Below are 103,658 nucleotides of genomic sequence, written 5' to 3' on the forward strand. Positions count from 1 at the left end.
TAAAATCATATATTTGCATTCCTAATAACTCATGATAATGCATGCACACCCCTACTGATCATACATAATCTTATTTACAACTGTATCTGAACTCAAAACTGACCATAAACATAAATATGAGTTACAGTGATCAAAAGTCCCTCTACATGATACATATATTCTTTTTCTTTCACTTTCAAATGTAAATTATATAGTTATCTTTTCAAGCAAAAAAATATTTATGTATAGAATCAAATATCCCTTATACCTCAATATGTTTTTGTAAAATGTCAGTAATTTTCACACAGCCCCTTGGCATGCAGAATCTCTCTCTCTCTCTCTCTCTCTCTCTCTCTCTCTCTCTCTCTCTCTCTCTCTCTCTCTCTCTCTCTCTCTCTCTCTCTCTCTCTCTCTCTCTCTCTCTCTCTCTCTCTCTCTCTCTCTCTCTCTCTCTCTCTCTCTCTCTCTCTCTCTCTCTCTCTCTCTTCCCACCCTGCCTAATTTCAGCTGAATTTAGGATGCCACTGACCCAGCACTGGATATACATATGTGAGAGAGGGTGAGGCAGAGAGGTTGAGAGAGAAAGAGTGACAGTGTGTGTGTACATTGGAGAAAGAGAAGGAGAGAGAGAGAGAGTGCGCAAAGCTGAGGACACTGATCAATGCATCTTTGTACTTGCTGCCTCAGCAATCGAAGGTGAGAGCAAATCAAAACAAATCAAAAGCAGACGCCTCCAGAGAGGAGCGAGACGCGGCGGAACGGCATCCAATCAGCATGTGAGGGACCATAATTACTGTCTGCGGAGAGCTGGAGAAGTGACGGTAAAGGCAGGTGCTGTGTTTGAATACAATCTCAACTGCAGATTTGAGTAATCTTATAGAGACTCCTTGCTGTCCCCACAATACTGGACAAATGGATTTCTGGATACTGAAACCTTCAGATAAACACCTGCAACATGTCGAGAAGATCTGGAGTTTGGGTCTTCAGATGTAAGTGAGGGTAGGTTGCTGATTGTTTATGTTTTCATCTCATTTCATCATGTATCTATTAATAACAAATCTCTGAGCTCTGGCCTAGCAGTTAATGCGTGTGTTTTGATCCATCAAGCTGTGTTGCTCATTCGGGGGATGCATGTTCAACTGTATTGTTTCTTTATCAAACCCTCCTCATCATTAACGTTTCTCTCTAATTTGTGTATTTAGCCATAAAAATGTTAGTAAAATCTAATGGAAATAGTTTTTCGTATACTCCATAAACTAGGAGCATTCTTCGTGAGTGAGTTTGGGCTGTTGTCATGTTGTCACATGTGGTGCCACCCAGAGAGGTCAGTTCATCCACAACTGATCATCAAGAGAGAGACTGAACAAAAAGATGATGTGAAATCACGTTGAAGGCTGAGGGAGCTTGTGTTGTTCATTGAAATGAGATGAAAGGTTTATTTAATTTTACTGATCACAGTACAGTAACAATGTTCATTGTGGGACTTCAAAGACTTCATGTCAAATTGATTCTTCACATCATATTTCTTTATGTGTGACACCCACACATTGACTTTTGTTTAATGATAGGGACCTTGTAATAAGTTCTGTATTTCATATTTCTGTACTTGGCATTCACAGAAAGCTTTTACATTGTATGTAAGCAAAAATTTTTACTTGATTGTTTTTCTAATGGGAACCACTGGCTGATCCTCAGGGATTACTATCCTTGTGGGACACTTACAACAATGTAGGCAAAAAATCACCCACCCACAAACAGGTTTTTGAAACAGTGATTCATTAGAAAATCTATTGTCATTCGTTGATTAACACTGTCTTTGTCACAAGATTGCAGAAATGATCAAGATGCCCAAGGTGGGTTGAATGAGAGAGAGAGCGAGAGAGAGAGAGAGGCGGAGAGAGAGATAGCCGGGCTGGCAGGGGTCCAGGTGTATCAGCGGAAAGGAGAGAGAGAGTCATGTCAGACTAGAACAAAACGTTTAGCAGTGTGTGAAATATTTAATTAGTCACCCGCACACATACACACACCTGTGTTGACAAGGTTAAACTCGAAGCAAAGAGACCACATATTCTCTTTGTATGTCAAAACTTATATGTATAATAGATCATATGTGATTGAATCGGCACAATCGTACTGATGTCTCTCTCTCTCACACACACACACACACTCAGACAAACACTATATTTACCTCTATTTGATTTCACCCTGTTCTTTGAATTTCACTTTGTTCTCTCTCTCCCTCTCTCTATCTATCTTTTCAGCAAAATTGGACTCATCTAGTTGAGGTAGGAAGGTCTTTTGGGTTTTTTATTATCAGGCAATGCGTTCTGAAACAGCACTGCCATTATTGAAGCACTGCAAGAGTTTTTGTACCCCAGCTTTTGCAAGTCTGCTCTTTCAACATGTCTTGATATACTGTACTTCTCTCTGCATGCGGTAGCAGATGGTAGCAATTTTTGTATATGGGTCATTCTCTTAAAAGTGAGCCATTCGTGTGCGGTGTATGTCATCATGAATTACTGGTATACTGATATAATTAAATAGATTTTATTCTTTATACAATGAAAGTAATATCTGTTTCAAAAGTTTATTTTTATTGAAATATACTAAATTTGCATGTCTCCCTTCATTTCGATGGGTATGTATGAAGAGCTAATTTGCAAAGATAGACAACTCCATTTTTAAACATTTCTCTCAGGCCAAACACGACAGTGGCCACCAGAGTACAAAAATATGTTGGCGTATCTTCTCATGTTGATGCAGGGAAGAGATCATGCAGGCATTAGAAAGACTGTAGAAAGAGCGATATCTTATTTTTTACATAAAATATGTCTGTTGGTCTGTGAAATTTAAGTATAAAAAGAGGGATAGAAGTCAGGCATATATATTATATTGCATGTCCGTCAATAGATCCTCCTAGAAACCCTGTGTTGTTCCTTTAAGCGGTCATTGTTATTTAAGAAAGATCTACCCAACCATAAATTATATGGATTACAAACGTAAATAACAAGGGATTTTAATGCCTTTCGTCTTCGTTTTTCATGACATTTTATCAATCAATGGACTTTTAACAGTTATCTTCTTCTTGCCCCTTAGGTGCATTATAGTTGTCAAATGCATTGATTTCTACTCAGTTGTGCCTGAGCCAGATATACTTGAAATGGGTAGAAGGGCAGCTGACTACACTACCCCTGTGCCAGTTCTTGGAGAGCCTGCGCTGGTGGGGACACGTGGTTGGAGGAAAGTAACCAATGGGACCAGCAGTATGGCGGCTCTGACACTGTCTCATCATTGTAATATTGGGGTGCAGACGTCACCTGCGATACAAAACAATCAGTCGCATCTGGATGCCAAACAAACGGACACAATCATGCCACCTAATGGCCACATGCCAAATGAGGCTGTGATGAACGAGGATGTTGTAAAAGACAAAACAAAAAGCATCATTAATAAAAGAAAGAGTTTGGAGAACAAGATAAAAAAGGGCGTCACTTTTGAAGGACTGGAAAGTGATATTTCTTTGCATACAAACGGACAAATTAAATCCAGTCCTGTGGTGAGGGGCGTAGCTACCAGCAAAGTAAAATCCAAGTGGAATTGTCACTTTACCAATGGGAGCGTGGTTGACTCTGAAGTAATGGGAGGGATCAGTAGGGATGTCACCGAAGGGGAGGAGCCAGCTACGGGACAGAAACCTCCTCGCTGTCAAAAGGAAATGTTAACCTTATGCTCCATGACCATCTGCAGCACTTGTGGAGGAAGGCAGAATCCAGTACCTCCTGCTGTTTACAGCCAAACAAAGACAATTACCCCACCAACTTCAGTTGGTTCTTTGGGATCGCAGTTCCATTCTTACATGCAAAGTGAAAGCCAAATTGATCGGAGTACTGCACGGTTGGACCATCGTCCCATAACCCCTAACCTTCATTCCTACCTCAACGTGAACATAAACGAGAACAGGCCCTTATCTCTGCTGCCTGCTCAGCAGAGTGAAGCATCAAACCTTACTAATCATCATACGGTCAAATGGGAATCTTGTGCTGACACACACAGTAATCACACCGGTCAGACATCAGTTCCACAGATACACACACTCGCTGTTAGTATGAGAGAGGACAAAACTCCATCAAGGGTGGTAAACCCACCCTTGAACCTGAACAATCAGAAACCTTCTGCACATCCCCAAACATGCCCACCCCGACCCCCAGTGACTCCGCACCCTACCCACATGCCCAAAGATGGCCACACTGAGAAATACGGGACAAGTACAGAAGTGACAAGAACCAGCATACCCCATGTGAACGCACATGTCAGATCAACTAAACAGTCAAACCTTAATGAGAAACAGTTAAGCCAAGAAAACCAGCCGGCACCCTCACAGTCTGAATCTCAGAGCACACACAAACCACAGAATAAGACTCACATCAAACCTTTTCAAACCTCAGTAAACTATCAAATGTTCCCTCAAACCAACCCGAAAGCCACAACGACCACGTGCGCATTGCAAAACCAGAAACAACAAAGTTTAGAAAATACTAGCACACTTCTTAAATGCTCCGATACATCACAGTCAAATCAGATAAGCACAGATTCCAAATCGCATACTAAATCCTCCGCATCTTTTCATTTACATTCAAACCTTAACCATCAAACTACATTGCAGAGTTGTGCAAATAAAGGTATCATATCCTCCACTGCTTCAAATGTACCGAAACAGAATCAATTCCCAAACGGGTTACACTTCAAATCCGACTCACACTCTAAACCATTGATGTCCTCGCACACGAGCATTAAGCCTCAAAATGTAACGCAAATCTGTACTGACACAGACGAAGAATCCTCGGCCGCCTCTCCTCCTGAATTACATTCACAAGTTCCATTGGTAAATCACACACATACACATTCAGGGCCTCACAGCAAAGTACACTCGTGTTGTCCCGCGTCAATGCGGGCCGACACAAATCCATCTCAAAACGCGTCTTCGCACACGAACACACACAAGCACCCTTCCCACACATCTTCTCATGCCAGCACTTACAGAAAAAACACCAGCGGCGCATCCCTGCGGGGTATAACCTTGAATAAAGGCACGCTGTCATATCCTCACCCTGAGTCAAAAAGCCAGAATGACACTCAATTGTTTTTACATGACCCAAATACGTCAGCCCATCACCAGGCTCCACTTAAAACGCAAACAATCGACCATCAAAACCTCTCAAATGCATTAACAGCCACTCAGACTGAGGTGGAGATGCAGTCGCACACCAAAGAACGTTCCCGAACGAGCCCTGGGGTTAAAACAGCCTCGTGCTCTTTACTTGTTCATTCAAATACACCGTGCATGCAGACAGAGCCCGAATTTCTCAGACGTTCTGTCCTGAATCCGCTGATTAATGGCACTCTTGGGTCCTCATTACTGGCCATTACATCCGCTAGGGATTTTCCTCCAGATGACACAAACGCTGAGACTGGATTTAAGTTTTTAAGGGACGTAGAGTCAAGGACTCAAGGGGATTCAAAAACAATAGAACCAGACCATCAAACAATCAATGCCTCGCAACACAAACAACCGCTTAGGCCTCCAAACAAACCACCCCCTTCTATGACCCAGAGAGCACAAAACGCACCTCCAAAGCCTTCATCCGCACCTCCACCAGCTCCAGTTTTTAAACTTGTAATGGAGGACAGTGACAACGGCCCAAATGCAGCCATTAATCGACACCCACTTCCATCACCCTCAGACACTTTGCCACGAAATTTGTCCCTCGGACATGCGCCTATGCAGCACATACACAATGTAGAATGTCTTAAGAATGCCGAACCACAGATGGAGTTTCATTTCAGTTCCATCTCACAGGCTATTGAGTCTGTCCCAAATGAACGGTGTTCCCTAACGCACGACCACCCTCCTTCTGCTGTCTGGTTGCTGCCCGCATCGCCTCACTGCAGCAGACCACGGGACCATAAGCAAAGATTAGAGACAGTGGAGGCGAATCTGCAGGCCAACAAGGAGAGAATCACAACTCTGCTCAACGTCATTCAGGACTTGGAGATGAGCCACGCGCTTAGCAAAGGGTGAGAGACATTCTAAGATTAGCCAATAATAGACAAGTGCGAATGGAGGACAAGATGTGTTAGAGGTAATTGTAAGAAATATCCAGAGTGGGGTTGCTGTGAAAAAAGGCATTCATGATTTAATTTTCTGTAGATGTTGTTTTTTCTGAAAGGGCAGGTCAATAACTCCTGTAAATGAGCAGTTTTTAGCAGGACACTGACTGCATGCATAGGGACTGTATGAGTTAGTAGAGGGCAAGATTAGGTCCAAGTCAAATAAATTACAAAAATAAAATTAGTATGCCTAAATTAAAGTCAGTAGACTATAATTCAGTAGACTTATATGTTAAGAGAATAAAGTAAACACAAATTTAATTGAAAACACATAAATCCATTCTGTTTCTAGATTAAAGGTGTGGTATCATAAGATGTGATGTGACTTCTTCAAACTGTCAAACGTACTGGCTTCTCATGCATGGTCATCTTGTTAAAAAACAAGTTAGATTAATGTTTAACAAATTAAATTAATGTAAACAGCACAAAAATTTGGGCTATCCCCAGTTTGCAATTTCTGAGTTTTAAAGTAGAAAATAAGAAGTGTTACTATCTATGATATGTTAATTGATTTGAAATGATGGCTTTTTTATGTGAGAAATGTATACTGGTACGACATGGGATTTCATTGTGTTGTAATCTTTTACGTGAGCTTTCACAAGCAAAACATGACCAATGTCAACGTTACAGTAAATGCTCTTAATGTTTTTAGGTATAAATAATACATATTGCGAATGTAAAGTCTCTTTGGGATAATGTAAAACGGGGGCCGGTAACGGATGCTTTTGGTGAATTGTAAATGCTAGTGTACGCAACACGAAAGCCAAAGAGTAAATTAAATTAAATTAAATTAAATTAAATTAAATTAAATTAAATTAAATTAAATTAAATTAAATTAAATTAAATTAAATTAAATTAAATTAAATTAAATTAAATTAAATTAAATTAAATTAAATTAAATTAAAAATAATGTTTACATTTATGTCCTTTCCCTGTTGCTCCCCTTGTAGTCGGAGATGTTTCCGTACTGGCCAAGACCTAAGTGACTGTCCCACTTGTCAGAAAACTGCATGTGCCGTCTACAGGTGACAACCACCAATGACACAATATACTACTTAAAAAAAGATACCTTTGCTCTTTCTACCTCACACCCACTATTCTGATGCTGTGTTTTTTCTAGTGTGGAGTACGATTTCCGTCAACAGGAAAGACGATTCAAGGATTTATTGCAGAGCCTGTGCCCTCAATCCCCAGAGAGGAGAAGAGAAGAGGGATACGAAGAATCTCTGTCTTTACTCACCACACTCATTCAAAGCCACAGATTACATCAACTCAGTATCAACATTTTGAGCCAAACGCAATCTGAGAGTCAGAGTCAGCCTCAGATTATCTCTCAGATTCAAACTCAGTCTCAGATTCAGAGTCAGCCTCACACTTTTTCTCACAGTCAGTCTCAATCTCACGTTATTTCTCATAGTAAATCTGAGATTCCATCCCATAGCCAGTGTCATATTATGCCAGAGATTAAATCTCAGGCTCAGATTATTTCTCAGATTCAAACTCAGTCTCAGATTCAGAGTCAGCCTCACACTTTTTCTCACAGTCAGTCTCAATCTCACATAATTTCTCATAGCAAATCTGAGATTCCATCCCATAGCCAGTGTCATATTATGCCAGAGATTAAATCTCAGGCTCAGTCTCAGATTATCTATCAAATTCAGTCTCAGAATTTGTCTCAGACACAAGCTCGATATCAGATTATGCCGCCGTTTCAGTGTCAGCCTCAGATCGAATCTAACCCCCAGAATCATCCACTGTTTAAAGCGAAAAGTAAAAGAAAGAAGTTATACAGAAAGCTGTTCGGCTGGCTACCCCGCAAAATCCAAATGAAGTGACTATGTCAGGCAAAGTGTCTGATTTCCATGCATGACTTTCTACCCTCTGGTATGTGAAGTCACAACCCCTTTTGGTTTAAAGGCAGTTTGAAGTCTGATTTATCTATTTTGGAATGGAGTAATATTCCCTGACATTCTGTGATTTAGAACTACCTTGCCAAAAACCGTACAACATTACTATTTAACTATAAATGCACCAGAGTTTGAAATAACATGACAATTGCCATGACTAAACATAAAGGGCTCCCCCCCTGAAAAAAAGGGCATGATGTGAGTATGTGGTAGGCTACACATTACTTCATTTGTGATCTTCCAAGAGGACAGCTATCATCTGTTAGGGCTTAAAATGGTGATGTTTTATAGGACTGACATGTGAAACTTCAGCCACTGAGATTTAGCTAAATAAAACGCATATTCAAGGTTAAGCAACAAAAAAGGTCTTTGGCATCTTTTCTTGCAGATAAAATGTTCATGGTCAAACAGAAGTTACTGTCACATCTTGCAGCACGGAAGTGGACGCATGTTTGAGGTCTCCAAAGCCCAAAACAATCTATGGCCCTACAGTTTTCTTAAAGGCTTTGGGAGTCAATCGATGCTTGGTAGGGGGAGATTTGCGAACCATAAAGAACTTTAACTTTTGCTTCCTCGTGGCTTTATATGTAACCGCACTTTTAAATCGACTCTAGAGCCGTTCATGCCCTGCTAGCTTTATTTGATTAATAAGCTGCTGCCAGGGGCTATATACTATTTTGGACTAGATTCTGTCTCAACCTAGAATCTGCAAAAAAGTAAATCTCTGCAGTACGTGTAATGTGACAGTAGACCCAAATGTCAGCATTTCTTCACAGCGGTGCTCAAGGGGTGGGTTCTTTCTCTGTATCAAAGAGCAAGTGGACCTCACAGCTACCCTTCAGAGAAGAGTTGTACCTTAAGCTATTGTAATATACTCCCATTACGATCCAGTGACATACAACAAACCGAAAAGGGCAGAATTACTAAGCAAGTCAAGACCTATGTATGAGTGTGTGTATGTCAGAAAGATGAGGTCACTTTCCTGATGCCTCCTAAAAAATTTACTTTGGTAACATGATGGTTTTAGTTCATAATACCATGGCACTTTGGTATTTTGTACTTCATGGTAATTCAATTCCTTGGTTCTAACATGGCACCACTTCAATATCACCATATTAATACTATGGTACATTTTAGATTTTTTTGTAAGAGGTTGTGTGCTGTTAGTGAAGTTGCAACTTTAATTATCTTATATAATGTATGATTTAGTTTAGAAGATGAATAATTTCAGGCTCTTTGAGATTAAAGGGGATGTAGCTGAGAATATCCCAAAGTTCATAACAAAAACTGGTGATGAAATTTGCAACTGCAAAGAGCAATTGTATTAGACTTGCGTGTTAACCAGAGCATAATAATAGAGTGCAGGAAATCATACATTGTAAAACAAATCAGACCTCAGGTTACATCTAAATGGTTAAAAAATATGTAACAACATTTTTGATGCCTGATTTTCATTTTTCTATTTTTCTGGATGTCCACATGTTATCTGACAACAGACGTCTGAGAGACGGATAGACAATACGCCTTGCAGACGTAGATGCAGACATCAGAAAGACGTCTCCCAGATGTATGTGTTATCAGTGGGGAAAAAGCAAAGTTCAATGCAATTACTGACAAATACAACTAAATATTAGCCTACTCCCTTTTTCCAGTTTAAAGAAAAACACTCTAAAAAGGTTGTGTTAAAAATAACTTCTACCGTTAACTGAACATACTGTATCTGTGTGTCTAAGGACAAAACATTTTGTGTTACTTTGAACTCCTTATATTGTACCTTTCATTTATTTAACACACGATCTACACAAAATTACACAGAATTTGTTAAAATGACACATAATGTGTTAAAATTAAATAACACAAAAAATGCTATCAATTAACACATCCTTTTCGAGGGTCAACATTTTAAATGTTTGGGCATGACGGGTAAAAGTTCTAAAGAGTGTGTATCCTGGTTAACTGTGATGTGCAGAGCATGAAAGGTTTCTTCACTTCTATCCCAGGTTTATACTTTTAAAAATAAAAATACTATTGCCAAATGTGAATCAATCCAAGTGCCTCAGTTGTATCAAGTTGTACTTATCATTTGCAGTGGACAAAGGCCTCAGAAAACAGGTGGATTTGTTCTCTGCTCAAGCTCACAGGTGAGGCTGCTATATGCTTTGTCATGGTATTGCGATAACAATCTTATTGGCCGTATATGTCAACTAAAAAAGGGACAATTTTCTGTGAGAATTATTTCAGTCAGGTGTGTGATGCTTTGTTTCACACAATTATATATATTGCAATGCTGCATTAAACAGCAAATTCATCCATCCATTCTCTACACTGCAGATAAAATTACACTGCCTTAAAATTGCTTTTGTTGTCTAACAGTAGTATTTTATCAATTTATTTACTGTAAAATCTATTAAGACCTACAGTTTGGATTCTTAAATATATACTGTAGGTTTATGCTATACCGGAATTTAAAAAGCAGAAATATTAGGATCCTTTAGGGTTGGCGCCAAATTCTGAAATTTCGTTAGTGTTCTGCACACATTTCATTATTTTGTCTGGGTTCTTGAATATGTGAGTCAACGTAAGTATCAAACTCATTAAACCCTACATGTCAAGACAAATTAGTTAGACAAATGTAATATTTTGTTGCTAGCTAAAAGATGCAATGAAATGTAGATCACACTGGTAAAAATGACTCCCTCCCTCTCTTTTTCTCTTCTAAGTGCCCCTTATGTATATCACTTCCCTAAAAAGCAGATGTGCCTCTGTACTCTGTACTGCAAAGTGTTGTGTTTTCTCTGACCCTTCCCAGGGGAGATTGTGTTTGTGGGGGGGACAGGAGATTGTTCTAAACCCCCCTGTTTTTCCCCATTGCAGTTGAGATCGGAGCAGCATGTGTCTCTGGAGATATGAGATCGGCCTTTGCTAGGATGACAATATGATATGACAGATCCCAGTGGAGGGCCACCGCTCACACACTCACACATACAGTACATGCTCACAGAAACACTAAAGATGCACACACACAGAGACACAAAGATGCAACAGAGAACAACAGCTCCACAACAGTGGCTAAAATTAGATGACGAAGTCCATCACTGTGTTTGGGTCCAATGTAAATCCATGCTCTTCTTAATGTTTGCACATTTTCTGGGATTATTAAGGCAAATTTATTTACTTTTTTCTTTTAATCAACATAAAACTCATAATGAGTTCATCAAAAGCAGAGCCAATGCAAGGTCTCATCATGATTATGTATTTTTATTTGTAAACACAATAATACCATAACAATTGTATTTATGTATTTTCCTTAGTAATGTCTTATATTCGTAATGTTTTCAGTCTAACAGTAGCGCCATTGAAGAGACTGACCTGAAATCAGTTTGTAGCTCACTAATTCTGCTGCTCTAAATATCTCCAAATATTCCCGAAAGATTTGACAGGCCTGGGGGTTGATGATAGCTTAGGGTTACGGCTCCAAGCTGTTTCTGGAGAGGTTGTACTTTTGGTGCCAAGGTCGCTAAGATGTGAGGATAGCAAACAGTTGAAGAGTCATTGAAATCACAGTGCTCCTGTGTCACCGTTTTGCAACATTTAACCTCATGCTGCTCATGCTGCTTCAGTGGAATGCGTCAGTTGAGCATACATCACTTTAGTTAAAACCATCTGTTTAAATATATTGCTCTCCTGTTATATAAGTGAGTAGTTTATTTAAAGGCAACTTGTTACTTGTTACAAGCAACCTGCAGTTACAGTGATGATTCACCCAGAATGGAAATTGTTGGTAATTGCTGTATTCTTGTGTGGTGTGACTTGTGACATCATATGACTTAATTTGTCTGCTTCTGCAACACACATCAATGAGCTAGTTGCACAAGATGGCGCCGGTGAGCTTTTGTGATGCCAGAGTCCGCGGCCTAATTCCAGTCGTATAACACTATCAAGTTGTTTTGGTTTTTTGTCATGTCGCTTATATATTACCCTATTATTTTTTATCTTAAAAACAGTCATATTTACTGGCCAAAAATCCTCCTTTTCCCAACAGTTTTATACAATTGGAAATTACTCTGACGACTCTAGCATCCCAAAAGCTCAACAGTGCCATCTTGCCACTATTGAATTGACTGAGCTCATGTGATTGAGTGGAGGCGGGAACTTATTTTCATAATACTAAATGAATATTAAATACTTAACAACAAGGGTGTAAAGTTACATTTTTTAATCCATAAAAAATATTGTCACAAGAACATTTTACGCATGCTATTTTAATCCTTAAAGATACATTTTAAGTAATACAATTATAAAATGCGCATAGCTTTAATAGCTCTCTCCCTGTATAGCCTAGTTAAAGGGTCAGTTTACCCCAAAATGTAATTTCAAACATGACTGACTTTGTGTCTTCTGCAGAACACCAAGGAAGATATTTTGAAGAATGTTTGTAACCAAGATTGACCCCTTGACTACTGCATGGACCCAAAACCACTGATGCATTTCTCAAAATATCTTATCTTATGTGCCTAAAAAAAAGAGTCATATTCTGATTTCGAATGACATGAGGGTGCACAGAATCTTTTTTTAATTTTATTTTAAAGCTTTTTAATTTTACTTTTAAAATTAGTGGAACATGGCTTTTTGTTGTCTGGGAGACTTGCTATTGAGTCAGTTAGCTATGCCATTGTTTGCTCTTGGTCTTAATTTCATCTCAAATCAGCAGTTTATCTCTGCCGTTCACACTCTGAGAGCAGAAGGAGGAGGTTGTGGAGGTCTTGGGTTGCTAGGTGACTCTAGACAAGGTCAGAGAACAGACGTGGCTGGAGATCCTTGACATCAAGCTTAGCGCTTGGGCTGGCTAATGACAGGCAAAGAGTAGAGGCTCCTCCTGGACTTATTCGCACACACACACGCACAACGATGAGAATGATATACATAGACAGGATCTAAGCACCAGAAGATATTTTGAATCCCTGTTAATTGGCCCAGAAGAGGCACTGAGCGAAAATAATCCTGCTGACAGGAAACGTCCTTCAAACAAACACGCTCATGCGACACAGATGCTAAAATCCAAGTTATTAGAAACAAACAGGCTCATTTTGTAGAGGGTCACAGCCTTTCAGATGTCTCATGTAGCACACTGAAAACCGTGTTTAATGGTTTGATAGTGTTTTTGTGCAGTTGTTGTTTTGAATAGGTTCTTTACTGCTTGTTTGAACTGGTGATGTTACAAATTTCTGGCTTTTGTCATCAGTGTCTCTATTGTTTTGTGACAAGTAACAAAACAAAATGTAGGTCACTAGTTCATTATAGTCTGTAAAAAAAGCAAAATCTACATAGTGTTTGGAAAGATAAAAGCAACTGTAAACATGCAAATGAAAATGTGCTGTGGTATAAAACTGTATTTTAGCATAACTATAAATTGATTGTTTTTTCATTGTTTTCTTATTTTTTTATTTGTTTTTTTGTTTATTTATTTATAGATACAAGGAAAAACTGGTTTTACTTTGTAATTTGTTTGTGTTACTGACACCTTTATTCTGTTGTGTTGTGCATATATGGGCCACCATACAGAGTTAATAGCTGTGGCATGCTGATAATCTCATGTTCAGCATCATCAACACAAGCAACATATGTTGTTTAGCTTTTAACACAGTCACCTTAGGAATATATATCAGCACTTTTGTGTCTCTAATAAAAACTGATATCATATGACTCATTTCTTACCAGTTCACACTGTGTGCTCCTTAATTACACAGATAAAAAAACATATCACAATAATTCATCACCAGGCTGTCAATCATTAAGGCTGATGTCAAACACCTTATCAACTAATAATTAGCAAACTTGATAAATTGTTGTGTATGTGTGTGTGTGTGTGTAATCCTTATCATTTTGATTAAAAACACACCATGTGCGCAAACAGAACATAACTAGCGCATAGGCTGTATGCTGTATGAGCAGTGCGTAAGCAATACGTAAATCTCTAACTGACAGTGTTTCTAATGCATAAACACATGCTGTGATAAGAGTCATCAGAACTAGAAAAATGTACGTGGGTTGCATAATTCTGGGGGGCTTAATGAAGACCCTTACAGAAATTCACAATGTGCGATCACATAATATGTGTTTTGAAAAAACTTTTGTGAGAAGCCTATATAAATTTCCATTTTAAAATTCTATGGGTTCACTAATGAAACTAATCAAATCATTTTTTTATAAAATGGTCAACGTAACTTTATATGGACAAAGGTTTTGGGAAGCTTCATTCCAATAAGTATGTTTATCTATTCCAGATATGCAAATCCAAACCAATTTGAATGCTATACTATACCATACCATATTAACTTTGTTGTGACAGTTTTTAAAGGGATTCTGAAATTACTGAACCCATGTGTACAAGTTATTGATGGGTTTGGATGATGAGAGTTCGGCTCAAATGTGTTCAGGTCTGGGCTTTATACAGACCAGTCAAGATCTTCAACACAAGAGTGAATCAAATCATTATTTTTTAATCTTGCTTTGTGCACAGGGACATTGCCGTGTTGGAATAGAAAAGGACCCTGAACAAACTGTTGCTTTAAAATTATAAACACACAACTATTTTTCTAATTTTACTGTATGCTCTACCATTAAGTTTTGTGCTCACGGAAATGACTGACGTAGTTAAACCTGTTCATTAGACCCCCGCGATCCCTTAAATAAAGTATAAGTATTTAAACTCAGTCAACAGAGTCTGATAGATTTTACACTTGTTGGCTTTTATTAGATTATGTCACAGAATATAGTTTCTCTGTTATACACAGTATACATTGGCGCCATCCCCAGCAATAATTGCTCCATTACCCCGATGGGAAATGTTGCTTTCATCGCAGATTTGACATCAAAGCTGTATACAGTACAGTCCGAAACAGTAGCATGTTGTACCATGAGAAAAGAAGAACTAAGGGAGAGTGTTTAGTGATAAGATAAAGACAAATAACAGATCGTAAATTAAGAGGCAAAGAGGGAGTGGAAACGAGATGTGAAGGAGCAGAAACACAGGAGTATGGGACCTCATTCTGTACTTACTGTACAAGCAGTGTGCATACCAGCTTATACAGGAATCTGGAGTTTCAACACCTGCAGAATGTGAGTTTTTTACTTTCACTAATATTACAGTAAGACAAGCTTTATTTTAACATATTCAAGTTAAAAAATGTAATGAAAATGTCACCTTCTAAGAACCATATTAAACATTCAAATGTTTTAGAAGTTAGAAGAGTTATTCTTAGAAATAACGGTTCCTAAATGTTCTTTGTCAGGCTGTTATTACATTTTTAAGCATAGAGTCAAAAAGGGACAAACCCAACAGTTGGGTTAACCCAGAATTTGACACACCAGAAGGTTAAAAAACACGCCATTTAGGATTGAAACAACCCAACATTGATTTACAACCCAGTGGTTGGGTTCGTCTCTTTTTGACCCAAGGCAGGGTTGAAAATAATACATCTTTCGGGAACCTTCAACCTCCACAGAATATTTCTGTTGTATGAAAGTTTCTTTAAGGTGCTTAAAGGTTCTTCAGGCTATAAAATGTAAGAAATTGTTGCTTTAAGAACCAAAAATTGTTCTTGTATGGCATTGCTGTCAAGAACCTTTTTAGCATCTTTATTGTTTAAAGAGTTTATATGAGTGGTCATATACGGCAGAGCGTGTTTCATCCTTTGGAAAATCTGCAGACTGCTATCTGGTAACCTATTTGGAATTCCAAGCCAAGATGCTAAACAGTGGATGGATGGAATGCAGAATGAATTGTTTGACGTGAGACCGCACACCAAGAATCTGTCATCTGCTTTTATGACTGTAAATTGGGAATGGATATTCGGTTAATTTACATTTTTTTATATTTAGGCTATTCATTTTGCAAGTGGTTTGTTATTACATTAGATGGATAGTCCTGAGAGTGTAAAATAAACATTTAGTTTTTTCTTCTCCTGGTAGACTTTTCCCACCAGATTTGATTTATTGTAAATCAAGTAAATAATAAAGGATCTGATTCATCAGCTTCACGCTTGCATCATCAGATCACTCGTTTGAGCATGATTCAATGTGTGCACTGCACAAACATGCATTTCTCTTCATGTGAAAAAGAAAATGTCATGTAAAATGATGTTTGTTTCACCTATGTATGACAAAAAAACTGATCTTTTGACATCTTAGTGCATGGACACCAAGCAAATAACTATATAACGTGCTGTGTAACATTATGTGGTGTTCTTGGAGTTTTGTCATGGAAACGTATTTCAACCCATGTTTCTACACTGCAAAGAATGCTTAGTGAAAGTGTCTAATTGTATCGTTACTATTGGCTTACCTTTGTCTTGCATTAATCTTTGTGTGCAAACCTTGCAACCTGCCATTTTTACCTCTGTAAAATGGAAATGCTTGTTCTTGTGTAAACGCGTTCCTGTGGTAATAAGAGATCTAGGGAGTCTTAAAGTGATAGTTCACCCAAAAATGTATAACACAAAATAATACATTTTGAAGAATCTTGGTGCACCCATTCACCTCAATAAAAAAACAATGCAAATCAATGTGTTTAGTTAACAACATTCTTCAAAACATATTGTGTGTTCTGCGGAAGAAAATTAGTCACACAGGTTTTAAATGACGAGAGGGTGATATTATGCAGCATTTGTATTTAACTGTAATAGATATGCATTGATAAACCACTTTGACTTAAAACATTTAACTTAATAGCATAATACACACAGTTAATACATTTGTTTTTGTTGGTTTGGTTTTGCATTGATTTAAATGTATTTCTATTAAAATTCGTCACCTGGCTTTTTACAAAACCATTGTCGTGGTTAAAGATTATTCACTTATCAGTGCTACAAGTGGGTTATTGTAAATTATGTAATTTGTGCCCCATTTCCTCGATAATTTACCACTGATACAATTACTCCGGCTCTCAATTGGGCCTGATGTAAAGAAAATTGGATTTTATGAATGCTCAGCATCAACCTTATAAATTAAATGATACGAAATAAAAAATGTCTTGAACTTCTCGGCCCCAAATTGCGTGGGGTATGTAATGGGATATTCCATATTATCCATTTGCATGATTGATGGTATCACTTATTTAATAAGGATGTATCAAATAACCCAAATGGATCTGAACTTGTTGCACTTTTTTGACTTCATGTTAATATTACAGAAAAATACAAACAATTGGTCTTATGAGACAGGTTTTTTTCATATTAAATTAAATGTAGTAAGATAACTTAATGATAGCTTCAAATGTTTCCAAAATAAACTATGCATCAAGCACCACAATAAATTATTCTCCAAATGAATATTAAAGGCATGGCAAAAATAGATCTTTAGGAACCAAAGGAAGTATGCAAATACTTCTATTTTTATCTTATTCTCTAAGGTCTTAAAACTCTGAACTTTTTGTCCTTGCGGTAAACAGGGGCCAAAGTTTTGCATTCAATTTGCATTCAATTTAGATTCAAATTTGCATTCAATTTATTTTGGTGACCTTCCAGAAGAAATAATACCACAGTAAATCAGACAAGTGCATTCATTAACAATTTTCTGGGCTAACACGTCAGTTTCAAAAAATGAATGGCGGTAAATAACCTCTTATGTACATGCCTCTGCCGTCTGATGCCATTTTCTCATTTGAATTTGTTCAGTTTAAAAGATTTGTGGCATATGTTAATAAGGGCTCCACCTAACTGGCAGCTTGTGTGTTTGATTTTAAAATAACTCTGTTGTCTTTCTTTTAGGAATGACCCTTGACTGATATATGGGATACAATCAATGGTGTTCACCTTAATAAACAATAGGTTTTATCCATCAAAATTCCACTTCCAAAGAAATGGACATCAAATGGCTCCATTCAATGTTGAATAAAAACCTATGAAGTGCAAATTGTGTCTGAACTACGCTGTTGAAGTAGAAAGACAAATAACTTTTTAGCTATTCAGTCGAGAACAATGATGTCTACTGTCCTGCGCTGGATGGTCCTGTTGGCCTTCATCGCTCTGACCATTTGTGGAAACGTTCTGGTCTGCTTGGCTGTGGCCACCAGCCGGCGTCTGCACCAAATCAATAGCTGTTTTATTGTATCTCTGGCTGTGGCTGACTTGTTGTTGGCTTTGCTGGTTCTGCCATTTTCTGCCATGCTGGAATTACACAATGGGAGATGGCCTCTGGGGGGAGTGTTTTGTAATGTTTACATCTCTCTGGATGTGATGCTGTGCACTGCCTCCATTCTTACTCTGCTTGCCATCAGTGTTGATCGATATCTTGCAATCTCAAGCCCGCTCAACTATCCCAGGAAAGTCACGCCATCACGTGTGGTGATCACTTTGACAGGGATCTGGATGTGCTCTATGGCTGTGTCTTTTCTGCCTGTTAACCTAGGCTGGAACACACCTGACTTCGGAGTTCAGAACCTGAACTGGCAGATGTGGGATGAGGGAGAGGAAAGCAGGACCTGCCGCTATGAATGGAATAACAAATATGTGCTGCTGTTTTCCTTTGGCATCTTCTACCTCCCTCTGCTGGCCATGTGTGGAGTTTATCATCGCATATTCTGTGTGGCACGAGAGCAGGTACGGTATGTGGGTAAAAAGCACAATTTATACATTTATATGTGCTGTCTGTGAAATCCAGGCTAAAGTCTCATAATCTAACTTTGAGATTTGGAGCATTAAAGTTTGGCACTTTGAATTAAATATTTCCTAATGCAGTCAATACAACATTCACAGAATGTTCTTTACATTATGTCAAATCATAGTATGTAAATCACATAAAATGATTTTCACAGGCAGTATCCCATATAATATAGAAATATATTTTTATTGATTTATATAATTCTATTAGTAGAAAATAAAATGTTTTATATTTTGCCTTTACTACTACGTTTTGATTGAGTTAATTAGAAATATTAAATACAAATAGTTCATATAATTGAACATTAAAATATAATTTAGCTTAAAAACTACAAATGGATTTCTGTGGTATTTTGACATGTATTTTTGCTGTCCAACAAAATGAAAAACCTAAATATCAAATATGAAATTAAATTTAAATTATACAGAAAAACATATTACCCCATGAACAAATATTGTAGTATACTTTAGCATTTACAAGAGTAAACCGTCAATTGTAAACAATAAAAAATATTATTTGTTTTTACTTGACTAATGCATAGAGTATTTTGAAGTATTGGTGAATGGATTAACTGCAAAAACCCCTGAAATATACTGCAATAAATACTATGGCATTGTAAGGTTAAAAACACTTCTTTTTCTATAGTACATATATACTGTATTTTGAATGTGGATTGGACAGTAGCCTACTCTTTATGTAATGTCAAATATCCTGAAAACGTAGGCTACTGCTAAATGTATTCCTCTATATCATTAACGTTATAACACAAAATTTTATATGAGAGCTTGTCCACACAGTCGCACGCGTTTATCGTCGACGTTTAATGCCTCGTGACTAAACCAAGGGCGCCAATGTGAGTGTTAACACCGACGCGCAAACGTCATGCGTACTAGCGAACTTTTTGCTATGGGATATTCCATTACATACCCCAAAAATCCACAAATGAGATTGTCGCTTTAGTTCACGTGCCTGGGGCTGCTCAAAACTGTCTTGCCGAGCATCCTCTAAAGAATGCGGTATATGGAGGACTCTCAACTTAGAATGAAACGAGAGGTGTTTGGTAGGACTGGCAGAAAAAGAAACGGGCAGTACCACGTTGCTATGACAACACGTTGCACTCACACTCACACCTTATTCCTCGCTGTTTTAAAATGTTTAAATACCGCTAAACACTTGTAAACCTATTTAATACATATGCTTCATAAGATAAAAAAAACGTGAGACAAATTGTGAAATGTTAACATTTGATCGTCACTTGAATCGTGGGTTTTGGGTTGAATCGTGGGTTATCTCGCAACAAAGGATACACCTCGTGTCCTCCGAATTCTCGTCAACAACCAATAAATAATAATTTGCTGCAGATTACATTCAAGCATTTTTCTGTTACAAAAAGAACATTCCATTGGTATAATCATTCTTCACAATGGAAATTGTGGATGGGCCTGTTATTTAAAAAAATACTGTCATAATACTTGTTCTCTTCACATTTCTAGGTGTGTCGTATCCGGGCAGCCATTCCATCATGTGCTCAATCTGCATCTGCAGCAGCCACTGTGCGAGAACACAAAGCCACAGTGACCCTGGCCTCAGTGCTTGGTGCATTTGTCCTCTGCTGGTTCCCCTATTTTACCTACTTCACATATGTAGGCATGTGGAGGGAGACACACCCATCCGATCTCAGCCACTCCGTGGTTCTTTGGCTGGGATACCTTAACTCTGCATTGAACCCCATTCTGTACCCAGCACTGAATCGAGATTTCCGTCAGGCATACAGCCAGCTGCTTCACTGCAGAAGGGCTAAAATATTGAGAATATTAAGTTCAAGGCAAAACAGCATAATGTAAACAAAAGCCATATTTAGGATAGAGAGAAAGGTTATTATATTTAATTTATGACACTGAAGAAATTGATAAAGCTACTTAGAAAACAAAAATCCAGTTTACTATTTAAATTTTTTTTTTAATTGTAAGTCTGGTGAATTTATTATGTTTAGATAATGATATATTCAGTGTCAGATTCAATCAGTTTGATTCCTGAAAAGTGATTAAGTATTCTGGGTAAACCTGCACATCATGGAAGATCACAAACATGGACGGCTTTTTCGTGTTATCCGTCACACTGTCATAGAGAATAATGGCATTTTATCGTTTTTTTTGGAGGAGCTGGAAGGTCTTTCTTTCCCTGAGTAAAGTCGCCAACAAGCACTCGGGCCAGATAAATGCGCTTCTGTCCTTTTTGATGAGGTGGGGAGTAACCTTGAGCTGAATACTTTGGGCAAATGGCAATTTCCATGCAATGCTCCTTAAAATGAAAAATAATTGTGAAAGGATTGTTAAATCTAATCCACTTAATTGAAACCACTTTAAAATTACAAACCAAGATTACACTGGTTTTGGATTCATCCCAGCGGAACTGCGATTGAAGCCGTGATGGTTGATTTGGTCAGTGTTTTTGGGCTAGTGCCCTGGAAGGGAAGCTTCTCGTTGTATTTGTGGTAATTCCAGCTCTTCCTTTTTGATCATGTAAACAAAGTATAAATAATATTAAAACTTACCACTGGTGTTATTAAAGGTCACAACTGCCGTTTTTAATTCAGGTATTAGTTCCATGCTAAAGTCCTTCTCAGGAACAATACTGACATTCTCCACCAAAAGAGCATTTTATTTCAAAGAATTTCAGCTTTATCTGAATCATTCGCCAGAGCCATAACTTTTCTCTTGAATTTTGATTACATCCAATTCACTTCCAGTGGGGGCATTTTGATCTTCAGGCAAACAAATTCTAAACAGCAATGTTGACATGGCAAAGACTCATTAAAAGTAAAACCATTAAACATTACTTTTAGTAGTGATAATAGAATATAATGAAACATGTGATATCTTTACTGTACAAAATAAGTAAACAAACCTAAATCCACATGATGACTTACTGGGTTGTAAATAAGCGGCCTATTGATGCTTCGTCTGAATCAATACAAAGTTATACTCCAATCCAAAACACGAAATACAATAAACAGGAAGTATATAACAGCATATTCAAGACAATGCACCAACAAAGGACATATGGAAACTGGAGCGATATAAAAGGGAGACACAAATGAGGACTGATTACACAGGGAGAGTGGCAGCAGGTGACTGGGATGAAACACTAAGGGAAAGCAAATAGTTGGATTGCACGGACCAGGTGAGGGAAATGAAACACTAAGGGGAAGATAGACAAGGGGCGGTGACCAGACTAAACACTAATAGCATTTATACAGGACACATGGGGCTGAGAGACATGACAGGAGGACACGTGGTACCAAGTAACAACAAAAGCCACATGTCTCCACACATAACACAACAAAAACTTGAGAGACGTGGCAATGTCATTACTCTACCCAGGGAGCTAGAAAACTCGAGACAGGAAAGACATAGTCCTGACAGCATATACGTTGTGATGCATTACTTGGAAATGACACACTTCACCTCTAATTTTTTTAACATCATTACATATGGTCATGAATGTTACTGATGGTATTGAATTTTGAAACTCAAAAAGTGCTCATAAATATCTTAAAATACCATTAATATATGACCATTTCTATTTGAACAAATCCAAAGAATTAAACATGTCTACATCGAGGCGGGAATGATAATGAGTTAATGCTTTCCTTTATACCCTTACATCATTTTCAACATTTGTGTGTTTTGCTGGTTAGAAATACAAAAGTCCAGATATGGAATGGATAAACACAGAAGAAAGATACAGAGATAACTGGTAACACTTTCCTTATGTTAAGAAAACAACCTTATTGTAAACTAAAACGAACAAATGCCTATTCTATAGCATTTATATAAATGTTCATGTTAATTTCAGCATTTATTAATATATTTATACAAGTTGTAACTTTTAAAAGAAGCTAATATATTGCATTGGCATTAACTACCATTTACGAACAGGCCTATTATTAAGTGACAAAACAAAGGTATTATTGAACATTTACAAATACAATTTTGTCATCTTATCAAAATTTACCCCTTAATAAAAGTAACTTTTTCGTCCCAATTTAGAGTGAGGATTTATTAATCTAATTTTATGTTATAAACTTTTACAAAAATCTAAAGATCAACTGAATCTCTGCATCTGAAAAAAACTTTTTTCAGTTTTCCCCTATATTTTACTTGACAAATGCTTTACTTAAACCGAGAAAACTTGTACATCACAGTTGACAAAATGGGTCCAACATTTACTGAAAAATTGCATGGGTAAACCAGACACAACTTGCCAGAACTTTTAACCAGATATAAACCTTTATTTTGCACAGTTCTGTTATAATTAGAGTACAGAAAAAACAGCAGACAACCATTACAGTGGATCTTTTTAACATTTTTAGACATAAAATTATTAGAATTAGTTATATCAGCTATAAAAAAATTTCGCTTGAAAATAGATAATTCTTCAGCAATGTTTTACAATATGTTAAGAATGTGATTTATAATCTCAGTTCCACATTGATGTGTTATCTATCCTCGATTACATTCTATTCCAGTCAGCGAACCTTTTTTTATACTCAATTTTTTAAAATGTTTAAAGAACAGTTACCAAAAAATTATTTTTTGTTATCATTTGCTCTTATTAATCATTATGATCCATAATGTTATATTATTGGAGAAGAAAGTATATTTAACACAACTATGAGCAATCTTTAGCGAAACAGCTATGCAAGTCATTCTCAGGATCATATTTCAGCAAAGGAATAAAGATTATTTTGTGGCCTCTGACTTTTTTGCCATATAGGCAAGTTGCCACAACCTTTATTATTATGTGTGGCCACTTTTCTTGTCAGAACAATAAAATAAACATTTACAAACAGAATTCTGAATCCTTACTGAAATGTGATAAGGTATTCTGGGTAGGCCTGTACATCATTGAAAATGACAAACATGGTTGGGCCGTTTATGTTATCGGTCACACTGTTGTAGAGATCAGCACTGTTTAAGCTCTTTGCAGGTGGAACAAGAATACCTTGTTTTCCTTGAGTGAAGTCTCCAACAAGCACCCGGGCCAGATACATGCGTTTATGTCCAGTGGCATCAGGTTTAGAGTAGCCCTTGGCTGAATAGCGTGGGTCCACAGCAAAATATGTACCATTCCCATACATTGCTCCTTAAAACAGAACAGAATAGAGTTAATTATAAAAAACAATTGCTAACAAAAATTACACTTGAATTTTGGCAGGTACCATGGATTCCAGCATAGCTGCGATTGAAGCCATGATGGTTGATATGGTCAGTCTTATCAGGGCCAGTGCCATGGAAGAGCAGCATCTCGTTGTTTTTATGTTTGTTCTTGGCTTCCAGTTCTTCCTTTTTGATCATGTAGTTTTTCCAAAGTGTGCGGTTCTGCACTCTTTCAATCTGTTTAGAAAATAAATCAGTTAGATTTTAACGATTCATTTCTTTAAATGGATGACTTTGACGAAATAATGAAAGAACAGCCATTTAAAGCTCAGGATAGATGGGAAATCCTTTAATATTGGTTATAGTTTTGAGTTTACTTCTATTCTAATGTGGAAAAATGAATAATTAAGTGAGAAAGTGTTTGAGAAATACTTTTGACCATCGCTTTTGAAATGACAAATTTGTATGTACTAACCAGACGCAAGAGCGATGGTATTTTGTTTATTTATACATTTTCTTGCATATCATTTTGTTGATACTTTCACCCATACCAAATATTCCTTGAACTATATTACTGCTCATCATGCATCAAACATACAGAGGGAGTGTGCAGACATTGAGAAACATCAGGTATTATTTGTCAAATCCCTAGAGTTCCACACGGGATGATAATGAATTGAAAGAATGTAATCTGAAGAAGATACATTTCAGAGAAACTTCATTTGCGGTGTGGACATCAAAAATGTTTTCAGCTGTAATAGCATGTACTACCTAGGTGTGGTGTAATAATGTGTGTCTAGTCTTACTTGAATTATCTTAAAGGTGGCTCCGGTTCTCGTAAACTCTTTCTCCACATCTCCATATTCCTTTGAGCCTTCTGTGAGTTTTACCATATCAACTGACTGTCCCTTCATGTCCTCCCAGTGTGAAGGCAAAGAATATTGAGCATCTAAAAATGTATACAAGAAATTTCAACTTGAAATACATTTTAGACATCTTTGTACATAAGGACTACATAATCAATGTCTAAAAGACTAACATGAGTTTATGATAAACTCACCAGTCAAATCTACTCTTTGCAGTTCAATCGACCTATTGCCTCTATTGGCCTGTAGACGAGCAATATCAACAGTGTACTCATTATTATCAATATTGATTTTCATTGAGGTTTGTTTGTTCCGAAAGGCCTTTTCCAGGTCATAATTGGTCATCATATCAAAGTTTTTTAGGTTTTGTCCATGTTCCAGATATTTCCATTCAACCACGCTGCTGATTATGAATGCCTCACGTCGTTTGCTTTCATGCCTTTCCACCCTACGGATCATGTCCCGAATACGACTTTCAGCAGTGTGTACATCTCTCGTCAGTCCCTCTAATGTGATGACAGGGTCTTGATCTTTCCTCTCAAGTTTAATGCTCACCGAGAACTCTCTCTGCATGGTGCTCAGCATTTCTGCATCCTCCTTTGTGAAATGACCAATGGCCGAATCACTAATTGGAATTTTCACATACTCCTTTAATATCAAGCTGTCGATCATGTCTCTGGCCTTATTCAATTCCTGTGGAGAATCTCCGCACAACTGAAACACGGCTGGTTCAATTTTCTCAACCACCATAACAAAGTCTTCATTTTTAGGCGATTCTGAAGTGTCCCAAAACATTAATTCTTTTGTCCAGCCTGTGTGACAGAAAGAAACAAATAAGGATACAATTACATTAAACCTAACACAACAAAACCGAATCAAATTAGTTGATTTACTGACCTTTTAGCTTGTCTATAAAGCCTTTTTCCTCCTCCACTTTTTCACCCGATTTTCTGAGCATGCTTTGGTGAAAATCTTTCACCATGTTCGCCTGGAATATAAGGAACTTTACCAGCTTTACATTCGACAGTTTCTTTTTCTTCACAAAGTCAACAACAGCATCAACCATTGCATCTGCAACATCAGCTGGGTTTGCTCCGCCCTGACCTAAAGGGTTAAAGACATGCCTCAGTAATGTGTTTTATGATGAACACGCTTTCAATTTCTACTCTTAAAAAATGAAGTGTAAATAAGTAATTTGTTGCTCATATTATGAGCTAAGCAAAAAGTATATAGTAAAAAAGAACTAATTAAAAACCCTAAAATGCTAAAATTTGTGAAAACAATAATGTTAGAATAACTGACTAATAGGTTAGGTTATTTGAATATGCAGTAACCAGTTTTAATGCTGCAAATTAATGTTTTTCACTGTTAGTACAATTCATTTCACAAATCATAATTTCTAAGATGTGTACATTTGTGTATTAAATATGTATTGATTTATTTTATGTTTTACCCTACGGTAACCATACAAATATTACCTGTGCCAAGAGCAGGGAAGGCAACAGAGGACAGTTGGTTTGCCTCACAGATCTTCAGAACAGACAAAACAACATCTTTGATTTCAGATGGTTTATTACGGCCCACAATATGGATTATTTTTCCACATGGGAGCTGGCCAGCTGAGGTCACAATCTCTGTTTGCTGGAAATTTGGTGCACTTACTATGTAAAAAAACAATACACTTTTTACCTAAAAGCTGTACGGCTACATTTCTGGTTTAACTAAATGTTTAGCAGCAGAGATTAAATTATACAATTGAAGGCATACAAACCAATTTGTAAACACTCTTGTGCCACCTGTAACCCTGCAGCCTCTAAAATTGCCTTTGATACTCCTGGAATAGAGAAATTGTTAAATGAAACACTTTAACTAGCAACCTAGTTACATTTCATTATGTTTGATAATAAATACAAATTTTATAAACCTGTTTTCAAAGAAAGTGTATGATTTGAGGAGTTGACAATGGCATCAGTTTTTTCTTTAGTTATGTCTCCTGATGAAACCTCCAGGGTCAGTTGACCCACCTGCATAGTGATCACCCCGAGAGAGGGAGTAGAGACATTGCCCAGGAGGCCTGATGTAAATGTAAAATTATAACATATATTTATTTATTTAATGACAACACTGAAACCTTAAGGCACTGATGAACAGAGATACAAAAAGTTACCAAATGTCTGTGCTGGCTTGCTAGAAGGCTTTGTTTTAGGTATAAAATGTTGGTGCGATTGCGACCCTTTTGTGACTGGACTTGTAATCCCATGACTGAAGATTCTGGTAAAGCACTAAGAAGGAAAAAGTACAGAAATAAAGTTATAGTTATTCTCTCAAAGGAAAAAAAATCCTAAATTAGTGACAGTTTAGAAGTAGTGTAAACACTTACTCCTAAACTCTCTCTGTCAGAGGGATGCACAATCACAGTTATTTCTTTGAGGTTTCGAGGAGTAAATTCCTGGACTTCACTCAGCATGATCTTTGCCACCAGATCTTTAGGGAAGCCAAGGTTCCCAGTTCCAATAGCTGGGAAGGAGACCGATTCCATCCGCAGAGCTTCTGCTTCTTTCAGACAATCCTTTATGATTCGACCAAGTACCTTGTAATACAAAAGAATGTTGTATTATAACCTTTTATCATCTCTAAAGTAAACACTTTTAACAAAAAAAGTGTCACATTTGCAATTGAGGTTTGTTAAATGAAAACTGCACAAAGCAGACCGTTACTTTAAGTTTATCTTCTGAGTCGTGTCCACTGCTCCAAAATGGGCAGACTACGTGGAAGACTTTTGCACAGTTCAGCTTATAACCATCTGTGATGACCATCTGTCCATAATTCAGTCGGTGTCCACGAGCAGCTGTGACCTCTTCTTGGAGTCGATGACCAGCAGCCTCAAGGAGTGCTTTGGAAATGGCACCTTTATTAAGGTCCATGTCTTCTGATATAGTGTTAACAATGACATCAGCCTGCAGAAAACAGAATAATACTTCAAAGTTTCATCAAAGCTTACTATCGAAAATGTTCCATACAAATTGAACCAAAGCTGACTTGTGTGCTGGTACAGAAGTAAACCAGGATTTACTTACCTTTGCATCCTGAATGTTCCCCTTGCTCAGAAAGATTTGTAGTCTCTCCTTTGTAGTTTTGGTCTCAAGAACAGTCAATCCCTCATACCTCGCTAATCTGCCACCGGAATAGTCAGCATCTTCTCTCCGTTGTGCTTGCCTTTCAACATTTCTATGATCATAACTGTGATCTCCGAATTCTTGGTTTCTATTTCCTTGATTTCTATGACCATGATAACCCTGTTCTGTTTGTCCATAGCTTCCATGCCCAATAGGTTTCTCACGAAGGGGGACATTCATTTTGGGGCTAAACGCAGCAAACTCCTTTCTGACGGCTTGAGCCATTGCATTCACAGTCTTGCCGTTATTGTCAACCAAGTGAATCTCAGTAAGTGTACTCCTCGAGTCATGATCCAAGATAAACTTCCGCACCTCACTGGCAATTGTTTCGGTGCATAGTTCGAGAGGACAGCCGAAAATTCCAGAGCTGATAACTGGAATTGCAATGGACGAACAGTGTTTGCCTGAAGCCTGCTTTAAACTTTCCCTCACAGCACTTTGTAGGTATCTCACTACAGTAGGTTTGTCTGAACTACTGTATCGGGGACCAACGGTATGCACTACATATTTACAGGGAAGACGACCAGCCTCAGTGATGATGGCTTCTCCAACCCTTAGACGACCATTCTTTTTAACGTACATGTTACAGCAGTCCTGCAGATATGGTCCAGCTGCTAGAAGAAGAGCTAAAGCTACTCCACCAGTGTGCATCAGATCTTCATTAGCTGCGTTGACCACAGCATCAACTTTAATTTTGCAAATGTCTGCCTGTCTGACTCTGACAGTAACTCCACCTGACATCTGAACCTCACAACACTGCCCAAATTCTTCGATATCTTTACTTTTATTGTCCTCCTCTTCTTCTTCCAGCATGTGATCTTCCAGGAGAACAATCACAAATCCTTTTTCCTTCAGCAAGAATGACAACATATATCTACCTTCCTCCTTGAAGTATTTCTTTGCTCCTGCCTTTTTAATGATCAGCGTGTCTGTGTGCAGAGCATCCGCCATCTTTTTGAAGAAGCTCAAAGCTGGCTGGACAAACCTGCGCTCTCCAGACAGTTTGATCCTGGGTCTTATGGAATCAAAACACACTGTCACCTCATCAGACTTCATAAAATTCTGCCAGTCATGTGATTTTCTGTCTTTTATAAATTCGACCACTGCATGTGACTTAACACGAACCGCATCTTCAACTTTAGTGTGTTTCTCTATGAAGTCGGCTAAGTTGCGGCTGACCTCTTCTACTGGTTCTCTGAATCCAGACACTATTACTTTATCTCTTTGCAGTGAAAGATTAATCAACACTATCCTCTTCTTGGATGTATTGTATAAACTTTGCAGTTGTTTATCGAGATCTTGCCACTCTGGAAAAGCAAGCACAGCCTGATCTTCTACAATGATGTCTTTAGACTGAAGAACCTTATTCAACATCTTCTCTGCATCAGAAAGTGCTTGTCCTGTGCTTCCAATCAAAACAAGATCTTCATTATCTACAGTGTAGACAGCAGTTATTCCTTTATTTATGAACAGGTCTTTAGACATCTCATCACAATCCACAGATCTCAAGAAATCTAGCAATGAACGCTCAATCTTTAAAGGCTTCTCTTTCATACTTAATTTCTTTTCAAGGACCCAATTCTTGAAGGTGAGAATTTCAGTTTGAAGGCCTGACAAATGTAATTTATTCGTTTTCTTGTCGTAGTTAAGATGCAGTTGTGGAGAAGCAATTAGGGCATTTTGCAGACCATCTTGTTGAAACAGAGAGTATATGGCAGGTGTCAACTCCATAACCTCTGTGACACTGCTCCTTTCTCTCTCCATTTGAGTCGATGCGCGATCTAACATTTTCCCCACAACAGATTTCAGCCCATTTATGTCATGGGTCGCACCAGCCATTGTGAGGGCCCCTTTAGACGCATCAATTTCTATAAAAACTTGATCTTTTAAAAGTTCCTTGATGTCACTTTCCGCTTTGGTCCACACGGAGTACAACACTGGCAACTCACAGGCTGAATAGTTGGATATAATGGTCTTAAAGGCATCTGTGGCATTCTTTGCCCAGCAATCAATGTGTCTTCTGGTTACACCTTTCTGTTTCAGCAATGCTGGATCCGGACCGAGCAGAACCTCAGGTTTCTCCATGTCTATTTGGCAGAATTGATTGCTCATCTTATCACTGATAGAAGAAATTAGCCTTTTCTTGAGAAGGAACTTCCTGATGGCAGGATGCACATTGACTGTGATGGCATCAGGCAGCTTCAATGTTGGTCTGTTGCTGCCATACAAGGCTGTATCCAGGGATTTATAGTAGGGGTATATCTTAACTGGAACATTGCTGATCTTATGCTCCATCTTCAATACCTTATCCCTGTCTGACAAAAAAATTAAATGCAAGGGTAATTATGTAAATAATCTTAAGGCAAAAACTGAAACAAAACAGCAGCGTGACAGAAAGCAGAATGATCGTTTAGTAGGTTCACTAAAGGTCACTGGCTACGCAAAAAAAAGGATGCCCCTTTGAGATTTGATTTACCTTCTTCCTTTTTAAAGGTTATGATGGCTGCTTGCTCCAATGAAACTATGATGATTTCTTCTACTGGACCGCCCCATTTTTCAAAATACAGGTCAAGTAACATTGTATTATTGCCCTCAGCTGAAAGATTCTCCACCCGCACACATGTGCTTCTCTCCAGGGCACGGGCCTTCAGCCCATAGTCCTTGAACTTTTTGTGTGTCTTGCTCTCTTCAAGAAACTTTCCTGCGGCTGTCAGAAATGTTATTTTACACAGTGTAGCTGACAGATTCAATGTAGATAGAAACGTTATACATAAAATAAAAGCAAATCTAATTGATAATTTCATTATAAATTCTTTGCATTATGTAAACAGATTTTCCTCCCAATCCATATAGACCATATTTTCAAACTGCTGCTTTGATTTAAAATGTTGGACTTAACATGAAAATGAAGGAACAAACTTTAAGTACTTTTAAGTAATTCTGTATATATAAAATAATATAAAAGAAAGAAACTTACCAATGGGGCTATTAAAGGTGACAACTGCTGTTTTTAATTCAGGTATTAGTTCCATGCTGAAGTCCTTTTCAGGAACACTAGAGACATTCTCCACCAAAAGAGCCAGAATATTTTTGTCCGCTTCATCTGAAACATTCTCCAGAACCACAGCTAATGATTCTTGAACCTTATTCACATCTGCTTCACTTCCAGTAGCAGGGACATTTTGATCTTCAGGCAAAATAAAAGTGACAGCAAATAAATGCAAAGCCATCGCAGAGTTAAAACTCAACTAATAAAAGCTTATAATGAACATTGGAATAAATAAATAAAACATCTGATATGTTTACCACGGCACATGTGCGCAAGTTCATCAGCAATCACAAATAAACCTAACCAATAAAACATCACGTGTAAATAAATGCCTGAAGCCCAATGACTCACTGGGTTCCTGATATCCAGAAGCTTGCTCCGTCTAAAAAGAAATAAAAAGCAGGGAGTGAGTCAAAATGTGTTTATTTGAGAAGTTACGTGGTGACACAATACAGTATACTTTGAGGTTATTCTTACCAGCTGTATAGTGTTGTCTGTCTCTTTCGCTACATTGCCGGGCTTGCTAACTTTTAACTTAATCAAGTCTTTGTCAATGGTAATCACGTGGTCCGTTTTGGAGAGAACACGATCTCGGACTGGAACAACAGTCAGACTTAGTTAGATACATCACAACAGTTTTAAAACAATTAACATGACACGTTAATTTGTATTAAGATACAACGAGTCACTTTTTAAACAAGTGACACAAGTAAGCTATTTTATTGACAGTCGGCGCAACAGCGACGTCGTACTGTAAATATGTAAATGTAAGTTTTAAAATACGTGTTTCAGCTGCGTAAAACCTAACTATTAAATAACTTAACCTACTAAGCACTAAGCACTTACTGTCCGATGATTTAAACAGAACTGTAACTTGCGCGCTGCTCTTTTCGTTGAATTGTACGACGCAGTCTCCTCCCTGAGACTTCTTCTTGCTCTGAAAGTAAATCTGGAGTTTATTCTTCAAACTTTTTGCCTGTTCAGGGCTCCAGTCTCCCTCCACAACGATGGGAGAAGGATATTCCTCCATCCTGACACTTTTGAACAATGAAGAAATGGCTGTCGAGTCACGGTGTACTGTAAAACACACGCAGTTTATTTTCGCTTTCGTTTCAGCGTTTTACCATGAAACTGGGACATCCGGTTTTTACAAGAATAAAGGATAGCGCTGTAAATTATATACATATGTTTTATACAGAATTTGTGGAAAGACAATTTGATGAGAAATAATGCGAATTGTGCTAAATATGGCTATATATTATAATAAGTTACACAAAGTATAAAAATAAAACTTACTTAACATCTATTTTATTTTAATTGCGAATTAACCACAGTGCGCGTGGACTTTACATTTCTTCTACCGCATGTGGTTGCAATTTCTGAAAAGTTGGTGTAAGTTTCGGTGCTACATTTAATAACAATATCTCACAAAACCAACAGGTGGCGGTATAACTTTGCCTGTAGCCCACTGTAATATTTAAGTAAAGCTTAAAATTATTTTGGGGAAAAGTATGATTTATATATATATGAAAGAAACAAAAACTAACGATCTCACACAAAAAATACTAACAAATATTTGACAAAGTTCTTGCTTATTGAAATATCTAATTTATAACAGAACAGAACTTGTTCGAACAGGAACCTCATTCCTTTGACTACAGGGCTTTTGGGTTCCTCTCATATGTTTAAAAGTCTTATCTTTACTCTGTAATAATCATGAACGCATACATTTAATAATTACCAGTCAGCCAATCACATTAAAGCGAACTAAAGCTTTTATTACTGTGTGTACCTCATGAGGTTTGGGATGTTATTAATGGTTTGATCCCATTTGTTGCCCTTTACAGTTCGAGTTCATTTACAGCTCCACATCATTACCCTCTGTTCACCTACAGTTACAGTAGATCTGAGGGGATCTGAGGGCAAGAGAACCTGCCATAGTACTGCTTCACTGGAGACAAGGGCCCGTAAATAAATGATTATTACTGACAGCACTGAGCCCCAGCACAAGGCTCCAGCAAATTTCCTTTCACTCCACACAAAATTACACACACACACACAACACAAAGCATGGAAGCTTAAGACATACATTTGTAGTATATTCATCATAGATCACAAATCTGCCTATGCATCATTATCCTTTAGTCCGCAAATACTAATTTGTGGCACCAATATGGAACCCAACCATGCATCATTTATGAAATATTGAATTAAGTCACCTCTACGCTCTTTCTCATACAACACAACTCATCTGGAAATGAAAGCCGAAAGAGAGAGAACATCACATCATTGATTTTGTTGGCAGGGTCGTTACAAAGATCGAAAGAGGAGACAGCATGAAGTTTTCTTGAGTACAGTACACAGTTTATGGTCTTGGTTTTAGTAACTAATGACAGGAGTGGGGCTGTAAGGGGCTTAAGAAGCACACCTTGACCTCCATGCATTCATGTCATTATATTGGACCTCCAAAGAATGTCTTTAGATCAGAAAATAATATATGATTTAAGATTTTGAAAATGTAGAAACAAAGCATTAGGAAGTGGATTAATATGTAGTTAGTAATTATGCTAATATAGGTTGGTTTTCAACATAGACACTAACTGTGGATCGCATTTATCATTCAGGGTTATTCCAGTCATAACCAACTACTACAACATGATGTACTATGTGACACAAAGGCAGAGAGAGAAAATGTGTTTTGCCCAGTGAGGTATGAAACACTGCGGTCTAAAAGCTGTCTCCCTTCTTATGTTACATAACCATGTTGTGCATTTGAGTGTTAGCGTGAGTGTTGATGTTTGTTCTCTACGTGAAACTCTAACCTTAAACACAACATTTTCTTCTGGATCTATACAGCCCTTGAACCTCACAGAATTGATTTTTATAAAGACGTCCTTTATGCCAGGATATTCAATGCTTACTCTCAATGTTTCATAATTAATGACCATAAAAATCTGCTCTGTTTTGCTCAATAAGGGGAAATTATAATGAAGTCAATGTTTCTCCTCAGGGCAGCTGAAATGTAATGGGTCAAAGGACACAATGCGGCAATCGTTGTAGAGTCTTATGGAGCACTTCTGCAATGTTCAGGTAACACTAACTGTCAGGTTCAATCCCGGCCATATATTTTACAAGACAAAAATGGAATTACCAGCATTACAAGATGCATTTTACAGCTAATGAAAATTTGTATTAGTCTCAGAAGACTGTAGTCCCACATGCAGAGTTTCAGAAACAAGGATGGAGCAACTTGTCTATTGATTCAGTAAGGCAAAGATTTGCATATTTACACATAAAAACTAAGCTTGCTTTCTAAAACCAACCAGCGGTCAAAGAAATAGTCTTATTGAGCATGAAGAAAGCACTTATTCTGTTCTCTCTTTACATTGTCTGTCCCCAAGTTAATAGAAAACAACTGCCTGTGTGTGTGTGTGTGTGTGTGTGTGTGTGTGTGTGTGTGTGTGTGTGTGTGTGTGTGTGTGTGTGTGTGTGTGTGTGTGTGTGTGTGTGTGTAAATATAAGTGATAAAAATTTAATGTCTGTCACTTGTAGTGCAAGACTAGGATTCATGGCCAATGGAGTCAGAATAGAACTGTGTATTTTAAATGGACCTTTCACATAACAGACAAATAACTGGTATATTGCTGAGCTGGAGTGAAAAACTCATTGCATTTTCTCTAGAATTGTTCCCATTGTAGAGAATAAACAGAAGGAGATGAGGGGGAGACCGGGGAGTGTGGAGGAAGATAGCATCATTACATGGTTTCAATCGGGGCATACATGCACTCAAAGTAAGAGAAAAGGTTTGATGTTCCCCAGTATCATTACCCTACATGTCTGTTATGGAGTATACGGGAGTCAGATGCAGAATGGGACAGATTTATTAAACACAGAAATATGACCGCTGTAGCGGAGAACTCTGGATAGACAACGGGCACGAGTGCTCGGCCAGTACACAAACAAAAAACAACCTGTACAGCGAGTCAAAAACAGACAGAGCTACCGTCAAAATAAGTCCCGGGACTGTAGGTCAAACGTTCTTAATGAAAGTCCCAATAGTCGCAATAAATGCTTCCAAAACAAAAGGCGGAAGCACAATGGAGGAGGTAATCACACACAGAGTCGGGCAAGTAATCCTGGAGTCTTACTCTGTGATAAATCCCGCCAGAACAGTGTCTGTAGTCCGTATAATTCCTCCGGTGGGTAAATAGAGCGCAGCGAGAGTGATGCGAGGTTCAGTGTCCCATGACTTGTAGGATTCCCTGGAATTGACGCACCCGCGAACACCAGGGCCCAGTTTTTCAAAAGTAATCCACTAGGATTTTGGATAACGGATTGGATCAAATCTTGAAAATGTGTTTTTCAAAAAGAAAAAACGGATCACATAATCGGATTAGATCATGTAATCCAATCTTGGTTTTGATCCTGATCAAACCTTTAGTTTGGGTTTTTCAGAACTTTTTTGTAGGATTTGGATCACTTTGATCCAAAAAATCTGGATTCAATTGATCCCATCAGAAGGGTGGATTCAGCGTGGATTTCATGCCCAAAATGTAATGAAAACTTTAAAAAAGTATCAAATAATACTATATTTGGATCATGCAGTATTTTACAAGATATCCTATTTATTCATAAGGTTTTATTTTTATTTGTTCATCCGTCAGGCTACAGTGATTAGGTAGGCTTTAACGTATTCAGCCTTTCAGTATAGGCCTACAGCAAAGTAGAAAGAGTTTGTCCAAACAGCTGTCAAAATTGACCAAAAACAATAAATTTTATTCTGTCACTAATTGATATATATATTCATCACAATCAAAATTATTTTTGTTTTTAGAATATTTATTAGTGATGCATGCAATGATTACAGAATAACCAAAAAAATGCAAAGAATGGCAATCACAATGATTTTTGAAATACAAAACAAATCCAAATCAGAAATAGTGTCTAACTATTGCGTCCCTTGTTGCACGTCCTCTTTGCTCGTTCTGGCAGAATGCAGGCGGTTGGTTAGTGTCTCCAAGGGGCTCAGGTGCATCATTGTCAGCACAGAGAGGGACATTGCGCTTAGTAGCGATGTTGTGCAGGACAATACAGGCAAGGGTTATGTTGCATGCTTTCTGTGGTTCCGCTCTCAGGTAGATAAGGCATGCAAAGCGCCTCTTAAGAACTTCATTTAAAACGCTCAATTGCACATCTTGCTCTGCAATGAGCAGTGTTGAAGCGTGCCTGCGCCAGTGTATTTGCTGTTAGAAAAGGATTCATCAGCCATGGTAGGAGTGGGTAGGCACTGTCTCCTAATATTATGCCATCCGGTCGGTTGGTTTGGAGGTCTCTATATAGAGCGCTCTCCCTCAGGATGCGTGCATCATGGACAGACCCAGGCCACTTGACAACGCAGTTGGTGATGATGAGGTCAGCATCACACACAAGTTGGACATTGATGCTGTGCTTGCCCTTTCTGTTTATAAACTCCCATTCATTCTCACAAGGTGCTTGTACATGCACATGTGTGCAGTCGAATGCTCCAATAGTATTGGGCATATTCCCCAAAAGAAAAAAGCTGCGCTTGGCCTGGGCAATCTGGTTGTCCTTTGGAAAAGAAACAAATTCATTGACCAGGCTGGCCAGTGCGATTGACACATCTCTCACCACATCACACACAGCTGATTTCACCACTCCCATATAGTCACCAACAACTTGATAGAAAGTCCCACATGCATAAAATCGGAGCGCAATGAGGATCTGGTCTTCCACAGACAGACCGTGACTCCTTTGGGTTCTGTGTTGAAGTTTTGGCCTGAGAAGGTTTACAAGGTACTCTATATCAGCCTTCCCAAAGCGAAACCGGACATACAGCTCCTCAGTGGTGTATTGCTCCAGTGGCTTGGTACGTTCAACATACACCCTTTGACGGTATCCTCTCCTGGCAAAGTGGTGGTGGCGGTGGACAACACCGGCCATTTCACTGTCTCTCTGTGAATCCTCTGAGAAAGGCTGATTTATATGGCTGTGTAGTTGGTCTTTTCAGGTGCCATTATGGAGCAATAGTGGGAAGTTTTAATTCTGCTAAGGATACCAACAAAAAGAAAAATTATGTTTGGATTTTAATCACAGAAAATGTGAATGCCATAGGGTCTGGCCAGAAGAGGACCACAGAACAAATCAAATGGCGGTGGAAGAATCTTAAGGCCAGGGCAACAAAGGACCATGCTGAAGCCAAAAACCCACAAACAGGCAACAAGCCATTTAAGAGGGGAGATTACACAGATGTGGTCCTCGACATCATTGGAGGTGAGAAGTCGCAAGCTCTCCATGGTATTCAAGGTGTTGTAGGGGATGGCAAGCCTTGGATTGAGGAGGAGAATCTGCCAGTTCCTCCTGAGGCTGATCCAGAGAGCGTATTTATATTGAATCTCAGCTCTGTTCCTGAGGAAGAAGCTGGATCCTCATTGGTTGAGCCAGTGGTAGTTGCCACAGGATCTCAGAGGAAAGGCTTGAAGTGCCCTTCATCAAACAAAGATGATGATTACAAGGCACTTCTGCAAAAAGAGACTGAAAGGGCAGAAGCACAGCTTCGTCTGGCAGAGGAACAACTGACTCTGACCAAACTGCAGCAAACCAAGGCTAGACTTGAGATCCGCATCCTAAAGGCTACGCTCAGACAAGCTGGTCTCTCCACATCAGATGAGGAAGTCTGAAATTATTGTGGAGTATTTGACAGTAAGTCTTTTTTTTATTCAATATATCTGTACTTGATACTTGTTATAAATATCCTCAATGTACAGTGTTTGTGTTGTAGGTGTCAGATGAGCGGACTGCAGGAAGAGGATGGGGTGGGGTTTTTCTTGTTTTTATTTTCTTTAAATGTGTGTGTTTTCATTTCAAATCAAAATAAACTTATATTGACCCCTACATTGGCTATTCTACTTGTTGCTCTTTACATATCTATAGTTCTACATTGCGAGTTCCTATCCTGTTTGAGCACTGGTTATTCAGATTTGGTGATCCTGAAAAGTTCCTATCTGGATCAGATTGATCCAATCTGATGTTGCTTTAAAAAACTGGCTCCAAAAGTAAACTGGATTACGTGATCACGGATCGCAAAAAAAGGATTACTAAATCCGGATCAATTTTATCCGGATTAAACCTTTTGAAAAACTGGGCCCAGGGTATACACATCTCCGAGAGGACCCAGCAGATGGCAGTTAATCCGGCCGGAATAGCAGGCAGCGGTCGCTGAGAACAGTGGAGAGAGAGGTGCCCAACAACCCGGAAGTGCGCTAAAACCTGGAGTCAAGACAGGACAAGGTGAGTCAAAGGAAAGCACAGTAGAACTGGAGACTCCAGAGGGCTCGAAAACTAGATATTAATAAATTCACAAACTAGGTAATATTCGCAAGACTAGGTCTGGTCTAAACACTAAAGGTCTGACAACAGGCAAGGGGCAAACACCGTTTATAAAGGAAACGGGACTAACGAGAAAAGAAGAAACCATCCGTGTGCAATAATGAGGGAGAGGAGAGACCAGGTGAGAGAAATAATCGAATTAACTACAATGAAACTAGCAGGAAAAGAAAACACGTGGAAACCAGACCTGTGAGAGCTTCAGAACCGCGTCACGTGCCAAACATAACAAAAGACAGGAAAACACAGACAACATAGGGAGTGCTAGACCCGAGACCTGCCAATGTCTGGCTGCATTAGTTCTTCAATCATTATGTAATGGATAATGTACAGTCAGGCCAACAGGCCTTACACCACAATGAAGGGATTTTTTTACAGGAAATACCACAATTATTCAGTATTTTTTTTGGTTTAAATTACTTTTTCAATCCTAATTGTTTATTATATAAACAGTCCATTAAAGCCTTAGGTAGATACAGTCCCCTTGAAACAATGTTAATTTAAATAAATTGGTAATTTGCAGCCATGTTACACTGAAAAGGTTTGTTGGAATTACTCAATTTAAAAATGTACATCGGTTCCACATGATTTCATTACGTTTGTGAACATAACTCCATGACTGGCGCTTCTAGCCATACAATCGAAAACAAGAGATGCAAGATGTCACCAATTTCCTCATTCATTTTTGCTTTGTTGTTATGCTGCATCAAGATGCAAAGTCAAACTGGGGTAAAGTTGTTTTCATAGTCACACATTTCACGTTCAGTATGTTAAATGGATAGTCCACCCAAATATAATTTACTCACCCTCAAGTTGTCACCCTCAAGTTGTCAGTGCCTGACCAAAGCAAATATGACTTAAGGCTTTGGCTGTGAATGTTAACAGACTGAAAGTCAATCAGGTTTAATGATCTCGTTTTGCGGTCAGACACTGCAGTATGATTTTGATATGAGATTACCATTGTTTGTCCTAACAGTTGAACTAAAGCACAAAGGCCAACCCAAACCACAAGGACACATAACCAGTACCAGTCACCCACAATGAGTTTACCACGTCTACCTGGGAAATTCATGCTACAGTCAGAAGAACTGTAATCACATTGGGTATGACATCTCTCAACATTAAAAATTAAAAGACGAGATGGATTCACAGAGCTAGAATACTTTATAGGCAATTCAGTAGCACATTTCTCAAAGCAATCATAATTCTTCTGAGGGCAATGTCTTGAAATAATTCTACAGTCGTCTTCTGGGAGCGAGCCTAGTTATACAGCATTCTTCTCACTGGACTTTCATTCAACGCTATTTAAATCATTAGGAATGTTGGAAACTACAGATACTCGTGCAAACAATTGTAGATGTCTCACAATCGGTTGGCCATAGGACATTGCACCACTGTCTAAGGAGTCAAAACAATCTTCCCTAGACACCATTCGAATGATACAGTTGATTTTATCAGTGGAATTCAGATGAAGCGCTATAGCAGGAACATGATTCACACTACTGCTAAACAAAGTACAAACATAACATGGATCTTCAGGACTGTTTTGGCCGGGTAATTATCAAATATCCACCACATGTTGGCAGCAAATGCATGAGGAGGATTTGGATGCTCTAGCCATTCTTCGTCTTCATAGATATCAGGGGGGCAGGATGGTGAGCATAGGGAGAGAACAAGAACCAAAAAGTGCATTCTGCACTGTAAAAAAAGTTGAGTCAACTTAAGCGGCAATTTAAGATTGGTTTCTTTGTCGTCTTCTCAGTTTGTAATTGCTACTGCAAATGATGTGCGGAGGAATTTCTTGACGCGAGTTGTGATTCGGAACTGCTCAACTGCGCGGATGAGTCTGATGTTTTGAGTCGTGTTTGTCCTGTGACAGTGATCCGGTGAGAATCGTCACTGTACATCAGTAGTGCGTAATAAACATAACCGATAATAATGCAGATTATATTACACGAAACAAATAAGAACATAAACAGACCCAAACAGCTAAAATCATTTAAGTTCATTTTTTTCTCATTAATGTACACACAGCACCCCATATTGACAGAAAGACACAGAAGTTGACATTTTTGCAGATTTATTAAAAAAGAAAAACTAAAATATTATATCTACAAATGTAGTTCTATATACAGACTCAATGCTGCATAATAACACCAAATCGCACAAGGACCCACAAATCATTCAAAGACAGTTGTCAAACACACCAAAACCTTTTAAATTACAAACAAAACTCAAAAGTATACGGCCTCAGTCTACAACTGAGATGGCAATACAATGGGTACTATCTTTTAAATGCCCTTGTACAATAAATATAGCAGAAAAACTAATGGAATCCAAATCAATTTCACTTACACATGTAATAGTCGTTCTTCTGATTTATTTCCTCCTTAAGATTGGCCCTCCACTTTAAAAATCAGAATTGTAAGATTTCTACTACTGTATGTCACATTTGAGCTGTAGTCCTAAAGGATATGGTGGGGGACTAAGCAAGTAAACACAACTTATACTGTTTGAGTCATGGAGCATACACGCCTATTTCCATTTTGTGTCCATTGTTCTCAATGGGCTTGGACATTGCCTGGGAACCTCGGTCCTAATCTTGCAGAGGGCACCGTATCACAAACAAAAAAAGACGGAGACAAGATAAGGGTAGCAACGCCTGTTGTGATCTCCATTTTACTCTAACAGAACCCCACCAATATCTGCGCTATGACTAGTGTTTAGTGTGGTAGGCATACTTTATCACTCTCCATGGTGCTGAAATCCATGTGTTCCTAGAGATGCACGGACAACTTCAGTGCAAAAAGGAGGTTGTGTTGCTCTACCTTTTAGCTTCTGAACAGCAAGTGTGTATGGGCACTTACTAACTAACCTCAGGCAATCTGCACTTTATCCTAGAGCACGCACTACAGATCCTCACTGAGGCCTCCAACGTTACATTCCTGCTGGCAATGTGCCTCAGTGGCACACCACCCTGTTCAATACCCTCGGAAAGAAAGGCCTAGTGGTACGGGACAAGTGGGAAATATGTAGTTTGCCCTAGAGCACACACTGCACCTAATTGCTGTGCAAACTTGTGCCCTTTGGCGCCCATGTGCGCTACAAAGACATTGGGGTACCAAGGGCATCTAAACTCGCTCCAATGAACAGGTTAGTCACCAGAAAGTCTCTCTTTGTTGCATAACAACACAAATGTTCGAATACCAACGTAGTTGTTTCAACTAATTTGTTATCCAAACATAGGAGGTTCTCCTGTGTCCTCAGTGGCCGATCTGGATGGCCTTGAAGTCCTAATCAGGCCGATCTGGATGGCCTTGATGTCCTAATCAGGCCGATCTGGATGGCCTTGATGTCCCAATCATACCGATATCGCGAAAACCACCTGCAGATACGTTAGGGGATTGTTTCTCGCCCATTTGAAAGCTGGTACAGTACAACAGGAATCATTTTACATATATTTAGGATATTTAAAATATATTATTGGGAAAAATCCATATTTTAACCACATTTTGAATGTGTCTTCACGTTGCTGTTAGATGATTTTATATCACTCCTGAGTTTCTTTTTGGAATTCAGCTGTCACTGAGGTTAAATAGCTGTTCACTATTTTTTTTACATTTCCTGTAGCTCAGTAGTAAGAGCATGGCATTAACAATGTCAAGGTTGTGGGTTGATCCCAGGGGATTGCACATACTTAGAAACAAATGTATAGGATAATGCAATGAAAATCACTTTGGATAAAAGTGTCTGCCAAATGAGTAAATGTGAATGCTGCGTTTTATATTTTACCAATCCATTACTAATAAAAAAATTGTCAGTCAAGAAAATAAAAGAAATAGACCTACAGGTGTCCATGTTTATGATAATGGGCGGCTTATTACTACGTTTTGATAACAGTTTCTTGGCCTGAGAGACAAAGCTGCACACCTCGACCTGGAGGTGTGTCAACCAATAAAAAAATAACACCAGAAAATGTCAGTATTCTCTAGAGGGGTATCTCTGCAGCCCGGAGTGCTCCAAATAGGGGTGGGAGTTGGAAACTCCAAATCAGGGTATTGCTTTCTCCTATTGCATGCAAAAGACGCAAAATGTTAATTGGGCACTTTTCTGGAAACACTTCAGCACGTTCAAAGTCGTCATCTGATTGGTTGAATTTCACAGGATTACAACGGTAAAGTAGAACGGTGAGAAGTCGTCTTCATTTCTAAATATATATCAATTAACCATGCAAATTAATTAAACAATTTAACTAGACACTATGCTATAAAACCACTATTAAAATGGTCAGAAGAAAATTACAACTTTTAATGTAAGCACGTACATATCCATTAAATGAGAACAGCCTTTGAGATAAATGTATCAAATCAACTTCAAACATTCAGAATTCAATTGTTTAATTAATTTGCATGATAATTGATTTATTTGTTTCTATAAAAGTTAAGCATTGTGCAACGTAAAGGGCATATATTTATTATGTCTACAGTATCTGAGTTAGTTTGGGCTCAAAACATAACAGGTGCAAAGAGTTGAATTGGTATGAAACCTGTCAAACATCTTTACCGCCATCTTTTATTCCGAGGAGCCGCTACTGGTGTCCAACCATAACAAGGCTTGAGGTTATTTTGGAACAAGAGTCGGTGATGAGGTTGATAAGACAATGACGTTTCCAAATGTCACATCCCAATTGTGCAAAAGTGACCCATATGCGCACATCCAAACCATTACAACATCAATTTGTTATGCTTTCACTATATGTGTTCCGTACTGTCAGTTTAATAATGTTGTCTGGAATCATATCTTGTCACTAAATACTACCTGCCTCCAGTTGAATTTCAAGATCTGGTGCCACAGCTGTCTGACACTTGCAATCTGTCAACCCACTTAAATCCCACAGGCTTTGTCCATTATCACATACAGTATAACCCTGTGCTAAATTGAGGATGTGGAGACTTGCTTTCCCTGACTGCATTTCAGGAGTAGCAGGATAGTGGGGAGACAGTGGTGTTTAATCCATTAGGAACTTTGTAGCTCTATTATTTTGACTTGTGGAAGCAAATTATTCCTTTATATCATAATGTCTAATGTATTATCTCCCCTCTATATATTACTCTACATTTATCATTACCTCCCGTTTCAGGAGGTAATGCACCTCATTCTATCACATTAACTCTCTCTAGATCATTAACTTTTTTCTCTTGCTCTCCCATACGCACAACAGCAAAAACTGAATTCACTGATATTGATGGGGGGAACATTATATTAACATTTGCAAAGCAACAGACAAGGAAATGCATATATTGAGTAGTTGGCAATAACCAGAGGAGGGTTCTTTTGTTTAGAAACCAGCTTGACCAGAAATACCACCGCGGTTAACCATTTTGTTAACAAATTTGGTTCCCAGTAAGTTCATCTTCTCAGCAGGTCTAATTTATAGTCTAAGGTTAAATCTCAATTGTCAAGCAAGGAAAGATTCAAAGTTTCAAAACTGCTGCAGTTGCAAATGTAGAGCAGATACTGTTGCAGGAACCAGACAAAAGTCAGATAAACTTACAATTAACAGACAAATTGTGGAACCAAGTTCTGAAGAAAGGTGCTTTTAAATATAACAGTATGAGCTGAGTGAAGAAGGTGTTGGTAGAAAACAGCTTAGGCAAGAGGTATAGGTGAATCTTAGAGAACCTTGTGTTAAGGCTGCTGTTGTGAATGAGTCAGCTTTTTGACATATCTTTATCCATTTATGTATTTGTATGGACAAAAAACCTTGTGTGAAGAGATTCGGTAAGGTGACTACGATATCTCAATGTCAGAGAATATTGTCTTGAACTTGTTTCTGGCAGTCAGTGCATAGATGTTTTGAGCAGGGTAGAGTTGTTTCAACTAAAATGCATGCAGAGAAACCATTTGTTTCAATTTATGAACCTATGGAGTAGTGTAACAAATGCAAGAGGTGCAGTAAAATGTTCTTGAAAGGACAAAGGCCTTAAATAATTTGATAGGGAGAAGGAGATTACTTTTATCTTGTGGCCAATGTCAGTAGTTTATCTGATCCAATCTTAAAAAAAAATGACATATTTATTTTCTAAAATACTACTTGATGTCCTAGGAACATTTAAAATGCTAAACTTACATAAGTAAAAATAGAGTAGAATAGAGTAGAATAGAGTAGAATAGAATAGAATAGAGAGCTTTATTGTCATCATGCAAGCACAACAAATGTACACGTGTCAACTTTTGTCAGTGCATTAGAGAAAATTTAACCGAATTCTCATTTACATTTAACAGTAAAATGGACAATTTCAGATAATAAATAAAAGTACAGAATAAACAATATATAATGTATATGAATACCAATGTATAATGTAAATTACTGTTAATTATAATGATTTTAGTATTATTATTTATTTAAAAAAATAGCTTAATGCTGCAGATGACAACTATCTGTAGTCATAAGCTACATTCGGTATTGACTTCTATTGTATGCACACAACACCGATGTCAATCTGTACCGCAATTGTTCGGTTACCAATATTCTTTAAAATATCTCTTTTGTGTAATGCAGAAGAAATAAAGTGGTTTGAAACGTTTTGAAATGAGGGTGAGTAAAGAATGAAAGATTCTTATGAAAGAATTTTCATTTTGGGGTGAACTGTCCCTTTAATTTGCCAAAAAGAAGAGGCTTTTTGTAGCTGGAACAGTGTGTCATCACACTTACAAGCTCATAATCACAATTTTGTTAATATTAACATTAACAAGTACTGCTTAGATCCTCCTATAAATATTATATTTTTGTATAGAATGAAAAGAGCGCATTGTTCAGCGAGAGGAGAGCTAAAGATGTATCTAAAGGTTAATTCAACAATGCTAAGTGCAGTTGCTTGCCCTAAGCGTGTGTATCTTACTGTCTGTTAATGTAAGCCGTGGCACTAGCTTCATTAAATTATTAGCAGTAAAAACAGCCTCCGATGGGTATGCTCAGACAGTGTGAAGTAATGGCAAAAGCATATGATGAGTCTAGTGCGAGTCTGTGAGAGTGAACAGCAAGGAGAAATGTTCAAGGTTGCAGAGCCTTGAACAGAACAGGATGCCATCTTTAATGGGCACACTGGATGATCAGGAGCAGTGTGAGGTCATTGTGATCAGAACAGATTATGAAATTAGTTTTGACATATGGGAGCAGATGTTTTGTTGCTCAATGCTCTAGAGACCAGTTAATCAAGACTAGAGGTCGACTCATATCATTTTTTAGTGGTTGTTGTTGGCCAGTATTTCATGTGCTATCATTAAATTGTTTTTTAATTTTAAAAAGTCTTTCATTATTTAGTCAAATCTGTATAAATGTCTTTGTCCTGTTGAACACAAAAGAAGATTGTAGGAAGCCAAACAGTTCTGGGGCACTTTTGACTACCATTGTCATTTTGCCTACCACGTCAGTGGTGGTTACAAGGATTCTTCTAAATATATAGATTCATACAGATTTAGAATAACTTGAGGGTGAATAAATAATGACAGAAGTGTTATTTTGGGGAGAAATGTCGCTTTAATGTTTTGATAATAAAAGTCAATCTGTTAAAGGTCCAGTGTGTAATTGTTGGGATGATCTATTGATAGAAATGCAATATAATATACATAGCTATGCCTTCAAATGTGTATAAAGAGCTAAAACAATGAAGCGTCATGGTTTTTAAAATGAGCTATCTCTATCTACATACACCCCGGGTCCCCTTGCATATTTTGCCATGTTCAGTCAGCCGTCGTAGTTTTTCGAACGGGAGGGGTGGATTGGTTGCAATACTCAACTTAGCCTCTAGATATTACTAACTGGATCTTTAAGTGAACATGGTTGTTACTGATCATTTAAAATGCTCTCATAAATGTTGTCTGAGAATCTACCTGTCTGATATAGTAATATTCTACATAAATAATGAAATAGAGAGCTGATGTTTGTATCTCTTGTTGTGTTTAACAAAAATCATATTAAGAAGGCTATTCTACCTCTCTCTAGCAGCCACTATATGGATTTATTGAAACATTCACATTATTTACGCATGGACAAATGCTCAGTCATCCAGGAACACATAAACATAAATAATACAGTTTTGTGGGACATGTAAATTGTTCCACTTCAGAATGCGGTTAGATTGGATGCATCGCAGACACAGATGCATCCAGCAGAAAACAGATACGGGGTGGGGGGAGGTATGTCACCGTAGCATCTCCGTAGGACTGAACCTCACTGCAGCTGTTCTAAACTGATTACAGTAGGTGAGCTCCTTTCAGTCCAACTTTAGCCTTGCAGTGGTTCCTTCAGACACTCAACACTCCCAAACGCATTTAGCTCATTCATAAAATTGATATCATTAATAGTAATTCTTCTTTTACTATTTGTGCACAGCATGTTCAAACATATTGTCATACTGTCATCATTTAAGGTTCACTTTTATATTAAAGCACAGATACAGGATTAAAAAGGAAATTGAGAGCACTGAAACCCAGAGTGATTGCTTCTCATACTTCATATTTCATTACTTAAGCTGCATAAATCTCCCAATCAATAAACACAAACCTCTCTTGCTTGCTCTCTATCCACTTTGCACTTCCACCCACACAGAACAAAAATATTTCAATATGCAACACAGGACACAAAGGGCTTTTTTTAGCCTTTCTAACAAGAAGCCACAGCTCTACAGCTTAAACATAATATGTAATTGATGTTTAGTGCACCAAGAAATGTAACCTTTGCAAATCTCCCACAACTGTGGATGCAGTGTAATAAAGCAAAGAAAATAGTTTTTATGATAATTCTACGGTGCAATTTACAACACCATTCGAAAATAAATGAGCTTTTATGTTCTGAGAATATTGTATTGCTTGTAGGTTGTTTTCCAGACCAAGGGACAATTAATCAAGTCCTTTAATTTATTAACATTTGTTTCTTCTAAAATTGTTTTCGGAGAGAGATTAGAGTGTTTTGTACAGTTTGGAAAATATTGAGATCTGTCAAATTCCAAATGAGACACATGAGATATTACCAATTTCTCACGAGGTTAATCGGAGAAGCCGTGCATTATCCACATTTTCCCATGGTTAGCATCACTCAATATATTGATCTCTTTCCGCCACATCTCTCCATCATATTTCCTTTAATCTTAATCCTCATTCCTCCAGTACCATCCTCCTATCTTTCAGATCTGTCACTTCACATTACCGCCTCTCTCTTTCTTTCTCACTTTCATATTTAATGGTCAGACTATTTTGGGTTGCCAAGATGGATGTGAGAGACACACAGGGGCTTGGCAGAGGCCAGGCTAGACTTGTATAGGGTCAAAAGCATTACAATTGTTCTACTTCCCTTGGAAAAATGTTACTGATAAATGCAAGTCTAACAACATAAGTTAGGTATTCATAATTAATTTAAATAATTATGCTGCTAACTATCCAACACTTGCTAATGAGTAGTTTTTTCTATTTGGAGGAATGAGATGTATATTGGAATGAGATTTTTCTATTCAATTGGGCCTTGTGATACTTTAGCTATCTGTGGTTATATAAACGCGCTTGTGTAGATACTTTAGCTAGCTGTGGTTATATAAACGCGCTGTTTGAATGCAATGTTTGCATTAAAATGGATGTGCTGTTACCTATTGTAGTGGTATAAACCACTATGAAAGATTTTTAATTCTGATCCAGAAGCACGTCCGGTTTTCAGTTGTTATTTATAGTATTTTTTTTATCTTACATATTATTACATTTTAAAGTTATTTGTTTAACATTTAAAATCAGTAATAAATATTCTGTTAGTTGTATTTTGTTTAACCTTTTGTGTAGTGTTATAGAACTGAAACAGGAAGTTCTTCTGGACCAGCGTTAAACAAGCGTTTTCATATCATCTGAAGAGGTCTATAGATGTATATTCACTGCACGATTGCAGTAAATGATCTGTTTCCATTTATTTTACGTTGCAGTTATGAAGAAACTAGGAAATCTGATAAGGTTAGATTCATAGCCAGATCTGGAACCAGAATTTTGTAAAGCGTAAAAACTGTTTCCAAATCAAACGATCTAATGCAAGACTATAAACAGCCCTGTGTGTGGGTTGTAAAAGGGGACCTTCTATATTTAAGCTTGGCCATGGCAAACCATGAAAGAGAGGTGTACAAGAAAGGCTCTCTGAGTGGATACAACAGAGGGAGGAGAGAAAGAGCGAGAGAGAGAGAGAGAGAGAGAGAGAGAGAGAGAGAGAGAGAGAGTGCAGTAGTATCTCCTGTTTTATGCTGCAGGGATCTGTCCGGCAGCACAGTGCAGTCAGATACACCGCAGCGGACCACAGACTTCTTGCTACAACATCCAAAATACATTTGGCATGCTCACACTCCAAAACCAGAGACACCGAGGCGTAACCAGTAGAAGAATCGTGAAGAAAAAGGAAAGACACTCTTTTGTCTCCATGGACAATCAACTTCCTACAAGCACTTCTTAGTCTGTGTAGCGCAGAAGCGGGTCCCTGCCATCCTTTTAATAATTCATCCAGTCGGTCTCTGAGCCTTGAGCCTGCAGCGCTCACCAACTTTTCCTCCTTCAACTTTAACGTGGCAGTGGTCGGTTATTTCTACAAGTCTTGTTTTATTCTTCAAACACTTGCCCCCAAGACCAAGGAGACAATACAGGTTGGAGCACTTTGTGAGTGTCTTGATTGTGCGAGTGTGTGGAGGAGAGTAGAAAGGTGCATTTGTCTGTAAATATGTGCATGTGTGTTTGGATGAAGGACATCGTGCTTTGAAAGGAGACTAATTTTCAACTCTTTTTGGATTTGGGACTTGAAACTGACTGAATGTGCCAAAAAGTGGCTTAAGAAGAGATCTGGAGATCACAAGGAGGCTCGTATGGAACATAGGTCTCATTTGTGAGATTCACTGTCTGTGCTGTGTTAAGGCACCCTCTCCTTAGATTCTCTTTGACCATGGCTGGCTGTACCTGCCGCTGCAGACAGGGGGTGCTAAAGCTTATGCAGTCCGTTCAGAGACTCGTCTCGGGAACCCTCAGTAAAGGTAAGACACCTGCATAAAAAACATAGAAATAGAAACATTTTTGTATTAAAATTTATTTATAATTTTTTTGTCAAATATTTTAAAAGCAGTACCAAAGAGAGTTTTTTCATAATTTCTTACTCTTTTATTGTGAAAGAAAAATATATTGTAAATTCCATCTTTTTACACATTTCCTCTTTCAATTTTCTTCACATGACAGTCTGTTGTTTTTTCATTGTGTACTCTTTGTTATCTCCCTTATCTGGTTTGTTTCTTGTGTATGATAGCACTGTGTCAGCAGAAAATGAACTGCATGGTTCTTCTCTGTGTCGACCATGGCGTGGACATAATTAAATCAAGCAATGTCTGTTTATCTGCTGTTATCGTGCTCGAAGAGCTGGAACCTCACTGTGCACTGTTATGAACCCCACTATCTCCCGACACCTTCATTATATCCTCCTCACTCATAGGCACTCTTTCTATACACAGGGGAGCAGATGTTTAACTTAAAGTGGATATTGAGGATTTGGAGCCTTTGTATAAAATCCACCACTCTTCCCAGATCACTAGAGCAGAGTATTAAAGCTCCGAAACAAAGCTGCGACTCAAATACAATATACAGTATGTTATATCTGCATAGTTATACTACATATGTATACAGAGCTTTGCGGATAGTTTAGACTGCAAATGAATGTAAGTGTATGAGCAGGAAGATACAAAATATTTTCCCGAATAGAGTGACTATAGGGCTTTATCCATGAAACATGAAGAGCAGAAATATTTGTGTGTATTTATTTGAAAGAGCTGATGCTCAAAGTCCTCTGGGTAAATGGACTCCACTTAGAGTTAAGAATTAGTGTAAATTTCTAATCATTCCTCAGCCAACCCAGTGAGAATGGAGGAAGAGAAAAGAGAGAGTCTCCAGATGTCCATCATAGTTCTTCTGTATGACTGCACTTTACTTCTAATGGGTTATGGTGACCCTTTGCTGGACCCCTTTGCTGCACTTCCCTGTCACTCTGCTCTAAATATTAACTATTTATACACACATACACCACACAACAGAATTCATCAATTTATGTTTTTTTACTCTGATCACAAGGACAACTGAGTACTGTTAACCCCGTGTACCTCCGTAAGCTTTGTAATTTTTTGCATCCGTCTAACCTTTATTTTTGTACCTTAAAATGCTAGAATATTTAAGGAGTAAGGAGTAGTTCACCTTCAAAATGCCATAATTTACTCACCCTTTTGTCATTTCAAACCTGAATGACTTTCTTTCTTCTGCAGAACACAAAACACATTTGAAAAATGTTGGTAACAGAATCTATTGTAACCAATGCAAGTGAATCGGGGACTATTAACAACAATTTTCAAAATATCTTCTTTTGTGTTCTGCGGAAGAAGGTCATATAGGTTTGAAATGATAAGAGTCAATTATGGCAGAATTTTCATTTTGAAGTTGAATTACTTTAGGGATAAAATATGTTGCTGGCAAATGCCAGATTAGAAGCTGTTACCACTACAAAACGTGAGGTCACACCAAGGTCAGCTCAAGGTCAAAAACTTGACTATGCTGCTATTTTTTTCTAAGTTTCCAATATGATGAGCATTTAGGGAAAAGACAAAGAGCATTTTGCATTTAAAAATAGTATCAGGTCGATCTATCATTCCAACTTAAATTGGCATGCCACAAATTTTCCCTCTTCTCTGAGGAAGAACTGCATGAACAATTCCTCTGCGTAATGGGAGTGGACATGGTGCTTAAAAGAGTTTCTGTGAGCCCTTTTATTGGCAGAATCAAAACTGATGCAGACTCACTTGGAATTTTGTACCAGGTTAAATTGTTCACCCAAAGATTCTGTCATCATTTGATAATCCTCATGTCATTTTATACCTGTATAAATTATATACATTTTCTGATGAACACAGAGACAGTTATTTGGAAGAATGTTCAATTCTGTGACATCATTGACTGCCATAGTAGTAAAAATAAAATTATAGTCAAGGGTGCCCCACTGTTTGTGTTCTTAAATTCTTCAAAATATATCACTTTGAGTTCAACAGAACAAAAAAAGATTTACAACATCTTGTTCCTACTATGTTGGTGGATGATGTCACAGAACTGAAAATTGCAAACATCCTTACAAATATTTTTCTTTGTGTTTAAAAGAACAAATAAATGTATATAGGTTTGAAACAACCTGAGGGTGAGTAAATTATGACAGAATTTACATTTTTGAGTGAACTATCCCTTTCAGTATTAGTATTGGAAAAGTTCAGCAAAGAGAACATGAGTTTCTTTGATCACAAATGAGATATTTTGCAGAATAAACATTATCCGTACAAAAAATGGAAAGTGGCTAATGACCTCAGTAATATATGATAGAAGTATCATATGACTTGTATTTAATGTATGACTTGCATTTGCAACTCCCCTCTGGCTGGTTTTCAGTCTGCTTTAGGCATTTTATTATTTGTCTTCAAAAGGCACACAGTGTGGTTTTCTTATTTTTTATTTTGACAGTGACTTGTCACACTTTTTAGGCTCTTTTGTGTATGTGTTCCACAGAAGAACAAAAGTCAAATGAGTTTGGAATGGCATGAGAATGAGTGAATAATGGCCAAATCCTATATTCCTACAAGGACTGTAATTGTATTCACATCTCTGCATCTAAAGCACAATATCTCTCTTTTTATTTGCCTTCAGTAGAATTATGTAACGTCTGAAGGGCTGATGCAATGTTCAAAGATTGCCCTAGGCTTGTAAAATATTTAATTACACATTTTTACTGTAGCAGGTTCAGAGTGAGAAACAGAAAAAGACAAAAGAAATTCAGTGATTCTGAACGTGTGTGTGCACTTTCATTGAGTGAGAAAAGGTGCAATAAAAGTGCATTGTAACTAAAGGTGTCTGCCCCTATATGTTTCACTGAAGAGTGAAACATATTTTGAATATATTTTTGTGTCTAAATTAAGGAATTCCTGTCTAGTATGCAAGTTAAAATCAACCATAATCACTTAAAATACCTTGCATTCGATAATAATTACAGATTCACCTAAGCTGCTATGTAACTTAAAAAGTTTAGATTCTCTGTATGGTTTCAACTTTTTTATCGTCCACCATCTGTCTGTCAGTATAAAATGCCAATGCAATTTAACCCTCTCCCACACTCTCCCCCTCCTTTGCACTTGTGCCTCTTTTTAATTTTCTCTTCTGCCACTTGCTGATATTAGCCATCTCTCTCCCCCAATCTTCTTTGTTTCTTGCACGTTCTCTGTGGTTATCTTCTGGTTTGGCTGCAGCAGCCACGGAAGTGCAAAGCGTTTCTCTGTACCATCTTATGTAAATGTAACATTATGTGACACATTCACAGCATCCCAAATTTATTCGGGCCTGTTCGCATCTTCTTCCTCCTGTTTGTGTGGTGTGTGTGGTTTGTGTGTGCCTGAGGCTCATAACACCTTGCGGCAATAACACAAGCAATGTCGGTTGAAACCCTCCAAGATATTTATTTGCATCTAATAGAAAAGAAATATAAAAGAAAGGGAGAAAAACAAATAAAACATAGTCTGACATCTTCATATAATGGTCTTATTATGACCTTTTAAAAATAAGCCTAAATTTGAATGTTTGCATAAATGTCTGAGACTGAATCTTTCATGTGCTTGCTATACCGTAGGTGCTTTAATATAACATTTGCAGCGCAGTCCAATTATACAATAACGCTAAAAATAAAAAATTATACTTAGAAATGTGATGCATAACGACAATTAATCATAGATTATTGTCTATTTTTGCACAAATTCTGTGTGTCATATTAAGTTCATGCATTGCACGCATTTAGTTGCTCAAGCAACATTCATATTAAACACCTCAGTAAATCATTCTGGTCATAATCATACTGCCAGACTACCACAGAACAGTTTTCTCTATCTTTCCTAGTACATGCGGTGTGTATACGTTACCATAGTTACCCTGGACGTTTTTAACAGCGGCACTTTAATTGACTTGAATGGAGAGATAAGCTAAAACCGAGAGAGGTCATAGAAGAACAGTACAGCATGTGCATCGTCCACAGAGCCTACCAGACTGTGGCGTCCCTAAAATGTGTTACTGTTTCAGTGAGTTTTAGAAAGCAGCCGCACATTGCGTACATTCACAGTTTCTGGAGGGTCATTCGCACACACTTGGACGCGCTTGTTTAGGAACACCTGGACTGAGCTCTCTCTAGAGATGTCTTTCTCTCTGTTCAATGCCCCCTGTACCCTTTGTATTCGCACAACAGAACACACACATTTATCTTTGCCCAATGGTGCCTGGCCATGCATGGCTTGGTGCCACGATGCTGGTGTTCTCTGGATGGGTACGTGGGGCACAGAGTGTATGTCCACAAATTTGATACCTATATATTTTCATTACCCTTCAATGTATTTTCCCCCACTGCGCATCATGCAATCATATGAATGGTTTACGAAGCAATATTTAAAAACAATAGTGAACCCTTCCGAACTGAACTGTTTGATGTATTAAAGATGTCTTTGGTACAAACAGTGTGCAACAAATTATGTGCCAAGGTTCTGTCAGAGACATACTGTGTTATTGGTGTCTATCCTATGCTATCCTAGGGATAGTTCACCCCAAAAACTAAATTCTCTCATCATTTACTCACCCTCAAGCTGTTTTGAACCTGTACAAATGTTTTTATGTTCAATACAAAAGAAGATATTTTGAAGACTGTCTGAAACAAAAACGTTCCGGGCCACCATTGACTAAAATAGTAGTCGTTTTTTTCCTACTATGGTAGTCAATAGTGCCCCAGAATTGTTTGATTACAAACATTCATCCAAATATATTTTTTTGTGTTTAGCAGAAAAACTAAATTGGTGGATAAAAGAAAGTGGATAAATGATGACATCATTTTAATTTTGGGTGAACTATCCCTTCAAACGTATACTAGGTTACTTTAATCTAGGGTATCTTACATTATCTCTTTCCTTTGCTGTTCTTTTTATCTCCCTCACTCTCTCTCCTTTAACAGCAGATTGAAGCTAACAGTGCACGTCTCCACTTTTAATTTTTAAACCGCTCGTCCCATTTATGTAATCTACTTCCTCCTGCAGTTTATTTTTAGCCGCAGCATCCCCATCCATCATTTTGCCTTTTCTTGTGACATTTTTATATTCTCTCGCTCTGTTTTCCTTTCGTTGCTTTCTCGTCCATTGTTTTTTTCACCTCTGTTTCTCGTCTGTCAAATGCTCGTTGACCCAAGGCATGGCACTTTGCAACGGGTCGATCTTGCACTGCTTACCAGCCAGCCTTACTGAGATGGTCAGCTCAGATATGCTCACCGAAGTGTTTATCAGTACTGCATTACTGAAACAAAGGCAAATGTTTTAGTTTTGTGTTTCCTTTTTCACCTGCCAGAGCACGGCTTTCCTTATGCAGGGAATATACATGTTCTCACATATTAGCCGTCAATATATATACACATTATTTAATATAGATTTTAAAATATTGAATAATATGTTTTAATATATTACAATATATTGAATAATATAATTGCTGCTTTTCGTGTATTGAAAAATATATAACTTTGGTTCAATATACAGAAATGTATTACTTAATAAATTACATAATATTTCTTTTTTAAGGGTTATATCTTTTTGCCCTGTTGGTTATTTCATGTTGATAAAAACACAATATCTGAAAATATAAGTATATATTGGTTGTAAAAGCAAAACAAAACAAACGTTATTTAAAGTCTTTGTCATAACATCAAAACACTGCTTTGATTTTATTTTAGACACAGTGTTATATTTTAGGATTGTAAGAAAAGATAAGTCAATGGTTGCATGTCTGTTCTAAGGTTGTGCAAGAGGAATCTGGTTTCCATGGAGATCAATGGGGCATGTGGTATTTAATAGACATCTCTAATATATTGTACAGTATATATTGATTGTTCTTCCCACAAATGAATCCGATTTAAATGTTTTTTTAACATTTGTGTGTTTTTCAAACTAATCTGTTGAGATGCTACAGCTATCCATTTGTATTCAGATTTTGTGTGTAATGTTGTTGTGAAAATTCATGCTTTACTGCTGAAATTTCTGACATAGTCTCTGTTCATGCAGTCAATGTTAAGCAATAATTGACTATACAGAAAACTCATGACATGTGACTTAGAGAACAGAGATGATGGCATTGCAGCTTCAATTTGGACAGCTGTTGATAAAAGTTTCTCTATGGAAAACATTTATTTGCTGCACAGGATGATGGTCTCAGTTAGTACCCAGATGGAGTTCTATGTGAAATGCTGCCCCCTTCTGGTGTTTCTGCTGTCTCACAAATGCCATCTGCACACTTATTACAGCTACCATTAGGCCATATGTAAAACCGAGAGAGGGAGAGATCTATTATTTTTGCAATTCGTTTCAGCAGGAGCTGATTAACTGTCACACGCCCCCTTTACAAAAACCTGCCTTACTGTTTGGTGATTGACAGCCTGCATGGCTAATTGTTACAGCACATACCATCTACCAAACCAAATGACATGTAAACCGGAGGTGCAGAATGATTGACAGACAGGCCAACGAAACTCGCTGGATGTGGAACGATTATATTATTATTTTAAGGAGATGCGTTTCAGGGTATCTTTATGTGGTTGACATATACCATTCACTTATATTAGCTATCATTGCGGTGAGAAATAAAGAAGGAAAGAAAGAAAGAAAGAAAGAAAGAAAGAAAGAAAGAAAGAAAGAAAGAAAGAAAGAAAGAAAGAAAGGAAGGAAGGAAGGAAGGAAGGAAGGAAGGAAGGAAGGAAGGAAGGAAGGAAGGAAGGAAGGAAGGAAGGAAGGAAGGAAGGAAGGAAGGAAGGAAGGAAGGAAGGAAGGAAGGAAGGAAGGAAGGAAGGAAGGAAGGAAGGAAGGAAGGAAGGAAGGAAGGAAGGAAGGAAGGAAGGAAGGAAGGAAGGAAGGAAGGAAGGAAGGAAGGAAGGAAGGAAGGAAGGAAGGAGGAATGTCATACAGGTCTGAAATGACATGAGACTAAATAAATGATTAATTAATTTTCATTTTGGGGAAACTATCCATCATATTTTGACTAAGGGTTATTGGTAACCACAAGAGGGCAGTATATGCCCCAATGCAATACCAAAGATACACACAGGACACACGTGGCAAAGAACCATTCAATCAATGGTTCTTTAAAGCAGGGTTTCTCAAAGGAGGGGTCGCAAGGCAGCGAGGGTGTAGTCGCAAGATGATTTCCAAAAAGCTTTTTTATAAGGAATAGCTTATCTAATCAATAAATGTAACAACATATACAAACATTAGTTAAGTTAAAAATAAAACCATGCAAAGAAAAAGCCATCAGCCTTTGGAATTTCCTCCCTCTTGATCGTGACCCTTGAGATGACTACGTCACATTAGCAACCGCATTAGGTTAGGTACTGCAAGTCAATTTACAGCACCACGTTAAACATTACCATTACCATTTTTAAGTGTCGTTTTGCGCGTGTTTGGATGGACCTAATAAGTGATTTTGCGCAGTTACCGGTCTCCAAGCATAATGGGGGTCTCGAGTCCCTGGCACTGTCATTATGGGGGTCGCGGGCTGAAAAGTTTAGGAACCCCTGCTTTAAATAACCATCTCTTTCTTACATTTACATAATCTGAAGAACCTTTTTTCGCCACAAAGAACCTTTTGAGAAACATAAAGGTTCTTGGGATGTAAAAGGTTCTTTATGGAACCATTTAGACAAAAAATGCTCTTCCAATACATCAAAGAACCTTTATTTTAAAGAGTGTACATTAAAGGATTTAATGCTCATGTGTGCATTAACAGCCATGAGAACATGATTGAATATTAAGGAAACATACAGATATCCCCAGAAAACTCAACATATTGCATAGAAGGCAAAAATGTGCTTTATTTCTAGAAGAACAGTTTAAAGTGTGAAAACCTGAGAGATCTATTTTAGATGTGAATATATATTCAGGTTTTGACTTGAATAAACATGACCAAGTGAACATGCTATGGTTTTTTGTTGCATAAAAAATAACTCATAAAACTCATGCGCACAGATACAGTTCTACTAAAGTCCACCAAAATATTTGGATAAAATCGTCTGCCAAATGAATAAATGTAAAATGTAAATAGTGCTTTAGTTGACAGCGGGTCTGAAGCAGTACCTTGCTGTGAACTGCGGCTCTACTGTATGTGGAGGCTGAAGATTTTTTTCGGGCTGTAACTCACGCACTGTGATATACAGCTGTTGCTGTCGACTGCGTGACACATTAGCTTCGAAAACACTGTGTAATGAGCTGCCGAGCCTCGGGATAAAACATTTCAAGCTGCCATGCAGTTATTTCCTTTTTCTTTTTTCTTTCCTACTTGTTACCAATAGTCAGGAGTGCAGCATAAAGATATAGCTGAAATTCAGTTCCCCAGAGGAGAATTTGATTGCTCTGAGGTTATTCCTTTATAGCTGAGGAGACTCAATGAAATTGTCAATTGTTTCATTTAAGTATCAACTTAACTGTCTAAGATGTTACTTAGATACTGAGATTCCTCAGGAGCCATAAAATGGATGGAAATTAGATCTTTATTGACGTGTAGTAAGACTATGAAGCTATGTAATGAATGCAAATAGCATTAGCAAGGTTTGTTCAGTGTTGGAAGAATTTAATGAGAAATGTTTGAGTTCACGTAGACATTGTTGACATTTAAGTGCAGACTTGATAAAATATTGATCTGAGGAGATATGTGAGTTATTTATTAAAGGAAAAACAATTGAAAAACATGTCTTAAAGCTCTTAAATATATATTATATATATATATATATATATATATATATATATATATATATATATATATATATATATATATATACAGTATATATATATATATAAAGAGAGAGAGAGAGAGAGAGACACAGTACTGTACAGTTACTATTACCATTGCAAAATTAATCATACAGATCAATTTGAAGGGGAGAGTGTCCCATAACATAGAGCAAATAATATTCGGCTGTTCAAGTGATCCCAACACAAATGTCCCCATGAGATGACCCGGCCTACCAAATTGAAAAGCTTTTATTAGGATACTGATTTGATTGAAGTCTTTATCTCTTACATAACGTACTATTAATTTCTTGAGTGGATAAGCCTTACCTTTCATTAAAAATGCCTGCTTGGTTTTCATTTAATCTCGTTGCTGTCTATGAGAAACCATTAAGATCTTAAAGGGATCTCATTTGTGAAGACTTCTTGTACGCCGAACCAACCAAAACAAGCCCCTGGATACTCTGCACCAGTTATTTTCTCTGACATCAGTAACAGAGATGAGAAGAGATGCTGGTAATGGGGGTGCTGGGGGAAATGATTAAGGAGAAGACAGATATGAGCAGATCAAAGGATAGGAAATGTTGTGCGCGCACATTTTTAGGAGACTGGGCTGTGTCTCAGCAATCAGCACTTGCCCGAACAAAAGAATAGATAAAGGTGGAACTCTCTCTCGCTGTCCACAAACTCAGCTAGTGTGTCTCTTTTTCCTTTCCATGTTCTTAGTGCAATCTGAAAGTCAGAGACTATTGAAGATGAAAAATAATGAACATAACCTTTGAGTGAATAGCAGGGCCGCACTGAGAGGTGGGGGGACCCAAACTGAGTGTTGGTAATAGTCCATTTTAATTTCAAAATAGGTTTGAATTTTAATATGCAATACACTTTGAAAATAAAATTATAACAAGATAAAACATAACTCTTTATTAAATGTGTTTAATCAAGTTCATATGGGGTGTGAAAGCACAATAAACACATGCATCTGCAGCTCTGTAAATTCTGATCTTGCATCAGCAGCAGGACTTTGAACTTGAGCTTGTGCAAACAGAAAGTGTCGCAGGTTGTCGTATGTGATGCGGCACTTGCCTGCGAATGTGTTATCTGCTGCAAACTAACAGACTAAGCCCTACACCTACCCCTAAAATTTTATAATTTAACACTTGTTAGGCAAATTTGCAGATAAATGTTCTTCTTTTATTTGAAAATAAATGCCTTTACTATCTAATATGTGATGGAATAAAATGAAAGAGCTCGGGTATACCGAATCAAAGCTATTAAGAAAGCACTTTACACCCTATGCCACTGAAGCCGGTGTTCAACTTGTTGTTGTTCTTACACTTTCTCTGTTCCACTCAGAAAGTGGTGAGTGGGCTATTTGCACTCAGTGTAAATAGACACTCTGTAAGAATTGAGCCGGTGGTGAAAGGTCAAATAAAAAATTATTACACATTTCCAAGTGTGTGGAATGTCTCCATTGCTTTAACAGCATTGTGTGGCATAGAACGTGGCAAAAACATAAGACTTTAGAAAGGTTAAAGGATAATATAAAAAATACTACAAAACCTGGTTGTTTTCACAGCCGTTTTGGCAATACTGGTATTTGTTATACTGACATGGGCAATTCCAGTGTTATGGATGTGACATTTTAGTCAAAACTTGAATTAGAAATTATACAATATTTTGAACCATTTATATGTTACTACACCCTAATGATCAAAAAATATCAGCCTATGAACGAGTTTTCTGTTTAATGATGGAAAAATTATTGTGAGGGGACAAAAAGGATGAATGTTTTTGAGAGACAGCGTACTTTGTAGGATTCCTGTGAATTAGAATGCGTACAACAAATGGAGAAGAGATTTATAGAACACAAAATAGTTACTTTATTTTCATGTGCTTAATTATAATAAATATGGACTGTTATGGGAAATAGGACTGTTATGTAGAAAACTATGCTTTAAAACAGAGAACTGAAAAAATAAAGTGAAAGAAATTTAAACAACCAAATATTGACATCTGACTTCTAGTGAAAACCTTTTGCAAAAACTTTACATGTGAATGAAATTGCTGGATATAAATTTGATGTTTCATAAGAAGTTTGCATCAATGTCACAATTTTGCTTATTTGGATTTGTGACTTTAGATTTGAATCATATTCTTTCTCCATTAGATTGCTTTGTATGCATTTGTTCAAATCCCTAAATCAGTGTGTTTCTTTTTCCAAATTAGATTTAGAATCTCAGATTTTCAGTGTGCTCTTAGACTATTGGACCTCACTGTACAGCTTCCTCCAAATAGAATACTGAATCACAGAGCAGAAGAGAGATTTGTAAAGAGATCAAATGCGCAGAGCTTCATCCACACAAATATTTGTCGTCCTCAGATCATTCTTGATCATTCCATCCTCCTCTAAGCCACCCCCCCACCACCACCAACGCATGCTTTCGCTCTGTTTTGTGCTGATGACTTTGTGTGATTTTCACGACTCAATCACTTGATGCTCTTAAAGCTCTGTTTTCAATAGCCTGAACACTTGTGTTTTAATTGTTGAATGAAATTGAATCTCTGTTCCCTCTGCAAACAAGTCAATATGGAGAGTTGCAGTGAGAGAAGTCGATGTTTAAGTGGCCCAGATAGATAAGACTCACTCCACCATGTTGAAGAGGATGAAAGTCAGCGCTTTGCTTAAAGTGATTATTTTAATCCTCAAACTGTGATACTCTGACCACTGAGAACATAACCCCATGTATCTGGGTTACAAATCCAATGGACTTGTCAACATGTTAGCTTTTCTACTGGACATCAGCATTCTGAATCAAATTCATGTTTGAACTCAGTTTAAATTGCATATGGTTATTAAGGAAAGACTAAAAGTGTACAGTTATAGTTAACTAAAACTAAAACTTTTAAAGTTTTGTTGATTTGAAGATTTGAAGAAAATAGTCATAAAGTTGTTTGAAAACGTAACAAAATTGAAATAAAAAATGTCCCCTTAGCAATAAACCGAAATATGTTTAAATTGAGGCAGGTATATTTAGTCACTTTAAATAAATAAATAACTAAACAAAAGCAAAAACTGACATAAAATATAAAAAACAAAAAAATTATTTAATATAAAATGCATGTAACAAAATTGCTATAAATGTAACTAAAAGTAACTTGAAAATGTATAAATCTTCAATGTTAAAAACTTTACAAGATGGTGTAAACATTTTACTGGTGCAGTAAAAAATAAAAAGCCTTAATAACTAGTTGATAAAAAGTGTATAGTTTTTTTAATGTTGTACGTTGTGGCACTATTTTCGTTTTGATTTGTTTGAGTATTACGTGAGAATATATGTTTCTCTGGCCAATAGTAGATGGCGTTCAAAGAAACCTGTTGAAAAAACTATATTTATTATTTGTTGGGATAGTTCACCTAAAAACTAATATTTGTATCATTTATTCACCCTCATGTCATTCCAAACTTGAATGACATTCTTCTGCAGAACACACAAGCCCAAACAACCACTACTTGAAAACTATTGTCACATTTCTCAAAATATCTTCTTTGTGTTCTGGAGAGCAGAGTCATATACAGGTTTTGAACGACATGAGGGTAACTTTTCATTTAAGGTGAACTATATGCCTTTAATGTATGGGATGCCTCAAATCGTCTTACCTGCTGGACTAAATTTGATATTTTCTTTTCATGCACTATTCTGCAATTCTAAAATTGCCCCTTTCTTCCACCAATATTTGAACTTCTCGCTATGCTATCGCTCTCTCTCTAGCTCTGTTTCTCTTACTCACTCTCTTTCTCTCTCAGCCCAATTTAAAGCTCAGAATATGATGAGCAGCCTTCAGAGTCCACATGATAGACAGTCAGAGTGAGGTTGAAACTCAGAGACAGCTTGAGTTAGATAACCAGCAGCACAAGGAGTGAAAGGGTGTCGGGAGATCAGAAGATAAAGAGGAAAACAGGGACTAGGCACTCAGATTTGATCCGACGTGAGAAAGCAAGAAAGGTGAAAAGTGAAGAACTGTACTAAGGATGGGTGTGGTGTTTGGGACCTTCTCTATGCAGACCAAACAGGTCTACAGGACAGGTAGGTTCATATAATATTATATAGATATGTTATTTTTCTGTCACACTCTTCATTCTTCTTGTGTAATTCAGATTTAAATGTGTGTGTGGGGGTTTCTAACCTAGATTTGCAGCAAGAAATGTCCTTAGATGTTATATAAAACTTTTGAAAAAGAGAACCCCCTTTTTGCGATGTCTTTAAAAGCAAAAAAAGGTTAACAATGCTACCTTTACTTGCTAAATTTTGTACTTCGAAGTCAGAAGAAACTACAATTCATCTTAAATACCCAGATAAACGTGAGCGTCTGGCTCGTGCTCCACAGAAGGCATTATGAACGTATCACAAGGCAATTTTTTCCAATATGATTACCTTATAATGCTCATAGCGTGCCCCTAGCCAGGAAGATGAAGGGGATGTTTTTGTAGTTTTGGAAAAAACGGAACGATCAGGCTGCAAACGTGACAAGGATATGCATAAAAGATGAGGAAAAGAAGGCGGTTTGTTAGTGATAATTCAAGCCCGAAGGTTAATTGACCTACACAGCATGCAAATGTACCGTTTGTGATTTACCGCAGATGCGTTGTGCCTTTGTACAGAACTACTGAAACCATTTCGAAAAATGCAGTTTCAATATCAACACCTCTGCGCTCACATGGAAGAGCATGTGTTTTTTCACTCACTCATAAGAGCAATAGAGAGAGACGCACAGTTGTATACTGTATACTGAAGACCTGAAGAGTGATTATGGAACCTTGGGGATTAGGCAGTTCTGGGCAGAAAGACAGAAAGCGTGTTTGAAGACTTTACTAAAGATACTTGTGAGTATATATCTGAGGACACAAACTGTCTGTCGGCTTCGGCACCAGACTTGAATCTGAACTGTGCTGCTTCAGTTGTATGAGGTTGATATCCATTGATTTCAGTTGAAATGTGCCATTACTAATGTTCTACATCAAGCAATGCACTATACAGTGCAATGCAACTATACAGTGAACTACGGAATCATTGACCATTCCTTAGTTGGGTTTTCTATATTACCATTAGTAAGGAAGACCAAAATATTTATTTTGAAAGTACATAACAATTTAAAAAAACTCAATTAATCGCAATATGGGAACAATATGTACACACCTAAGAATGAGAAGACAAGTGAATTGATGTGGATTGGGGTTGTAGTTTGGCGGTTTTACTACCACTTCTGTTAAACCCTATTAAGCGTGTAAGGATGATCATATGTTCTCGGTAGCATCTCAGTGATAGCAAGTTTTTGACTGTAATTCACACCATTGAATGTTTTCAAGGGTAAGCCAATCATTGGCAGTCATCTTCACAATGCATTAGCAGTTTCGATGAGGTGTCTGCAAGGGAAAGTCCTACACACACACCTCTGAGTGAGAAAAGATGCTTACACCTGCCTGCATAGAATTAACACATGCCAGACGTTTTGTGTATCAGTGTTTCTCTTCCATGGACGAGTGCCAAAGCAAAAAATACCAGAAAACAATTACCAAGAACAAACAATGATAGTATCTATATGTCAGGCCGTCTTTCTATCCATCAGTCCATCCCTTTATTCCTTCATCCATCCATCTTCTATCTTTCTGTCCATCCCTATTTTCATCTATTCATCCCTCCATCTATCATATATCTTTCTGTCCATCTCTCTATCCCTCCATCTATCTATCTGCGCATCCCTGTATGTATCTAACATCCCTCTATCAATCATCTATCTATTCATTCTTCTTTCTATCATCTATCCCTCATCTATCTTTCTGTCCATCACTCTATCTGTCCACCCCTCTTTCCGTCTGTTCATCCCTCCGTCCATCCATTTGTCTATCTATCTATCCATCCATCTTTCTGTCCATCCCTCTATATATCTGTGATCCATTCATCTAGCTGTTCATCTGTTTTTCTATCATTCATTCATTCATCCATCCATCATCTATCTTTCTGTCCATCCAGCCATCCCTCTTTCCGTCTATCCTTCCATTTGTCTATTCATCCCTGTATGTATCTATTATCCCTCTATCATTCTTCTATCTGTTCATTCTTTTTATCATCTATCCCTCATCTATCTTTCCATCACTCTATCCATCCATCCATCCATCAATCCAAGCCTTTTACATCCACCCACCCATCCATCTTTCTGTCTATCCCTCTATGTATCTGTTATCCCTCTGTCCATTCATCTATCCGTTCATCTATTTTTCTATCATCCATCCGATCCCTCATCTATCTTTCTGTCTGTCCCTCTATCCATCCATATGCCTATCCGTCTATCTATCCGTCCATCTATCTGTCTATATCGACTACAAAAAAGATTGGCAGATTCTGCAATGACCTCATGAGGCTTGGACATCATAACTTCTGGATACAGTTAGTGAGATAACACCCAGGGTCCTAATGATGCAGTGCACACGTCTATCCCAAGATCAAGGATTCGTCTGAATATATTGCCATGTTTTTCAGGTCAGAACTGTAGGGTTTGCGTAATACAGAGTACTTGCATAATTTGATATTATGTAATTACTCATTACCTTCAAATTCGTTCCAAACTCCCATCCCAAAGCTTGTCTGATGTGTCATCTTTTTTTGTAATATTACGTAATGAGGTTACAGACCTGGTGTTTGGAAACTAGAGATGAAAAGACATCGCTGTTGGGGAATGTCTGAGTTTTTCTCTATATTATCTTTCTGTTATTCCTTGTTTCTGCTTGCGTATCTTTAAATTGAATTTTTAGTGGGGTTGGACCCCCAGTAATGAAGGAAAATATGAACAAACAAAAGGAGGATATACAGTACAGAGACTAACAAACATAGACAGGCATTTCTGCATAGTATATTACTCAGAATTAGAATGCTTCAAAGATTACCCGATCCATGAAATATTCATTTTATTAAGTCACGAAATACACGCACAAAAAAAGAACAGTGGATGATGAAACTACTCATTTGATGCATCTGTGTTAAATTTTGTGTGTGGCTTTTTTTGAGGAAGCAGTTTTCATCTGAAAAATCTATCTGTTTTTCTCTTTGGGGTCATTTGAGGATACCCAGTATTGGAAAAAAATCCTAAAACATCTTATACAATGTACCTATGTGTTAACATAAAAATGTCAAAAGGGTCAAGTTTACAGGCAGAAAGTGAAAAATATTATTAGTACAATAAAAAAGACAATTGTCCATAGAAAGTTTCAACTGTGTGTGGCTGCGTGAGAGAGAGAGAGCGAATGGAAGACTGAGTAGTAGGGTGTAAAAGAAAAGTCATTACCCATATTGACACATTCTGGCAGTGTGAAACATTTAAATTCCATAAGGAAGAAATCTGCTTGCTGTGTGTGTGTTTGTACTTGAGAGGCAGGCTGAGGAAGAGAGGAGCGTTTCTTTTTCACACACTTCCTACTGCTTTCCATCACAGTGAGCAATTTCTGACACTGAATAACAAACGGGACCCAGCAGAAACACCAACAGCGAGGGAGCAAGGCAAAAGAAAAGGAGAGAGACAGTGAAACTGAAGAGAGAGAGAAATGTGTGGGAGGGGCATCAAGGAAGAAACCATATGCTTTTAGCAAGAATAATCCAGCTCCTCTTCATCTATTCACAAATGAAAGAAGAGTGCCGAAAGAAACAACAGTGGGTTTCTCAGCAAGGCTCTTGAAGAAAGGAGAACAGCAAAAGACAGACTGGTGGATTTAACACGTATTAGTTTAAACACGCTTGTCTCCGCGGTGACAACATGGGAGCAGTAGTGGGCACACTGACTTTGCAGACAAGACAAAGACAACCTACCAGAGGTACGTTAACAGATGAGACCTTGAGAGAGATTGTGTAATCTGGATTAGAAAGGAAAATTAGAATTTACTTTTTTTTTTATTATGCATTATTATAACGTGCAATAGAGAGAGAGGGAAACAAAGAGTTTTGAACTCAGCTCTAAATCAATGGCTAACTAAACCAAAGAGAACTGCAACATTACAAATGCTCAAAGAAAAGAAAGTATGCCTTGTTTGATATGACAGCAATTTACAAACAAACACTGTTAAATGAATAAACCCAGAAAACCAAACACAAGCGAGATTGAGATGCAGGTTACAAAAGATATCCAGCACACGAGCAGCACATCACTCTCCGATGTTTACAAATGATGCTTTAACCTCACCCCTCTCAGATAAACATCGAAATGTGTGTGTGTGTGGCATCTTGGTACGTGAGCGGGTGTTTTAACACTCTGATCACATATCAGCCCTCTTCACATGCGCCGTGGTGTAGTTGTCATGGAGACAGCTTTGTAAAGGTTGATGGAACAGATGATGGGATGTTATCATAGACGTGGCGGCACAGGCACAAATAATATTCAGTCAGTACATATATGCTTCGCTTCAGCATAGCTTGATCGCACAAGGTTAAACCCAAAATTATTGGGTAAACTAGGGTAACGCAATGCACATTATCCACTGAGGCGTCAATAATTTATCCATCTGTTCATTTATCCCTGCAACCATCCTAAAAGGTCATTGTAAGCATGGACATTTTGCACACAACAAAATAATGAGATACACACTATACAATAATTACATTTAATAGCAAATCTGAAGAATTGTTTTTTACACAGGTGCCTTGATCATTTTTTTGTGAAGATATTTTTCCAGACCCAATGTATAATGACCTTGAACAATTTGTTTTATATTACAATGACATAAGCATTTATTTGTATTATTATCTTTATTCTGGACAATTCATGTGTTCTAGTTAAAGGTACAATACATTTTCCAAAATTGCACCAAACATATTTACAGCAACCTTTAAACAACATGATCCGTTTATGCTGTTTATCATTTATACATTTATTATGTTTTTTCATTTTGGCAGACGCTTTGGCAGAATCTAAAGCGACCTGAACACTGACTGTCAAGTAAAAATGTAACAAAAGATGGGAATATCTTTTAAAATGTAATGCAATATATTTAAATATATATTTCATATATACTGTATTCAATTATATAGGCCTACATATACAGTATATTGGAACCATGTGCTTATATTTGTCTACTGTATATACAAAAAGTGGCAATAACTATATATAGTAGAAAACATATTTTCTTTGCATAAGGGAAGCTTTACATTCGATTAGGTATTGTAACACTACGTCAGAGAAGGGGGGGGGGGCGTGGTTGACGTAGACTGATCAGATGTTACAGGTATGTGTGTTCCATGGGATTCAAACCCATAACCTTTTGTACTGCTAATGCAATGCTATTTCAGTTGAGATACCTGAACATGTGATGAAAGATTTTACGATATATTTTTGCATGAACAGTTCCTGCAAATTCTAACCCAAAATAGTTTGAATGAATTTAATTTAGAGACATAATAATGAGCTCCCATCTGTCAGATGCTATTCTATTCCACCATTTCCAGCCAAGCAGTTTACCACGAGACAAATGCTTTAGGACATCAGGCTCCAAGCAAAAGCCTCTGACTGCTCTGGTTTGCCCTTCGGTTCTCAGGGGGCAGTAACTGTGCCCCAGTCTTAATGTCAGAGGAACTTCGAGCTGCAGTAACAAGTGATTAGCACTGCCTTTGGGGCAGCTGCTCACAAATATTAATTTCATGCTATTTAACTGTTTGTGCATTCTCTCTTCTGACGTATTAACCTACAGATCTGTCACATCACTGTGATCTATCTAGACCGGCTCCCTGTGGGAGAATGTGGGCGGAAAATTACCTGTTTAGTGTGACACCATGGGTTGGCATCTAATGTCATTGACTTCTTACTGAAGTGCAGTGGTTTCCCAAACCACACAGTCTCCACATAGACTTCCATTGTATCGACAAAAAATTAAGAAAGGCATTTCTTCAAAACATCTTCATTTGTGTCATATACAGATTTTGAACGACATGAGGGTGACTAATTGATAAAATATTTGTTTCTTTTTTGGTTTACAGTGTAAAAACAATCCAGTAAAAAACGGATAAAGTACTGGCAAAATTCCTAGTACATTTTCCTTTATTTTACGGACATTTCGGTTAATGCTAAGATGCAATGCAAAACATAAAATAAAGGTAAAACGATTGTATAAATGAATACGGAAAATTCCTTCATGTTAATACAGTATATTGTGCCTTATTTTTTCGAATTGTTTAGAGTGCCAATATATCAGGGCTTCTCAACCTTTTTCACTACAACACCCCCTATTGCAATGAAGAATATACCCCCCCCCCTCACAAAACCAAAATATCTACCAAATAAAATATTTAGAAGATTAATATTAAGTAGAAAAACCTGTATGAGCGATAAATATGGCCAAAAAATAAGAAATATTTGTATGTATTTCACTGCTAATTTTGTCTCATTTTAAATTTTTGGCCACCTTGAGGCCAACTTGGATATCAGCTGGTTTCCCTCTGAGGTTTTTATACAGAATTTTTAGTCTGTCGGATATTTGACCTGTGTTTTCACTTGCATAACCTTGTATGTTTTGCTTACAGTCAATGTGTTTTCTTGTACAGCTGCTTCGTAACAATGAAAATAGTAAAAAGCGCTATATAAATAAACTTGACTTGACTTGAATCAAGGAAGATGGGTGTTGTTCTAACTTATCTTTTCTCTGTGTTGGGAGAATCACTCTCATGGCACTAATAACTACTTCTGTGTTTGATGTGGGTTTATTTTAGTGTGTTCCTGCTACTGTTGTTTCTATGCTCTTGGTCACTGTTTATCCCTTTAATGGAAAGAAACAGTTTGCAGTTTCATGCTGTGCTCTGTTGCTCCTCTAAAATAGCTAATTTCTTAGTGTGCTGATGTACATCTCGTTCTTTTACCTTCTAAACATTTATCGGTCTCTCTGCTTCTTCCTAAACTAAACACACCCATCTTCAGACCCTATTCTTGTGTGTTGCTCCTGACACTGTCTTTTGACCTTTATATTCTTCGACCTGTAATTTACTGACAACAACCACAACTTGTGTGTTCCTCAAAATGTATACCTTGAACCACAACTGTGAACTTGAACCACAACTTGAACCACAAATATTGGATTTTTACACAGACTATCCAACTCCTTTTAACATACCACATAGAATGGATGTATGAAAAATCAAACAGGGCATGTCCCATCCACTTTCTTTTAATGGGTATGTTCCCCTTATCTCTCACCTCCATCCCCCATTTCCATTCTTACTAACACATCTTTCACAGGTGAAGAGAGGTGATAACAAAGAATGATGAAGCAAGTAAGGAGCTTCCCTCTCGTTTTACTGCACACGTAGGAGCTTCACATCCGGTCATCCCCATCTCTACTGCATGCTGTTTCTCATCATGCATTCGAATGTTGTTGTAATTCGCTTTCGATTCATGTTTATGTTTATATTATCAGTTTAGCTGTAAGTAGATTCAAGTTTGCAGCAATATGGCGACAGAGTTTGTTTGAAAATGGTTCTGTCAGGGATCTGCTAAAGAGATTATAACAAGCAAGCATGATTGGAAAATAAATGAGGATGATGTTGTAGAGGACTTCTGAATTGCTCGAGGTAAAATGGAGATTTCAAGCGTTTGATGTGTTTTAAGATGGCACAGAAATGACATTTTATGCAAGCAAAGAATTTTCACAAACAATACATAAAGTGATGTGGATTAGCTGACTTAATGCAGATAATTGCACAGCCAAAGGGGAAGAGCATGATATTAATATCATTGACTTAATATTCTGAGGACCAACACAGAAAGAGAGCACATACAAACCTGGAACATATGTTGTGTTTTGGAGACTAGCGTTCCCACCAGGCTTAACAGACGTTCTTGGTCAACCAGTTTCCGAGGTTGTGCTGGTTGAATAGTTTCAGCCTCTATCTTTAGTTATGCTCTAACGACCTAGACTATCCACAACAGAGTCCTAACCAGACTAACCAGGGGCCTGTACCATGAAGCTGGTTTAGGTGGCTAGCCAGCTATGTTTCAGTTTAGTTTGTGCCAACCCTGAGTTTTAGGTACCATGAAAGTAGCTCGGCTTTAATCGGTGTTCGTCGCCATGGTATCTTACGCTGCACGGCTAACCTGCTCCGGGGCAGGCTATGTTCTAGATTCAAGATCTCAGACTGAAGTTTGACCAATCAGCTGTGAGCAAAGAAACATATAGGTGACGTAACTGACTCACAGTGCGTGTTAGAATGGTTATTTTTTATACGGTTTAATAAAATAAAAATATAAAATAAAATATTGGTTACTATTGTAATGTTAGGATGGCACTCGTAGGAATAAGGACCATACACACGCACGTCTGTGTTAACTCGTAGTCGTCTTTATTAACATTTCACAGGCCATGGCATTACGGATGAACCCCGTACTACTACCGTAGTCCCCGTCTTAAGCGGGCAGTACATAACGTGCAATGATTACCGTAATGACTATCACTACAACTATAAAGGTAAAATCTGATTTTACAGATTTGCTGGCTTTCCCTTACACTCATATGAAATTCAATATACTTACTTATATTCCACTTTTATTGTATCACATGTATTTGCATTGGATTTTTTACATTCTTGTCTGTGGTGCAGAACATCTAGGAACACTTTCAGTTTCACTGTATAAGAAAAATTTTCTTTGTCCTCAACCGTAGTTTTTATTAAGGCTTCAATGAAGAGACTGACCCTGGTTAATGGCGCAAAGTTTATTAAATGTAAAGGCTTATGTATTCTGTTGTAAAAGCAGCCCGTTTTATTAAGTGTAATTCTAATATTTTCTTCCGCTTCTCTGTGTTTGCAGAACACACCGCTATTTTATAATTCTGAGCTCCGTTGTCTTTCTGCAAAAAAATAAACTCGTTTTTTTTCTGCAGAGCATCATATCAGACTAAAAGGAGACCAACATGCAACCAGTCCGCGTTATTTTTTGGGCAACTTGTTTGATATGAACCATCAGTAGGCCTACACGGTGCATGTTTAATTGATTTTAAACATGTAAGATGTCAGAGTTTACAATGCAGAAGCGGTACGTGTCATTTGCCTGTCAAAATAGCCGTTTATAACAAATTTGTACAGAAGTTCAGAATATATGAGAATGAACTTTATTTGCACGCAACTCCTCTCATGTGTACTCGGAAGGGAATGATGAAGCAGGTGTAAGGTTCTCTTTCTTGCTTCTGCTGCCTGAATGGATGTTTTTTGTCCGCACGCAGGTTAAATTGCAATATGCGGGAGCTTCAATTAACATTTGTTGTAATATTTCTGTACCCATGCCTTACATAAAAAAGTTGCCCGCAAGGACACATACCTCTTAGTTCCACCGAGGACCCCGCGGATCCAGTTTGCCCTACAGCACTACAGTAAATATGTGTACTATATAGTCGTTTAATTTAACATTAACGCAATCAGCAGTGTTTCTGAAACACTTCTCTCTTGCGTAGACAGCAGAACCATATCACTCCATGGCTGAAATTCAACTTTGTGTTCATATTGTGGAAATCGCTTTATTCATTTATAATGCGATTGGTTTAGTCATGCTGACGTCACTCGTTCACGTGCACGCGTGCGCAAACTAATCTTAGCTTCAGGATCGAAGCTTGAGTTGACAAAGAAACTCCATGAGCTGCTTCATGGTACCAACAAAGCTTGATCACGTTGGTTTGGTTTTGTCAACCCAAAACTAATCCTGTAACCCTGAGTTTGTTCAGCTACATTCATGGTACAGGCCCCCGGTCTTTTAAAAATATAAACATTATGTAATCAGTTCATTTATTTTCCAGAAGTATGTATTCATTTATTTATAGGAGAGGAGGTGTACACAGAAAATAAAGAATGAATAAAACTCATTAGTGACTGAGGTGTGCTATTGATTGTGCTATAAATCACTGAGCTGATGTGATCGTATGCTGAGTACAAGGTAAAAATTGAGGTAATAGATCCTCCTTGATAGTTTAATTTATAATAGGTAGGAAGCATATGTGCTTGGAACATCTTGAGGTTTTCACATAATAGTGCAAAATTATGCTTTATTAGTCAAAAGTTTGGAAACACTTGCACCATGTGGGATGTGACCGGCACTGCGCCACATCAGTGTGGACAAAATTTTAATTTATAATGGGTTCTAATGCGTTCTTTTGTACAGTGTACATCTTTATTAATATATTTTCTTCCTTATAGAATATAAGTGCACTCATGAAAACTAAATAGTTGCACAACTGTAACTAGGAATTATTTTGGAAATAATACATCTAAAATAAATCTTAACTATGTTCAATTTCATTTTTTGTAAACTTGTTGTTTTGGCATTTTATCATCCAGCTTCTTGAGATCTTCTTGAGAAGTATTGAAGGGGCTCTCATCGAGCTTTTATTGGCTGTGTTCTCATCATTATTTGGTCCATTTGATGTGTTGGCACACAGTTATATTTTTGTTTTATGTACCCGAGTAACTTCGCAGTTGTTATAAGTATGTGAAAAGTGGACAAATACGGATCACACAACAGTGAAAACATAGAATGTAATATGTCTGTAATATATGCATACTGCACCCACACATACTGCTGTATAACATACTCTTTTTCTGTTCATTTAAAGTATGTGCTGTCACAGTATTCTATTTTGGTTGCTGACTTGCCCAACTAACTATCTTCTGTTCAGTCAAACTTTCAGTTCTCTGCTTAACGTCTTCTTAAGCGATACGCCTCCAACCTCATCACAAATGGCTGAGCCAGAGGTTGACATGTTGTTTGTACTGTAAATGACTTATTCGTAGCTCATCACAGACCAATCGGATCACAATTAGTGCTAAATACAGATCTAAACTGAGATAGGAGAAAGTATATATACCTGTTTAGTATCAATACTAGATACTATACTTAAGTATTAATCTAACTGTTATGCCATCACCACCACTGTGTGTTTAAGTATAGGACAGGTGTGTGTGTGTGTGCGTGCGTGTGCGTGTGCAAATGAAAGCCAGACAGAGGGGTTGGGGCAATTTATAAGGCTGTACAGAGTTCTGTGAAAGATGAAGGGCTCTTAAGCTACCCATGGCCACATTCATCTGTTCTGCAGATTTCCCCCTTCACTTCATCTGCTTCTCCACCCACAACCCAATCACTTCTCCAGAGCTGAGACAGCAGCAGCAGGCCCTGCAGGGGGCTGTGTGTATGCACGAGTGTGTCTTGAGACACATGAGTCATTTTAGTTTCTTTCCTACCATGCCAGAATGTTTTTGAAATTTTTGTAAAGAAAAGCAGACTTGACATCACTGATCATTCCAAAGTTACAATATTACCATGCTCTGCCTTCTTTTAAGGTGCTGTGTGTAATATTTAAAAGGAAGCTTAATGTTTTTATAACATTAGAACGAGCTATTTCTTTCTGCAAAAACAGCGGATCCCCTTGCATGGAATTCACCATGTTGTCTCTACAGTAGCCCTAAACAGACAAACTGCTCTACAGAGCCCTTTATGTAAATACGTTATCTCCTTCGACACTAAAACGTCCTGTGAGAGCGGCCGCAGTGCTTCGAAAGGGAGGGAGGTATAGTGAGCCGTCAAATGCCGCTAAAAATGCTTCTTTGAAACCATTTTTTTAAGTGTGTAGAAGTACCATGGTGTTTTTTAGTACCTTGGGATGTCCCAGATATTCTTTCGTTTTAAATACTTTAAAAGTATGTTGTTTTCACAGTTATTGCATATATATGAAATTGACATAATTGTATTTTGAAAGTAAATTTGTCTTTAGTTTCTTCTGTTTTGCTGTAATCCTATTTTGCATCGATTTGTTATTATTTAATTTAATTTCAAATGACATTCTTCCGATACAATGAGCTATGGTATCTACATTATTTTATAACCCTATACTTTAAGCTGTCCCATTTGTTTCCATGTTTATTACCCTTAAGGGGAATCATCTACAGTTTATCAACACAAAATGTACATGCCTCTCTCTCTCTCTCTCTCTCTCTCTCTCTCCCTCTATGTGTGTGTGTAGATAAGATAGATGATGAATTGGAGATGACAATGGTATGCCACCGGCCGGAGGGTCTGGAGCAACTCGAAGCACAGACGAACTTCACCAAGCAAGAGCTGCAAGTCCTTTACAGGGGTTTCAAAAATGTACGCTTCTCTCATAACCCGTCTTGATTTTCTCATTCATGCTTTATGGCTGACTTTTACTTTCCTCAAATTTCTTCTGACACGCTCCCAAACCGTTTCTGAAGCTGATAGTGTTTATGTAATAAACCTTTTTGCTTCAATATCTTCTTTTATGAATCATCGTATCTCATCTGCATATAGATTCCCTGTGGTTCTGTTAGCTGTGTGTCATCTATCTTTAAAACTCTGTAAACTCGTATTGTTTCTTGATGCATTATCCAACATGTCACTAATCACAACATGCTGGCCTGCAGCAACAGTCAACCAGTCATATTTCACATTACAAGCATCACACGCTGTATTAAACACACACATACACGCTCGGCAGCACACCCCCACATCAGCTCAGAAAGCCGTTTCTTTTTTTTAGTACAGCCCCTACATCATTATTTCATCCATCCTTAAAGACACAATGGCTTGTAGAAGCAGAATATTGTCATTGATGTCATTACACCGTAAACCTTACTTCAACTCTTGAAGTACTTCAACTCCTTTACAATTTACAGCAAATCGCCACTGGACAAAATGTCAAATATTAAGCAGTATTTTCTCTTGACATTTTCAGTCAAAACGTGAATGTAAATCTCAGAGAATGTATTTATTACCAATGTATTTGATCCATCTATTTATATTTTACTAAACCCCTGATGACCAGATATCACAAAAATATCAGTCTATGCATACGTTTTCAATTTAAAAAGAGGTAATAAATTATGGATGTGACAAAAAAAGGTTGCATGTTTTTGAGAGACTTTTTTTTGAGAGGATATTTAAACCACCAAATATTAACATGTGCCATCAGTTGTGAAAACCTGTGGAAAAAAACGTAATTTTTCATCTTAAGGTTGACTTTGCATGGAATTGCCCAAATATTAAAATACAAGAATTTGGGTAAACATTGTATGTATCTTTATCTAATGTATAATGTGTATACATTATGTAGGTTTTAATCTATAATGTAATTTAATGCATATGTGATACTTTTTTTAAATTAAACAATAATATATGCAATTGTTTTTTTATAAAAATGACCAAAACAAAACCTGCAGATATGTTACTGACCACTAGGTGGCACGCCTTCTGTGTGAATTCTGTGCATTTGCAAATATAAGACCAATAATATATGCTGCTTTCCTCTCCAGGAATGCCCAAGTGGAGTGGTGAATGAGGAGACCTTTAAACACATTTACGCACAATTTTTTCCTCATGGAGGTACGCGCATTTTCAGCAAACTCCTTTAAATCCTCACATAGGACACACCTAGTTCATATCAAAGATATAATGGTTTTTAACTTGTTTTGTCTTATTTTTGTACAGATGCCGGCACATACGCACATTATCTCTTCAATTCATTTGACACCAAAAATAATGGATCTATAAAGTTCGAGGTATGAAAGCACAGCTTGTGCGAGTCTAAAAATATTTGCTCACAGAATTGAGTTCATATTTCTCTCTCTTTCTCAGGACTTTGTGATGGGACTGTCCACACTACTACGTGGGACGGTCAGAGAGAAACTTGAGTGGACATTTCATCTCTATGACATTAACCAAGATGGATTTATCAGCAAGGAAGTATGTGTGTGATACTTTCTGGATTGTAAAGAGCAGCAAAAGCTAACATAACTTATTTAAATTACATTCATGACAGGAAATGACGGAGATAGTGAGGGCTATATATGACATGATGGGCAAATACACGTACCCTGCTTTAAAAGGGGACGTACCAAAGCAGCATGTGGATGTCTTCTTTGAGGTTAGCACTAAGTAAATGTTGGGCCTGAATGAATTAAATGTCAACACAAACTAAAGGACATTTTACTCTTCTACAGAAAATGGACAGGAATAAAGATGGGGTTGTAACATTAGAGGAGTTTGTCCTTGCCTGCCAGGAGGTAAAACCAGATTATAAGTGGTATAAACTTCAACATTGTAAAAAAAACACATATTTATATTTATTATAAATATTATATAATTAAATATTAACATATTTCTAACTAATTTGTATATGCACACACGAACACACACACACACACACACATATATATAACATCTAACATATATGTTAAGCTCTACAATGTAATAAGTTCAGTATTATTAAAAATATAATACTGACTCTTTGTGGTCAAACTAAAGAACTACATGACCATGCTCACTCAAGTTTCTCTTCTTGCTATCTCTCCACAGGATGAAAATATGATGAGATCCATGCAGCTCTTTGAAAATGTGATATAGAGAAGGACCTATAAAGAAAGCAAGAGGATTGTATATACAGTATATTCAGTGAACAAAGTTGAACTTGGGACATTATGAGATGGACAAATGCATGAGAATCTGCATTCATTTATTTCTCTCTCTTCGGTTTAAGCCTTGTCACATATTTATTGTTGTTTCTTGTGAGCGCTGATGTTATGGGAAGTTACCAGCCAAAACTCCACCATGATCCTTTACTCCCAACAGATCATCAGAAGACTGCATATGTTTGTAAAGGCATTGAGTGATGTCTGGCCATTAGATCATCAACCTTCTCCCCAAAAGAACATCACATTAAACATCTCAGGCTTTTTTCGTTTGCTTGACCCTAGAGCTCAGGACTCTGCATTTGGTCTACTGGAACTGCATTCAGGAGGCAGACGACCTCCTTTGCTTGCTTTCTTGTTAAAAGAGCTTGCATGAAAAAAAACAGCTGATATGTTCCCTATGAGTTGCTTGAAAATAATGTAATGCGTATATAGGCCTACATTTCATGTTGTCTTAATGGCATGGGGTTTGTGGGATTCCTAATGAGAAGTCTTGTGTTGTCAGTGTTAACAATGTTCTTTGTAGGTTATTACTGTCTATAGTTCACCCGCTTATGTTTGTCTGTCCGAGTACCTGCCAAGCCTTTTTTGTGCTTCAGATAGTCACATAGTAAATAAGATGAGACTAAGCCCAAAGTATGTGTGCGCGGAGGCTTTGCTATGTTTGTGTGAGAAAGGTTTTGCAAATGTTCTCGCAAATATAGTTAAACATGATGAAAAGTGACTTTTGAAGTGTTTTTATTATTTGCAAGGCTCAAAAATCAGACAGTATGGCCAACATGAGGTGTATGGGTGAGCATGTGCGCATGGCTTTTGGGTTTTCCATATAGTGTTACTTTACAAACATGTTGTGTAGCATACAGAACTGCATACTAAACCATTCTGGTGGATTGCTTAGATATTTGTATCTGCACTAGAGTTGGGAATCGAAAATCGTGTGTGTGTGTGTGTGCGTACGTGTGTGGATATAAAAATGACAAGTGACAATCCAGTCCTCCAGCTATCCCCTGTAACCCAAAATAGAGTTTTGAACAAGACAATTTAAGATAAATGACAAGAGATGAATGTGATGATATGGCAGACGGTCAATTTCAATCCTTAGAAATGTAAGCCGTACATATTTGGTGCCACATAAAGAAATGACAGAGGATGCAAATACAAACTGTGAGAGACTATCATAAATCTCAGTCAGATATGAATAAAAAAACATTCGTGGAATAACCACATGTCTGTGTGTTTGGCCTTTTATTTATTTCTTATCACTCAAACGTGTCTTTTATAAGAATGTATTACACCTTTAATTCATTGTATGTCAATTATTTATAAATGTTAGTCTACATTTTAAAATTCGAAAATGTGTCAAAGCTTCAGTGATGCATTTGTTGCAATATTAGAATAGAGGCACAACAGATATATATATATAGGACTACACACATGTAGGCTACATTTCAATCGCGCCTCCAGCTTCCGGTGTCTCTTTCAAAAAAGCTCATTCATTGGCTAGACCGGAAGCCCGTCCCAGAAATGGGCGTGTGGTATACGCAATGTGGGTTAGTGTTCCTGTTCCTCCAGCGGAGTGCACCATACAGTTTATCATACTTCCAGACGCTGATACAACATAGCAAAGATGGATCTAGAACAGATGGGTCCCCAGACCTTCCTTTATGGTATGTATAATACATGAATCCATTTATCAGAACACATGTATGGTACATGAACGTCTTTACGTGCACTTTTATTTCATTTCATAGTCAGGTAGCCTAACGGTTTAAGTTATCCGTCTTATATCTCCAAACCCGAGTCGTTTCGGCAGAGCCTTTTCAGTTTTGAAGTAATGTCGTTTACTTTATTTATATTTAGCGCTTTGATGTCACACTCGGGATGTAAGCCGAAATAAATGTGATGTTAGGTGTAGTATGAGCTAGTTGGTCACTAAGTGTGTGATAATGGTAGTACGTAGCTTATCGACTGTCGATTTATGTTTATAGTAGTTTAATTGTCAGATAAAGAGTGGCATTTGTTGATGTCGACGTTTAATATTAACAGCAAAATTTACGCGTGTCTACCTGCACGCGCTCTCGTAACACGTGCACAGGCTCCAAAATGGCGTCCTTGTGCTACACGTGTTCGATCGGGAAAGCGTTTGCTATTGTATGAATTTAGCTCGGAATGACTTAAATGTATATTTCTCGAATGCATATTGAACGCAACGTTTTAACTGTGTTTCTTTTGTTTTGTCTTTATGTTTCGTTGTGGCTGACAAACGTATTTAGTTTGAGTGGCCTAAACAACGCGTTGTTCTGTTTAAAGCCGTCCATCTAAACCAACATTAAATAACTTTAGATGCATTTTATTTATCGTAAATCCCTAACATGTGCTCTTCACACATATAGCAGTAATGCATTCTTTCAATAATAATGCACAACGTTCTACACACACTTTTTTACCAACCAGGTGTAAAGTCATGTTTTAATAAACACACTAGGAGCTTTTTAATTTCGTTGTAGTTACGTGCGCCATGTGAAATTTAATTTACACCTACCGTGCACGTGCGATGCAGTGTTATGCCGGCTACCAAAACCACGTGGTGAATCCTGTACAACACCCTCAGCTCACCCAACATGCAGAGATGCCCATGGTGATTTATTCGCGATATGAAATGTTTCACCTGTTTATTTTACAGGTTGTGAGCTGAAGGCAGGGAAGGAGATCACCTTTAACCCAGAGGATGATGATTATGATCATCAGTTGTCTGTCAGAATGGTATGTGGGATTTGCAGTCAGTTATTAGTAACTCACACCATGAGTTCTTTTTAAAAGATCTGATGCGTTTACTTTCTTTTCAGGCCTGTGTCGATCCCACAACAAAAGATGAACTGAATGTTGTGGAAATTGAAGGGCATGATGTAGAAGGTCAGAAGGTAAAAGCAGTGCTGGCCACGCTAAAACCTTCCACCCTACCCAGTGTAAGTTCAGGCACTTTTATTCTTCTGATCAGTTATGTTTGCAGAATCTGAGTTTGCATAATCTGAATCTTGATTTTTTTTTATTTCAGGTGAGTTTGGGTGGTTTTGAGATCACACCACCTGTTGTGTTCCGGCTACGCTCCGGTTCCGGTCCAGTGCACATTAGTGGACAGCATCTAGTCAGTGAGTACATTTTAATACTTTTAATTAATAAGAGTTCCAAAACATTTGTTGACATTCCCATTTATCTCAGGGGCGTACATGAAAGTATAGTTAACCTTAAAATTATAATAATTTATGCGTGCGTCCTAGTCAAATTAGTTATATTTAATAATATCTTTACTCTTTCTGGCTTTGTAATTGGATTGCATGGGTACCAAGGAATTGTAAAGCTCAAAAATAGCATCCATCCATGTTAAATTCAAATATAACAATGAGTCTGTGAGATGATTAATATTTACTTCTTATTTATGGATTTTTGTGTATGTAATGTAAACAAACCCCACCTATGCAAGTTCAAATATGGTGTAATATTGAATCTCAGAACAGACCTGGAGTAACAAGCCAAACCTTGAACCCTTCAAAATGTAGGCAGTAATGAGAAGCCTGGCTTTACTGCATTTTTCCATTCAAATTTCTTAGTGGGATTATTTTTTTTACTTTCAGTCATGGGAGGAGACCAGTCTTTTGATGAAGAAGAGGAGGAGGAGGAAGAGGAAGAAGAAGAGGTGAAGACATCCAAGAAGAGGCCAGCATCATTAGCTCAAAATCCTTCTGTAAGTTCTTGACTGATTTTAAGCCACAATTGTGATTCGTGTAATTCATAGGCTTGTTTTATAAACAAACTTTCTCTTGTAGAAAAAAATGAAGATCGAAGAGGAGGAGGAGGAGGATGATGATGATGATGATGATGAGTGAGTGTTGCTTTTGCCATATTTAAGTCACGAGTCTATACACCTTTTTCAGAGCCCTTTCATACTTAGATTCTAATATTAGAGTAACTTCAGGTATAAAAAAAGGTTTATCCTGTTGTGTGTCTAAACAAATAACTGATTGCAATTTAATGCTGACCAAATTTGGGTTCGTTTTTAATCTTTTTGTAGGGATGATGATGAAGAGGAGGAAAGTGAAGAAGAATCACCTGTAAAGGTGAGTTGAGTCTTTAAGGCCCCTTAAATCTTCCAACTTTTGAGTTATCTGAAATATTCAATAGTTTAACAACTGGTTCATCGTTCCAGCAAAAGAAGCCAGCATCTAAACCACAAACCCCTGCACAGAATGGAAAAGGACCAAAGCCCAGTACACCAGCTGCTAAACAGGTTAGCACTTTCCTTACTCGTGGTTTCTAGCAGTGAGTTACAACATCTTGATTACTGATATGTGGATGTGCTTTCACAGAACAAGACCCCAGAGAAAAAGAACAAGGGTGACAAAGGGCAGTCGCCAAAAACACCACAAACTCCGCGAGTTCCTCTTACCGTCCAAGAGATCAAGGCGAAGATGTTGTCGACCGTTCAGAAGGTTTGTTTTTCAATGTAATCTTCCCTATCATCAAAACATGTCTGATGGGATTAATGGTTAAAGTGGTCGGAAAGGGCATGGGATTCTTGCCGGGTTAACTACATGTCTATAACCATGAATGCTTCCAAAATTAACGTTGTCACACTACTTATTCATGGTAACTAAGAACAGAAATGCTTTTTATCCAAGTTTTATTGATATCCTGTTGGCAGATTTTTTTAACTATTGCCTAAATTTCACATGTATCATTGGCATGATATACATAGATGAAAAATTTTAAACTTAAATGTATTGCAAGCAGTAGCCGATCAGATTTCTTCGTATTTTACATTTGAAATCAACACATCAAATGTATATGTAGACCAGGTTTATGTGAAATTGATAAACAAAACATTCATTGTGTCTTGCATTTTTTTGTCCACAGGGTGGATCATTACCCAAAGTGCAAGTAAAGTTTGACAACTTTGTAAAGAATTGCTTCAAAGAAACTGATCAAAAGGTGTGTACTTTTCATCAATTTAAATGATTCATTATTTTTTTGTTCCAATATGAATGTCTTACATTATTTTTTCTCTCTCCAAGGTCATTGATGAGCTTTGGAAATGGAGACAGGCTCAGGAGAAATAAATCACCTTTTATTTTGGTTAAATTATTGGGTGTTATTCCTTTTTTACCTTTTATTTTCCTTTTTGTTACCTGTAATTTTATTTTAAGAGTTTCAAATCCGTTCCATTTCGTTAAGATTTTACTCTGAACATGACATTGCCATTGTCCATGGGCTGTGTCGGTAATTGAACAGGGTAATTTACTCAGTGAGACTCATTGAACAAAAGATCTCTTACTGTAAATGTGTATGGGTTTTTCTTTACTCTGCCCGTCCATGGTTTCTTGAATATTATAGGGAAATGATTGCCTGGCTTCCTGATGGTATGCATCAGAAGCTTGTTTAATGAAGTTTAGCTTGAAAAGCTTTACATTGGTTATGATCCATCAGTAGTGGGTTCATGAATGGCTTCAGTGATCTTTAAAGAAATTCCAGTATTTCAACAGTTCACTTTATTTTTAATACAGACTTTGACATCTATATGCTGTACCCCGAAGTATTTGAATAGGTTTTTGTAAACGGTTAATAATGTTAATGTGTATTCAACATTGATATGAAGATATGTGCAACTCCATCTTGGCAACAGATAACTGTCTTAAATTTTTTTGATTAAAATTCAAATGTGTATTGTCCTTTTAATCTCCGTTTTATGCATTTATTATCCAACATAATTGTAATAAATGACTTGTATTAAGCAAGTTTTTAAAACAAACTATATGGCGTGTTAAGGGCTGTGAACACCAGGTATTGTTGTCATTTATATTTTATTTATTTAGTCAAAAACCACTATTAGTCACTCATGGTAACTCCTTATGCTTGTATGTTTTCCAAAGATCCACCCACTTCAATTGGTTGTCAACCTGGACAACACCGTAATAATCACGTAAAATGTGCAGTGTTTTTTTCCCTGAAAACCAGCTAATTTCCACATACGACGACAAGTTTTAAAGTTAATTCGGCGTTATAAAAGTTCAGTTTGATTTTGGCTTTGTCTACAATTAACGGAAAGGCACCTTAATGTTATTAAGCTACTATATACTTATGTTAAGAATTTTACATATTTATTTGAACAATGCAAATTATGTAATTTGTCAGTATCGTGGAACAAACATCCAAGTTGTGGCTCATGTCCGACTCCCTTTACGCGCGCGTTCTCGCGTCAGTAAATCGAGCAAACGTTCCTCATTAAGAACGATTTTGTCTCATTTACAAGCTCAATTTCAATCTTGTTTAAATGTTTTTACATTCACATAGTGGAAATAATGTGATTAGTCGCATTCACACCCAAATTATATTAATTATAGCGCCATACCTTTCATCTTTCGTTAAGCATTTCATTCTGTGAACAGCGTGCCATTAGTGCGCTTGCACGCAATAACCAGCAGGGGGCACTAAAACATCACTGATACCTTTACAAACGACTCCGTTTTACGAGTGATGTCATTGCCGTAGATGTGGAAAGGAGCCAGAAACGTTTCCTGTGTAAATTACCCAGAGCATCGACTCTATATTATCGAAGATTTTTTCGGATGGCTCTGACTCAACTCATCTCCTCCTCACCCTCTCGGTGAAAGAGCGCCTGGCACAGCTCACCGCTGACCATCTGTCCGCAAAGAGCTGTGGCAAGACTCCACAAGTTCACCCTGCGGAGACTTCGACAGCATCATAATGTAAGGAGTCTGTTAAATCACTTTATAATGGACACTCCTCCATTTACCCCCACCCAGCCCTTTAAAACAGGTCAGTTTTCTCTAGTCAGCACTTTGGAAGCAGGGGCTTCGTTGCAGAGGGCATAAAGGCATTTTATGGTCCCACAGGATCGCGCATTTATCTGCTTGAGGACATAAGTGCTTCTTTGCTGTGGCAGGCATAATCGACTACTGCCAACTACCAGGGCTCGGTGTTTATTTGTCGATCAAGTTGTGTAGCAGGGTTGTAGGCCTGGGCGGACCTCTGAAAGCAAGACGTTACTCTGTCGACAAGAGTGCCGCCTGGGGATTTGGAAAATGCCTCTCCTCTGCCTGATCCAAAAACATTAGGGTAATAACAAACTAAGCAAAACACACATTTTGCGTTAATGCCAAAACAGAATGTTTATTACTTTTTGTCTTCTATTTACATATTTATCAAATACAAAGTATGATACACAGTTAAGGATGCGACGACGCACCTGCGTCGCAAGGGCATCTATCAGACCCCTGTTGTTGTTTTTCTCACTGAGTTCTATCCATCTCTGGACGCCCATCCCAGCCTCCTTCTCATCCTGACAAAGTTTGCTGTTTGAAATTGATCCTGAATAAACCCAATTGATAGCCTAAATTAAATTCAGCCCTGCGAGATCAAAACGTTACATGCTTTTCCTCATTGAAGGTCAGTTTTATAACAAAAACTAGCTGATTAGCCCTTGCACCCTGAAAAGGTGATTATCAGTGTATTACCCAAGCTGATAATTCAAGACAGGGAAATTTGACAGGGCATGGTGTAAAAGCGTGTTGCTATCTGTGGATGTTTGTGTATTGTTTATGTTGTTTTCTCAAATGGCAAGATTGGGGGCATGTCAGGTTGTGCAACTCGGGCGATAAATAATTTATTAGTTGTTACTTCCCTCGTCTGCATTAATCCTGTATTCTACCGCTGAGTGGTGGAGAATCTAAACGGGTGTGGGAGGACAAATGGATTTGGAAAACTTTGAATCTGTAATGCGGCTGTCAGTCGGTATGCTAGTGGAGAGCTGGAGGGTCAGCGGACACGGTATGTTCCGCTGCGTAATTGCCACCGACCCCGATGGGAAAAATCTTTTGTACACACACACACACACACATATCTTTCTGAATATGTCCATCATTGCTCCTAGAACGCAGAGCCATCTTATTTATATGAGCTTGTCTGCTGTTGGGTGGCCAAAGTTCCTCACAGTTTTGTGGAATGAAAGGTCTCAGCTGGATGGTGATTAGGTCAGCTAGCATCCTTGCCCATCAAAAAAAATTGATTTATTTTTCTAATTCTGGTATTCATACAAGTGAGGTCACTCCGCCAAGCTTGCTGCTCTCATCGCTGGCCCAGGGCTGTAGGTTTTGCAGGGCGAACAGTGAGGAGTTGTGGATGCAGAGCGGGTCAGCTGGACCTGAGTCGGACAAGGACTTATGAAAGGCATCGTGCTGGAGTTGGATCATCAGCCGATTGGCTTGTTGACGTTCTGCCTCCCTCTCCTCTGCCGTCTGGCGTCTAGCATTAGAAATGGAGAAAAACAGAGTCAAACAAGAGATGAAGAATAAAGTGGACAATGAAGAGAAGTAGGTTCCCTTTAGTCACTAGACAATCTATTCTGATTCCAGTGCAAACACATCTGGTTTTATTTACACCAAGCAGTATTTGGGGTTATTTTTAAACCTTCAAACAATTCTGAATTGCAAACAAAAGTAGTGTCATTCACCTGAGTTAGCAAGATAATTCAAATGGTCACATCTAAATAAACAGATTAAATTCATTCAAAATATAATTTAACATGAACATCTATACTTTAGTTTAGAAAAGGTAGAAATCGCTCTTAAAGGTTAGATTTTTCGCATTCTTTAGAAGCTCCTTGAAAAAGCAAACCAGTATCAATTAACACTTTTTTTTTACTCTATATATAAAACTGATATTTAAGTTTGATAGGAATAGGAGTGGGATTCCTGTGATATATACAAATCAATACTAAATAAAGATGCCACTTTTTTAGACTATATGTTAACCAGCCATTCCTCTCCTTTTAAGTCTTTAAAGTATATTAAAAAATGTATTCAACCTTTATTAAAAAATAATTTATTTTTAGTTTCTGTATAGCTATTCTAAAAACGATGATTCCCAGTGCGAAAAATTGTTTTTATTTCCAAGAAACAAGTCATTAAAATGTTTTTTGAATGCATTATAAGTGTCTTTGGATAAAAGAGACCAAATAAAATGTAAACACATAATTTTGTAAAAAGGTTCAAATGGACCTAAAGCTCTAACTATTAAACATTAACTACTTGCATATTATCATGCATATTGGTTGTATATTAGTATGTATAAAGCACATATTAATGCCTTATTCTTGTTCTACATACCCAAAACCTGAAAACACAATTTTATTGAGAAAAAAAGTCGTAGTTAATAGTTAGTCAATAGTGAATTTTTTTTTTATTCTAAAGTATAATCAAAAATATTTATTAGCAGTTTTTTCTAGCCTGTGTGCTGTTAAATGGCGGGTTCTGTGCCTTTGTCATTCTGGTTATGTGTTGCATTTTTTATTTTACTTGAGAAAAATATCAGTTTTATCAGAACATGATTTCAAGATTATGTTTCTAATCTCGATTTTTCTTTCTCACCTCCACTTGGTCCTGCGATTCTGAAACCATGTTTTGACTTGGGCGTCTGTCATCTTCAGAGTTTTGGCCAGGGCGGCTCGTTCAGCACTGGCCAGATATTTCTGTCTGTGGAAACGTTTCTCCAACTCACAGATCTGCACTCGGGAGAAGGATGTGCGGGGCTTCTTCCTCTTTGGTGGTGTGCGGTTCTGGTACGGGTGGCCGATGCGACGAGCCACAGTGAATGGAGTCAACGCTGCTGTAATGTACGAGAGAAAGCCAAGGTGAGATATGGGGGGTCATGAAGAGTCTGTCACATATACTATTGTCCTTTTTCAATCCAACTAAACAAGACTTCTTAGACAGGACAAACAGTAGGCCTATCTGAAAGATTTAAGGTCATCTTTAATATTGCTAACCTACGAGTGTTATATATTTCTCAAAAAATGCTACTTTATTTATTGTAATGTTAATATTAAAATTATTTAAATACAGAGTGCCCAAACCCACAAAACAGTTTCCAACATGCTCATATTAGAGGAAAAAGGAAAATTGATTTGGATAATATTTTAGGTTAGAAAATGCTCTCTCAAGACTGTTAAGATTTGAAGAGCTTTTGGTGTGATTATGATACAGCTTATGCTTTTAAGGTTTGTGAAAAGTGTGGCAATTTATAAGTAAGCCAAAGGAACACTGCATTGAAAATCTAAATGACTCCATTCCTTCATGCACCTTTAAGATTTTTTAATTAGTTTTAGGTCATTTAGGTTATTGATTGAAACATGCTAAAAGAAACATTATAAATATACAGATTGCTTTTGCTCTCAGAGTTTATTGAGAGGGCTGTTACTCAGGTTACACACATCTTACCATCTGCACACAAAACATATTAATGTTGCATTAAATACAAACAGCAGCTGTTCTCCTAGTGAATCTACAGTTTTATGGTATAATTCAGTATATTGCTAATTTATTTATTACCTAAAACACAGAGACGCCTTTAGGTGGCAATAAATAAAGCTTCTGAAATATTGATATGTCTTTCTAATGACAGAGCATTCTGCATTTCCCCAGAATAAAGAAAGAAAGCTCAATGTGACAGTTTACATTCATATGCAAAAACATGGCTAAATAATGCATTCAACTTTAAACCTTATTCGATGTACAGGTGTTTAGCAAATATATATAAAAAACATTTTTAAAATAGACATATGAATATCACTGTACATTTTCATTTTGAAGTTATTTTAAATAATATTCATTAACATTTTGCGCATTTCTTTAGTCTAATATGGCCTGTATATAAGGGCACTCAAACATTAAAATGTATATTTAAAAAGTCCTGTGATCGTGCAAGCTGTAAACAGACGTTCAGACACTTTCATCTAAGCCGAAAGCTGAGCTGTTGGCGCTCGGGCGCCCTTTTTATATATTTTCCTATAACAGGATTGTAAGCTGTACAGGTGCTTCACGCTTTTACTCTGCCTTCACGGTCAAAGCTAAAATGAGTTATTGAGCATCATCCATTTAAGCAATCTGCCGACTTGTATTGAAATGCACGATCAAGTTTCCCAGACAGACGGTCTAATATTTGTGGGATCGAAACCTTCATCAATTAATTCTTATGATATCGTTGACGTGCAAACAAGCAACGTCACCACATTTAAAACTAACTGCTGGACGAGCACTTGTGCTAAACGCAGAATTATTATCACGGTAAAAAAAACATTTAGGTCATGTATATTAAAAAATGTGTGAATATTTAAAACGTATTGCGCAATGCGTTTAAATATTATTTTGCGTGACAAGCATAGGCCGCTTATGTTATTAATTTAACAGGCCTATATTGATCTACAATGTGTTAACGATAATGAAAATGTAAAGATAGGGCCTATGGCTTTTAGTTTTATGTTTAAGAATTGATGTAGTTATTGTTAGGCATTGTATATGTATCCAGTGTAAATGCAAAAAAAGAGGGAAAGACCAGATATTCGTTGTGAAAAAAAGACAGTTTGAGTTTTTTTATTTGAAAGATACTTAAATTGTCGATTATGCTCTGAACACGTATCCAAACCGACCGTTATTTTAATTTAAATTGCTAAAGTTTGATTCTGTTTTATTATTTCTATCTTGTTTTTATCCAAATGGTGATCTTGAGCGCATTTTTCTCCTGAAAGTTACCATGAGCAGAAGAGTTGTTGTTTTAACGAAAGAAATCTGAAAGGAAGACATTAATCGAACGAGGTTTTATTTACCTGCAAATCTATCTTTCGCGAATCGCTGACTGCTCTCTATCCAGGGAAAACTGAGACTCCCGAGTCCGGGTACCGCGCTAGCCATGGGTGGAGGTACGGCCGCGGCCAGGGGTCTGTGAGCCGGGACTCTAATCACTCCTCCGGGTGCAAGGGTTAAGTTCACTCCATATGGACTGGAGTCCTCATACGGAGTCGCGATTCCGTGAAACGTGCCGGTTAGTGTAGTGTAAGGCGTTGCGCTCGCTCCCGTTGGACTCCCGAGATGGTAACTGCCTCCGCTCGTGCTACTGCTGGTTTCCGAACTATTCCGCGTCGAGTTCTGTTGTGAGTCTTGGTCGGTACCGCTTAAAATCTGATCAATGCCGAAGCTGATGGGTTCATGTTGGGCAGGTTGAGATGTTTGACTGGTGCCGCTTGGGCTGGAGCTTGGGGCTCGGTCCATCCTCAATGCCCGAACCTTTCCAGCGCCTTTGAGTTTATTCCACAGACAATTTAAGACTGCCCCAAAATTGCAGAGTGGAATTACAATGCTACGTTTATGGATATGGGAATCCCCAGTAATATCTGCCTTTGTAATCTATTATTCCTGGAGGTAGCGGTCTTAACTTGAGATGGCTTGGACGCATTCGTCTGTGGGTGAAAAGTTTTGGCAGAGGACTTGGCAGATTTCTGGCACTTGCGGGTCTCTCTCTCTCTCTCACACGCACACACACTCACCACTGGATCGCTGCGCGAAGCTCGTGGAGCTCTTCTCGTCTTTGATTGGACAGTGCAGAATGTTTCTTTCCTCATTGGCTTTCATGTTGTTACAATCCACGAAACATAACGCGCATTGTGACATCATTCTTTAAAAATGCAGATCGTTTAATCCCCAATTTCTGTATTGGTCTGATGGTCAAGCGTCTCTTTATTAGCGAAATGATGACATTAGCATATCATCATTAGCTAACAATATATTTTATGAACTACTTTTTTTAACAGTTATGAAAAAAATAATGTAAATCCACATTTATGTAACCTGTTAATGTTAAAATGTCAAATAGCAATATCGTCATCTTTTTCCGTGTAAGCATATGTATTTGCAGTCTCGTTTGAAAAAGAGCAATAATATTTAGCCATATTTTGATAGATGAGCAAATTGAAAGAGATGTTAAAACTTGGGGTACATTCGTTGTCAGGACAAAATAATTGTTAAGAATAATTGAGTAAGTAGTATTAAAGAAGCATAATTATTTTTCCTATGTACTCTTCTTAGACTATTAATAATTGTATATAGCCTCCAGTAACAGAAAGATTGTTTTTGACCTTAAAGCTGCCCTCAGCCTTTTTTCTAATATGTCAATCAACTTAAACCCGTTTTCGTTTTTATTGGATGAAAAGAGAACAAATTAAATATCCTATTTATTTTGTCCACTAAGGAGTTTTGCTATAGATTTTGATTTTCATCGAAACTACTAGAATTTCTAGCATTATTTTATCATAAGAAAAACGTTAAAAAGTCAATCTTAAAAAATTGAAATAATAATACAGTAGCTGATGGTTGCAGTCGAGGTGAATATGATAACAATGACATTATTGAACAATTCACAAATTAAATTCGTGCAACGTGGAATTAGTTTATCTTATTCGTCAATTTCGTAGGATCATTAACATGTTTAAAAAAAACAATGATCAATGTTTATCTTTCTCCTAAAATTACCCAAATAATGTATGAACAAACCGCAACGCTTACACTCTTCTGGGGAGTAAATTTGGGTGTTTTTTAAAGATATTTTCGACCTTAAGCGTCACAGTAGTTTTGTTTTCGGGACATAGATTAGAAAATTTTACTTTTTCCAAAACAGTTTCAAAAAAAATATAACAATTTCTGACTGGTCCTATGCAGGGGTTCATTTCTGTCTCTTAACCGGGACACAATATAGACGCAGAGAATCATGATAACATTTAGCTTAAAACTTGGTTACTTTACGCAGGCCTGCACCTTTTCAACGTGTTTTAAAAGCACGTCAATAATTTAGTTAGAGATCAATATTTGCTAAAACATTTACATTACCGTATCGAGCCCTTTGTAATTATCATGTAAGCCTATCATCATTTCAATGATCTTTACGTGCTCCTCATTTATTGCAACCGGAAACAGTCGTCTTCACAGCTGTGCGCAAAAATGAGCTACTGTTGGCGCTTGGAGAGCACTCCCATGCGTTTATTTAATCGGGAGTGTTGGGACACCCGATCTTCTGACAGCGGATCTAAGTGGTTCCTTGTAATCTGCCACGTAAAAATGATTATGCTCTTTTGGCCTGGCCGCCGCGTTTGATTAGCTTCAGGGATGGGAGCTGGTGTGGAGCAAATCCGTTTACTTTGAAGTAGTTGATATTTTAATAGACCATTAGTGAGTGCTGACGCTAAAAAGCCTCCTTCCCCCGGGAGCTCGGCCTTCGTCCAGTGGCTGAAGACGCTTACGTCATCACGTGATGCCTGTCGTTGACCCATGGTCACTGTTTCACTCTTATTTCGCACTGTTTGCTTTTATATTGACGATAGATAGATCTTTCTTTCTTTCTTTCTTTAAATGAAAAATATGTTTTTGTGGTAATGGGGAAATGCCTCTGATGTCCCAGCAACAATGCAAGTCAAACTGTTTCACCTTGCGCAGCGAGAAGAGCTCGGACCCACTCCTTAGCTTTGACCTATGCAGCCAATTTAGAAGCCGAGAATCAATAGATTGATGAAAACTGAATTAAAAGCGTGAAATCCCTCGCTCAAAGAGCAAATAAAGGAATAGTTGGCGAATTGTTGGAGTAATTACCGGGATCTGCATATGAGCGGGTACGCGTGCCACCCTGCCCCCGGCGCTGTTTTTATTGCGCTTGTCTGCCGTTATCAATTCCGCCGAACATTTTAAATGGGAGTCTGGCAGGCCCGCAGTATAAAAGCGCTCAGATAATATGCAAAAAAGACGACGCTGCTTTTGAATAATAAATGACGCACTTTTATAGCGGCTTTAAAACACCTGTGATGCTACGATATGAAAAGACCATGATAAGTAATAGTGCATTTAAAAAGGATCTAGTATGTTTTTATTACTATATTTTAAAAAGCATAGAGTGAGAGAGACGACGGGAAGGAAATGGGCCGAATGAGGAGGGGCTGGGAGCGGGAGAGATATCTGTATTATTGCAATAAAAGCCAAGAAAAAGTGAAAGGCGCCGAAATTCCCTCCCAGCGAAATACCCTGCTTAATGAAAGTTTAGAGTCTCTCTCATGCGCCACGCGCGTCTCTGCCCATGAAATATTAACTAAAATGTTATATAAAGCTCAGCGCCTAATGTCCTTTATGGTTTTTCTTTGTTTTCCTTGTTGTTGTTCTTGCTTATTATTCTTGGACTGTAATAGAAATCCTTTTAATTTGGTTTACATGGTGCGTCATCTGCGCATTGTGCGCCCCAAATTCTTTCTTTCTTTCTTTCTTTCTTTCTTTCTTTCTTTCTTTCTTTCTTTCTTTCTTTCTTTCTTTCTTTCTTTCTTTCTTTCTTTCTTTCTTTCTTTCTTTCTGTCTTTCTTTCTTTCTTTCTTTCTTATATTTATTTATTGTTTGTTCGTTTATTTATTATTATTATGATTATTATTTATGTAATTTATTATTATTATTATTATATTTATTAAGTCATTGATTATTTACAAAAAAATATTCAAAATGCACATACTTGGGCGTTATTTTGTCACCACAAATATCCCACTGAGAATTTGAAAATTGTTCAAGTTACAGAAACCGGCACCTGAAAAATTTTAGCCATAATGAAAAACCCCTGAAGAGTTGATCTGATTTATTTAAACAGCGTACTAACATGTAAAAACATTTGGCCTTTCTTTACTCTCTTTTCTCTTTTTTCTCTTTATCTGTAAATTATGACTGTAATTATACTTTTTTGTTGTGTACTTTGTTGTTGTTTTTATTCCTATTGCTTTTGTTAATAATCGGTAATGTATGGTAATATAAATCAATTTATCTTCATTTACTATACTGTATTGAAAAGCAGCTGAATCAGGAAAGACCCCCTACTGTGGGTTACTGTAAACAGAAGCAGATCTGTCTGTGTGTTTGGGTATGGGGGAGGTACTGCCAAAGGGTTGTGCTTTTAGAGATCTCCAAAACTGTTCCTGATTGAAGAACCTGGAAAAAAGAGAAAGATCGTGCAATGGACAGCTGCTTAAGACAATAGAGCAGGCTTTAGTGTAACCTGCTCACTGGGAGCATTTCAGCAACAAAGAGCCAAAGAGGAGTTGCCCCAGGGATGAAATGGATAGCCTCTCTCTCTCTCTCTCTCTCTCTCTCTCTCTCTCTTCCCCTCATCTAGAACTCGCTCGCTCACTCGCTCGCTTTGGTTCGAACAGACATATAAGTGCATCTCTGTGTCTCATTATTGCTCAATGTTCAGATGAGCTACGCTCCATTGAGTGAAGATGTGGAGAGAGTTTAACACACCACGCTGCATAGAAATGAGCCGCAATCGGAAGTGTGTGTGTGTGTTTGAATACCACGTTTGATGTTCTGCAAGAATTGTGGTCTTGTAAATGCTTCACTATGGCCATTTACTGTCTCCACAATCTGTCGGTTTTGTTGAGCTTTTATCAGCAGCTGAAGAAATACTTCCCAATTTCCACTGACTAGACTACTGAGCAAATCCACTTAAAACAATACACCAATAATGCAATAATTTATGTATTATGTATTAAAGTTGTATTTATAAAATACAAACCTCATATTTGAAATAAAACATTAATGGCAATCCTTTGAGGGTGTAAAAGGTAAATCACACCTGATGCAGAATTCTTGATGCATTGATGTAACAGGTCTGCAGGTACAAAGTCATCATCAGAATGGACAGATGTGATTGCTGTTGGAGGAAAATAGATTGACAATGTGTGCCAGAGGGGACGGTGGGTCTGTGATCTTTAGCATGCGGAGAGCAGAACCGCTGCTCTGATGGTTGAGTGCGTGGCTCTGTTTTGCTTTAATGGCAGACAAGGTGGGGGGAGTGCATGTTTGAGGGGGTCGACTGCAAGAACAGTTTCAAAAGTACATGTGTAATCTGACTTTTTGGAAAAACTTGTTGGGACGCTTGGGGACTGTGCCGTTTATAATCAAATTCTGAGACGCATTTGGATAGTATATATTGCACTTCCAAAAGATATTGTGTGCTTTTTTAAAACATTACAATTAGATTTTACATTTCTTATTTGTGCTTTGTGTTTTCTTCCATGTCTGTGTGCACATGCTCGTGCATTGATACGGCGAACATGTGTGTTTGTGCATGTTGTGTGTGTCGTGTCAGTGTCAGCCACGCCGTGAATTGTGTCAGAGCGACTCAATAAAAGGCGATTATGTAGTGTGTCGCTGTGCTTCTCTTTGTCTTCCTAACGACTGGCTTTTGACCTTTTCACCCTGCCTGCTGCCTGTCGGTGGGTGGGGAGGGAGCACGGACCAGCTGCCACCAGCCTTACTGCCCCTCTCCTTGGCAGAGGCCTCGGCTACAGCCCCTGCTCCTCCCAGCACGCTGGGCCCTCAGGGTGGAGCAAGCTGTTGAGCCACCAGTCTCCCTGCTGTCCCACCTGCCCTACACACATTTATACACACACACACTGTCTCTCAGCATCGCCCGAGGCGTCGCTGTCTCATCTTGTCTCTCATTCATCTCCCGGACGTTACTAATTCAGGCTCTGCTCATTTCCAGCCCTTTAATTCTTTGTTCTCTTTCTTAATCTTTCTCCTAATGTTGATTTCCCCCTTCAAGTGCCTTTATGTCTGTTTACACAGGTTAGTGCCAGTTTTAGGTGGCATTATGTGGTGACACAAACTTCAGTTTAGAGAGTGTTTAAGTGGTAGGAAAGCGTTTGTGAGATTGTCTGTTTCTGACGTTCTTTTTTGTGGTGTAAGTTTGTGCTGACATCCGACGTAAAGTGGAATTTGAGGCATGTTGGTTATAGAAGCAGATGATAAGCAGATGATTCTATAAAATAGAAATTGAGGCAATAATAGACCTTCTGTTAGATTAATAAGATTATTAAAGTAAGGGATGGTTCACCCAAAAAGGAAAATTCTGTCATAATCTTCTCAGCCTCACAGTGTGTCAGGCCTGTATAATCTTTGTTTCTTTGCTGAAGACACAAAAAATGTTAGTAAATGTTAGTTAGATTTCTGGGGCACTTTGGACCACTATTTACTATGAAAATTAAAATGTAATATGATGTTCAATGGTGCCCCAAAACGGTTTTCTAAAAAAAAAATCTTCTTTTGTTATATATAGCAAAGACATTTGGAACGACTTGAGGGTGAGTTAATATTGACAGAATTGTCATTTTTGGGTGAACTATCCCACATGTTGTTGTAAGAGATACAGTCTATTGAAAGGTGGAAATATATTTGTTTGTTGTTTATAAAGCACATGGCTATTTCCAATTCAAGCATTTTAACATGTTTTAACAAAAAACATCTTACACTGTGTTTTAGCAATGTCCACAGACACTGTAGTAAATCAGAATAGTTTCTGTCATTGTGTAGAATTTCCTTTGACCTCTTCTGCTTTCATACAGAGAAAATGATCTAATCTATCCCCAAAAAACGAACCTCAAAAAACTCTTGAAATTTTAGAATTTCTTTATTTGAATTAAAGTTTTTTCCTTTTGAGTCCATTTGTCTGGTTCCCGCAATAAATCAATAAAAGGTGATTTTTGGTTCTTTTGTTTTTGTTGGGTTTCCACAATATAGGCACAACCTGCCCCCCCCCCACACACACACTTACAGAGGGTTTTTCTGCTATTTTCTTTCTGACGTCTCCATGATGGATGGCTTTCAAACACACACTTTATGAGCTGAGCATTCATCTGGATTCACAGCATCCACAACCAGATTTATCTAGGACGTGTATGAATGTGTGTGTTAGTGTGTGTATGCGCACGCTGAATGTGAGAAAAAAAACAAGGTAGAGACGGAGTTAGGTGTGGGGAAATCGCATGCATGTTTTTCAACATGGACGGAATAAATCTATTTTATTTTTATTTTTAACGTTTAACTTTTATGTAGAATTAATTATTTACATTAATATTACATTAAGATTTATAGTTTAGTAACTATTTACACATTTTTGAAATGTCCACAACCGTGATCCTCTTCTAAACAGGTGTCAATCAAAGCTTTTGGATGTAACCTTTGGTCTCGGTTTAAAGACCATTGGCACTAAAGTTAGTAAAGAAGGTGTTTTGCAAGTTGACATAAGTTTAAGGAATGTCAGGACAATGGTGTTGAATTTAGTTATTCTCTCTCCATCTCCTTCCCTCTCGCTCTATCTCCTTCTCTCTCTCTCCTCCCCACTTTTCAGAGCGATTAACGCCCGGAGGATAAGACAATAAATCCTGGCCGCGCTGAATGAACGCCATTCATCATATTCATTTTCCTGTCGATACAATTATGAAAAGCCTCTGGCCTTTCTCTCTTTCTCTGGAACTCAATTCGGCTCAGGGAAAACGCAATTAGTGTGTGAGAGTAGGAGCGGGCTATCTTCAACTCCCTCTCCTCGCTTCATGCCGTCCTCCATCCCATCTCACACATTTCTGCCACTCCTTCAACTTTTCTCGTTCCGTTATTCCCCTCTTACGGGTAGGGTGCGGGGAAGTGGTTGATCTGTTCCATTCTGAGTTGAGAAGTTGCCCTATCTGTCCATCTGTTCCATGCGGTCGGTAGTTGGAACTCAGACTGACACCTGCTGGTCAGCGTCTCTGTCGACCGCGAAACACAAATTCGAAACATTATCGATTTATGGTGATATGTTTATAAAGCACTTTGCTGTCCAACACCACTTTGCTAGCACGTATGTGTTTTCAAACAACAGAATAAGGGAAGTGATGATACATGCTTTTATAACGCACACTGTATCATACTGTACCCGTGATGAAGTATAAACTTTGCGCCAGGGAGAAAATAAATTTCCATTGCTCTGCGTGCGCGTGTTATTCCGGCAGAATAATTTGTTTCAATGTAATGTTTCTGTTTGAGTTAGAGACGACGACAGCGTGAACCATAAAGCGGAATACTTGCTGTACTGCGAATATATCACTGTATTTTATGAACATCCTAAAATATCATTTACGCTCCCCGAGCAGCGCTGAGCTCATGAGGAATAGATTAGCTGAAATAGAGAGGAGAGATTCTAGAATCCCTTAATGCTTTTCAAAGCAAAACTCTTATTTTCTGCATTATAAAGAGAGAGAGAACTTAGTGACCGGAGGATGTGGACGGTGAGAGGTGGAGTGTACAGGTGAATGAAACAAGCAAGGAGAAATAGAACTACTTATGAAAGCATGAGGGGGTGAGAGAGACCCAAGAACAGCAGAGCAATAAGGTGAGTAACCAGCCCTCTGGCCCTATGCTGCCAGACTATTTAAAAGTTATTAACACACATCTTTAAAAGGTACGGCGAGAGAGGGCGAGTCAAAAGCAGATAATAAAAGAAACACTAAAAATCAACTTTGCAACAAGATCCCAATGGATGGATGGATGATTGATTGAATGCACAGGAGTGATACATTGAAGGAGAGAGAGACAGGACAGGTGTGGGGCCAGTCGTCCTCTGTGGGTCTCGTCCCCCTCTGCCCACCCCCCCTCCTGGTGCTAATTGATTCTGGCTGCTCTGAGCTGATTAGTGTGAGGACTCATGGGGTCTGAAGGCTTGAGCCAGCTGTCTCAGAGCAACGTGTACCCCACCGCCCACCTGCAGCACTGACGCCCCCAACTGGAGTGGCAGTATACTGCCGCAGCACAAGGGGTAGGGCTGGGGCAAGGGGATAAATAGAGTGGACAGAAGATGCAACTCTCTCCTAATGTCATTTTGATTGCCTTCAGATGCTGTTGTAAGGGATGCAGAGTAATTAGTTAATAGGTAATTAGTAATTATTGTGTGCTTAGCAGATTAAGTGCTCGAAGCTGTGAAGTGCTGCTGTGATAAGTCTCTGTGGTGATGCGTCGTATTGACACATGCAGAGGTAAAAACTGTGGCGAACAAGCATACGCTTGTAGTTTTTTTTTGCATATTATATCCTACATAATAGTATATTGTACAGCCACGGAGAACTAAAAGAGATCCATTTTGAAATTTATTTAAGTTTTTCTGAATTTACTATTTAGGGGTAGGCCTACGTGTTTAGATAAAATGCTAATTTTTGTTTCATTCTGTGAACTACTTGCCATATTTCTTCCAAATTTTGCCGAAAATGAAACCTGGAGAAACCGGTCAAATAACAGAAAAGATGGTCTGTATATTTTCAGACCTCAAATACGGCAAAGAAAACAAGTTCATATTCACATGTATTTAGGAAAAGTAAAAAAATTTGATAACCAAAATTTTTATCACAGTTTTCATGTCATGCTGTTAGTCTTTCACATTGCTGTTGGATCACTTTGTCACTCTGAGGTTTGATTTTTTAGACGCTGGACCGGAATGTCCACAATACATCTAGAAATACTGCTTAAGTGAGAATTTGAAATAGCCTCTTAATGTTTTGCATATGGGTTTACTGTTTGTGTATTGATAGATACAAGAAAATATTTTTTCTGAAGAATGTTAGTAACCAAACATTGTCCATCACTGACTTTCATTGTTTTGACACAAAACCCACTAAGACATTTCTCAGAATATCTTCTTTTGTGCTCCAAAGAAGAAAGAAAGTCATACAGGTTTTGAACAACGTGAGGGTCAATTGGAAATTTTAGTTTGGGGTGTTCACATTTTAGACATACTTTTACTTTTATATTGTAGCAGGCCTACACTGTTGTAAGAAAAAATGACATTTGTCAGTCACTTAGGCAAATGTTAATTTTCGTTAACATTTAGTTCATGTGAACAAAACAAAACGAGAATTGTGAATGTAGTAAATGTGAACATTTCTCAGTGAGACCTAAAGAAAGTCAGATCGTGTGTTTGCATTCACATTTTTCACCCCTCTCAGAGAACAGATAAGTAGACGACAGCCCAACATAAATTCTCATCTACTATCATCTGAAGTAGTGTGTGGGTGTATACAGATTGAATATTTGTTAATGTTTGCCTGTTTTGATTAAGAGACAAAGTTTTGTTTCTGCGTACCTGTGTCTTTGCGCTGGCATACGCACAGTATATGTTTGAGAGTGTATCTGTTTGTGTGTATACGTGTTTGGTAATTGGCTGTATATTAAAGATAGTTGTGATCCAGCCCTCTCTAACACAGCAATAAAGCTCACTTAGAGTGTTTTATTAAAAACAGCCAGCGAGAGGCGGGGGGGATGGGGTGGCAGAAACGTAACAACACTAAAATATTGGACTTTTTCCTGTATCATTTTTTGTCTTTAAAAAGTCCAAATGACCACTCAAATTGGGTAGTGCATCATTTTCTGTCACGCAGCCGAAAGCGTGGCAGACAGTTCTAATTCATCATTTTGGTGATTTAATAGCTGAGAAATATATTAAAATAATAAAATGTGGGCTGAAATGCCCTGGATTTGCAGTGATAAATAGCCCTCTCTGGCCTGATCGGATTAGTCACGCTAACAGATATATTGCGGTCAGGATTCACGCAGGCACGCGCGATTGTTTTCCAATAAAAAGTTGCATATTAAATTCCAACACAGAAAAGGAGGGGAGAGGCCCTTCTATCTGCAAACCCTCCAGAAAAAGAGATGGAGCGGAAAAAGAGAGAGATAAATGTAAAGAGGGAATAAGGGATTTTAAGTGTTACACCGATACCATGCAGAGATATATTGCCAGAGCAGAGCCACCACAGCCGATAAGTAAGCTACTTAAACTTATTTATCTGGACATTTATAGCAAATTCTCACACATACATAATTCCTCATGCTCGGAGAGTCATATTAGCATGCTCACAAGCTCATAAACTTTCATTTAAACTCTCTCTCTCCCCCTCTCTCGCTCTCTCTCACCCCCTCCCTCCGTTCTTCGGTTTCCCCGTGGAAAACATTTGGAGTCTCATTGTCCTCAGACTCATCAGCAAGCGCTTGATTGTAATTAATTATCTCATTTGTTTATGCAAATGTCTGCAATTAAGTCATATTGTTTGTTAAAGAGATAATTTTCTAAATCAAAAAAAGATGTCCTGTGTCTGAGAGCAAATGATGTTCGTCTAATTAAGCACATTAGTCCAAATTTGTAATTAACAGCGCATAATTAGGTGGGAAGGTATTTGGTGTGTGCGTGACGTCATCGAGGGTTTAAATGCGCTGATGGAGGGTCCGACAGACAGGTGGGCAGCTAGACAATATCACAGACAGACTGAAAAATAAATACCATGCGTTTGTTTGTGGACGCAAACATGTGGATGTGGATTGATCGAATCTTGTAATATGCCGTCATCCTTTTGGACCTAGAAATATCCCTGTGTTACATTGAATGTAATATTTTCCAGTGCAATCAATGTCTTTCATTTGCTTTGATCCCCACCCAAATAATGCCTGACTGTTTATAGAAGGGTCAGCGCATGTGTGTATGGAGAGGAGAAGGTGTTCAGGGTCAAAGCGGTTGAAGAGCAAAGGGTTAAATATCTTTCATTATTACTTCCAAAAATTACCTGGGGGGATGCAAGGAGAACTGATTAGAAAGAGGGATGAAGAGGAGAGAGGAAGAATAAGAACACAAAAGCAACTGAGAGAGAGAGAGATCTCACAACAGTCTCATATAAATCATAACAATCATAACCTCAGGGCACTTCATGATAAAGAAGAGAGAGAGAGAGAGAGAGAGAGAGAGAGAGAGAGAGAGAGAGTTTAGGACACTATACAAATATAGCCACATCCTACAGCCACAGGAGTTTGTTGAGATATATATTTGCCAAAATATGAGGTTTGATACACCATGAATATTGCTAAGTTTGCAACATACCAAGTGAATTATGAGGGGCCTTAAAACCGAATTGAGCATGGGTGATTTTATGACTATGTAGGTCGACTGTGTATATTTGCACCACAAAGTGTTTATACAGTACTTTCCAAAAGTGTGACAATTGACATCCTCACTATTTTATCAAATAATTTTTTTTAAGATACATAAAAATGTGTATATGCATGATGCATTGGTGTGTTTAGAGTTTAAACAGAACTTGGCCAAAAATTACACACGTGAGTAGTTTATAAAGACATCTCCGTATAATGACTAACATATTACCACAAAAGAGGATTAACAATTATTATTAAGAGATGAAATTGTAGTCAGTATATGCATTTTTGAATTTTGTATATTACTATAGTGTTTCTCAAACTGAGGGCTGTGGCTCCAAAATGGATCGGGGCCAGGTGGCACATATAGAAACTATAATATATTTTGTGGTCTACCAACCAAAAGAATTGATGTTCCAGCATTGACCAATTAAATATGTTTTTGGTTTAATTAAAATTCTGTTTAAGATCATTAGGGGGCCTTACACTGAAAATATTTGAGAACCACTGTATTAGAATACAACCCATATTCCCACTCTGATATGCTGTAGTTTGCATTTTTTTCAAATAATTTTGTCCGATAAAAACCATAAATGTTTATAGGTTTGTCCATTCAGTTATATGGTTCATCTAACCTGAGGGGGCATTAAAAGTAAATGTTCTACAAATTTACCTCTGTATGACACTTTGGTCCAATACTGTATAGTTATCACACATGTAACTATAACGTTTAATTTGTATAAAATATTTTTTGCCCATGACAATGGTTCAGATTTTTCATGTTTATTTTTACACTCCTTTGTTTGAGTGTTGCTTGCATTGTTGTATACACATTGCCATGTGAAGTTTGTGCTGGTGTTTATCAAAACAGTGTTTGATTTATCACAGAGCAAAAGCAAAAGGATTTTGTAGGCAAGACTGTAAACTGTGTGTATGTACAGAAACTGACACAGTATTGGGAGTTTATTTCTCAATGAGAAATATTAAATAGGGTGAAAGTGTCCCAATCTAGTCCCGGTCTCCCTAATGTATTGTTGGTTCATTATCCACATTTATTTTTTTCTATGTTTGAATGAGTCTTAATGTAAAATATTGTCTTTCCCTCTGTGTGTCAGTACCATGTGCGCACATCAGTGTGTGTGTGTCTGCGCGTGTAGTGGCCTGTTTTGCAGGAAGGCAGCTAAAAGGAGACATCTATCTCTTTTGGGCCGGAAATTGACTCTGAAGAGATTTTCCCAGACCGGCCCGTGTACCAAACAAGCTACAAATGAACAAATAACACAAGAATGTTGCTCTGTGCTTTTGAAGAAAATGACGACTCCGAGTGAGAGGGGGCTGGAGTAGCACTGCAGGATGACAGAACAACCAGCAGATAACAAAAGCAGAAGAGTAACACAGAATGGAGTGAAATTGTGTCTAGAAAGCAGTGAAACGGTGATCATTTGTTCTTGTGTGACTGGAGTCTACGGTCCAGCCAGCTTTTTATCTTCCGTTACAGTTGACCACGGGAGGGGGGCAAAAATCATTGCTCCGTAATTGGTTTTTAGTTTTAATTTCTTTGTGTTTAACACAAATAGGATTGTTCTATTAATGTTAAGTAGGCTTGTGTAATAAGTTTCTATGACCTGCAGGAATTTCTAATCATTAATTCAAGCAAAAGCCTAATGACCTTCTAATCTGTAGCATTTATGAAGAACATTAGTCTCTCTCACGCGGTCTCACTCCCTCATCTCTCTCTCTCTATCTCTCTCTCTCTCTCTTCTTGCTAAGAAAGGCTAATTAAAATAGCCATTTGGCAAGATAGCGTCCTAATTGCTATTCCCATCATTGCTGGTCGATTGGGAGGCGATAGAGGAAGAGGAAAGAGAGAGCGAGGCAAAGAAAAGATGAGCGAGAAGAAGATTGATAATGAGATAACGAGTCATTAGAAGCATACATTAGCGATTACAGCCCAGGCTAATGTCCCCTCTCTTGGTTTTATCATTCTGTCCTTGTCTGTGCTACAAGCTGGCTGTTCTCATATCTGGAGAAATGATTGTTCTCCTTTGGCCGATAAAGAGCAGGCGAAACTCTCGTCACTGCGTTACGATGTGTTTCGGACGGATACTCAAATGTTTTGATTAGTTTTGCTTGAATAAAAACATTGCATTTTGATGCTTAATGCATATAAAATCAAAACAGAATGTCTTTGGTTTGGTGAATATATCCATAGCGCCATCTGCTGGTGATTTTGTGTAAGGCTAATTTTGCGTGCGTTAAAAGAAAAAGTTAACATTTAAAGTACTTCGAGGTTTTTATTTGTTTTAGCATTTGTGCATTACAACGTAACTAAACCATGTTCAACATAATCAAAAGTGAATGGTTACAATCAAATTGCTGCATTTCTGGAACTGCACGTGATTAAATAGAGTTTTTAATAAGCACACACACCACTGTGGCTCTGCTTGATGGAACTGGATATCACATCTTAAACAAGCTAACTAGTTTATACAAACCAACTTAAACCATTCATTCAAATCTTGCAGTGAGTTACATCACGCCGGACAAGCCGGAAATATTGAACTGCAGCTGTTTCTCACTGGCGCTTCAACTTTTTTGTGCTAATGCCCTTAAATGCATTATTATGCAAAAATGAGGATTATAAGGATTCCAGGAAGCAATCTGTTCCTAATCACCAGCGTACAGTTTAGTCTAGGGAAAAGTGGAGAGAAAGAAAGTCAAAAAGAGGACAGGGGGAATGTGTTTTTTTTTAATTCCTCGCTGAATTCTTTTCTCCCTGCTCTTAGTTTTAGAATTGGAATTTTATTGCTTTCTTTCAAAACCGTATTGCTTTCCTTCAGAATATTAATGGTCTCTTTCAGGATCTTACTGCTTTCCCTTAGAGCTTTATTGTTGCTGTCTTTCGCTATCTTGTTTGTCTGTTTAGTCTGTGTGTGTCTGTCCAGACTCTGAAGTCAACACCCAAAGTCAGCAGATACATAATAACCTCAATGCAGCTACACCCAGAGAGTAGTGTGACTATGTGGACATGTCGTAGGCCTAAACATTTATTGTACTGGAAAAATTCAATCGAGGATATTGCTTTGTAGTGAGGATGCACTGGTAGGCAAGAGTACACCCAAGTGCAGAAAATAGCAAAAGAAGCAAGGACCACTGGTGCCCTTTTGGATGGCCCAGTAAATCATACTGTGATTCATGATGGAAGCAGTTGTGTGTTGTTCGCTTTTTTCTGAGCTTCAATGGAACAGAGATGTAGAAAACTGAGCTCTCTG

General features: G+C 37.8%; 6 protein-coding genes and 1 pseudogene across 16 annotated transcripts; 4 read left to right on the forward strand and 3 right to left on the reverse strand.

The window, feature by feature from the left end:
- Positions 1-505: 505 nt before the first annotated feature.
- Positions 506-8,409, forward strand: LOC306889333 (uncharacterized protein). 6 transcript variants are annotated; one of them, XM_079448142.1, is made up of 6 exons: positions 511-800; positions 920-978; positions 2,241-2,264; positions 3,076-6,054; positions 7,098-7,172; positions 7,268-8,409. In XM_079448142.1, exons 4-6 carry the CDS (start codon positions 3,140-3,142, stop codon positions 7,980-7,982), a joined length of 3,705 nt encoding a protein of 1,234 aa, XP_079304268.1. In that variant the 5' UTR covers positions 511-800; positions 920-978; positions 2,241-2,264; positions 3,076-3,139; the 3' UTR covers positions 7,983-8,409. The 6 variants fall into 6 exon arrangements, with proteins under 6 accessions (XP_079304265.1, XP_079304268.1, XP_079304266.1 ...); XM_079448139.1 differs by having other exon boundaries at positions 506-978; XM_079448140.1 differs by having other exon boundaries at positions 521-968.
- A 6,635-nt stretch (positions 8,410-15,044) lies between these two features.
- Positions 15,045-21,287, forward strand: hrh2b (histamine receptor H2b). The gene is made up of 3 exons (XM_079448148.1): positions 15,045-15,173; positions 17,822-18,652; positions 20,207-21,287. Exons 2-3 carry the CDS (start codon positions 18,032-18,034, stop codon positions 20,555-20,557), a joined length of 972 nt encoding a protein of 323 aa, XP_079304274.1. The 5' UTR covers positions 15,045-15,173; positions 17,822-18,031; the 3' UTR covers positions 20,558-21,287.
- A 1,696-nt stretch (positions 21,288-22,983) lies between these two features.
- LOC306889994 (protein mono-ADP-ribosyltransferase PARP14-like) lies at positions 22,984-32,055 on the reverse strand. Its single transcript, XM_079449424.1, has 17 exons — positions 31,813-32,055; positions 31,444-31,562; positions 31,318-31,348; positions 30,895-31,104; positions 30,394-30,624; positions 27,819-30,232; positions 27,459-27,698; positions 27,122-27,331; positions 26,909-27,023; positions 26,666-26,815; positions 26,513-26,575; positions 26,220-26,402; positions 25,639-25,845; positions 24,936-25,553; positions 24,682-24,824; positions 23,938-24,112; positions 22,984-23,861 (listed from the first exon to the last, which is right to left on the reverse strand). The coding sequence occupies exons 1-17, from the start codon at positions 31,994-31,996 to the stop codon at positions 23,581-23,583; spliced, it is 5,574 nt and encodes a 1,857-aa protein (XP_079305550.1). The 5' UTR covers positions 31,997-32,055; the 3' UTR covers positions 22,984-23,580.
- Positions 32,056-35,110: 3,055 nt separating this feature from the next.
- Positions 35,111-36,927, reverse strand: LOC306889158 (putative nuclease HARBI1; annotated as a pseudogene). The gene is made up of 2 exons: positions 35,947-36,927; positions 35,111-35,228 (listed from the first exon to the last, which is right to left on the reverse strand). The product of its transcript is annotated as a putative nuclease HARBI1 (transcript).
- An 11,632-nt stretch (positions 36,928-48,559) lies between these two features.
- kcnip1b (Kv channel interacting protein 1 b) lies at positions 48,560-77,961 on the forward strand. 3 transcript variants are annotated; one of them, XM_079448892.1, is made up of 8 exons: positions 48,560-49,418; positions 74,275-74,399; positions 75,581-75,650; positions 75,756-75,826; positions 75,903-76,010; positions 76,087-76,191; positions 76,268-76,330; positions 76,623-77,961. In XM_079448892.1, the coding sequence occupies exons 1-8, from the start codon at positions 49,331-49,333 to the stop codon at positions 76,668-76,670; spliced, it is 678 nt and encodes a 225-aa protein (XP_079305018.1). In that variant the 5' UTR covers positions 48,560-49,330; the 3' UTR covers positions 76,671-77,961. The 3 variants fall into 3 exon arrangements, with proteins under 3 accessions (XP_079305018.1, XP_079305020.1, XP_079305019.1); XM_079448894.1 differs by lacking the exon at positions 48,560-49,418 and adding an exon at positions 61,824-62,332; XM_079448893.1 differs by lacking the exon at positions 48,560-49,418 and adding an exon at positions 65,745-66,108.
- Positions 77,962-78,163: 202 nt separating this feature from the next.
- Positions 78,164-82,954, forward strand: npm1a (nucleophosmin 1a). Of its 3 annotated transcripts, none has more exons than XM_079448274.1 (11): positions 78,164-78,402; positions 79,419-79,498; positions 79,582-79,701; positions 79,791-79,884; positions 80,368-80,477; positions 80,560-80,615; positions 80,805-80,850; positions 80,940-81,020; positions 81,100-81,222; positions 81,647-81,721; positions 81,805-82,954. In XM_079448274.1, the coding sequence occupies exons 1-11, from the start codon at positions 78,363-78,365 to the stop codon at positions 81,847-81,849; spliced, it is 870 nt and encodes a 289-aa protein (XP_079304400.1). In that variant the 5' UTR covers positions 78,164-78,362; the 3' UTR covers positions 81,850-82,954. The 3 variants fall into 3 exon arrangements, with proteins under 3 accessions (XP_079304400.1, XP_079304401.1, XP_079304402.1); XM_079448275.1 differs by having other exon boundaries at positions 78,304-78,402; positions 80,560-80,609; positions 81,805-82,593; XM_079448276.1 differs by lacking the exon at positions 78,164-78,402 and adding an exon at positions 78,428-78,566 and having other exon boundaries at positions 81,805-82,731.
- Positions 82,955-84,837: 1,883 nt separating this feature from the next.
- Positions 84,838-88,851, reverse strand: tlx3b (T cell leukemia homeobox 3b; the record flags this gene model as incomplete). The annotated part of the gene is made up of 3 exons (XM_079449338.1): positions 84,838-85,051; positions 86,176-86,413; positions 88,410-88,851. 3 exons carry the CDS (start codon positions 88,849-88,851, stop codon positions 84,838-84,840), a joined length of 894 nt encoding a protein of 297 aa, XP_079305464.1.
- Between the last annotated feature and the right edge of the window lie 14,807 nt (positions 88,852-103,658).

The sequence above is a fragment of the Barbatula barbatula genome (genome assembly GCF_947034865.1).
Source record: "Barbatula barbatula genome assembly, chromosome: 24".
NCBI classification, from domain to species: Eukaryota; Metazoa; Chordata; class Actinopteri; order Cypriniformes; family Nemacheilidae; genus Barbatula; species Barbatula barbatula.

Excerpts from the sequence above, each read along its gene's own strand:
- LOC306889333 (XM_079448138.1), top strand. The coding sequence starts at position 2,999 with ATGCCTTTCGTCTTCGTTTTTCATGACATTTTATCAATCAATGGACTT. Across the intron at positions 6,055-7,097 it reads AGCCACGCGCTTAGCAAAGG|TCGGAGATGTTTCCGTACTG; the intron begins GTGAGAGACATT and ends CTCCCCTTGTAG. Across the intron at positions 7,173-7,267 it reads ACTGCATGTGCCGTCTACAG|TGTGGAGTACGATTTCCGTC; the intron begins GTGACAACCACC and ends TGTTTTTTCTAG.
- hrh2b (XM_079448148.1), top strand. The coding sequence starts at position 18,032 with ATGATGTCTACTGTCCTGCGCTGGATGGTCCTGTTGGCCTTCATCGCT. Across the intron at positions 18,653-20,206 it reads TCTGTGTGGCACGAGAGCAG|GTGTGTCGTATCCGGGCAGC; the intron begins GTACGGTATGTG and ends TCACATTTCTAG.
- LOC306889994 (XM_079449424.1), bottom strand. The coding sequence starts at position 31,996 with ATGGAGGAATATCCTTCTCCCATCGTTGTGGAGGGAGACTGGAGCCCT. Across the intron at positions 31,105-31,317 it reads TTCTGGATATCAGGAACCCA|ATCAAAATGTCCCTGCTACT; the intron begins GTGAGTCATTGG and ends TTTTGCCTGAAG. Across the intron at positions 27,699-27,818 it reads GGAACATTCAGGATGCAAAG|GCTGATGTCATTGTTAACAC; the intron begins GTAAGTAAATCC and ends TGTTTTCTGCAG.
- kcnip1b (XM_079448892.1), top strand. The coding sequence starts at position 49,331 with ATGGCTGGCTGTACCTGCCGCTGCAGACAGGGGGTGCTAAAGCTTATG. Across the intron at positions 76,192-76,267 it reads ATGTGGATGTCTTCTTTGAG|AAAATGGACAGGAATAAAGA; the intron begins GTTAGCACTAAG and ends ACTCTTCTACAG. Across the intron at positions 76,331-76,622 it reads TTGTCCTTGCCTGCCAGGAG|GATGAAAATATGATGAGATC; the intron begins GTAAAACCAGAT and ends ATCTCTCCACAG.
- npm1a (XM_079448274.1), top strand. The coding sequence starts at position 78,363 with ATGGATCTAGAACAGATGGGTCCCCAGACCTTCCTTTATG. Across the intron at positions 79,885-80,367 it reads TAGTGGACAGCATCTAGTCA|TCATGGGAGGAGACCAGTCT; the intron begins GTGAGTACATTT and ends TTTTACTTTCAG. Across the intron at positions 80,616-80,804 it reads GATGATGATGATGATGATGA|GGATGATGATGAAGAGGAGG; the intron begins GTGAGTGTTGCT and ends ATCTTTTTGTAG.